This window comes from Globicephala melas, chromosome 18 (assembly GCF_963455315.2).
Source record: "Globicephala melas chromosome 18, mGloMel1.2, whole genome shotgun sequence".
Lineage (NCBI taxonomy): Eukaryota > Metazoa > Chordata > Mammalia > Artiodactyla > Delphinidae > Globicephala > Globicephala melas.
In genome coordinates, this window is record NC_083331.1 from 2,515,878 (window position 1) to 2,644,777 (window position 128,900).

The 128,900-nt window shown below is 44.8% G+C and overlaps 1 protein-coding gene across 3 annotated transcripts; it reads left to right on the forward strand.

Moving 5' to 3' along the window:
* The first annotated feature begins 21,828 nt into the window (after window positions 1-21,828).
* On the forward strand, window positions 21,829-110,920 carry TNFRSF19 (TNF receptor superfamily member 19). Of its 3 annotated transcripts, none has more exons than XM_060287821.2 (10): window positions 21,829-22,329; window positions 40,321-40,423; window positions 42,793-42,903; window positions 56,164-56,342; window positions 66,321-66,406; window positions 98,276-98,407; window positions 98,920-99,045; window positions 102,217-102,319; window positions 102,913-103,318; window positions 107,863-110,920. In XM_060287821.2, exons 2-10 carry the CDS (start codon window positions 40,355-40,357, stop codon window positions 107,893-107,895), a joined length of 1,245 nt encoding a protein of 414 aa, XP_060143804.1. In that variant the 5' UTR covers window positions 21,829-22,329; window positions 40,321-40,354; the 3' UTR covers window positions 107,896-110,920. The 3 variants fall into 3 exon arrangements, with proteins under 3 accessions (XP_060143804.1, XP_030738550.1, XP_030738548.2); XM_030882690.3 differs by having other exon boundaries at window positions 21,830-22,329; window positions 98,276-98,440; XM_030882688.3 differs by lacking the exon at window positions 21,829-22,329 and adding an exon at window positions 30,176-30,344 and having other exon boundaries at window positions 98,276-98,440.
* The last annotated feature ends 17,980 nt before the right edge of the window (window positions 110,921-128,900 follow it).

Here is a 128,900-nt window from a genome sequence, read left to right on the forward strand (position 1 = left end):
TTTTTTTACAAGTCTGCCCATTTGGGTTTAAATCTGGCATGTTGCCGTCTATTTTTTCATAACTCATCTGTTCTTTGCTTGTTTATTCTTTTATTCCTGCCTCCTTTTGGATTAATTTAGTATTTTTTACATATTCTCTTTTATCTGCATTATTGACTTATTGGCTATTCACCTTTTATTAGTATTAATATTTATTAGCTACTCTATATTTTACAATAAATATCTTTAATTTTTGTCTTATCTTCAAATAATATTGCAACTTTTCATGTGTAATGTAGGAGCCTATAACAGGATACTTCCCTTTCACTCCATCGCATTCTTTGTGCTGCTGTTGTCAGACATTTTACTTCTACATTTATTACAAACCACACAATACATTCTTCTTTAAACTGTCATTTACGTTTGCCTATACATTTCCCATTTCTGATGTTTTTCTCTCCTTTTTAAAATTCAAGTTGCTGATATGATTTTACTTCTTCCTGAGGAATATCTTTTAACATTTCTTAACAGCACAAGCTGGGGAAAAGTCTTTCCAGATTTTGTTTGTCTGAAAATGACCATTTTGTCTTTATTTTTGAGGAATATTTTCACTGGATATATACTCCTGTGTTCCCACTTTTCTTTCAGGAATTTAAAGATGTCTTTCCGTTGTTTTCTGGCTTTTACTGGTTATGATGAGAAGGATGGGACATTCTTAATTTTGTTCTTGTGTACATAATGCTCCCTCCCACCCCGGGGCTGCATTTAAAATTTTCTCTTCATCATTGGTTTTCAGTAATTTGAGTGTGATGTGCCTTAGTATGTTTTTTTTTTCATGGTTCTTCTGCTTGGAATTTATTGAGCTTATTGGTTTATAGTTTTAATCAAATTTTGACTCTTATTTCTTTTTTTTTAATTTAATTTATTTTTCCAGCTTTTTTGAGATATTATTGACATATATGTAAATTTAAGGTGTACAATGTGATGATTATTATTATTTTTTTTTTGCGGTACGCCGGCCTCTCACTGTTGTGGCCTCTTCCGCTGCGGAGCACAGGCTGTGGACGCACAGGCTCTGCGGCCATGGCTCACGGACCCAGCCGCTCCGCGGCACGTGGGATCTTCCCGGACCAGGGCACGAACCCATGTCCCCTGCATCGGCAGGCGGACTCCCAACCACTGCACCACCAGGGAAGCCCCTGACTCTTATTTCAAAAAAATTTTTCCTGCCCTCTTTTCACTCAAATGGTATGTTAAATCACTTATTTTCCCACGTCACTAAAGCACTGTTCATTTTTGTCCAGTCATTTTTTTCCCTCTCTCCATGATTCAATTTGGAGTTTCCATTGCTATGTCTACAGTTTCACTTACTTCCTTCTGCAGTGTTTAATCTGCTGTTAATCTCAGTGAGTGAGTTTTCTCTTTCCAGGTATTGTAATTTTCAACTCTAGAAGTAATACGATATATGTACATCTGAGTAAGTTCTTCCAGGTCTAAAGCCCAGAAGACAGTAGGACTCACACTGTTGGTTTCCCCTCCCTCCAGAATCACACCCCTGTACTCGCTGTGGTCCAACATCTTCAAGCAGTTGTTTCAAAAATTTTGTCTCCTTTTTGGTTCTCCATGGCAGAAGGCCAAGTCCATGACAACGATGACAGCATGACTGAAAGTGGAAGTTGTTGATAAGCTTTTAACACACTAATTATGTAACCTTCTTCCCCTTACCCACCTTTTCTTGTTTTCAGTTTCTCCTACTAGAACGTAAGTTCTGTAAGGTCAGGGAATTCAGTCTGTTTCCTTCCTGCTACATCTCCATTACCTAAAATATACCGTAAATATTTGTTACGTTATTGAATCAATTATTTATTTTTTTATGCACTTTGAAGTACTTTAGCCAAGAAAGAATGACACTGTATTTGTTCCAGTAAACTCAGGTTTTGACATGGCACAGTCCATATTCGTGATCATGAGTCCACATTCAGGGGTGTTTAGCTAGTATGACATCAGTCAGCATGTGAAGCGTCACTAATTAGCAAAATGTATGTGAAAAATGGGCTCTCACTGGTGAAATTAAAGGTATTCAGAATATGGGGATAGGCTAGCATATTTCAGAGACATTCCTCACCCTTATAGGATATAAGAATTCAGTGAGCCTGTAGTCTGAACCCTTAGTGATAGTATGACGCTTAATCTTTTTTTTTTAATTAATTAATTAATTTTGGCTGCATCGTGTCTTTGTTGCTGTGCACAGGCCTTCTTTTGTTGCATTGAGCGGGGGTTACTCTTCGTTGCGGTGCACAGGCTTCTCATTGCGGTGGCTTCTCTTGTTGTGGAGCATGGACTCCAGGCACCCGGGCTTCAGTAGTTGTGGCTTGTGGGCTCTAGACTGCAGGCTCAGTAGTTGTGGCACACGGGCTTAGTTGCTGCACGGCATGTGGGATCTTCCCAGACCAGGGCTCGAACCCGTGTCCCCTGCATTGGCAGGTGAATTCTTAACCACTACACCACCAGGGAAACCTGAGGCTTAATCTTTAAACAATCCTGTCTCCAGCCATTTCTAGGCAAATGTGTTTGCCTGACAGCAACTATGGAATGTTGTCATGCATTTTATGCAGAGCACTCAAATGTACAGAGAGCTGGAATTTCATCTAGATTAGAGAACCAGTTTCATATCTACTTTTTAATCAGTATCTGTTTAGTAAATGTTAGTATGTGTGCAGAAGTTGGCCTAAGATATGCTTTCATTATAGCTGGTAGGGAGGTTTTGGGGCAATAGCTAACCTTCTCCCACCACAAACTTTTCAGGGGTTCCTGCTTTCTACTAAATAGTAGCTAAGAGTTATGTGTAATCAAATTCACTTAGATCAGTTTGTGATTGACCAACTTGATTTATTCCGAAGAAAGTTAACTTAAGAAAAATCTAGTAAGGTGATTCATCTCATCAGTAGATAAAAGGAGGAAAATCTCATGATCATGTTAGAAGATGTATCACAGCTTTGACATACAATTTCTAACAAATTCATGATTTTGTAAAAGTTTTGCAAACAAGAAATGGAAGAGACCTTCTTTAACTTGAAAAGTATTATACCCAAATCTAAGATTAAATAAACTTACAGAATAAAATGAAAACCAAGGAACAAGTTTTTTTTTAATATTTAATGTATATGTGATACTATAGATGTAGCTTTACGAATCAGTGAGAAAAGTATGAAGTATTCAACCAATTTTGCCCCTTTTACTACCTGGAAGGAATTGACTTTTTGTTTTTTCTGTGGTAATCTTAAGGTCCTAGCAATCTTTGATTAAAGAGTCTGAACTACTTTAACAACACTAAAAAGCTGAATACCTCATCTCTTACTAATAATATCTCAGATACAATCTTATTGTGTGCAAATAGTTACGTTGCATATACTGGGATAATTGGCAGTCCCCTGGGGGAAAATGCATCTATTTCATTCCATGCACAAATGCATTTAAAAATCTAAGTGTAAAAAGTAAAAGGCTGAAAACTAGAAGGAAGCACTAGAGAATATCTTTATAACTTTGGAATAGGTTAAATATCCCTTAAACAAGACAGAAAAAGCAAACACCTTATCCATTCATCAGAAAGATTTATAAACTTCATTACATTAACATTCTTTAACTTCAGTATAAAAAAATAACTTAGGCAAAGATAAATGGTAATTGATACACGTACAACCGGCCACAAATTAGTATCAAAATTTACGTGTAACATTCAGCAAATCAATAAGTAAAAGACAAACTATGGCAGAAATTGGCAAAGTATATGAATGGGTAGTTCAAAGAAGAAGAAATAGAAATCGCTAGTAAGCATTTGAAAAGATATTCAACCTCACTCGTAATCAGGGGAATGAAGCTAAAAATAATGAAATATTATTTCATACTTATCAGCTGGCCAAAGCTTAAAGCCAAGCATTGGTTGAGGAGTGCTGGGAACCAGAACAGCCTCTTGGAAAGCAAGTTGGCAACAGCTAACAAATCCCTAAATTCCACGTTTAGATCCCCTTGTGAAGCTCTCGTATATGCGTACTTAGAGCTGTAGATAAAGACGTTTAGTGGATGTCCATTGCAGCATTTTGTAACAGTGAAAAGCTGGAAGCAACCTAAATGCTCAGCACCAGGGCAATGAATAAATATTAGACATTAAGATCTACATGGCCGAGATGATTCTCAGCGCCTAGAACCATGCCCAGCTCTTAGTAGATGCTCAATTAATACTTGTTATATGTACGAGTAAGTGAATTCTAGTACGTTCACACCGTCTTGTGTCATACAGCACATAAAACAACCTACATGCAAAAACATCAATGAATCTCAGAGAAAAGACTGCAGAAGAATTTGTGGAGCATAAATCCATACATGTAACTTTCAAAGCACACGTCTTCTCACCTAACACTCCATATATTTCACTTTGTATTTACTGTCTGTCCCTGCACTCTGTCAAATGTCAGCTCCAGGAGAGCAGGAATGTTTGTCTGTTTTATTTGCTGCTGAATCCCCAGAAACTGGAACATTGCCTGGTGCAGAGTAGGCTCAGAATGAAATACAAAGGCACAGCGGTCAGGAGGCTGACCTCTTTCAGGACAGTGATTGCCTCTGGGGACCGAGAAATGTGGGTGGAATGTGGGGATGACTCCAAGTATATTTTGTACTGTTCTATGTTTTAATCAACAACAAAAGAATAGAAGCAAATGTGGCAAATGCTGGCATTAAACAAATCTAAGTGACACATCTTGTTGTCTGTTATATAATTTTTCATATTCTTTAAATTGATGAATAATATCTGTATAACAAAACACAGTCATCTCAAATGTACAGCTTGATGAGATTTTATACACGTGTATGCCCACGTGACCACCAGCTCAATTAACATTCACATGTTCGGCACCCTGTGAAGTTTGCTTGTGCTCCTTCAGGTTCATACCACTTCTGACGCAGACAACCACTATCCTGACTTCAGTAACTAGTAAATCTGCCTGTGCTTGATATTCATATGAATGGCTTCATACAGCATATGCTCTGTTAGTCAACTTAATTTCATTGAGATGTATCCATGTGCTTGCATGTAGTAGTAGATCACTTTTTAAAAAAATGTATAGTATTCCCTTGCGTGAATAGATCACAATTATTTATCTGACCTTCTATGGTGGGAGTTTGATTTTTTTCCCCTAGTTTTGGGCCTTTATGCATAAAGCACCTATACATTTCAGGAACATATTTGTTTGTGTACATATGCTTTCATTTCTCTTGCATAGATCCTGGAACTAGAATTTCTGAGTCTTAGGTTAGGGATATGCTTGGATCTGGTAAAAACTGCCGAGTGGTCTTCTGAAGTGGTCACACCATCAACACCAGTGGTGTCTGCGTTTCAGCTTCTCCAGTCCTCACGAGCACCTGCTGCCACTGTCCGTCTTCTTAGGTTTTAGCCATTCCGGTGGCTGTGGCAGCTTCTTGATTAAGGTTCTAATGTGCATTTTCCTTCTTTTTTTATTATTATTTTTTACATTTTTATTTTATACTGGAGTACAGTTGATTAACAATGTTGTGTTAGTTTCAGGTGTACAGCACAGTGATTCAGTTATACATGTACATGTATCTATTCTTTTTCAAATTCTTTTCCCATTTAGGTTATTACGAAGTATTGATCAGAGTTCCCTGTGCTATACAGTAGGTCATTGTTGGTTATCTATTTTATTTGTTTATTTATATTGGAATAGAATTGCTTTACAATGTTGTGTTATTTTCCACCATACGATGAAGTGAATCAGCTGTATGTATACCTATATCCCCTACCTCTTGGACCTCCCTTCCCCACATCCCATCCATCTAGGTCCTCACAGAGCACTGAGCTGAGCTTCCTGGGCTTTACAGCATGTTCCCACTAGCCGTCTGTATTACCGTAACTGAAAAGGACACATGCACCCCAGTGTTCATTGCAGCACTATTTACAATAGCCAGGTCATGGAAACAACCTAAATGCCCATCAACAGATGAATGGATAAAGAAGATGTGGCACATATATACAAAGGAATATTACTGAGCCATAAAAAGGAATGAAATTGGGTCATTTGTAGAGATGTGGGTGACCCTAGAGTCTGTCATACAGAGTGAAGTAAGCCAGAAAGAGAAAAACAAATATCGTATATTAATGCATGTATGTGGTTATCTGTTTTAAATATAGCAGTGTGTACATGTCATTCCCAAACTCCCAATCTGTCTGCCCCCTCCTTCCCCTCTGGCAACCATAAGTTCGTCCTCCATGTCTGTGTATCGGTTTCTGTTTTGTAAATAAGTTCATTTGTATCATTTTTTAGATTCTGCTTATAAGCAATATCATATGATGTTTGTCTTTCTCTGTCTGACTTAACTTCACTTAGTATGATCATCTCCAGGTCCATCCATGTTGCTGCAAATGGCATTATTTCATTCTTTTTAAAGGCTGAGTAATATTCCATTGTATATACGTACCACATCTTCTTTATCCAATCATCTGTCAATGGACGTTTAGGTTGCTTCCATGTCCTGGCTATTGTAAACAGCGCTGCAATGAACATTGGGGTGCATGTATCCTTTCAAACCATGTTTTTCTTTGGATATATGCCCAGGAGTAGGATTGGTGGGTCATATGGTAGCTCTATTTTCAGTTTCTTAAGGAACCTCCATACTGTTCTCCATAGTGGTTTTACAAATTTACATTCCCACCAACAGTGCAAGAGGGTTCCCTTTTCTCCACACCCTTTCCAGTATTTATTGTTTGTAGACTTTTTGATGATGGCCATTCTGCCTGGTGTGAGGTGATACCTCACTGTGGTTTTGATTTGCATTTCTCTAATAATCAGTGATGTTGAGCATCTTTTCATGTGCTTCTTGGCCATCTGTATGTCATCTGCGGAGAAATGTCCATTTAGGTCTTCTGCCCATTTTCTGATTGGGTTGTTTGTTTCTTTGATATTGAGCCACATGAGCTGTTTGTAAATTTTGGAGATCAATCCCTCGCCAGTTGCACTGTTTGCAAATATTTTCTCCCATTCTGTAGGTTGTCTTTTTGTTTTGTGTATGGGTTCCTTTGCTGTGCAAATTCTGAGTAATAGCACTGAGCACCTTCATTTACTTGTTGGCCTTGGGAGCCCACTTTTGTGAAGCGCCCCATCTAACAATTAGGTTGTTTGCCTTTCTTATCATTTGTAAGAATTCTTCATCTGTTCTGAGACAGGCTCTTCAGGTCCTCATATCCTGAATATCCTTCCCTAGTCTGGCTTGCTTTCCACGTTCTTAATGATGTTTTTTGGTAACTAGAAATTTAGAATCTTGGTAAGATCCACCTGCATGTTTTTGTATATTTAAAATATTTTGTAATTTAAAAATTTTAATTGAAAATAACAAAGAGAGGGCTTCCCTGGTGGCGCAGTGGTTGAGAGTCCGCCTGCCGATGCAGGGGACACGGGTTTGTGCCCCGGTCCGGGAGGATCCCACATGCCGCGGAGCGGTTGGGCCCGTGAGCCATGGCCGCTGGGCCTGCGCGTCCGGAGCTTGTGCTCCACAGCGGGAGAGGCCACAACAGTGAGAGGCCTGCACACCGCAAAAAATAAAAAATAAAAAAAAATAACAAAGAGAGAAGGGCCTTTTCCTTTTCCTCCCGGTTAGAACATATGGTTGGAAGGATCCTTCCTCCCTCCCTCCCTTCCTTTCCTTCCTTCCTTTTTCCCCTTCTTTCCTTCTGTATTCCTTCCTTTTTTCTCTTCCTTCCTTCATTTGCTATATATTCTATGACTTGTCTCTAACTCCAGGATCAGCATGGAGGGTAAGCTCTTCCTGCTGTCTGCGGCCCTCCCCTCCTTCCCCTCTGCCCTCTCCCCTGTGAGCCTTCCTTGGGGGCAGAGGCAGGTCTTCCTCCCTGGGGACTGGGGACACGCAGGCCTGGAGGGGAGTGGGGGTGAAGGCCCAGCGCGCAGCCCCACAGCCCCATGCACCCCAAAGGAAGGGCAGGCGGGTGGCAGGTGCTGTTGCACAGGGCAGGCTGCTCCCGCCCCACCAAGTTTCTGAAAAGTGTCCCCGGGGCATAAATGCTGGGACAAACTGTGTGGAGAGGCGGCGCGGCCCGGACACACTCACGTTTGGAGAATAATACCACAGAATTTATAGAGGAAAAACAGATAACATAGTACAGCATAAGGCATAGCTTAGAAAAGAGAATACATGCTAATCTACGCATCAAAAGAGTAATAGCATCAAGGGGATCAAATTTGAGAAACAGGTCATTCCTAACAGAAATTAGTCATTTATTTATTCAGCCACTATCTATCGGCCATCCACTGTGCCATACCCCACGTGAGATGCTGAGAATTACTAGTAGCTCCTAAAAGGCATTGATCCCGTCGCTAAAGGAGCTCAAAGGGCAGGGCTGGCCTGGAGCCACATTATGAAATATACAATACAACATGTACCACTGCTTTTCTTAATCTTATTTTGCAAGCTTCTCCCAGCTGCTTTCCCATCTCTGTGGTTCATCTTTGAACTTCAGACACCAGAACTAAAAATTTATTATAGGAAATTTATATATAGTTAGTGTAGTTGTGTCTTAGTGAGAATTTAGGTCTCCCAATAGTATTCCTGTTTTAAAGTTTATCTATTTTAATTGAATACATAAATAGTTACGTCTTAGTGGGAATTTAGGTCAACTGTCCTCTCCCAGTAGTATTCCTGTTTTAAAGCTTATCTACTTCAGTTAAAATGGTTGACTGGCTCCAGTAGAGGAAATCAGAAGAAGGTAGAAACAACCCATCAGCAGACGATGACGATAAAAGGTCCTTTCTGTTACTCCCTCCCCCCAGGTAAACTGTCTCACATTTTATTATAGTCAGGAACTTGAAAGGCCAGTTTATTTAACCGTGTGCTTGAAGTAACCTCAGTTAGAGTGAAAAGGAAAGTCTTGAGCTGGATCCGACGCTGCACGGATTTACATCACGGAACAGCAAAGGAATATTTCCTCTGCAGTCTGCTTCTCCAGAGAGGACCGCTGGGCTGCGCAGGGCAGTGTTTGTTAACAGGAGTAAGTTGATATAGTTGAGAGGGTCCAGAGCAAGGCACCAGAATGATCAAAGGAGCGGCTGTGCATTGAGGTCAAAAGGCCTGGCAGAGTGTAGACTGGCCGAGCAATGGTGGAGAGGGAGGGGATGCTGCCTGGGTGCTCGATAGGAGTTCTACAAATATTTGAATGGCGTTAACACCCGTGAAGGCAAGTCCTTATTCTGCTTCCTTGGAGGTGACATAATGTGAAACAGTAAAGGTAAAAGTAAAGAAAGAACAAAGTACCCAGAATATCAGGAAATATTTCCTACGAATAACAACTGAAGTTTTTGAAAAATGTCAAACATTAGATCCACTATGCCCATAGTAGAAACTGACCATGAATAACTTCCCTTGTTTGAGAATCATCGTCTTTCTTACCTTATTACCCAACATTGGATGCTTACTAACCCACCTTCTTCTACCTGTTGCTCAAATTCTTTCATATCCTTAGAGATCCCGTCAGTGACGTTGCACCTACTTTTTGGCAGAATATGATTTACGGAGCCAAGTTATATAGACATATACAGATAAGAAGCTTCTAAAGTGGCCATCGCTGTATGGTTCCATTTGTAGCATCTTTGTTAATCAAGGAAGGCAAAGGTTAGAATCACAGGGTTCTAAGAACCAGAAGCAAGCTTGAGGGAACTGCTGTCATCAGAGAGGCTGGTTGACTTCTCCAAAATGCACCCGCCTGATGACTGAGGAGAGAAAAGAAGCAGGTCTCACCATCGTGGGGCCTGATTCCCAGTCTACGGCAAAACATTTTTCTTTCCAAAAATGCGGTGCTCTCTGACTCTATATGACAGTCTCAATTTCATTTTTCTTAAAGCTACAATTAGGAAATGTTTCTTTGCCAGATTTCCAAATTCTCCCACTTTTATTATTGCTAAGAAGAGATCTATTTAAATTTGCACATTAGGTTCATTCACAGTACAGCTCTTGTCCTAGTGGGAAGATGACTTTGGACAAGACTTCCCTGAGTGTCGGCCCATCACTGTCCTCCACATGGCGAGCAGCTGGAGCCGAGAGGGATGGTTTCTCCCTCAACGCAGAGGAGCAGCCCTGCTCCGCGCAGCTTCTCTATGGAGATAGAGCTTCCCGTTGGGCACACCTAAGTCTGACGTAGGAGGACTGAGTTGCCAAGAACCCTGTAACAGTCTCCCCAGAGTCTGGGACAGTCTTACCAAGGGAAGTGTTGAAGGTTGGGGCTATGGTTATTTCTTTCTACCTAAGAAATTCACTAGTGGCGAGATGATTGTGGTGAGTGAACTGCATCGCACAGTGATGCGCGGTACATCTCACCCCCTGATCTCACCCTCCACTGACTGTTTGGATCTCGGCGCTGAGCTGGTCTCGGGGTCGGCCAAGATGAGTGACTCGTGGTTCCTGCCTTCCAGGAGCTCAGGGTCTGATGTGCAAAGTGGAAACAGAGACCAATTTATAGCACTGTGTGGTGGGGAGCTATGATAGGGCCAGCACGTGCTGTAGAGATAGAGAGTCCCACAGAGATGAGTACTGCCGACGGAATATGTGTTTTTGCCGACGGAATATGTGTTTCTTATTGTAAATCACATTATACATACAAATGCTGAAAACCCTTTAGTATGTAAACTACTCTGGAGGTGACTTGCTAGCTTGACATTGCTGGTAAAATCAAGGAGACTAGCTCGGAGAAGTCAGGCTTCCTCATCATCACACAAAATCTAGAAATCGGGCAAAATAAAATGTAAAATTGTTTCATTGTGCATTAACATGCAAGGGTAGATACTGGAGGAAGGGAATAGGAAATGAAGTTAAAAATGAGGATAGAAGGGAAAACATGTAAAATAAAACAAAGTAAAATACAGTACAGCAAAACAAAATAGGAGAAAGGAAAACACGTCAGAAGAGTCTGTAAGCAGATAGCAGTGTGCCTGGAGCTAAGAATAGCGATTGATTGTGTTAAATGCATATACAAACACGGAACATTTAAAGTAGCAGATTTGGAGACAATATTTGCAACATATACAACATAAATTATTATTTATAATACCAAAATCGTTGTTTCAAATCAATCAGAACACATTAAATAAGAGAAAAAGCCAGGAAATCACAATAGTGGAAACACAAATGACCAATAAATATGGGAAAAGTTGCCTCAATTCACTTGCGGTTAATACGGAATGCAGATTAAACTGAGACAATACTGTTCACCTGTCTAACTGGCAAGAAAAAAGTGGAAAATACTGATAAGTCCTGTGTGAAGCAGAGGTGAAGGTTGGGGTAAAAGAGCTCATTTTTATATGCTGCTGGCAGTAATACTAAATGATAAAAACATTTTGGGAGAGTGATGCAGAGATACCATAAAATGCTATATCATTTCACCTAGCAATGTTCTAGGAGCCTTTCCTAAAGAAATATTAGCATTTTCTGGCAAAGATATTAACTATGGTACTGTTTACAATAACAAAATAATTGGGAATAACTTAATATCCACTAATAAGGGAATACCGTGCTAGCATTCTGATATATTTAGTGTACAAAAGGTAAGTTTTAAAAACAATAGAGCAGAATATAGCAAAACCACATTTTTGTTTAAAAATAAGTAACTGTGTGTGCGTGTGTGCACGGTGTGGTGCATGTGTGGTATATGTGTATGGTGTGGCGGGTGTGTGTGCAGTGTGTGTGGTGCAGGCATGGTGTGGTGTGTGCTCAGTGTGTGTGCATGGTGTGGCTGGTGTGGTGTGTGTGCAGCGTGTGCACCTGCAAAGACGCACGTTTGGAAGGGCTCCCATCACAGGGCTGGCAGAGTTGGCCTGTGTAATGGGATTAGAATGGAAGGAAGGAAGGGAGTTCCTTTTCACTGTACACATTTCAGTGTACTTTGAATTTTTATTACAGATTCCTGTACCGATGTTCTGATCTGAGTCACATTTCTCTTTTCATGCTAGACCTTTAGAGAGGAAATCGTGCAATTTCTATTCAAATTCCAGCACAAGAGACCTTTTTCTTAGCAACCTCATTTGAGGACAGTGTGTTATTTTGCAGCCTCTCCCCCAGTGTCAGAGGTTCCCAATAAAGGGAGTGATTTTCAGAGATATTTGTTTCCTAAAGCTTTGCATGTAGGTGTGATCATGAGATAGAGCAGCAGCAATGCATTTCCTGTATTAAATAGCACACTGAAGTAGCACTTAAGATACCGACCAGAAGGTTAAACAAACATGAGTGGAAGAACACGCTTGTCAGAAACCAGCTTGCTAGCTGCCTTCTCCGTTCAGGATTTGCCAGTAATGAAAAGCTTCTTGCTTTTTAAATTTTTAAAAAATTTTATTTATTTATTTTGGCTGTGTTGGGTCTTTGCTGCGCGCGGGCTTTCTCTAGTTGCGGCAAGCGGGGGCTACTCTTCGTTGCGGTGCGCGGGCTTCTCGTTGCGGTGGCTTCTCTTGTTGCGGAGCACGGGCTCTAGGCATGTGGGCCTCAGTAGTTGCAGCACACAGGCTCAGTAGTTGTGGCTCACGGGCTCTAGAGCACAGGCTCAGTAGTTGTGGTGCATGGGTTTAGTTGCTCTGCAGCATGTGGGAACCTCCCAGACCAGGGATTGAACCTGTGTCCCCTGCATTGGCAGGCGGATTCTTTACCGCTGCGCCACCAGGGAAGTCCCAAGCTTTTGCTTTAATCGTTTGAATCCATATAATTTTTTATAAAAAAGAATAAATTAGAATGATGGGTGATATGGATAATGTTTTTTACTTTGTTCTTCTGTACTTAACCAATTTTCTATAATAAATATATACTGTTTTTGTAATCAGAAAAAAAGAACCCAGTCCTTGAAATTTAACATTTTTAATAGGGGTACCCATAAGCCTCCTGCGGGGGATTTCTGTAGTCCAAGAAACCAAGGTTAATTTACGGAGGCTATTAACACTTAAGTTGCCAAGGCTCCCTACTTGTGAAAACGAAAACAGTGTTTTAAAAAGATAGTTAATTAACAGAAAAAAAGAGTGCAATAGTGTAAAACAACACAGGTTTGGAGTCATACACTCCTGAGATTGATTTTAGCCATGTGACCTTGGAAGGTTGATATATCTTTTCAGACCCTTGGTCTCCTGGCCTGTGAACTGGGGGAGTTGATTATGAGCCTAGCAGAGGACCAGGTTGAAGGGAAATGGTTAACCAGGAACTATTGTTAATAGCTCTGCAGAATGCACATGAAAACTGAGTGTTCCATTATGTTCCCCACCTCTTGGAGACCCCAAATGAGCTGTCAGATCATCAAGGCATTTGAGGAGAACTGGACACTTTCCTGCTTCTGATCATAGACTCTCTCCTGGCAGCGTCTCAGGTGCACTGGGCCCCAGGGTCCTTCACTTCTGACTTTTTACCGGTTGGACTTGCTACATCTTTCAGGGACTGAGGTCTTTGCTATTCATCATGTCATGTGCAGCCCCTCCAGACCATACCCTTAGTCTTAGCACAAGAAGTTCTGGGCCTTCCCAGCATCTCAAGGTCTGTGCCCTCTCTCTAGGCAGCCTGCACCACACCAGGATGGCAGGCTCACAAAATGCTGCCCCCAAGCCCAGCACACACAGGCCACTCCTATTGTCTTCCCATCATTCCTCCCTGTCTCCATGGTGACTCCTGCCCTCCACCATACCCTTAGCTGGTGAAAGACCAGACATCCTTCTCTGTTTGGGGGCACTCCTCCCCTCCAGTAGTGGAGGACTTATTCACTGTCTAGCTGTGCCTGTATATGAAAGTCTTTTTAAATCATTGAAGTTTATGCATACAATATACACTTCACTTCTTATTTTGAGAGAATGTTATTTATAATCTTATACATTTATCTAAGGAGTAGTGAATCCTTAACCTCGAACGTGAATGAAGTATCCCCTCTGAAAATTGTCATAATACTCTTTGCAGTTTTTGATGGTATAGTGTAATACTAAATATAATACTAAATATAAAATATCACAGTAGCAGTTTTAAAAAAATCAAAGTTGTCCACTTTCAAATGCTGTAAAACATGTTGCTTGACAAAATGCAAAATATCTTTTGACTTCACCATGAGAAATGCTTAGAAAAAGCAGAATACAGGGTGCTTTTCTCTTCCAAAGAGAATTTTTTCTTACGTGATACAGTCAGAAATGACTTTCTTTTAGCAATACTTTAAATAGCTGGGAGTTAAGATGTGTGCCATAGTTACTATATGCCAGTACTATTCTAAGGTTGACAAAAACCTTAGGGAGTAGGTACACTTATTGTCCCAAATTTTAGAGATAAGGAATCTGAAGTTTAAAGTGACTTACGCACACTCGGAATTTCATGTGGAAATACTGGAATTCAAGCCAACACAGCCTGGCACAAGCAAGCATTCACCTAAGCAGTGTGGCTCCAGCTAAGACATTAGAAAGTTGAAAGTTGACTAGAACAGTTTCTTTTTGCAAAATTCCTTATATCTACTTCCAACAATGTATGCATCTCTTACTTGCTTTTAATGATCTGTGAAGATGGAAAATAAATAGAGGCTAAACTCTGAGGCTCATACAACCTATAGGCTATGACCTTGAATAAAGTTAGGAAAGGTCCATAATGTAGTCATTTTTTACAAATTAAAAATAGCAACTGCATAGTGTATGCTTTATTGAAAGGTAATTTTATATCTAGGGAAGAAATAATACCAATTCTACACAAACTTTCATAGAAAATAGAAGAGGAAGAAAGATTTCCCAACCTATCAGTATTTTATGAGGTTGGCATTACTCTATACGAAAACCAAACAAAGACACTGCAAGAGAAGAAAACTACAGATCACTGTCTTTCATGAACATAAATGCAAAAAAATTGAATCCAGCAATATATTAAAAAGCTCAGACAGCACAACCACGTCCCATGAATGCAAGACTGAGCTGACCCAACATTTACAAATTAATCAGTGTAATTCACCACATAAGCAAACTGAAGAAAAACCATATGATCATCTCAATAGATGCACAAAAAAGCATGTCACAAAAGCCGCCATCCATTTAAGATAAACACAAAACCTTAGAAAATTAACGATAGAGGAGGCTTTCCTCAATTCGATGAAGAACAAAATCCCAGAAAAAAATCCCAACAGCTGCCATTGTACGTAGTGGTGAAAGACGGATGCTTTATCCTTGATATTAGGACAAAGGCAAGGATGTGTTCCCTCCCTGCTCCAATTCAGCATCCTAGTGGAAGCCCTAGCTAGAGCAGTAAGGCAAGAAAAAGTGTGAGAAAGTGAATGATTATCCATCTACTCTAACACTTTACTTTGCAATTCAGTTTTATTTTGCAGGACTGCTCTATTACACTTCTTTTTAAAAATAAATTTTACCTTTTCCTGATTTTTTTCAGCAGTTATAATTATTCTGTGTGTTTTATGCCCCCAACTATGTATTAGGTGCTTTTCCATTTCATAAATGATGGCATCATTAAATGTTTTGATTTAGATCAGCATTTCTTAAAGTAGATTTTAAGGGCAGGCTTTTCTTTATCTAACATTGTACTTCGCAATGAAGCCAAAATCTCTCTCTCTCTCTCTCTCTGTAGTATTGTTCTGAAGACATTCATTACTGTATCTTTCTGTACTTTCTCACCATTCCATTAGCAGTCTAATTACCTCATATATCATGTCCAGCTTTCAACAAAAAATCATAAGGCCTGTTAAAAGGCAAGATAATACACAGTCTCAAGAGACAAAGCAAGCATCAGAGCTAGACTCAGACATGATTCAGATTTTAGAATTATCACATAACTAACTGTGATTAATATATTAAGGGCTCCAATGGAGAAAAGAAGACAGCATGCAAGAACAGATGTAATGTAAGCAGACAGATGCAAACTCTAAAAGAGAGGATAAAAAAGCAATGCTAGAAATCAAAAACATTGTAACCGAAATGAAGAATGCCTTCGATAGGCTCATCAGTACACAGGACACAGTGAAGGAAAGAACCAATGAACTTGAAGAAATATCAGTAGAAACTTCCAAGCTAAAATGCAGAGAAAAAAATGAAACAAATCTACAGGATACTTACAAAAGGCATAACACACAAGTAATGAGAATGTTGGTAGGAGAAGAAAGAAGGAAGGAAGGAAGGAAAGAAAGGAAGAAAGGAAGGAGAGGAAGGGAGGGAGAGAGAGAGAAAGAAAGAGAAGAAATACTTTAAATAAGAATTTTTTTTTTTTTTTTTTTTGCGGTACGCGGGCCTCTCACCACTGTGGCCTCTCCCGTTGCGGAGCACAGGCTCCGGACACGCAGGCCCAGCAGCCACGGCCCACGGGCCCAGCCGCTCCGCGGCATGCAGGATCCTCCCGGACTGGGGCGCAAACCTGTGTCCCCTGCATCAGCAGGCGGACTCCCAACCACTGCACCACCAGGGAAGCCCTAGATAAGAAATATTTTAAATAACAATGGCTGAAAATTTTCCAAAATTAATGAAAAACACCAAACCACAGATCCAGGAAACTCAGAAACTACCAACCAGGATAAACACACAAAAAAATCTACACATAGGCATATCCTATTTAAACTGCAGAAAACAAAAGACAAAGAGAAAATCTTGACAGAAATCTAAAAACAAAAATCAAAACAACAAAAAGACTTTACCTATCAAGAAACAAGGATAAGAATTACATCAGACTTCTCATTGGAAACTATGAAAGCAAAAGGAGAGTGGAGAGAAATATCTAAAATGTTGAAAGAAAAGCAAAAAATCACCAAATAATTCTTCAAAGAAAAGGAAAGTAATATAGGTCAAAACTTTAAATCTACATAAGGCAAGAATGAGTAAATGAAGGTAAAATAAAGGCTAAATTTAAAAAAATTCTTAATGGATCTAAAAAATAACTGTTCAAAGTAGCAACAGCAACAGTGTATTGAGTGATATAGCATATAGATACATGAAAAAAATGACAGCAGTGTTATAAGAGATGTGAGAGAGGAATAGGAACGCTTGGTTATAAGGTAACTGTACTACCCATGGAGCCAGCATAGTGTTCTATGAAAGTGGTTTTAGATTAGTTTTTAATGGTTGCCGTAGAGTTTGCAATATACATTTACAACTAATCAACGGATTGAGAAGGAAGAAATTAAATTTTCTTTGTTCACAGATGACATGATTACAGACAATCCAAAGAACTGACCCAAATAATTAACAAAAAAACTCCTGGAACTAAAAAGTGATAACAGCAAGATTGTAAGATATAATACACAAAAGTCAATTGTTTTCCTATATACAATCACTGAACAGTTGAAACTTGAAATTATAAACACAATATCATTTATATTAACAACCCCCAAAAAACCAAAAATACTTAGGTATAAATTTTTTAAAATATATGATCTATATGAGGAAAACTACAAAGCTCTGATTGAAGAAATCAAAGAAGATCTAAACAAATGGACAGATATTCTATGTCCTTGAATAGAAAGATTCACTGTTGTTAAGATGTCAGTTTTTCCCAATGTAATCTATAGGTTCAATGGAATCTCAGTCAAAATCCCACATGTGATACATGACATTGCATTTGTCAAAATCGATACAACTATTCTGTATAATACCATAATGGCAGTGAAACTATTCTGTATGAAACATGATATTATGCATCTGTTAAAATCCGTAAGAACTGTACAACAGGAAGAATGACCTTTAGTGTGAACTAAGGACTTCAGTTAATAATAATGTATCAATATTGGTTCATTAATTATTGCAAATATATCACACTAACATAAGATGCTAAAAACGGGAAACTGTGTACAGGGCACAGGGGGTATATGGGAAATCTCTGTACTAACTGCTCAATTTTTCTGTAAATCTGAAACTATTTTAAAAACTGAAGTCTATATGTATAAAAATGTAAGCAGTAGCATCAGCAAAATGCAAATTAAAACCATCATGAGGTACCAGTAGACTCCATGCGAATGGCTAAAATTATAAAGACTGGCAATAACAAGTCGAGTTTTTAAATTAATTTTTTAAAATATTTATTTATTTAGGCTGTGCCGGGCCTTAGTTGTGGCACACAGGATCTTCGTTGCAGCATGTGGGCTCTTTAGTTGCGGCATGCATGAGGGATCTAGTTCCCTGACGAGGGATTGAACCCGGGCCCCCTGCATTGGGAGCGCTGAGTCTTACCCACTGGCCCATGAGGGAAGTCCCAACAACAGCAAGTATTGTCAAGGCTGTAGAGCAAATGGAAATCCCATACATTATTGACAGGGATGTAAAATGGTACAATCACTTTGAAAAATCTGGCAGCTTCTTAAAAAGTTAAACATATACCCTAGAACGCAGAAATTGTACTTCTAGGTATTTACCTAAGAGAAATGAAAATATATACCCACTCAAAGACTTGTACACAAATGTTCATAGCAGCTTTATTTATAATAGCCAAAAATTGTGCTTTAATCCCTCTCTTCAGTGACTTTCAGTAATACTCTGCTTCACTCAACAGTACCCCTGGCTGGCACTTTGGGAGAAGGAAGGAGTCTTCTGGCCACCAGAGAGGACAAGTCCAGCCAGAGCAGGGGGTGAGAGGAATTTTTAGGAAGCAGATTGGAGGGCGTATTGATCAGGAGACTGTCAGCCTTCTGAGATGCTGGATCGGGGCTCTGTATTGATTTTCTTGAGCTGCCCAAACAAAGCGTTACAGACTGGGCGGCTTAAACAACAGAAATTGAAATCAAGGTGTTAGCAGGGTTGGTCTGTTCTGAGGCTGTGAGGGAGAATCTGCCCCAGGCTTCTCTCTTTCCCTACTGGGTGGCCGTCGTCTCCTACCTGTGTCTTCACAATCTTCCCTCTGTGTGTGTCTCTGTCCAAATTCCCTCCTTTTATAAGAATATCGGTGATATTGGATTCAGGCCCACCCTAATGACCTCATTTTAATTTGATGACCTCTGTAAAGACCCTGTCTTCAAATAAGGTCACATTCTAAGGTCCTGGGGATTAAGATTTAAACGTATGAATTTGGGGGATACAATTCAACTCGTAACAGGCTTGAATCATTTTCTTTTTATAATCACGTATAGCGTGGTCCCAGATCATGCCAAAGTGGTCCCAGGACTTTGGAGAACTTAAGGACACCTGACTCACCCAGGCTTCAGATTAACCAGACCCAGGAGCTATGTGATAGCCTGCCCTTCCCTTTCGACTACTGACCCCAACTCAAATTTGAGTTCGATATCCCAATTAAATATTGTTCTTTGATCCTCACAGAGAAGGAAAAGGAACTTAGCTTCTCTTGGAGGGTTTATTCTGCTTGACGCTTTTTTTCCCCCAATTTTAAAATTGTGGTAAAATACACATAATGTAAAATTTACCACCTTAACCAGTTTTTTGTTTGTTTGTTTGTTTTGCGGTACGTGGGCCTCTCACCACTGCGGCCCCTCCCGCCGCGGAGCACAGGCTCCGGACGCGCAGGCCCAGCGGCCATGGCTCACGGGCCCAGCCGTTCCGCGGCACGCGGGATCCTCCCGGACCGGGACACGAACCCGCGTCCCCAGCATCGGCAGGCGGACCCCCAACCACTGCGCCAACAGGGAAGCCCCTCGAACAAATTTTGACAGCAAAATTTTTGGTTTCAACAGTTAATGAGTTCAGTATAACATTTAAATAGTCACTTTAGGGGAAGCCCCTCGAACAAATTTTGACAGCAAAATTTTTGGTTTCAACAGTTAATGAGTTCAGTATAACATTTAAATAGTCACTTTAGGGGAAGCCCCTCGAACAAATTTTGACAGCAAAATTTTTGGTTTCAACAGTTAATGAGTTCAGTATAACATTTAAATAGTCACTTTAGGGGAAGCCCCTCGAACAAATTTTGACAGCAAAATTTTTGGTTTCAACAGTTAATGAGTTCAGTATAACATTTAAATAGTCACTTTAGGGGAAGCCCCTCGAACAAATTTTGACAGCAAAATTTTTGGTTTCAACAGTTAATGAGTTCAGTATAACATTTAAATAGTCACTTTAGGGGAAGCCCCTCGAACAAATTTTGACAGCAAAATTTTTGGTTTCAACAGTTAATGAGTTCAGTATAACATTTAAATAGTCACTTTAGGGGCTTCCCTGTTGGCGCAGTGGTTGGGGGTCCGCCTGCCGATGCTGGGGACGCGGGTTCGTGCCCCGGTCCGGGAGGATCCCGCGTGCCGCGGAGCGGCTGGGCCCGTGAGCCATGGCCGCTGGGCCTGCGCGTCCGGAGCCTGTGCTCCGCGGCGGGAGGGGCCGCAGTGGTGAGAGGCCCGCGTACCGCAAAACAAACAAACAAACAAAAAAATTGTTCGAGAATCATAGAAGTCTGGAAATAAACACACCATAAACTACATTTTCAAATATCACATCAGGAAAAAATTAGATGAAACTAATTAGGAAGGGAAGTTATGTAAGTTATATAAATTAAATTCTGTTGTCTTCTAAGTTTTGCAAAAATATTTTTAACTGGCCTTCTAAAAGTTGGCAAGTTGCCATTAGAAAGTAGAAAATTTTCCTTCAGGCCGTAAAAGAGTGGTCTGGAATTCAGAAATGCACTGCAACCTAGATCGTAAAGAAGATGAATTTTTTTATTTTCTATTTGGATAAATACTAAAAATAAAGTAAGCTTATTTTATTGAATCTGCTACTGTTAAGGAAGGGTAGCAAGACAATTCTAGATAATGTGCAATAAATTTATTTTTTGAAGCATATTTTTTTTTAAATTAATTCATGTTTGGCTGCGTTGGTTGGTGCATGCGGGCTTGGTGCGAGGGCTTCTCATTGCGGTGGCTTCTCGTTGTGGAGCACAGGCTTCTAGGCACGCGGGCTTCAGTAGTTGTGGCACACGGGTTGAGTAGTTGTGGCTCACTGGCCCTAGAGCGCAGCCTCAGTAGTTGAGGCACACGGGCGTAGTTGCTCCGCGACATGTGGGATCTTCCCGGACCAGGGCTGGAACCTGTGTTCCTTGCATTGGCAGGTGGATTCTTAACCACTGCACCACCAGGGAAGTACAAAATTTAAATTATGGATAAATAGACTAATGTGATGATTTTTAGTGAGTAAAGAGTTCAAACTATGGATTTAGCGGAAACGGCCCTAAAAGGCAAGGAGCACAGCTTTGGGGTAAGCACGGGGCAAGACAATCCTCTACGTCATTCTTCTCTTTTGTGGATTTTCAATGCTTCACAAGTGTTAATAAATTGCACCTATCTAAGAAGTACACGTTGTTTTAAAATCTGATTTTCTGAATCCCAAACTAAGACCGAGACTAAGATTAAGTGTCCGCCCAGGGCCTTAAGTGAGAGGGTGACAGATATCAGACACTAGGTAACTCTTGATTATCTGCTCGTTAATTACTTTAATTAAAGTACCGCTGTTTAATTGGCAAAGTCTAACAATGTAAATTTCAAAGAAAAGACAGTTTACTTAAAATCCTTAAGGACTTGTCACACTGCAAACAAAACACACTTTGAAGAAGTCACGCTCTCCCCCTGGCAGTGTCCTGGTGCTTCTCCGAACCATTCTGGATACTGGACCCCCGGTCTTCGGGAAGAACTGTGATTTCTCTAAGGGAGAGGCAATTATTACGTGCTGTCCTCTGGAGCCAGGGTGGATGAGGGGGCCTTTCCCGCTGGAATCACCCCGCAGTACCGCCAGGCCTTCCAGCTGGGCAGCAGATGACAGAGCTGCGCTGCGTGAGTCGCAGGCGTGCAGCGCGATTAGAGGCCGGGCCGCCCTGCTTCCCGGGGCGGGGCGCGCTCCCCGCGGGCGGTGCAGCCTTCCTGCCAGGCCCGGCGCGGTGATGTCATGGGATCCGCGGCTCGGCGAGATGAAAGGGATCCAGCGCGGCCCGCTGGCACCAGGCGCAGCTTCCAGCGCGCAATCAGGGCGCAGCGTGGGGACCCGAGCGCTGCGGTCCCGCCACTCAGCCCGGGCTGGGGGCACCGCCGGGCCAACTGGGTGCAAGAAAAAAGGAGGAAAGCAACGTGATCCGGGTCAAACAAAAGAATCCGAGGACGGGGAGGGGGGAGGGCGACTACCTGCTGAAAGGAGCGTTCCAAGAGCCCTGCGCGCACACAGGCAAACTTGGCCTGCCTTTGATGTGCTGCAACTGATCACCGATCAGATTACGGGCATTTCATCTCGCTGCTCGTCTGCCTTTGATCTGCAGGGTTCTTCTTCTTCTCCTGGATTGGAAGATTCGTCTGGGCTTGCGCTGACATACATTTTGGGGAAGGTAGAGCTTTTGGCTCAGAAGCGCTGCCAGGGAGAAGCTCAGCTGCCGAAAAGGGTGAGTACTGCAGAGAGTTCAGCACGCTGAAGGCACCGCGCTCATGTTTCGTTGTGGCTTTCAGTTCGCTTTTCCTGCGTGTCCTCAGAAAAGATGGTTTTAGTGCAGAGAGCACGAGCATTTGTGTGCTTGAGGACTATGTGTATGGATGAGAGGAAACACGATACTCGGTGCCGGTTTAGTAGTTTGTACAAAGGGTTTGCAATCTGTCGCGCACATTTTACTTGGAAATGAGTTGTTCCAACAGGACAGAAAGGGAGAGAGCTAACTTTAGCAATCACCCGCCGCTGCAGAGCCCGAGGTCTGTAGGCTGTAATTGCTCTAAGTATTTACAGGTTGCTTTACTTAGTAAACGGGCGGAGGAACTGTACTGGATGCCAATGTTTTCCTTGTTTTCTCATAGAAAAGAGTACAGTGCATCTCTGGCAATACTGTTTCTTTATTTATTCTCTCACCTCCAAGACTACAACCTATCAAATACATTTCCTTATGCAGTGTGTATCCTCAAAGGAATCACTGGAGAGGCATTCAAGTATGATTAAAGCCTTTTCTGGGTAAAACTGAAGAATTTTCAAACAGGGAGGTTGAAGTTGTGCTAAGTTTGTTTTAAAAAAAATCCTCTAGTGGTTTTCTGGAACCTTTGGCAATAGCACAAGCCTCATGTACAGAAACATTCACAAAGTTACTATTCCTAAATTAAAATGTACTTTCAATGTAGTGACAGCTGTTGTGAGTTAAAATTTGCCAACTCTTTATGAAAACTGAGTAATCAACAGTTATGATGTTACATACAGTTTTTAGCGACATTTTTACTTTAGTTGACGCTCAACATGGCAAAACCAAAATATATTGCTGTGCTGAATTTGAAAGTTAACTTGTTTTGTCAATTCAGTGATCACATGCGTGCACGCATGCACACAGAGTGAAGTCTTTACATCGAGATGCAAGAAAATACAGTGGAAATGTAAGAGCACCATGTTCACATTAGTTCATTTTAATATTCTGGTCTTAATTTTGGGGGGGTAAGATATTTATCATCACAATAGTCTATTTTAATGCTAGCCGAACCACAGAGAAAGTGTAAGTGATGAGAGAGATGGGTTATTCTTTAGTCTGAAATTCTGATGAGACAGGAAGGGCCTAATGAGTCTCATTTCACGTGTAATTAATTTTTCAGAGCCAATTAATTAAATTACTTTCTAAACTTTCCTCCTGATATTCTAAGGAGGATAATTAGCATTGTTTGCTTAATTTTAAAACTGATAGCAGTTAAGTGGAGATTATTTAAAACCATACCAAACTGACTATATTTTTAAGATGTGTCAGTGAGAATTTGAAAGATTTAACTGTTGTTTTTAGTCATGCCAAGAGAGGCATTTAAATTTTTATTCTACTGACAATGTGACAAAGCATGTTCACAAAATCCTGAATTATCAGCTTAGGTTGATTTTTTTCATTTATTTGCTGAAAAAGTCCTCTTTAAATCACAAAAGCAGTAGCAATGTTCACATTAGGATAAAGAAAATTAAACTTTTAAGATAATGACTGGAGAAGATGCCCAAAGAAATAGTGTGCTTAAGAACTCCGTCATTTAGTTCATGTTTGGGACTTAAAAAAATTTTTTTATGACTGTTTATTCTGCTACTAGGTTCATTCTAACAAACAGACTTCCTTCAACACAAAACAAAAGGGAGAATTAGCAATTATCTGATTAATTTAGGTTTTGTAGAAAACTAGCTTGGGCGAGTCAAGTCATTGAAAATTCACTTCAGTGTCTGAATTAATTCAGTTAATTGTTTACTTCTTGTGTCTTGGTTGAGAAATGAAACAGATTGTATTTGATTTTAAAAGAAAGATGCCTATTGCTGAATGTACAGGTACAGTCTCAAAAGCTGTCTCTGAATGAATTTCCACCTGAAGATCTTGACTGTGATTTAAGAGGGGATACTCCATAAGACTTCCACTGAACGGAACCCTTACATTACATTTTTTAAGCACTTTCCTATCTGTTGCTTCAATGGCAGCTTTGTTACTGCAGAAAGTCGAAGACTTCAAAAGACTTATTTCTAGTCCTGATTCTGTCACTGATTAGCTATGTGACCTTAAGGGATTTGCTTTACTCCCCAGTGTTCTCATATGGGAAATGAGGGAGTGGATCAGATCATCCTCCTGAAATAAGCAGGGTGGAATTTTTATAGCCATCTTACAGATGAGGAAACTGAGATTGCAGAAAAGTCACTTGACTTTCTTAACTAAGTTACATGGCCTGTTTTCCAAGCCCTGGTCCTGTGTCCTTCCCAGTTCACCATGGATATTTTCCAACACCTGCTAAAACAAATGCACTGCTGACTGGAGAACAGTTTGAAAGATCAAGATAACCACTTCCTTCTGCTATGCAGTTTTTGTTTCTGTGATAGATGTGTCAGTCAACTGGATTAGTCCGCTGACTTCCAACAGTTGCTTTTGCTTCCGTATTTCTAACCAGTCTGAACACAATTACTGCTACACATAGTTTACCATGACATTTAAAATAATTTTCACAAAAATTTAATATATCAATGCAATGTGGAATTATATATATTCGTGTGTCTGTGTTTGTATGTATATATACGTGTGTGCACATATATATATATATTATGTACATCTTTTGACATTATATGCACATCTTTTTGTGTTTCCAAGGAATTGACACTTTCTTAGAAGATGTCAGTGGTGTGCATGAAAAGTTCAATAGTTAATTAAAGGCTGCTATTCCTCCAGGGAGATTCCCAGTGGGATTTTGTGAGATTTCAGTTTACATATTCAGTATGGGCTGGTACATGATATATATTCCCTATTACATTTGATTATGTTAAGAATCCTTGAACATGTTTTCACTAACTCCTTCTGGGTTTTTTCTTGAAAAAAAAAAAAGGAATATATTTCTTGTGAATAAATTTATTTATTGACTATTTATTCACTAAATTTTACACATATGCACTGCTCTCAAGGCCAAATATCTCTCATGTCTTATCACCCTCATAAAGGTTTCATATAAAGCTTTACAGATTATTACTTAGTAACATTCACTAATATTTATTAATGTGCTAGTTATTAATTCAATAATATTTATTGAGTTCTTGTGTGCAAGGCACTCTGACAGTATTTTTCAGGACACCATCTCATTTAAATTTCCAGCAATTAAGTTTGTCATTCCAATTATACAGATGAGAAAAGTGAGGCTCGGAGGGATTAAATAACAAGTGCACGGGTCGCAGGGCTGGTTAAGTGGCACCACTAGAGTCTATCTGATTGCAATTCGGGTTCTTTTGTTCTAGGGCTGGGCAGTTAATTCCTTCTATTGTAAGAATTACATACAGCTGAACTTAACTGTTAGCAAACATTACAGCCAAAATTTGGCAAAAACGTGCTCTGTTTTTCTTTCTTTCCTTCTTTTGGTATATTTCATGAGCACTATTAGAATTTTTTGATAGGGTTTTCCATCAGTTGGCCTAGAATCTTCAACTATAAAGGACCTCAGGACGTAATTCATTCTTCCTCTGCTTCAGGACTGGATCACACTCAAGCATCCACCATTGGTCTGGCTGGTCAGACTCCCTGTGATGGCAGGGCTGGTCCCAGGCACCCTGGAAACATTCAGAAACTGGTGTGCCTTTAAAGAGTGATTCTTTAAAATGTCAGCACCGTTTAGAGGAACGTGCTATGAAAGGGGGGGCAGGAGGAGGCTCCCTGGTGGCCATGCCTCATTCCTCCTCAACTGTCACAAGCCATTCAGCTTTGCTCCAAGCTGCCCCGCAGATCCACCCACTTGCTGAAGTCACCACTCTGAAGTGACCAAGTCTCACATCCTTCGATTGAGAAGTACTTTAGCATCATCCATTGTGACTTAGATCTCTGGTGAGAAGGTGGAGGGAGGTGAGATGGGGGTGTTGAGTGACATCATGAAACCATTTCTTCCAACACAGCCCACTCCCTTTGTGAGAAGAGTTCTGAGAAGTACAGCTTTCCCCATCCTGTTAATGGTCCCCAGGACCTAGACAGCCCTATGGCCTAGCCTCATGGGCTGCTGCCCTGCGAGCCTGTTCCTCAATTCTGCCACGTGCGGAAGAGTCCCCTGGATTTATCGGGAAGCAGAGAAGGAGAGTCAATGGGTCGTTTCTCCTCTCAGTAAACACATGAGAAGAGTCTGGCCAACGCAGTGTCATAAACTCACCAGGGTCAGTGCAAGTGCTGCAACTTATAGCACATTTGCTCTATAAATGTCATGAGTTTGACATTATATCAACTAAATAAATACCCTCCTTGGACTTTTCATGTGTATTAATTTAAGCATTCGTGGTACGGTGATGGTTATATTAGGGTTCAGGAAGCCTGGATTTTGGATCCTGTTTTGTTATTAACTTGGTGTGTGGCCTTGGGCAAGTGGCTTCCCATCAGGCCCCAGCCCTGCGCTGATAGTCTGATCGGCAGCAGTGGGTGCTGGGAATTACTTCAATAGCTGGGTCTTCGTTATTTTCCCCCTTATTTTCTTAACTATATTTGGCAAACTTTACAACTCTTTGAGATTGTGGCCCCCCATTTATTCATTCATTCAACCAATTTTTAATGAGTACCTACCACGTGCCAGGCACTGTGAACAAAGGGACAGAATTCAGGAGTCTCATGTAGCTTGCTTTCTATTCCTTTTTCCCATGAAATAGTGCTTTACATGGAAATTACTAGAAAGTCAAACAATTTTCCATTAATTTTGCTTCCAGTGAGCTAGCTTATCACTGAAATTATTTTCTCAAGAAATTTGTTACTTCATTGGTTCAACTTTTTTAGGAATACATTCTAAACAAATACACTGCGTATCAGCTTAGATATTGCTAAAACTAGCTTCAGAAAACCAACCCATAACATAGTCTTAAAAACAACACCTCTGCCGAGATCTTCCTAAGGATTTGGCTTTTTCAGGGAATTCGCTGGCGGTCCAGAGGTTAAGACTTCGGGCTGTCACTGCCATGGTCCTGGCGCAATCCCTGGCTGGGGAACTGAGATCCCTCAAGCCACAGCGGACAAAAAAAAAGAGAAAAATTTAGCCTTTCACTAAAATTTCAATTCATTCATGATAGTCAGTGCTCTAAAGGGAGAGAATGCTTGCAGCCCTAATTCTAAGCATTGGTTTCATTCTGAAAGAGCCTGGGAGTCATATGATTCTTTTTGTACCACCACTGTGTCCTCCTTCCTTCAGACACTGTCCCCAGGTCACTTACACTCAAAGTGAGGTAAGTGGGGAGCATTTGTTGACTTAAGCGGCCTCTTCTTTAAAGAGTAAGAGGCACTTAACAGCCACAGTGCAGAGGTTCAGTGGCTCTCCGCTGTCGAATACCATTTCAGTTATCGATTTCTGATGCTTGGCGCTGTGTGCCTGACAAAAGGCACAGCCCTGCCAGCGGTGGCTGCCATTTAATGAGCACTTACTGTGTGCCAGGCACTGGGCCAAGCGCTTTAAATACCGCATCTTATTTAACAGCGACCAATGAAACAACTTATTTCAACGGTAGAAGATACAGAAAGTTGGGAAGGTCAAGTAACTTTTCCAAGGGCATGCAACTAGCCAACGGCCAGTTGGCCTCCAAGGCCAGAATGTGCGATGCCAAAGGCTGTGTACGTTAATAGGATCTGTCCGCAGAGAGCTAGCAGCGGGCTCACGGGGAAGAGCAGTCACGTACAGATGACATGCTGCAAGAGGGAGTGAACTACATACTGTGCCGCTGTCTCTAAGTAGAAAGGGAGGCCAGAGAAAAAACAAAGTAGTTCCTGCACTGGCAGATTAAATTCCTCTCAGAAAACACTTACTGAACATTCGTGTGAATGTCTGATACTATCGGGATGCAAGTTTGAGCAAAATATGCTGCTTCTCGAAAGCAGGACTCCTTTTAAGTCCTTGAGGAGGAAAGCTAAGTCACAGGAACTCCGGACAGGAGGGTGCTGTCATTGTGGTAAAAAGGCCTCAGACCTCGCCGTGACTCCTGGGAGCTGTGGCTTCTGAGCTGGTCCCTTACCAACTCAGGGGAGGCAGCATAAAGAGGAAGCTTGGGGCGCAAAGGAAGGGCAAGTTCAGGGCACACAGGAGGCAAGGCACGCAGACCAGTTTGGCCAGAACTCCCAGTGTCCCGTCTAGAGGCAGGAAAGATAGAGCTGGAGATGTGGGTGGAGCCCAAACATGGAAATCCCTGACTGGAAGCCATTCTTCACGGTGAGGAATCTTTGTAAATCTTTTCATTGGACAGTGACCATGATGAAAGGCAGGGGGAAGCAGGACGGGTGGAACAGAGCAGCCGGGAGGGAGGTTCGAAGGGAGGTTTGACGGCGGGGCATTCAGGGGAAGGGTGCGGAGGGCCTGTTTGGCAGTGGACGGGGTGGTGGGATGAAGAGAAAACGAGGAGGAAGGGGTGAGTGTGTGAGACCTTAACAGAGAAGCAGCAGTAAGTCAGCTTAACCACGGTGGCTGGAGGATGCCCTGTGTGCTGGGCTCTGGGCTATGAAGGAAATAAGCTGTGCCCTCGGGAAGGTGAGGTCTAATTAGACAAATAGGTAACTTCCATCTAAGGGCGAGCTTGTTAGGGAACCTTGGGCTGTGATGTGGTCCCAGATCACAGCTGACAGGTAGGCTGGGGACAGGCACACTCGCCTTGACGTTCAGGTAGGACAGTGCGTATCATTTGTAAATGGTGAAAAATAAGTCGTGATTGCGGTTTCTGTTCCGGCCATGACAGCCTTGAGGCTGACACTTGGAAGGATATTTTTAATGTATTTTTTACAAGTACCTAGTAGCGCATTCCCCGTTCTCAGTGCGGGGTCATGAGACGGGCGGATTGGTGACCAACGGTGACAACTTATTCATTCTCTCAACAAACATTTATTGACCGCTACCATGGGCCTTGCGGTATAGAAAGGAAACATGGGATTTGGTTCCATTCAAAGAGACGTGCAGGTGTGCCGGGGAAATCAGAACCAACACAGGAAGTGGTGGGCGCCCCTGCACCAATGCGGTGCGTGCGCAGTCTCTTGGGCTGGGGGGAAGTTTGTCCACTTACTCACTGGACGGATGAACGACAATTGCTTACATTCCTGCAGCATTGTAGTGCGGAAACCTATTTGTTCTGTACATGGTTCTTTTACTCCTTCCACTAAATCTGTGGAGCGGGCACCATTAGCCTTGCTTCGTAAGCGCGCAAAGTGGAGAAGTCTCGACACCGTCCTCGAGCCGCGTGTGGACGCACGAAGCCCGGACCTGCGCGGCCCACGATCCCCGGGGGCCTGGGCCGGACCGGGCTGTGCCCGCGCCGAGGCGGTGGACGCACCCCGACCTCTGGAGGCCAGTGTCCGGCGAGCGAAATGGGGAGGACCCGCCGGGAAAAGCATCTGCGAATGACGAGGCGGCTGATGGGCTGGGTCCTGGTGATTCGCACCCGCCGCGCACACGTGTCACACCGTTTCCCGGGCCTTTCCTGGCGCAGAGGCGGGCGCGGGGTAGAAGGTCACCGGCAGCGCAGAGGCACAAAGGCCTGGAAACAGGTCCAGGTGGACGCGAAGGCGTCCCCCTAGCCGCAGGCAGGTCCCCGACACAGCCCCGCTCTCCGTGGTCTTGGTGAGCCCCCTCCTTCCTACCCAGGTCCGCCAGCGGGATGCAGTCAGCAGCTCCCGCAGCCCGGGGGCCACCAGCGGCTGGACCGCGGCCTGGGGCACCCGGGCGACTGCGGGGACGCAGCCCGGAGCCCAGAGGGTGGGTGGTGGGCGGTGGTTCCGATGTGGGCGGGGCTCCAGGTGGGCGGGGCCGGAGGCGGTGGCCGTTGCCGGGCTACGGGGCAGCGCGGACCCGCGGCGCCTGGACGTGCCGGGTGTGCGCGCGCGGAGGGGACCCCGGCCCAGCTCCGCACCGAGTGCCGCGCGCTCAGCACGGTTCAGCGCGTACCGGAGCGTCAGATCGCCGCCGAGACCTGCGGAGCAGCCTCCAGGCACCCGGGAAGGTAGGTGCCTCGCCGCCCCCGGGTCCGTGGCGCCGCGCCGCGCGGCGGATCCGCACGGGACGCGCGCGGAGAGGAGCCAGCTGCGGGTGGAGGGAGGGGGCGCCGGCCTGGGCTGCTCGCGTGCAGAGTAGGGGGCGGGAGGACAGGGCCGGCGGAGGCGACTCCCGGGAAGACTGACAGCAAGGCCACCGAGATGCTGCAGCTGGAGGCAGCGGAGGGTGTGAGCACCCCCCGGCCCCCGTGGGCGACGGGAGTGGCCGCGCTGAGCCCCGCTGTGCAGGGATCTTGTAAATAGAAAGGCTGCATGTAGGCGAAGGTGCGTGAGTGTGTGTGTGCTCGGGTCTCTCCCGGGGCCTGGACGGGGGCGCTCCAGCCCGTCCTGGCGGGAAGCGGTCTGCAGGCCGGCCGGGCCGGAGGGAGCTGGGGAGGGGAAGGGAGGGCACTCGGAGGATGTGCCAGCAGCCCGTAGACACAGTGATGGGAATGGCCGCTCTCACAGCCCTGGTCAAGGGTCTCATGCCATTTCATGGAACAGAAATTTAGCTCATACACTCTTGAGGATGACGTTTGGAACCATCCAAATACAGCGATATGTTTTGATGGTAGCGAACTATGCGTCAAACCTGCAGTTACCATTGTAAGAAATCCAGGTCACTTTTTTTTTTTTTTGCATTTTAATAAAAGGACTCAATTTGCAAACAACGAAAAAACATAAGCGTTGTTCGATATTTCTTTAATTGAAACAGTTTAACAAACTACTTATGAATGGGTGGTTTTTACTCCAATGACAGTTTTCCTTTACTAGAAGACGATTTCTTTATATAAACAGGAAACAGTTATTGTTAAACATGACTTCCGCAAACAGAAGGATTTATTTTAATATGTTGTTATTTCATGACCAGATACTTGTATGCAAAAGGGAAGATTATATTGCATTCGCTCAGGATTTACTCCATATGTTTTCTGTTGTACAGCTTCACCTTAGGTGTAGTTTAAAAGCATGTTTATTTCAAGCACGGCTTATTATCTAATTTAAACATACGTAACTAGAGGGGGTGAGAATAGAGTCCTTCCCTGGAAGACAGTTTTTGACAGTTATTCACAGAGATGTCGGTACTTAAAAAGAGTTTTTCTTCGCATAATATTTATTAAGTTTTGAGGATAATACAAAACACAGAAATGCAATTTCATTTTGAAAATACTGCCTTGACGTGAATACATAGTGCATTACCATGAGCTCTATGTTTGTTCCTTTTTAACCCATGGAAGTGTCTCATGACATCTACTTTGTTACTGAGGCCACATGGCTTTATTAACTTGGGAATGTTTTTCCATACTAAGTGCTAGCTCTAGGATGTTGTGTTAGCATTTTCTGGGACATTCATGGAAATTATTTGTTTCTTTTTTTTTTTTTTTTTTGTTATTTGTTTCTTTGATGGGGGTATTTTTAGGCTCTGAGTCCAGGCTGGATTTTGAATTTGAAAGGTAAGGACATAGGAAGACGTTTTATGCACTTGAAATTGCAATGTAAAGTGCCTTTCCTATCCAGAAGACTTGAATAAGGAACACTGCTAAATTTAAGTAACCTTGAAGAGGCTTTTTAAAAGAACAGAAAGAAAAAAATTTTTTTTACTTTAGATGGTCATCAAATTTAATTTATATATAATGTGTTTGTACATACATGTAATAATCACATGCTGTGCTTAATATGTTCATTTAATTTACTAGTTGTAGCTCTAATATGTGAATCCAGGGTATGTTGGGGACATTTGAATCCTAAGTGAGGAATTCTGCTAACATGAGGAGAATATTCTTCTCCTTTTTCACCTATTTAAATCTCTGAACCCAAGCTTAACCCAATCCTCTGCAACCAGTTCAACCATTCAAAATATAACACAGCACAAAAAACTGAAGGCATCTTTAATGAAGAAAGCCAAGTCCTCTTAAATCTGATGAATCAATATTTAAAGTCAAGCATTTAAAAATCTGGAAAAGGTCAGCACGCTCTGTCTGTTGACAACAGGTTGAATAAGAATACCCACCTCGAATAAATGTACACCCCAAATAAAGAGACAGCTGCTTATGGGATAGGGGAGCCAGGAACAGTTAAACAGTTCAAGGCGTTCGTCTCATGGCAGCGGATTCTTAAATGGTCAGAGCCTGTCTAAAATGACCTTCTGGCTGAAGAAAAAGAACAGTCAAGCAGTAGAAACGCAGTTTCCTTTCATGATTTACCGGCTGAGCAGTGAATTCATTCATCGTATTTTATCTGTCTCAAATGTTTACATTTAAAAGTAAGATGTTTAAACAGTATTGGGTTATCGTCTAGTCCACACATCACAGAATAGGTACCTTTTAAATTGACGTTTTAAGACCTGGGTTTTTAAAAAGAGAACAACCAACCTCAGCAATTATATAAGACAAAGGAGCTTGTCCACCTCAAGATTAGATGTTATTCAGCCAACTCTTCCCCTCCGTCTGCTCGGATGGCTCTAATCTGAGGAAATTCTAAAAGAATGGAGGCCTCTTATAATGGAGAACATTACACATGTTACAAAGAAGGACTTTGGAATCTATCCAGGCTTCTAAAATAAAAATTTCAACAGCTGTGTTGTAGACATTATTATGCACAATTCTCTAGAATAGATTGTGTCAATGTTTGGGGTCCCCTCAGACCTTGATGCCACAATTGTCCTATTTGTATTTTAGGATTGAGAAACATTTGTGAATTGGGGGAAGAGTACATTAGTTACAAGACGCTTGTTGATTGAACATTCTGAGAACACTATGACTGATTTTCCTAAAGCAAAAATGACAGCACCTACAACTCAGAGAAATGAAAAGAATTAGTCTCAAAAAACCATATCCTAGGTTAAGTTCTGTTGAAAAAAATTATAGGAGCCTGACAGTGACTGGCCCCTAATGTTTTTGAACTTTGGAGGAATTGAAGATATTGTATTTGGCAACAGAACGTTTTAGAGCTTGTAGAGTTTTTAGTAGAAGATATTTCTTGACTTGAAAAGGGAAATCATTCTCATTTCCCAGCCAACAACAATATGTATATTTTTATTACCGCATACCTTCGTGAGCTTCCTAGGCTACAAAAAGGGATGCCAGCCCTACTGTGTAGGAAGAACAATTTTCAGGATATAGTGAAATTGAAGACAGAGATAAAGAACAGCTAGAGGCTAGGGGTTATTGCCCCGTTTGGAAATAGCAGTACCCTAAATTTCTAATTAATTTTTTAACGTAAGGTAGATAGCTAGTGGGAAGCAGCCGCATAGCACAGGGAGATCAGCTCGGTGTTTTGTGACCACCTGGAGGGGTGGGAGGGAGACGCAAGAGGGAAGAGATATGGGGACACATGTATATGTATAACTGATGCATTTTGTTATAAAGCAGAAACTAACACACCATTGTAAAGCAATTATACCCCAATAAAGATGTTAAAAAAAGAAAATTAATTTTTTATTCTCTTCACATATGGGACTGACACTATTCGCAGCCATTTATGATTCTGTTCCACCATTAAATGTAAAAGGCTCTATGTGTGGCATTGGCGTCATTTCAGTGCTGATTTTATAAATTGTAAGCCTGCCAGTGTACTTTAATGTTGATTTCTTTAAAAATATTTCAGCTTGTTGCATATTGGAAAAATGTATGAGTTGGTTGTATCATGACCTAATGTTCATACAGTTCTGCTAGATGAAAATGTTTACATGTTGCATGCCCTGTGTGCTGGATGATAAATCAAATGGCTTTGAAGGGATGGGGGGGGGAAATAAAAGAAAATTAAGCAACTTATTGTGAAACGAATTATCCAGATTTTTTGAGTTATTTCAGATTCATATATTTTGGTCATTGATAAGATCACAAATAAAGACTATTCTCAAAAAGGTTACTGAATTGTTAAAATTAGAAAGATACATACCAGATCTTCCTCCTTGGTGATCTTTGTTGATATTATAGACCTGTATTCAGAAATGGGGGCCTCACCTGAATTGTGTGCTACCGCCAACACTTACAGTTCAAGCTCGAGCTGTGGTCGCACAGATTTTCCCCTATATTATTTTATCCCTTACAACAGCCCTAAGAGTAAAAATGTTATCCCTAGCTAATGAATTTCTTCATTTCTTCAGCATACGTTGGGCACGTATTTTGGGTGAGTTACCGTTCTAGAGGGAAATCGCAGTTCTTGTCATGAAGTCCTCAGACCCTAACGGATGGTAAACTCAGACGGCTTGGTTGATGATGAATGAAGGAAGGTTGCCCCCTGTGACAACAGGGAGGAGTAGAGACTGGAGCACCAGACGCCTATGTTCTTCTATGGATGGGACAACAGATGCTCAGCTGTAGCTCATGTTGCCTTAATGTGGGACTCATGGATGCCAGGCTTTCTAATTTTTCAGGAAAATGCTTCTTTTTTAATATTGAAAGCTTGCTTTTTTTTTTTTTTTTTTTGCGGTACGCGGGCCTCTCACTGTTGTGGCCTCTCCCGTTGAGGAGCACAGGTTCCAGACGCGTAGGCTCAGCGGCCATGGCTCACGGGCCCAGCCGCTCCGCGGCACGTGGGATCTTCCCGGACCGGGGCACGAACCCGTGTCCCCTGCATCGGCAGGCAGACTGTCAACCACTGCGCCACCAGGGAAGCCCATTGAAAACTTACTTTTAAAATTAAGTGCTGTACTGACAGAAGGAAACGATGCATCCTGGCAAGATGCAATACAAGAGCTACAAAGAGAGAGAAGGAACCAGATGATCATCCTGTGAGACAGAGAGATATCCAGGGTGCTGTGGAAGCACCAAGGAGGGTTCCCGTGCCAGATTTGGGGAGACCCCGGTTTGACAGATTTAGGGAAGGCATGGTAGATGAGGCACAGTGTACAGGAGAGCCCCAAGGCAAAAGACGGGGCGGCAGTGGAGGGACCTGCAGGTTGAAGCCGCCACCGCGGTTCAGATCCAGGGGGCTGCCCCTCCGCAGCTGCTCCCAGAAACCCTGAGCTTTGCCTGGTGACGCACCAGCCCAGGTCTTCAGGATCTGGACGAGGAAGGGAAGGGGGCTGCACTTCGTTTGAGCATCTGTTGGATTTACCCCGTCTAGAGGCTGGGCCAATCAGGACGCCTCCCTGTTAGTTACCATTCATTCAGATGAGCAGGCTAAGCAGGTTAACTTGGTAAGCAGCCACTTTCTCTGCCGCTTAACAGAGTGTTTGCCAGTTCTGTGCTTTCTTTTTTGCTTGCCTGGTTCTCCTGACACCCGCTTGCATTTGCTGTAGAGCAGATGGTGAGGCAGGAATGCCACACACCTAGATTCCTGTAAACCAGCATCCTTGGTCTTCTCCTGATATTTAGGCAAACTGTGAAAACCCTTGTGGGCCCATTGTACATGATCTCATAATGTGTGTATCTTGTGCTTGACCACCCCTCCCCCAAATAAACAGAACCCGGAATTCCATCTATAAAAGCATTTCTTTACCTTGGCCAGACCCAGAAGTTAAAAGCAATTTCAGTAAATACCTTTTTATGGCCTTGTTTTTATTTTAAATATTATTACTTAAATGCTTGTTATTTCATTAACTTTTCCTTCTTTTTATGAATGCCAAAGCATTTCATAAGGTATTTCATTTGTTTCCAGGAAATTCAAGGTCACGCTTATAACACTGCGAGGGCTAAATTGTTTATTTCTAAACAGTCTGTGGCCAGGTGGCATGAAAAGTCTCCGCAGCCCTGCTTAGCTGGGAGTCCCTGCAAAGCACACCTGTGCGGCGTCCTCCCCCAGATGGCATCACCTCCTTTCAGGCACCTAATAACCGCTTCATCAGAGCTGGTGTTCGTTCAACCTGTTACGTGGTTACATAGCTTTGTTCGTGTTGACCAGTTGGATGTAGTCCTACAGTGCTAAGTGGAAGGGACTTGGATGCTCAGCGTGGAGGGTACAGCCCTTAGTCAAGCTGGCAGAGCGCCAGGGCCCTGCCTCGGGGTCACCAAGCGTGAATTTGCTTTGGTTTCCACTGTTTCTAGTACATGTGTCCTTCGGCCCTCCGCGTTCTCCCCATTGTGTGGGGATAAAGATCTACTCTAGAGGGTAGGTAGTAAGGAAAGAAGCTGTACTTCTTCTGACGCGCTGACACAGTACTTGATACCATGAATGCTAAGTTCACACTGACCCTGTTCTCAGTCTTCGAACGCTTTCTGCAGCCTCAATCCAGAGGCCTGAAACGCTCCCTGCCCCTCGATTACGACAGTCTGCGTCATGTCCCACATTTGTCCAGAAGGTTGCAGCCTTCAGGGACTGTCACACACAACTGGACCATTTGCTCCTCAAGGATAATATCACTAACAGTAGCGGCCACCATTGCTAATGAGTATTGAGCACTTATTCTGGGCCAGGAACAGTCACATCTTCCAGCTGTTAAGCTCACTTATTCCTCACAGCCGTCCAGGAGGCGGTACTGTCACGACGCCCAATTCAGAGAGAAGGAAACAGACTTGGGTGAGGTCCACAGCGAGTAAGTGATGCTCCCAAGAACAGCAGGAACCACGGCAACATCAGCTTTCACCGTGGGTAAAACCATGAGCTTTTAGTCTGTCCCGGGCCCTGGGCTACGCATCTTACCTGCGTTATTTCAGCAGACCCTCAGCTCACCCCATGAAAAGGGGTCTGTTTTTGTCTCTGTAGATGTGTGGTCTCAGAGTGACTTTGCTAAGAAATGGGACTGAAAACCCAGGTGTTCCGGTTGCCATTTTCCTGTGACCATTCTCAATAACGCCCAGGCTGTTTTCAGTTATGGTGGGTTTACCTGCAGAAGACTATTGGAACTTGGCCTTTATATCACCCTGACGGCTCTCAGGATCACCCACCCAAGTCTAAATTACATCCCAGCCTCTTGGTGTAAAAAGCCAGGTTAAACAAGAAGCCACAGAAAACAGAAGTGGCGTATTTCAGTGGCACAGTTCAATCCCCAGCTCCCAGTGTAAGAAATCTTCCGTGAAGCGCTGCTTGCGTATTTTAAGCCAATTAGGATTTTTCAAAATATGTCACTATATCATTTAATCCTGTGTCCTAATCTAAGGCACTGAATGCCTTGAGAAGGCAACAAGATTTTATATGAATCCGAAACAGAATGTTTGTTTTATCCTGTTCACCACAGAAGAATTAGATCTGTTACGTGCAAGCAAATGTCGGGTGTTTCCCACAATGTATTTTGCATTGTTTTGTGCTTCTTCATTCACTTAGTTAATTCCGGAAGCGTTCACTGAGCACCTTTGTGCTCGACCCTGGGAACACAGAGAGTTCTAGGTGTGATCCTAAAATTGAATGCTTTAAAGGAACATTCAGTCTGGGAGTGAAACTGACCTGCAGTGTGATGGGTCTTGTCCATGGATGCGGAAAGGGCTGTGGAACCCCAGGGAGCACCTCTCTTCACTCTGCTTGGCTGTGGACCGCATTCAGCAGAGTGATAGTTGAGCTGGTTCCCAGAGGGACCCAAAAAGCGAAAGGCTGTCCAGACCAAGAGGGCAGGATCACGGGTGTCCAGAAGAACTGTGGGTATTGGGGTACGGCTGAGCTGGGCGGGCAGTGAGAGCAGTGACCCGTGATGGGACCGGCAGGCCGGCGGGGGAGATTGTACAGGGCATAGGTGCCGGGCCGAGGAGTTCAGAAGATAAACTGCAGGGACAAACCCACCTGGACCCCTGGAAATTTAGGTGTAGCAATGCTCCTTTTGTATTTCCCATTCAAACTACTCAATTTAGCATGTGTGTTGGGACGATAAGACAAATCAGCACATTGGATCTAGTTCCATTAATTTTTTTCTACCCTATCATCTAAAAAAGACCCAAAATCTTTGTGATGCAAAAATCATAGTACACTTTGTTCAAATTTTCTCCTTTTTTTTGGTAGTGTATATGTGGTTTTTATCTCATCATCTTTTTTAGTTTATAAACTTTCAAAAAGGATCATGTTACTTACCTTTTTTGCCCCAAGAGCACTATTCATATATTTTTTCCATGAAATATTTACACTACAAAGATTTTTTTAGGGTAAAGAGGGTAAAAAATTCACCTGGATCACCACAGTATAAACCTAAACCATTGATAATAAGTTGGCACATTTATTTTTGTACACAAAATGGGTGTATCTTACAAAGTCAGAAGCATAGCGCCATGACTTCTAGATTGATGTGCCTTTCCAAGAAGAGGCGGCAGTGTTTGTGTGCCTTACACAGTAACCTGCACCGTATCCCAGGAGAGTTTTCTGTGTAAACTGGATGTTCGATTATCGACCGATTATGGACAGACTCTATCGATCTCTTTATTTCTCATGTTTTATTTAAATGCTTTGGTATTTATACCCTCTTTTCCATATTAGTTTACTTCCATGTAGATTTTATGTTTTTTACTTTAAAAAAATTAACACATTAAAAAAAATTGAAGACCCCGCTGGGAAAGAGATAGCCTAAAGCATACCTTTCAGGGAATGTGATTTTATCTTCTGACCCCAATCCTTTGTCTACACAGCAGCAGGTTGCATGGTTGGGTAATTGCTGGATGATTTTGAGATATGCAAGGGGAAAAAAAGTTATGACCAAGAAGCTGGAAAAGCAAAAAAAAAAAAAAAAAAAGCCGTTTGAATTCACTCAAAATGGGTCTTTCATTCAGCCAAGCTTACAAATGATTTTTCATTGCCCTGGTGGTTGGAGCTGCTGGGGCAGCTGGGATGACCACCTGGGTTGGTCTCCAGGCGGGGGAGGGGTACGCCCCTGGCTGGCTGCTTGGTCCATGGTTAGGACAGCAGCCTGCTCAGCCCGCTTCCTTTCTTGTTATTGTTGCTGTTTTTCTTGAGCTCTTTGGTTCTGGTTCTCTGCTCTGGTTTCTTTCCAGTTAGTCAGGTTATCTGCTCTGGGTTTCTGTTAAAGAGAAACGGAACCATTTTTTCTCTGTCTGATCAATGGAGCAACCAGGTGAGTCTTCACCTTTTAAACATTTTCAAATAAATCTCTTCTCTTGACATTGTGTGAATCTGTAAAACAAAACAAAACAGATTCATTTCTGCATTTTCGATCATTCCTGGTAAAGACAAAGAGGCTTAGTTTATCTTTTCTTGAAATGTCAGGATACTGCCTCCAATTCATCACTTGTAAATGATTTTTAGATGGTTTTAAACAAATGCTCATTTTTCTGCTCGTAGATGATTTGCACTGCACTGGTTTTGGGGAAGAGCTCACAAATGCCAGATGTTAGCTATTTCTGCTTCTTAGTGGAGCTGAAGGCCCAATACCCAAGCACACAGTTTTTATTAAACGGAGCAGGTTGTTTTCAGGTGTATGTGACACGGGGACATTGGAGCCACCCACCTGGGTTTGCATCCAGCTCTGCCTCTCACTGGCGATGTGACCTTGGGCAAGTGACTCAGGCCTCTCTGAGCCTCAGTCTCCCCATCTCTAAAACGGGGATAATGACAGTATCCACCTTCTAGAGTAGTTGTGAAGATGAAATGAGTTCTGCTAAAAATAGTACCTGGCATGGCGTGCTTAGCATGTGTTAATTGTTATTTTATCATTGTTATCATCCTGTATGACTAAACCCGTATAAATGGAAGGTTTCTATAAGTCACAGTTTGAATGTGATTCTCTGCTGGGTGAAGTCGACTGGACACTGTAGAGACTTGGATAGAAAGAAAATAAAGGCATGTGTAGCCTGGGAACTCAGAGCCAGCAGGAATTTTGTATATACTGTGTAGGTAGACAAAGCTTCAATTCTCATAACCTAAATCTGTAAAGAATTACATCGTACTTGTCTATGGTATCCTTTTAAAAGGTGATTCCTTTTAAAACATAAATAGTGTTATGTCTTACTAACATACTAAATGATATTATGGTTTACTAGTGTATATAGTAAATGGTAACATTGTATAGTAAATACAGAAAGCAGTCACTCATGTTATTAATGTTAACTGTATCTTCTTATCTTTTAGAGCTCTTCAACCAGAAATACATTTAACGAGAGCAATGGCTTTCAAAGTGCTACTAGAACAACAGAAAGCATTTTGCACGGTTGTAGTTTTACTAGCCTGTTTGGTAAGTCAGCTCTTTACTTTCACAATGTGGGGAAAGAATTCATGGAACTAGTACCCAATCTATTTTCTATTTCTAACCCCATATCTTAAAATTTTCTTTCAAATTCATTTTATCATTGTTGCATATAATTAATAAGTCAGAGGTTGCTGTTGGGTCTTGACTTGTGTAACAGTGGTCGCAATTATTTATTTAAATCTAGATGAAATCATAAAACCACAGCATCGCTCGTTGCTGCGTGATAATGTTGCTCCATCGAGTTTGTAGGCAGATGCTGCTCCCAGCACAGCCTAACAAGACCTTAGATTCTAGTTTGGAGCCCACGACTTCACAGGTTGTGAAAAATTAGGAATCATTTCTTAAATGCTATTGTTTTACATAGTTATTTATATCCTTCTTGGTTTCAAAAAGCATCAAAGACAGATGGAGAATTGTAATGTTTGAAAGCTTTAACACAAAACATCTATGTAGGTGTTCAAAAGAATTACTGAAACATTTAATCTGGAGATGCAGTCATGATCTACAAATATAAAAAGAATTATTTACACTGAAGACAGTTCCTGAAGTCTTCTTGGAAGACAAAGGAAGAGGAAATGGGGTCCGATTGGAGTCTGACATGCAGATAGATGTAAGGAAAACATCCCTTCCTTGAGCTGAGGTTGTTAAACATTGGAAGAAATGGTCCACAAGAGAAGCTGAGGCATTTCTTTCTCAAAGCGATGCAGTGTCCTCTCTCCTTTAAATACAACCAAACTCCTCTAAGATTGGTTGTTAATGAGGGTTAAGAAAGGTGGGAGGTGATTACTAGACCTTTAGCCCCAAATCATGGTTTGGTCTTGAACCCCACCTTGGATTCTCCCTCCTGCCTGCTCTAGAGGTTAAGGCTGTGATTTTATTTAAGGAGGTTGGCTGACTTCATTATAGATATTTGCTCCAAGGTGGAGACAGTTTGTACTGAATAACCTCCCATTGTTATAACCGTCAAAAACCATTTCTGTGCACTTGTGCCGTGGACATGACACACACCAGCCTCTGTTCCCCCAGTGCTTCCTGAGGTTCTCAGTTTTCCTTTAGGGAAACAAAATTGTGTCAATAGTCAGGAATGTTACTGAGGGAGTCCCTGCTTGATGTAAGAGTTTGAACTGAATGTTGTCACCAGTCTGAGATTCTGTTAATATCAACATTTTTAATGAAATACCGTCTGTTAAGAAGCAGATATACACACTTTTGTAGGGTGGTGTGTATAAGATGAACTTACATTTTTAGGTAAAATAAGAAATAAAGACTATATCTTGACAATGACTTACAACCTTTGTTTTTGCAAAGCAGATAATCTTTGCATTTAAGTCCTATGCTGTGAACCAAAGTTTATTGTTAGGACATAGAGAACAGACTTGTGGTTGCCATGGGGGAGGGATGGATTAGGAGTTTGGGGTCAGCAGATGCAAACTATTACATATAGGGTGGATAAACAACAAGGTCCTACTATATAGCACAGGGAACTATATTCAATATCTGGAGATAAACCATAATGGAAAAGAATATGAAAAAGAATGTATATATATGTATAACTGAATCAATTTGCTGGGCAGCAGAAATTAACATAACACTGTAAATCAACTATACTTTAATTTTTTAAAAAAGTATATTGTTAGGTCCAAATTAAGTGGCAAAATGGCAGTCAGTAGGAAAGTAAGTTCATGTTTACATGACACTTTTACTCTGAAGCATTCAGAGAGTTGGACCATTGTTATTTTCATCATTATCAGGAATTTTACTGATGTCACGATTGTCAGAATTTTTTGAATGATGAACTCTAAGTAAATGGAATTCAGCTGAAAAACTTCTGCATCAAAGCTGGGTATCAGATATGTCTAAAGGATAATAGCAGAGCTCTTGGGACTAGTATATGTATTCCATTTACTTATTTATTCAACTCATTATGGGTGAATATGTTTTCTTAAAGAGCAAAAATATAATTCTTGAATTCAGACTTTTTCAGGTTGCAAAAGGACCTCGGTCTCTACATAACTGTTCTTTTATACATCTTCTTACTTAGAAAAGAGAGCAGTTTCTACCTGTTTTTACCTTGGGTACTCAGAAAAGTGTCAGAAGAAGATAGCAGTTAAATCCAGAAAAAGAGAGCTCTCATTCAAGGCATACAGAGAGGAATCAGGCTTGTTGATTTAATTGTTCCACTGACTTTTCCAGAAAGTGGTTATTCTTCCTGAAGTGAAAACTGAGTTGGCCTCACTCTGAATTAATGTTTACATTCAGTGATTATGCGAATAACACTGAAGATACTATTCCTTTTTTGTGAGAAATAGAATTAACTTCCCTTAAGATAACGTGCTGTGAAACATTTATTTCAGGCATGTAGAGTGATCTGTGAAACAGGAGACTGTGGACAACAGGAATTCAGGAATCAGTCAGGAAACTGTGTTCTCTGCAAGCAGTGTGGGCCAGGCATGGAGTTGTCCAAGGTAACTGTCGGGTGTGTGGGAAAGTTGTAGATCTGTCTTTAAAATGCGTTCTTTTCAGCTAAATTCTTTCAGTTAATGACTAGGGAAGATTTCTTGGTTTGTCATGTCCCTCTAGCCAAATATTACACAATTCCCTTTTCAATACATTCGATTCATGTGTCTTACTGAGATAAAAGAAATAGATTCTAATAACCGTAATTCAATAAATGTCATTGTTGTGTATAATTTAGTGTTTATTGTATTTTATTGAAAGAATAGAACCATTAAACAACAAGGTCCTACTGTATAGTACAGGGAATTATTCAGTGACCTGTGATAAACTGTAATGAAAAAGTATACGAATGATGGGATCACTTTGCTGTACAGCAGAAATTAACACAACATTGTAAATCAACTATACTTCAATAAAATAAATTTTAAAAAAGAATAGAATCATTAAGGTTTATTTGCTCTAATTAAAAAGAATCAGCATTCTACTAAAGATTTATAAATAAAGCATTGATAACAGAAAATGGTAATAATACTATTTACTGGGCCTTCTTTTTCTTAAAATTAAGGTTACAATTACTAGTCAAGAAAAACAGAGCCCCAGCAGTGTCTTAAGTAACCAGGCTCCAAGGTCGCAGTTCTTTTCCAAGCCGGGGTTTGGAACATTCCTTTGACAGTGCCAGTATGATTATTAATTTTCCCACTTTGAGTAGATGCTACTCCCGGGAGCATCTTCAATGTATTCATCTTCACCACTGCTTGTGAAGCAGCTGTGTTCCAACTGGGTGGATTCAGAGTTCTGGGTGTTCCTGGGCACTTTGCTGTGAGCGTGTTCAGAGCCGCACATGCATTTGCTTTATTTTCTGACCTTTTGAAGACGTTACCAGTTGTGGACAATTGATGTATCGTTTTGTTCTAAAGAATGCACCAAGGTCTTCCTGTTAGAAAAGGAACAAAAGATGTGTCTTTTTATTTTAAGTGACTTTTCAAAGAGAAGTCCTTTCCCCTACAGTCTGCTGTTCTCTGAATTTGAGTCTTGTCATTCATAGATTTTTGATCGATGGTCTGCAAACAGCAGGAAACAAAGAATTATGCATTCCACAAGCGATTCCTGGTGGATGGCCTCTCTGGGTGTTGTGTTTAATATGTCGGCTTTCAGCTTCTTGTGCCGTCCGCTTGGAAGGAACTGGCTGAATTTTGAACTCTGCGGCGTCTAGTTGCTGAAGCCCCCTGGCCGATGTTTTTTAAATCCCTGTGGATTGTAGTAACATGAGTTTTCAGACATAGGTTTTGCTCTGTTGGATGTAAAAAGGTCCTTTATAACAGGAGGGCTGCATATCTAGGATCTGTCAACAAAGTAGTTAAGAATGCGATTGTGCCCGCGAGGAAAGCAGTGATGTTTCTACCCCTCAGAGTTCTTTTGTCAAATCTCTGTGAAAATATGAACGAATCACAGATTCGAAGAGATGAGTGAATCATTTCTAAGGAATTGCTCCCTAACCTTCATCCTTTATCTAGAGAATGAAGATGGAGGTTCTGTTAGCTCGCAGTATTTTTTTTTAAATCCATCCTCTGAGATTATCTGATAACAGTTTCTGTATTTCATAATTTCCCAGATATCCATAAGAAGTATTTTTCATTAGGTAGTAATTTTCCCCGAGTATTGCAGTAGCTGTCCAACTTTACTGGAGCAACCAAAAGGAAACAATCTGAATAACCCTGCCTGTGTGTACTTATTTTAGTTATTAATATTTATGATCATTTTCCTCATCAAAAAAACCAGGACAAAACATTGAGTGAGAAAGAGTAAAAGTAAAGGTAACGACGCCACTGAAATATTAGATTCTCAGGACCCACTCAGAAGCACAAACTTACAAATGTAGAGCGTGTTCCTGCCTGTCCTGAGGTGTCCACCCTGCAGGCAGGCAACCCCTCAGCTTTCACCCTCACTGTCTAAACAGACCGCCCAGCTCCTTGTAACAGACACTTAGCGAATCTTTGCTCAAGGAGTGGACGAATCTGTCAGCCTCGGATAGGTTTTGGAAAAAAAGGTGACAGTTAAATCTAGTAATATAAAAGTTAACGAATGTGTGATTGTGTGTTGCAAATAATGTTTTGCCAAGTCTTTTAGCTTGGTTTTAGCTCTTAGTAAATAAAATTAGCAAGTGAGCCTCGCTCAGGGTCTAAAATGTAAAACATAAGAAAGGCAAAGGAGTCAAATACACCTATGGAAGTAAAAATACATTTTTATTTTCTAGTTAATTAATCAAGGCAAAGATGTGAGTTTTTTATAAATAATTACTTTGGAGCTGGAAGTTTCTAAACTGTCCACTCATGAATTTGCAGTTTCTTCCTTCCAGGCTGCCTTTATTAAATTTTTAGCAAGAACATACACCTTTCAAAGGAAAGAAGAGTAAGTTCTGAGTATATTAAAATCAGATAAATCACTTAAATCAACAAGTATGTTCAACTGGTTAATTGTCACTTCCAAGCTTTGCAAATCAAGGCAAAATTTATTCTTTTCACTGAGACTAAGTTTTTGTTAAATTGTTAGAAACTACATTTATAAATAGTCTATTTGCTTGTTGCTTGGAATACTAACTATATCATTAGGGGGGTTACCTGTTAATTTGTAATGAAGCAGATGAGTACAGGAGTCTTTACTTTTTTAACTGAGGTGTACCATTTCGGCTACCAGTGGTGTTTGAAATTTTGAAAGCACAATAAATAGCAAATATTTTATAATTAGTTATGAAAAAGTAGGGAAGCTGGATCAAATTATTGATATCCACAACTAAAGTTTTCTTTATATTAAGAATTTTTAAAAGAGCATTTTCACCAAACATAGAGTTTTTAATCATCTTTATTCTAACATTATTATGTAACTTATTCTGCTGTACTAAGCGTAATTGAAAACTTCTGTCCATTTTTCTACTATCATGTCTATCCAAAATAAATTCCGGGTCATGAGGTTCTTCAAATTACAAACGTATATCTATACCTTAAAACTCAAGCTTGCAAATACTTCGGGTAAGCAGGTGTGGTTGAAATTTCCATCTGTGGTTTTATTGCTCCTAATTATTATTTTCTTTGGAAGGCATTCAGTCCTGCCTTTTCACGAGGTATGGCTCACTCTCCCACGGTTAGGTCTCTACCTTGGGACATGCAGTTGGGCTTGTTGGAAGGTGCCGGAAGAGCTTTCCAGGGGCAGCATGTGCTCTGCTCACCTGTGGTGTGTGGTCAGCGCTTCCCGACCGCTTTTTCCTTCCTTTCAGTTGTGAGAGCGTAAGGAGCCTACGCAGCAGCTCCAGGTTCAATAAGACCCTTGATGCTTGTTGAGAGCAGTACCCTTCTCATCTTTGGCCACTTTTTAAACGAGTACTTATTTTCACCTCTCACCCTGGATACGTTGCGTGTGTTCATCTGCAGGGTGTGTCTTAACCTAAAAAATATGGACTCTCTCTCAAAATGTCTTTAATTGTGAGTCTGTGATACATACCATGCAATGAAAATAGCTAACATTGGCCAACATGTATTATAGTGAGCCAGGTTCTATGTGATCTTTGTATGACATAAGGAATTCTTACAGCATACGTCTTAAGTGGGGAGCATATATAACTACCCCTGTTTAGAGGTTAGTCGGTGTGTCCACCATCACTGTAAGTAAGTGACAGTGTCGGGGGGAGGGGGGGCTCTTGGGGTCACCGTCTGCCTCCCGCCTTGATAATGCCCGAGCACAGCGCACCTGGAAGGACTTTCTGTGCTGATGCACATGGTCTCTACCTGTGCTGTTCAACACGGGTGCTACGAGCCACTGTAGTTATCGAACACGTGAACTGTGGCTGGTGTCACCGAGGAACTGGGTTGCTTATTTTATTTCATTTTAAGTAATGAAATTTAAGTTTCCCCATGTGAGGTTATGGTTGTCATATTGGACAGTGTTGTTCTAGAATGATCGACTTCCCTCCAGAAGCAGTGGCTTAGGACCAACTTTGAAAACACAGACAAATATCCCAGCGTGTGTGATGCAGGAGCTGCTCCCAGCAGCCTTCTCCCCGCCCTCCTCCTCCGGGCAGTGCGCTTGTCCAGGTCCCCACCTGTCCCTCCCACTCCGCTGGCTCCGCCCACCAGCGCTGCCCTGGGGCCACGCAGAGCGGTAGCATCTCAGCAGCCCTTTCGGTTCCCAGGTCCCTCCCACAGGGCCCCAAGCACCATCTCTGTCATTTCGGCTCTTTTTTAGTAACTCAGCTTAGGAAGCCGTTTTCCTGAATCTTTGCGGAAATACGTGACGGGTCACCGAGCCATTTAGAATCTGTGTTGAGGACTTTATCCCCTTGAGCCCTATTTACTCTCTCCCCCACTGCAGGGTTTAATTTTTAGTCTTTGAAAGTTTATGATAAAGATAATGAATAATGTCTTTTTCCTATTTCCGAGGCAAAAAATACCGAGTATGATTTTCATGGCTCTGTAAGCAAGCTACGCTGGGCGTTTTGACCACGGCCGTGTGCGTGAGCGTTCGGTGGCGTCCTGGGGGCTCGTGAGAGTGAGCGGGAGATGATTTTTGTTTTCCCGAAGTGACCACATTAGACTTGAATTCTCACCGTCTAGAGTTTGCCCGCCCACGGCCCCTCCTCCGCACCGAGCATTAATGCCAACAGTGTGCTTTTAACACGATCGCCTCCCGGCAGTAAATCAGGAAACTAGTTTTTGCATGAGCCTCTGGAAACAGACTTCAAGACTCTGGAACGGTTTTCAAAGTAAGCTTTGCTAAGCAATTATTGGGATGACTTTAGTTAATGTGAAAAAAGTTAATTCTTGTAAACAACAGCACCCTTCCCTCCCCGCGGGTGCACGCGGGGCTCCCTATTTCTAAAGACATCTCCTCTTTGGAAAACTGTTTACATCCTTAGGAAGAAAATCACACAAAGATTAATGTAATTTTCAAGCATAAAAAAGATTCATTTCTGCCATTTAATTACAGTGTCACTCACTTTGTGTCTAATTATACCTAATCAAGCCCAGTGGTGTTTGGCAGGTATTAACAAGCTCTAGCTTGTAATTTTTCGTTAGAAAACTCAACTCTGGGTTTTCACAAACCAACAGCTGGGGGGCTATGTCTTTGGTGTTGTTTTCTTAAAGGAAATTAAAAAGCTGATTGCTGCACACCAGCCGCACCTGAATCTCATTTGTCGTTTCCATTTGTGTGCCCTAGATTTTCTTTATGAATAACTTCTTCTCCATCCAGTTTGAGCTTTCAAAATTCAAAGAACCCAAGTTAATACTTATTGGCTGTACAAATAAATAGTGCTTTTGACCGGAGGCCCCTGGATGTGTTTCCTGGATAATTCATGGTCTGTGAGGATCTCCCCTGTCGGGGGGGCGGGCCTGCTCCCCCAGCGTGTAGGTGAGATCCAGTGGTGTTTTTTGTTCAGTTCTGGATTTGCAGAGGGAGAGAAGAAGGAAGGGGATATGAGCACTGTTTACTTTCGGTCATTTTGCTACTGGAAAGCCACCAAATGTGGCTTAAAAATATTGGGCAGAGTGACAGAGCCACGGCTGCCCCCAGCTCGGCTGGAAGGAGCCCAGCTGGGCCCAGCCCTCTCTTGCTTTGGAGCCAAGATCAGGAAGCTGCTCACACCTCCGCCCGCCCAGGGGGAAGGCTTGGCCTTACCAGCTAGGAGATGTTGCTGTGGCCCTTACAGGCTTTTGCTCCCTGGGATAAAATAATAGTAGTTGTACTAATACTGATACTGCTACTAATAATAAACTTGAGCAAATACTGCTTCACACAATATTTGTTCGTCCATCTGTTTACCCAGCATTAGCTCTTCATCACGCACTGGCGTAGCTGCGGTGAAAGAAGAGATACTCAGTGGCACCTGCTGAAGTGGGCAGGGCAGGCGTCGTTCAGAACCTTTGCAGTAGGCATGGGGATTTTACAGCGGGAGGGAAGGGGCTGACCTCTGAATACAGCCTGGATGAGTGGGAGTTCGTAGCCGAGGAGGAGGGGTCGAGTCCGTGGTGGGAGTTACTACCAGGAGACACCAGAGGCGGAGAGTTTCTGACCGAAGCCGACCGACGGGTTCTCGCTGGACACAGGGTGGGACGGCCGGATGTCACCTGGGGGGTGGGAGGCTGAGGACCCTGGGGGGGAGGGCCCTGGCTAAACTGACCCCGCAGGGCTCTTGCTGGAACTAGATTTCACGAGGCCATGCGCAGATGGGCCGGGAGAAGGTTCAGGAGGCCGACTCAAGCGTGGTCACGCAGAGAACCCTTGACAGCTTCAGGGATGTGGGCTTTGGGGAAGGCGGGGTAGGGGGCGATGTCAGATGCCAAGGGTTAGTCCCTTAGTTTATGATTCGGGGAAGTAAGTAGGAACCCTGTGGCCGTGCATTCTTTTCTATCCATGTGTGTATTTTCCCACCTCAAAGTTTGTTAATAAAAAGGCCTTCCCGGTGATTCAGGGCAGTCCTCGGTATTTCCTTCTAGCTTTCAGGCACCAGGTCATAATTTCAAAAATGAAGAACTGCCGTATCGTTCTGAAGCCCCAATGCATTTCTAGCCTTGATGTTAATGGCAGACCGTCCTCCATAAAAATAAAACACGTAGCTAATCCTGGAGCCCAGGCCAGTGACTGACTCACTCTTCCCTCCCCCTTCTCCTCCCTCTCCCTTAGCCTCCCACACCAAACACACACACACACACACACACACACACACACACACACACACACACACACACACAGAATCCTTCTACTAACTGGTGAGGGGGCGAACTCAGTACAACCTGGAAAGTGTCAAAGAAAACCAGAACAGGACAGAGGTTACAGCAGGAAAAACAAATTCTATTCAGGAACTTTTGCAACAGGAGAAGAGAGACCTCGCTCCAGAACCGCATTCAGCTCCACATCCAACGTGGACACATGGGGGTTACAGCCCCGGAGCAGAGCGGGGGGCAGGGTGGACGCTCACCAGGAGGAAACGGCGGCGGAAGGGGGATCCTGGCTATACAGACGCCAGGATTCCTGCTGCAGGCAGACAGGGGACCAGGCCTCACCTGGGGCGGGGGGTAGGGTGGGTGGCTTGGGAGGTCAGATATGGAGAATAAGCAGGTACTGAGGATGGGGGATTCTGGCTAAACCAACTGGACAGGATCCTCGGACAACCGGGTTCTTCAAGACCAGACCTAGGAACAGGGTGCAGTCGAAAAAGTGGCTCAGAGACGCCTGCAGACTTTGGTCAAGCAGAGAGTCTGTCAAAGGAAAGACTGAGCAGAGCCAGTGTGGGCAGCCTGCCCCTTCCTCCTGTCACCATGGACCTGTCCACACCTCTGCTTCTGTCCCCAAAGGAAGCACTGTGCCTGGGAGCTCTCCCCCTTGTGCCCCAAGGTCACATGGGAAAAACTAAAAGATCTAATACTGTTGGTATTTTCATGAGATGCCCAATTAGATCACGTGATGCTTGCCAGCTCAGTTGGCCGCGCTCGAAGGGTACCCTCTGTGCCCCAGCACCTGGGTGCAGTGATGAGTAAGAGCAGCTCCCGTGGGGTACCAACCTGCATCCCTGCGGAGGAACCCGCGCTCAGGGGCTGATGCCAGCGCTCCCCACAGTGCGCCGAGCGGGGTGAACGAAAAGGAGATGCAGAATAGTTGTCCACACACGAGGAGGATGTGTCTGGGAGGTTTCCCCAGACCTGGCACAGTGGCGGAGTGGGAAGTTAGGGACGGAGGATGGAAAGACAGGTTACCATGGGACAGGGGCTGGTGACCCCCCCCCCGTCTCTCTCTCTGTCTCTGTCACTCTCTCTGTCTTTGTCTCTCTCTCTCCGTTGTTTCGCCTCCTTCCGTTTCTCTTGGTAGTTGTTTATTGAACTTAATATGGAAGATTTCAAGGCATTTTAACCACCTTGTTTTAGTGAATGAAATAAAAACATCAAGGTAGACATTTATATGGGGGGTAATTTAATATTTATATGCTTTTTACTTTATAGCCTGGATTTCAAATAATTGTGACGTCTCTACGTTTATGGTGCTTTAGAAATGTGATAAATCGGCTCTAAATGTGGTTGCTGCCATGGATGCTGTACAGTAATTCTTCGGAAATAACTGCTCTGAATTTCTAGTTAATTCAAGGTGTCTAGTTAATTTAACATGTGGAATGAGCACTTCATACACTTCTTAGACTCTCATGAACTGAAAGTGATGATATTCTTAAAAGTTTAAAAATAATATTAGGCTGTGTTTCTAATAATCTTTTTTTAAATGGCAAATACTTTAGAGAAAGTATATATTTTTAAAATTTTATTGAAGTGTAGTTGATTTACAATGTTGTGTTAATTTCTGCTGCACAGCAAAGTGACTCAGCTATACATACATATGTTCTTTTTCATATTCTTTTCCATATGGTTTATCATAAGATATTGAACGTAGTTCCCTATACAGTAGGACCTTGTTGTTTATCCATCCTACACATACTAGTTTGCATCTGCTAATCCCTAACTCCCACTCCACCCCTCCCCCACCCCCCACCCCCCGTCCTGCTTGGCAACCACAAGTCTCTTCTCTGTGTCTGTGAGTCTGTTTCTGAGAGAAAATATATTTTGAATAAAATTCCCCCAAATAATCGATCTCTGTACAAGTATGGCTCATGGTACCTGCTCTGTACATTCTGGTACTCTTTTGTGATGGTGATGGTACAAAGCCTTATCTCAACCCCTCACCTGAATCTACCCCAAAGAGAATTGCTGCAGCTGCCCCCAGAGCATATAAGCTGCAGGCAGAAATAGTAAGCCGGTATCCAGGTAATAAAGGCAAAAGCTGTGATGCCCTTGGAGCCTGGCTTTGTTTTCTTTCTGTACGTGATTTGGTCCAGTGCAGAGTGAACCAAAAAAAAAAAAGTTTAATGAAATCCTCATTCTATAAACTCTAATGACATGTAAATCACACACAACGATACATGGCAAAAACTCATTGGTCAAAGCGGTGCTTATGTACAATATAAACTCTAGACACGGCCAGGAATCAAAACAGAAGCACAAAGATTTCCCAACACTGAAGTATATGTTTTCTCAAAAGAGATGGAACTGTCAGTACACCTGTGTATATTCTTTCAAGTTCATTTCTAGTCAGGTCATTTCTCTAGTTTCTCAGGACTGGAGAGGGGAAGTGAGTGGCTATAGACAGCGAGGCTCGGCAGGAGGGAGGGAGGCCCGCTGACCACGTGGCAGGGGCGTTAGAGCAGCAGAACGGCCCCACAGGCCCAGGACTGCCTAGTTCTTTGTATGACGGCGCAACGCAGTAGTGGATTCAACCAGGAAAGGTTAAATTCTGTCTTATGTACCCATTTTCAAAAGGAGGTACTTGGGGGCTTTCCTGGTGGCGCAGTGGTTGAGAGTCCGCCTGCCGATGAAGGGGACGCGGGTTCGTGCCCTGGTCCGGGAGGATCCCACATGCCGCCGAGCGGCTGGGCCCGTGAGCCATGGCCGCTGAGCCTGCGCGTCCGGAGCCTGTGCTCTGCAACGGGAGAGGCCACAACAGTGAGAGGCCCGCGTACCGCAAAAAAAAAAAAAAAAATATTTTTAAAAAAAGGAGGTACTTGGGATTCGATTTAGAAAAATTTTTATTCAATAAAAATGTTTTAGATGGAAAGTGATGTTTGAAGTAGCCTAGAAAAAATTGGGGTCTGCAGATCCCTTTATTCCCCAGTGAAGCTTTATTATACTGGAATCAAGAAAATCGGTCTGTTGGGCTGTAGAGAATCCAAAACAGTAATGGCCATGGATATCATTTGTTTACGGACACCTGTGCTTGATTTAGAGTTTAGAGGCTTCATATGTTTTCCCTTTTATTCCTCAGAGTAACCCTGTAGGGCCTGCATTGTTATCCCATCTCACAGATGAAGAGTCTGAGGGTCAGAGAGTTCCCAAGATAACTTAGCTGGCAAGTGGCCGATGTGTCTTTTGCTCCAATGCAGGAAAATATACACTTTCCCCCTGTATCAGCCTGGCTTGAAAAGCAACATTTCTGACGTTTGCTACCAGTTCATAGACGCCTACCTCTTTCCCTTTGTTTTCCTATCTTCCTCTCCCTCCCTTTTTCTTTCCTTCTCTGTTGTGTGTTAACCTGTATATGAGACCCTTACAGTCCCAGCTGCCTGGATCAAAGCGTGATGTTGAAATCGCTGCCGCAGGAACTTTGAGGGATATGCCCAGCCTGAGTGAGGAGGTCCTGCCCCGGATGTCATGTGCACACGCTTTGATCCTGGGACTCGGGGTGGGAGGCTCCCTTCTGTGCCTAAAGAAAGCCTTCGGATGCCTGGGGCTCTCTCAGCAGCTAACACTGTCCTGGTGCAGATCCCACTGCTGTGCACAGCCCCCCAAAATAGCAGTGGTCTCCTTCCCGCCAAGACCAAGTACACATCCTAAGAAATTCTTTCTCAGTGTGTGTCTGTATTGTCTTCCTGATTACTAGAGATGCTTCCTGCACGAAAATCAAATCATTACAGAAGTATAAAAACTGAAAACACCTCATAATTCCACTACCCCCCCCAAAAAAAAGATAATCCCTGTTAACAGTTTTAAAGAAATTCTAATTTGTGAATTAGTATTTAAAACTTTTCCCCCCTGCTTCTGTCTGTGCCTTTGGTTCAGAACATTGTCTAGCTGGAGCCCTCAGGGTTAGGAAGGTGCTGACCTTCTGCTTTGTTTTTCTCCCCTGCTCTTTGCTGTGCTTGTTCAAGACACACATTTGAAAGACTGGCAGAGGAATTGAAGGGGGAAAGGAAGGGATAGCCCCTCCCAAATGTGAGTGAGTTCATTAGTGAGGTCTGGATTGAAGTATCGTTGCTAATATCCTTTATTGAGTGGCTTACTGCGTACAGGGAATACTATTCTTTGTGTTTTTGTTTTTTAATTGAAGTATAGTTGATTTACAATGTCGTGTTAGCTTCAGGTGTACAGCAAAGTGATTCAGTTTATATATATATACACATACATATATATGTGTATATATATATATATGTATGTATATATACTCTTTCAGATTCTTTTCCCTTACAGGTTATTACAAGATATTGACTAGAGTTCCCTGTGCTATACAGTAGGTCTTTATTGATTACGTATTTTATATATAGTAGTGTGTATATGTTAACCCTAACCTCCTAATTTATCCCTCCCTCCACCCACCCTTCCCCTTTGGTAACCATACATTTGTCTGTGAGTCTATTTCTGTTTTGTAAATAAGTTCATTTGTATCTTGTGTGTGTGTGTGTGTGTTGGTTTTGATTTAATTTTCAGCCAATAAGTACTGCTTAGTTGACTTTGTATAAAAATATGGATGAAGAAGTTAAATATATAAATTTTATGGAGAAGCGAGAATTCTGACCTCGCTGGATCTGTGTTCTGGCTTCCGTGGTTCCCAATGAGGAAGCTGAGGTGTGATTGGGAGCCCTGCCCGCCCCCCCCCCCCGCTGCCCCTCTGGCTGTGTGTGGGCTCCCAGCATGCCCTCCACGTGGGGCTCTGTTTGCAGCTCGAGAGCTGCTGTCTGATTTTCTTTTTAATGGCCAGCGTTCTATAGAAACCATCACATAGTGCAGATAACCATGTTAACATTTGATATGTAATCTTTCAGACATCTTCCTGTGTATATGTCACATAAAGTGCCTGAAAGTCCCAGAGTGTAGTGGTATGAAGTCTGGCTCTGGAATTAAACCATGTAGGTTCGTACCATATGACTCAGCAATTCCGCTCCTAGGTATACATCTGAAAAAAACAAAAACACTAATCTGAAAAGATACGTGCACTCAGTGTTCATAGCAGCACTATTTACAATAGCCAAGGTATGGAAGCAACCTAAGTGCCCATCCACAGATGAATGGATAAAGGAGATGTGATACGTATATGCAATGGAATATTACTCAGCCATAAACAAGAAAGAAATTTTGCCATTTGTGGCAACATGGAAGAACTTGGAGGGCACTGTGCTAAGTGAAGTAAGTCAGACAGAGAAAGACAAATACTGTATGATATCACTTATATGTGGAATCTAAAAAATACAACAAACTAGTGAGTAAAACAAAAAAGAAGCAGACTCACAGATAAAAGAGAATAAACTAGTGGTTACCAGTGGGGAGAGGGAGGAAGAGGGGCAATATAGGGATAGAGGATTTTTTAAAAAGCATTATTATGGGATTATATGAAATGATGTGTGTGAAACTTTTGAAAATTGTAAAGCGCTATATAATAAATAAATTAATAAATTAATTAATTTAAAAAACGTGTAGGTTCAGATCCTGGTTCTGACATTAGCAGTGTCTCTTTGGTTAAGGTGCATGCCTTCTGGGAAACCCCATACTCCCATCCAGGAAATAGGAGCATGGGAAGCGCTTTCCTCATTGTGGGGGAGGAGGAATTAATGAGATCCTGGCATAGGGGAAGCCCCCGATAAATGTTAGCACTTACTATTAATGTTGTTGTAAGAAATGGGATCCTGTTTCTCATTCTGTTTTGTAACTTATTTTTTAAACTATCATGAACACTGGTCTATGGCGTTCTTTTTGTGACTGCATTTATAACGGCATCATATGACACGCTGTGATTGACTTAGTGCTGGAACTCGAATGCAGGTCAAAGAGCCGTCTGTGAAGCCCATCCTTGGAAAGCAGTTCTGGGTTCTGATGGCCAAATCTAGAGATGCTTGAGACCTTTAGTATCACAGGGTTTGATCCAAACAAGGATGTAGTGTTCTTATAAGCGTTGTGTAAGCATCTTCCCTCTCTCAGACAGTAATAAACAGCTAACCATTCCAAGTTTCTCTAAGGGTATTGTAAGCTTCTGACGTTCCGTACGCAGCTGTCCTTGTGTTCTGTTACTTATCACAGCACTTACTTTCTGCCTTGTTAAGTGACTAGGTGTCTACATACTTCCCCGACTCTAGCTTCTGAGCACTCAGATGACCAGCTGAGTTCAAGAAAGTACCGTAATTCTGCCCTCAGCTGGCGGTAATGCCGCAGCAGCGGGGGAGGCGGGGGAGGGGGAGAGCCTTTCTTATTCAAATGCTCCTGCTCCTGGAATAAAGTGGATGAGTAAGTATACTTAGGTCGTAAGAGAGATTATTAGCAGGGGGAGACACATTGGAACTCGCTGAAAGAGCAGCCTTTGTGTCCAGAGAGGCGGGCGCTGGGTAGTCACCAGCCCAGTTCTCCGCTGTCTCCTCGTCCCCCTTTTTCACGCTCGCGGGGTCTGAATAGCTGTCTCTTGCCTGTTCATCCCCGCAGGAATGTGGCTTTGGCTACGGGGAGGATGCCCAGTGTGTGAGGTGCTGGCCGCACAGGTTCAAGGAGGACTGGGGCTTTCAGAAGTGCAAGCCGTGCCTGGACTGCGCCCTGCTGAGCCGCCTCCAGAAGGCCAACTGCTCTGCCACCCGCGACGCCATCTGTGGGGACTGCCTGCCCGGGTATGTGGCCCGTCCTTCCCGCGTAATGAGTCAGTTAGTCTGAACAGGCTTTTCTCTGGTTCCCTTCCAAGTGCAGATGCCCGCTGATATTAACCTGCACACTTGCCGAGGTTCGTGGCTCTTCTAGTCTCTGGGCCTCCTGTGTGCCCTGCACGGCGACAGGCGTGGTTAGAATGCAATGGATAAGCGTGGTGACCGAGGCTCCGTGTCCCGAAAATCCTCAGAGCTCCTGCAGATCGATAAAACAGAAAACATGGACAAAGGGACGAAAGAAAAAACTAGACAGTTCACAAAAGAGGCACGTGTGTGGCCTGTGACCATACAAAGATGTCCATCCTCAACATGATCGGAGAAATGCAAATACTGCCATCCAGTCGTATTTTGTAAGGCATCACTTTGGGGAGGGAGACAGAGATCCCCACCCACAGGCAGCTTATATCCTAATAAGATTTGACAAATACCTACACAGTAAATGATAAGTTATACAAAAAGGTGGAAGATATGATTGCTATGGAAAAAAAGAAAATCGCAAGCAGCTCAGGGCGTTGGGCATGCCCCTGGGGGACGCAGGGGATGCAGGTTGCAGGATCAAGGTGGGTCATCAGGATGGGCGATGCTGGAAAGGTGAGCTGTCTCTGGACACAGACCCTGGGGTGGACACGGCCTGGCCTATCTCAGAAACTGCCGAGAGGCCGAGGCAGCCACAGGAGGAGGGAGAGCGGAGAAGAGGGAGAGGCAGTGCGAGCAGTGGGGGGTGGGCAGCTGTACCGGTGGAGACCTGAAATGGGCACGTTGAAAAGGAACCCAGGCCGTGGACAGCAAGGGGACCACACCTGGGCCAGGTGGGGAGACAAAGCCCAGGAGGAGGAACTTTAACATTTTAAGTGCTTCTAGGTAACGGTTGGCCGGACATGCCAGATAAAACAGGCAGTTGGAAGCCAGAGTCCTGATGAAGCCCGGGACTCGGTGGGGCCAGTGTGGTGGTCTGTTAGGGACGAGGCATTGCTGCAGGAAGTAAGGAGGGGAGGGGACAAAGTGAGCATCAGGAGGACCTAATTAGTATCTAGTGGAGCCAGAGGAGAGATGAGGATTCCCGGAGCTTTCCTGGAACCCAGGCTTTATTGCAGAAGTAAAGCAACCAGGGCCGGCAGCATGATGGGAGCAGCAAACTGTATTACGTAGTGGCTAAGCAGTTTACGTGAATTATTGTCTGTGACGTTCACAGTGTTTTAAAAACGAAGAAAGTGAGCCTATCATTAAGGTTATTCAGGCGAGATGGCACAGGAGTGCGCAGTGTGGCTTGGACTCTGCCACCAGAATCCACGCTCCAAGTCAGTGCAGACGGAGGACGCTGACTGCACCCCGCCGGCTCGTGCCCACGGGAGCAGGGATTTGACAGATGCTGGGTGCCCACTCTGGGGCTTTTAGTGAAGCCAGAGGGCAGATAAAGCTCTGGGGCTGAAGGCCAGAAACAGGGCAGGGAATAGCCTCATGGGTCAAGCAAGTCCTTATGCGAAGACTCAGAACCCAAACAGATGCAGGAAGTAGGGGTCTTACACCAGCAGCACAAGTGACCAAAGAAAAAATAGCTATATTTGACTTCATCAAAATTAAAGCCTTTTGTGCTTCACAGGATACCATCAAGAAATTGAAACAACAACCCCCAGAATTAAAGGAACTATTCGTAACTCATATATGTGATAAGGGACTATCTTATCTAGCACATATAAAGAACTCTTACAACTCAATAACAAAAAGACAAATAACCCAATTAAAATACGGGCAAAGGATTTGAATAGACATTTGTCCAAAGAAGAGACACAAATGATCAGTGAGCTCATGAAAAGATACACAACGTCAATTAGTCATCAGCAAACGCAAAAAAAGAAAAAAAAAGACCCACATACTTCACACCCACCAGGGCGGTTATAACCAAAGACAGGCAGTAACAGGTGTTGGTGAGGATGTGGAGAAACTGGGAACGTAAAATTGTGCAGCCACTTCGGAAAACAGTACGGCGTTTCCTCAGAAAGCTGCACGTAGAGTTACCATGCGACCCAGCACTTCTGCTCCTGAGCGTGTAACCAAGGGAACTGAAAACATGTCCACACGAAAACTTGTCCTCAGATGTCCATAGCAGCCTTATACATGAGGGTCAGAAAGAAGAAATGACCCAAATGTTCATCAGCTGAGGAATGGATAAACAAAATGGAGTGTATCTAGCAAGGGAATATTTTTCAGTGGTAAAAAGGAATGAATTACTGATACATACGACAACATGGAGAAACCTAGAAAACATTATGCTAAGAGAAAGAAGCCAATCACAAAAGAACACATGTTGTAGGAGTCCATTGGTGTGAAACGTCCAGAGTGGGCAGATCTGAAGAACACAAAGTAAATTGGTGGTTGTCTAGGGCTGGTGGTTGGGAAGGGTTGAGAAGAAGGGGGAGTGATTGCCAAAGGGTACAGAGTTTCTTTTCTTCCCAATGAAAATGTTCTAAAGTGACTGAGCTGATGTTTACACAGCTCCCTGAGTGTACGAAAGACCCTTTACTTGAATACTTTAAAGGGGTAGATTGCGTGGTATGTGAAGTATATCTCAGCGATCTGTTACGTTTTTAGAAAGTAGTGGCCTGTAATCTCAGAAGACACTGAGAGCTGTGAGTATTATTCCCCAGCGTCTTGAGCTTGTGCAAATCTGATGGAAGGACAGACACTGGGCACCCGATACCTCTCTGCTCCTGTTCTGACGGAACCGGGTCTTGACTCCTCTGCCCTCTCCGCCGGGGAAGAGGATGGGGGGTCAGGGAGAGGAGGGGTCCACGGGGGATGCCAGGCTGAGCTGGGCAGTGCCCAGAGACCCAGGACTCGGTTTTTACAAGGGGGAACCCAGGCGTGGGCTGCTGGAGTGTGAGAGGGAGTCCCCGCCACACGTGCTTCCTCGTGCTTCACCAAACGTGCTGTCACCTGAGCCCAGTGCTTTAGTGTCACGGTGTTTGCTCATTCTGTAAATAGATGCTTAGATGTGGGAAGGTTAGAAATGAGTAGACATTTGAATGGTGTTTCGTAGTTTAGTTATATGATTAGTTTAAAATTACATCCTTTCTAAGCAAGCATGAAGGTGTGAGGCAGGCAACGATTACAGAGTGACTTCTACTCTTCCAGGTCTTCCAGGGTGTTTTCAAAGTGCTCACCCAGCTTGACTGTATTTTTGTGAAAGTGGAAAATAGTTGACATCCGTTTGATAGACAGGAAAATGGAGGCAGAAAGAAAATAAATAAATTGCGTATTGCCTCCAGAAAAATGCCAAGGTCAGGCATAAGGTGGGCAAGTTTATTCCTGGTGTGACGCCTGCCCTCTGCGGCTGAGGCCTCACTCGGATCAGGATTTTCTGCTGCCCAAAGGCCCAGCCCCCCACCAGACACCGGTGTGGAAAGTCTGTCCTCTGTGCTACAGTTTGACCAATTAGGGAAATTCAGTGCCCTCGTTCCCAAATATGGTCAACAGCTTTCGGCCAGTTACTTAATTTCTCTGACATTGATTCTTCTCACCTATAAAAATATCATCTAATAATAATACCAGCCTACAGAATTGTCAGAAGGATTAAGAACATAGCTCACGTAGAGCGCCTAGCAGAGCGCCTAGTACACAGTAAGCACTAGATAAATCATTGACATTGTTGCCAATTAATGTTACTGGGGGCCAGTGAAAGCTTTGCTGAAAGTGGCCAAAGGGCCTCCAGCCCCTGTTCTGGCCCACGCCCCCTTCCCTTCTCTGCCGAGGGGACCTGGGGCCCCGCCCTGGAAGAGTAAACCAGCCCCTGCCAGTTCTTTGCTGCTTTTAGTAACCGGGATGGCTAACACTAGGGATTAACATCACCCCCTCCTTACAAAGGAGGAAGTCCATCCTTGGAGCGGATGAATGACTTGCTCGAGCCCTGTTTCGCTGCCCCTGAGGATGGCCTCTACCGGTTCTGTACCCACTCCCCCCCCAACCCCCGTCAGCCCTGCTCCCCAACCGCCTGGTCCGTCCTCCGTCCTTCTGCTTACAGTGGCACTTGGCAACCCTTGCCCATCCCGAGCGCCCCAGGCAACACCAGGCTCTTCCCCTGACGGTCATCTTTTCAGTAGCATCTTCTCAGTGTCACTGGGGCCATCGCTTTGGCTGCCGAGAACTGTGAACAGGGGGCTGACCCTCCAGCACAAACACGGAGCCCACGGGTGTGTAGGAGAGGGCAGAATTGTCACCCGCCCCCGGCAGACGTGCTGCAGGAAATGGGACCTGATGTCACACACAGGACGTGGCAGCTGCATTCAAACCTGTATTAAGGGAGATCGTTCTGAAACCAGGGCTGGACTGGGGTCTGTCATCCCCCTGCAGAAAAGCGTTCATTGGTGGAAGAGTTAGTGTCTGCAACCAGGCTTTCTTAAAATAGCAGTTATCAAGCTGGTGTTCATTAGACTAAGTAGTATTATTTGGGTTCAGCTCAATTAAAAACGCCTCTTCACATTCAGTGTTGGGGAATATTTTGGGTGGATAGATGTATTTATATGCTGCATCTCATCAGACAGTAAATTAGATAAAATTCAATGTGGTTTCCTTTTGTCTCTTTGCATTAGCTGAAAGCACGGAGTAAAATTTAAAGTTCAACGATAAAAAGCAGTTTAACCAGACACCGTGTATATGTCTCTGTTCTCTTTTGTCTTATTTAATTTTTTAAAATTTGTGTCCTGTCTCATTTGGTCAGGAGCAGAGTTGCAAATCTATCTATGTCCCCCAAACCTTGGCAATCTAAACAAAATAGAGAGAAGAATAATTTTTAAAGATTTATAGATTTCTTTACCCACTTAATCTTTTGTCACATCTTAAAACTCTAATTTCTGTATCTTCATCTACAAATTGGATGATAATTTTAAGGAGACTTTTTTAAAAATAAAAAAACAATGTCTTTGATCGTTAATACATAATTGGTGATTCAGTAATTATTCTGTGCTTTAGGATTCAGACCTTAATCTCATTTGTACTAAGTGGAAAAAGTGAGAGTCGGTTGATGGCTTTGAAAATTTCGTTAGCAGTTAAAAAACATCTTAGATTCTGCCGTCCAGCCATTGTAATGACGAAGCTGGCAGAGCAGGTCCTGAATGCTTTTGGATAATCTCTGTACCGCTGCTGATAGCTGCTATGAGCATCATGCCCAAGTATCGCCTCTCCTGTGAGCAGTGGCAACAAGGCAGGCCCATCCAACCTCCTATCTAGTTAGGGTTTCTAGTTAGACTTAATGGTCATTGAAAACATGGGATTTTCTCACCTGCTAGCCTCATTTGTGTTACAGCCCCCAAACTGATCACATATTTTAATAATTATATTTTTGGCAAATATATTTTGTTCAATTTCAGGGAGAGCTCAGACCTCCAAACTGTTTTGTCACAAATAGAATTCATTATTTTAAAAATGTTCAGGGGCCTCCCCGGTGGCGCAGTGGTTGAGAGTCCGCCTGCCGATGCAGGGGACACGGGTTCGTGCGCCGGTCCGGGAGGGTCCCACATGCTGCGGAGCGGCTGGGCCGTGAGCCATGGCCGCTGGACCTGCGCGTCCGGAGCCTGTGCTCCGCAACGGGAGAGGCCGCAACAGTGAGAGGCCCACATACCGCAAAAAAAAAAAAAAAAAAAAAGTTCAATAATGTCCACATTTGATTCCCAGCACTTGTTTAGCTTATTTACATAGAAAGAGTTTTTCTGTTTAAAAACTATGTTAGACTATCTCAATATTTAATTTAATCAACTTATAATTTGGCATGTTTTCTGTCTGAGATAAAGAGAATTAGTCCGTATATATTACAATGTTTAGCAAGAAGTACATCTAAGAAAGCTCCCTTATATTGTCGTATGGTTTTTTACCTATTTTTAGATTTTTTAATGCATTTTTTAGGTGTGGTAAAAAAATGTAACATAAAATTTACCATCTTAACCATTTTTTAAGTGTACAGTTCAGTAGTGTGTATTCACGTTGTCATTATACGCAGATGACATGATTCTCTATATAGAAAACACTAAAGACTCCACACAACACTATTAGAACTGATAAATTCCTCAAGGTAGCAGGATACGAGATTAACATACAGAAATCTGTTGCATTTCTTTAGACTAACAATGAAATATCAGAAAGAGAAAGTTTAAAAATATTCCTTTAAAATCGTGTCCAAAAAAAAAAAAAACCTAGGAGTAAACCTGACCAAGGAGGTGAAAGACTTATACACTGAGAACTAGAAAACATTGATAAAGGAAATTGAAGATTATTTAAAGAAATGGAAAGATATCCCATGCTCTTAGATTGGAAGAATTAATTTTGTCAAAATGGCCACACTACCCAAAGCAATCGACAGATTTATTGTGCTTCCTATCAAATTACCCATGACATTTTTCACAGGACTAGAACAAAAAATCCTAAAATTTATATGGAGCCACAAAAGACCCAGAATTGCCAAAGCAATCCTGAGGAAAACGGACAAAGCTGGAGACATAACCCTCCCAGATTTCAGACTGTACTACAAAGCTGCAGTAATCAAAACAGCATGGTATTGGCACAAAAACAGACATATGGATCAATGGAACAGAACAGAGAGCCCAGAAATAAACCCGTGCCCCTATGGTCAGTTAATCTACGACAAAGGATGCAAGAACATACAATGGAGAAAAGACAGTCTCTTCAGCAAGATCCTGGTTTCAATTCTTTTGGCTAGGCCTTCCCTGGTGGAGCAGTGTTTAAGAATCCGCCTGCCAATGCAGGGGACACAGGTTCGAGCCCTGGTCAGGGAAGATCCCACATGCCGTGGAGCAACTAAGCCCGTGTGCCACAACTACTGAGCCTGCACTCTAGAGCCTGCAAGCCACAGCTACTGAAGCCCGCGTGCCACAACTACTGAAGCCTGTGCGCCTAGAGCCCGTGCTCTGCAACAAGAGAAGCCACTGCAATGAGAAGCCTGTACACCGCAGCAAAGAGTAGCCACCGCTTGCCGCAACTAGAGAAAGCCCACGTGCAGCAACAAAGACCAAACACCGCCAAAAAATAAATAAATGAATAAGAAAAAGAATTAAAAAAAAATGTTTTTGGGTATATACCCAGAAGTGGAATTTCTGGATCTTATGCTAGTTTTATTTTTAATTTTCTAAGAAAACTCCATACCATTTGTCATAGCAGTTGCTCCATTTAATATTCCTGCCAGTAGTGCACAGGGGTTCCAGTTTCTCCACATTCTCACCAACACTTTTTTTTTAATAGCAGCCATCCTAATGAGTTTGAGGTGATGACTCACTGCGGTTTTGATTTGCATTTCCCTGATGAGTAGTGATGTTAACCGTCTTTTCATGTGCTTGCTTACCATTTATATATCCTCTTTGGAGAAATATTCAAGTCCTCTACCCATTTTTAAATCAGGTTATTTGATTTTTGTTGTTGAGTTGTAGGAGTTCCTTATATATTCTGAATATTGACCCCTTATCATATATGTGATTTGCAAATGTCTTTTCCCACAGGGGTAGGTTGCCTTTTCACTGTTTTCATTGTATCTTTTTTTTTTAACCACCAAAGAAACTATTATTACTATAATTTAAAACTTTTTTTTTTGGTTGTGGCATTTTTTGAACCACTTTGTTGAGGTATGATTGACAAAGCTATACATGTTTATTGTATACGACTCCGTGAGTTTGGGAACAAGTATACATTGATAGTATCCTTCGATGCACAAAAGTTTTAAGTTTAATATATTCCCTCTTGTCTATTTTTGCTTTTGTTGCCTATTTATTACATGCCTTCTGGTTGCCTTTTGATGTCATATCCAAGACATCATTGCCAGAGTCCATGTCATGAAACTTCTCCTATATTTTCTTCTAGGAGTTTTGTAGTTTGGGGTCTTATGTTTAATTAATTTTGAATTAATTTTTGTATATGGTGAAAGATCAGGATCCAACTTCATTCTTTTGCACGTGGATATCCAGTTTTTGCAGCACCTTTTGTTGAAGAGACTGTCCTATAGCCATTAAGTGGTCTTGGCACCCTTGTCAAAAAGCATTTGACCATATGTGTGAGGGTTCATTTCTGGGCTCTCTGTTCTGTTCCATTGGTCTGTATGTCTGCATTTATGCCAGTATTGATAATTGGGAGTTCGTAATATGTTTTGATATCAGAAAGTGTGAATCCTCCAACTTTGTTCTTTAACTTTTACTTTATAAATTCCAAAATAAATATTTTTTATAAATTCTGGTGGAAAGTCACCATATTACAATCATTTAAACAGATTTTCACAGTCAGATGAAAATGGAAGGTTGAGCAAGTGCTGGGTGTGCCTGGACATTTGGTCTAATTATCTAGTTTCAAATGCAAATTTTGCTTCAACCACAGATCACACAGATTTGCTACTACATTATCAATTCCACAAAATAATTGCATCTACCTGTCTTTATGAACGTGATCTGTAATTTATTCTCCATGTCACTATTTTCGTCATGAAAAAGTTGGAAGATATACATACATGTAAAATCACTTGAATTCCCACCATCTAGAAATAATCAGTTAATATGTGGCATAGAATATCCTTCCAAACTGTTTACAATGCAAATATATGCACAAAAATTGTTCTTAGCTGCATTGGTAAATAAATGATCTGAAAGAATCTATACAAAAGCGTGTGTCTGTGCAAAATGGCATTATATAATTCACAGTTCTTTCTTTTCCACTTAATGATATTTAATGAATTAAAAAAAATAGATATGTAGATCTGCATCATGGTTTCTAAAAGCCCCTTTGTATTACACAGCCTTGTGTCTACCATGGCTGGTCATGTCTGCTTTGGGTATGGGACTGTGCCTCATTGGCTTTTTTTCTTTTATGAGCAATGCGGTGGTTACACTCTTTACATCCAGCTTCACCCACTTGATTATTTTTTGAAGATAAATTTCAAAAAATGAAATTACTGGGTGGAATGTAAACTATTCTATTGAGTTCTGATGGCCTACAGCTAATTGCCCTCCTAAAGTGTCAATGTATATGCCCACTGACGATAAACACAAGAGCCTATTTACCTAGGCTCACGCCAACACGTTCCCAATTTTCTAAGTGAAAATGGTATATCTTCACTGCAATTTGCACTTACTTGTTAGTAATGAGGTTAAACATGTTACTGTTAATTTTTAAAATTTAATTGCATCATCTTTTTAGTTTTAATTGTGAAGTTTTAAAATTATGAAATGTTCTTCTTTTGGGAATAGTGTCTTTGCCTGTTTTTCAGTTGCCTTGTTCACTTCACCATAATGATTTTTAAGTTTTATCTTATAGTCTAAAGTTATAGACAATACCATGACTAGAACTATTTTCCAATTTTCTTTTGCCCACTATGTTGATGATGCTTTGTTTTTGCTCTTCAGATGCCTCTAGTATTTGTGTGTGTGTGTGTGTGTGTGTGTGTGTGTGTATGTGTGTGTGTGCTCAAAGCTGTTAATCTCTATCGTCCTGGCTCCTGGGTTTCTTGTCATGCCTAGAAACATGCCCCCTTTTATCACGATTGTATCAGTATCTGCCTGCATTTTTCCAATGGTTTTATGGTTTGCTTAGCATTTTTGGCCTTCGAATTTCAAAGGTTAAAAACTAGCACTTCACAAGGCATTTTGTCATTTAAATGACAATAGAAATGTCCAGATTTCATACGCCCTCACGGGCACCCCACCTCAGTGTACGAAAAGTGGGGCTGAGTAGAACCTACAAGGTTACATTTAGTGAATTGTTACTTCTTAAGCGTTCATTGCATGCTCAGAGACCTTTCTAAGGATGTGTCTGTCTGCTGTTCTGGTTAAGCCTTTGAGAACCTTTTTTGAAACGCTAGAACTGGTAATGGAGACTGCCAGTAATTTATCACATAAGTCTGTTTGCTGCAACTGTGAGCTTAGATGAAAATGCTAACAAGGATTATTTCCCTTTCTCTTCTAGATTTTACAGGAAGACCAAACTTGTTGGTTTTCAAGACATGGAGTGTGTGCCTTGCGGAGACCCGCCGCCCCCCTACGAGCCACACTGTGAGTAACGCCGTACAAAGAGCAGAGGGGCTCTGGGCCTTTTTAAAAACCTTTCTTCAGTGGACAAATGGAACAAAATCTCTCTCTACTGCGGGGCTTAGAGTGCGTGGCCTTTTATCGGGAGTCCAGCAGGACAGAAAGCCCTTTTGTTGTGCGTCTCAGTCAGCAAACTGCATCCATTGATTAGAATCTCGGGTGAAGCACAGAGGCGTTGCTGCTGCCATGTCCCATTCAGACTCTTATCTTTTTTTTTGTTGTTTTTTTTTTGCGGTACGCGGGCCTCTCACTGCTGTGGCCTCTCCCGTCGCGGAGCACAGGCTCCGGACGTGCAGGCTCAGCGGCCACGGCTCACGGACCCAGCCGCTCCGTGGCATGTGGGATCTTCCCGGACTGGGGCACGAACCCGTGTCCCCTGCATCGGTAGGCGGACTCTCAACCACTGCACCACCTGGGAAGCCCCAGACTCTTACCTTTCATTCTAGATCATAACTCAGGCAACTCCAGTTAACTAGGAGGTCCACATCCTACTGCGTCGTGTCTTTGTGCCGGGCTCTTCCTAGGCCCCAGACGCTGTCGTGGGGTGGCTCCCAGGCGTTTCTGGAGACATCCCCCTCGGGGAATGGCAATCACCTGCCGAATGAGTGTGCATCCTAGTTCATTTCATTCCCTCCTTCACTTTTCTCATTTAATAAATAAGTAAAAAGAGAAAACCCATTACATGCTGGTAAAGAGAAAATTGTGCCTTTTCTTCTTTGTATTAACATTACTTGAACTTGTTGACCATATTTTTTCCTTAGATGGAAAAGGCGTTTGATTCAGGTTATCAACCTGCATTGACTTTGAATAGGAAAGAGTGATTCCTCACTCTTCTTAATCCTAAATACAAATCTGGCCAATGAAAACCCACAGGTGAGGGGCCAGGAGAGAAGTCAGAGGGCAGGCGCCCCCCAACCCCGGCCCCCAGGTGTGCTCAGGGCAGGCTTGTCTCCGCTGAGCAGGGCCTTCCTGAGCTGCGGGAGCAGCGAGGTCCAGGAGGAAGGCTGGAGGAGGGCGCCATCCCTGCATGGGTTGCTCTTCACTCTCGGGGAGCATGAGTAATACAGATGTTTATTTAGGGATTAGTCTGGTATAATTTTCCATGCATGGGATCTGACCTCTTGCTTCTGTTTGTGACAGAAGCCCCTTTAATCCATTGAAAGTCATTGCATTATTTGACAAGGTCACATGGTACTTTTGTTTCCAAGAACATCATGGCATTTTGCAGTCCCTACTATTACGTCCTTTGCCAAAGCACATTACTTTCTACATCTGAAGTGACGGAAAGGCAAAGAACTTGACCCTTTCCAACTTTTATAGAAACGCACCCTGACTCCCCATCTTTGTAACAGGTCAACGCTCGCCAAATAACTCATTGCAATGAACAGATGCGGTACTGAATACCTGTTATGTATTGGTCACAATTTGTTTTACTTGATTTTCTCAATGTCCTCATCAGCTCGCATTCGTCATGGAGGACACTGGGTCCAGAGGGTTAATAACTTCCCATTGTTGGCTGGTGATGGGCAGGGACAATATTCAATCCCAGGTCTAACTCCAAATACTGCGTTCTTCCCCCCCACGCCCTCCTGTCTCGCTAGAAAAACCCAGCTGTCCAGTCTGTCCTCTGTTGGCTGGTGTAATCCACTCCATGTTGACTTTTTCCTGTATTATTTGCTTTGAGGTTTATCACTTAACAAAAACTCTAAACATCTAACATAGGGGAGATACTGAAAGAGTCTCTTTTTGCTACACAGCCCATAAAAGGACACGTCCCCTTGCCAGTTAAAATGTGGCCGCAACCTAGTCTGGCCCGTGGCTCAGCTCAGCCATCATTTTGGCCAGAAGGCCAAGATTATGCCCTTCCTGCTAAACGCCCATAAAAAGATTTAGGGAAGAAATCAGTATTGCCCAATTTAGAGTTGGAAAGTCCTAGAGGGTTTTTTCCCCTTTAATTTATTGAGTTTAAATTTAATGTAATCTAGTCGTAAGTCTGAGGCACTGGAATCCTTTGCCTTGGGGGTCTGGCGTAGCTTGGACATCATAACTTAGCCTGTCAATGTAGATTTCACATTTAACCTTTCATGTCTTGTAGAGCCGTAAGTTATAATTTGAAAAGAAAATTGGCTAGTTTAATTTATGTGTATAGATATGTTTCTCCCTATATGAGACTTTTTAGAAAGCAAAGAAGTACAAATTATTTTTCAGAGTCAGAAATGCAGTACACACAGCTGATAGCTTTTGGAATTATGAAACCACTGTCTGGTGGTCTTTCGTGAGCCTTAATGCTTATCACTTGGAAGGATAGTTTGCTGCCTTTGGCACAGTTCTTGGGAATAATTCCAGAACGCAGCTAATCTCTTCGAAAGAGATCTTGAGGTCTTTGGGGGACATTATGTAAGGCGCCTTATGTTTTCATTTCTTCTACTTCGGGCTTTTCCACTCAACCACGAAAAACTGCTCCTTCGGTGATCTTCCCCGGGGAGTTGCTGTGTTATTTAGACTCTAAGCTCGAAGGTGGTGGCGCCTCTCAAGCCACCTGGAGCGATGGGGCTTGTTTCAGTGATACAGGTGGCAGCGGGAGGCTGGCCTCCCCAGGCCCAGCGGCAGCCCTGGAGTCTGGGGGCTGTGGCCTCTGCAGCAGCACGCTCCCCGCAGCTACTGTTTCAGGTTCTGCTTCAGTCCCCCGTCCCCCCCAACACTCTCAGCGGGCTGCTGGGGTGTGTACTTCCCTGGTCAGGCTCCTGGAGGAGAGAATCCGATCGGTGCAGGTAAACACCGTCGTCCTGGGAGGTGCAGCCTTTCCCACTTACCTGCTGAACAAATACTTGGGTTCCTGCTGGGAGCGTGCACACCACGGGACACACGTAGACCCAGCCCTTCCCTTCATGGAGCGTAGGGTGCAGGCGGCTAGCTGTCGAGTCACTCAGGCGCCGCACACCTGGATGCACCTGGTGGATCAGTCCCACCTGGGAGGATGCGCGGCTTTAAGAAGAAGTGATGGGTGATGGCTCGGGAGCCGGAGGGGGGCTGCCCCGACTGTGACTTTCCAGCTGTGACCTGAGGATCGGCCAGGGGAGGATGAGAAGGAGGAAGCTGGGGCAGGGGCGGGGTGGGTCGCCGAGGCGGGAAGTGCCCTTGGACTTGGCCCCGGAGGTCTTTGGCGGCCATTTTAGGGAGTGATGGAAAGAGAAGCCAGATGACGGTGATGTAGGAGGTTGTGCAAGGAGAGCAGCAGAGCCGACGGTAGGCCACTCGGTCCAGAGCTCTGGCTTGAAGGTGACGCGCGGGAGGGTGCAGGCAGGGCAGGGGTTTTGTTTTATGTTGTTCGCAGGCAGGAGACACATCTGCCTGTTTGCAGGCTGAGGGGAAGGTCCAGTTGAGAGAGGCTGACTGTTCTATGTGAGAGAACAAAAGAATGATGTCACGTGAGGTTTGTTGAAGGATCCAGAGAAGGGTCGGCCTCTGGTGGCGGCGAGGGCTCCGTGCTGTAACCAGGGCTGGGCGGGGCGCAGGTGGGCGAGAAGCCGGGCTTGTGCGTCCAGAGTCCCGCGAGGCGCTCTCGTTCTTGGCCGTGTGTGGGGCAAGCACGAGGTGCCCCTCTGCCGGCGGAGGCTGGACAGGCACAGGTGGCCGAGGGTCTCATCCCAGACAGTGGACGGACTAGGTTAGATTAAGCGGTGGGTTTCCCAGGAGCACCGAGGTCGCTGGAGTTGGTGGTCCTGGTGAGACCTTGTTTGCCTCTGCTGTGATATCCGTAGGGGTCCTGCTGCCACAAGACATACCTAAATTGTACCCCAAATGCACAGCTTATAGCAAGCAACAAAGGAGTCCTTAAAGAGGATGACTGTCTGTGTTAATAACACCAGAATAATTTTAAATGACTGTAAAGACATTTTTTTATGATACCTGAAGCAAACCGAAGATTTGCTTCGCGAGATTACGAGAAAACTTAACAGAAAGCACAAGATTGACGACTTCCCATATTTCCGTCAACTCTCCGAAGGGCCACCCAGGCCCGTCCCTGTCTTGGCTGGTGTAACTGTGGCGGGTGACTGAACTCCCCGGGGGCTGGGTTTCATGTCTGTAAAATGGGGTGCCCGCCCCCGCTAAGGCTGATGTGAGTAGGAGCTGGTCGGTGTCTGGGATCCTCTGTGCGGTGTCCGGGCGGGCAGGAGCTCCAAGCTCTCAGCCCCTTCCCTGCCCCTCCTACCATGCGGTGCTTCCTGGTGCCTCGGCCTCACCTCGTAGCGTTTGGGAGAAATTGCTGCCTGGGGAAAGGGCCGCGGGCCTGCCCGGGGGTCTGGTGTTTAGCAGAGGCAGTGGTTCAAAGACCAGCAGTGAGTGTGGGAAGCCGCCCCGCTCAGCTGGACAGGGGGTGACAGGAGATGGAGGACACGTTAGCCATCAGATGACAGATCTGTTCTCTGCAGCTTCAATTTGTGATCAAGGGTGTCTCAACAGGCGTTTCTCTCCCTGTAGGGCATACCTGTATTCCTTGTAAACTGATTTCAAAAACTAGGAGGGACTTCGCTGGTGGTCCAGGGGTAAAGAATCCCCCCTCCAATGCAGGGGATGTGCGTTCCATCCCTGGTCGGGGAACTAAGATCCCGCATGCCGCGGGGCAACTAAGCCCGTGCGCCACAACGTACAGAGCCCACGCGACACAACTAGAGAAGCCCGCGCGCTGCAACTAAGACTCGACGCAGCCAAAAATAAAAATAAATAAATAAAATAAATATTAAAAAAAAAAGCTAGAAGGAAATTTCTATACCCCCTGACTCTTTATATTGGCCCAGTCTTAAGGAGTCCTCGGAAACTTGGCGTCTACCAGCAGCAGAGTGTAGGACACAGCCTGGGACCAGGCTCCGCCTGGACCGATGGTGTCGCGTCGGGCAAGTCAGCTCACCACTTTGAACCTCCACTTCTCCTTGAGAAATGGGGCTAAGCATGCCACGTTGGCCGAGTTTAGATGGAACTGAACGGACTCGCGTCCAGAAGCACACCAGCCTTCTTCCCGATGGTGCCTGCGGCCCCGCCCACCCCAGGTGTACCCTTCACGGGGTACGGGGGCTGGGAACTGCCCCACTCGGGGAGGGTCTCAGATGCAGCTGGCTGTGATGTTGCCTTGCTGGTCCTCCCCCTGCACTGGGGGCTGAGCAGTGAAGGTTACCTAGAAAGGGGCTGCGGTGGACTTTTGCGTTTGGTTACTCGGCTGGCCGAAGAGTCCCTACTCCGGCCGGCTGCTCTCCTCTCTGTCCCATGGCGCAAGGCCTCATGCCCGCTGCCCGGCCAACATGACCTGAAGCTCTCCTCCCCACAAAGTAACGATGGACGTGTGAACGTCAGCTAGTCTGCCTGTAGCATTAATTCATGAGGAAGTCTGGTTGACATCGCTGTAGACGCAGATAAGTAAGTGGCAACCTTTACGTGGAAACCCCTGCTTCAGGCTTTGCCCCTCATCATAGCTTCACCTCCTGATCAGGTGCAGCTGTGTAGAGCATTAGGAGAAATAGAGGAAAACGCCAGGAGATTTTAGAACTGTGTCCTGCCACGGGCCTGATAAGAAATGCAGATTTGGTGTGATTTCTTTTAGACCTGTTTACTTAATTTGGAACTGTAGTTGGAACAAATGGTTTTGAAAAAATTCAAAGCGGTTTTTATTTAAGGGTGTTTAACCTAGATGTTTGCTTTGTTCAACGAGCCACGTGATTCCCAAGAGATAAGCGATCAGATAAGTCGCTGGTGGGGGAGAAGGAAAGTCAGGAGCTGTGCTAACCTGCAACTGTTTAGGAATTTACATGACTCAGTACTCTCAGAAAACCCGCAGATCTCTGCACCAGTAAGTAATACATCACATTAGGAAAGATTGATTGTTTTCCAAAGGAAACTCAAACTGTCTTGTAAATAACGAATAAAACTAATTTCAGAGTAAACTTTTAAAAGAATTATTTGCTCATTAAAGATAGTTTTTAAAGTTTAATAGAAAAAAAGAAGGGGAGAACATCATAAACAAAACATTTCCAGCATTAGCACATACAAAACAAAATACAGCCTTCTGACGGCTTTCATTTATTTTCTTCTATCTCTACTACTGATCTTTTTTTAAAATAGGTGTAATGATGCTGTACATAGAATTTTGTATCCTTTTTCCACTTGAGATGTATATTTTTTCACGTACTATTCTAAACGTTAATGATATTTTCGAGTGAGTATGGCGTGGGCTTTGGACTTCAGGTGGTTGGATTTCAGGGCTGTCTCTGCCACACACATTACTCTGTCCACGTGTGCATGAGCCCTTCCACAGGTGGGCAGGTGGATGGATGCCCACAGGTGTTTGTGTGTCCAAAGGCACTGATGTTTTTCTCTCTTGATCTGCAATGCTAAATTGTTTTGAAGTAAGGGTGCCTGGTAAACACCTCTTTTAAAGAAAACCAATTTAAAAGGAAATAATGGGGAGTGTCCTGAAATCGATGCCAGTATGGGTTTTCCAGTTACTTGTGGTGAAACACAGGCGACCTCCGCTGCCACCTGTGTTTCAGCTGAACCCCTGAGGTTCAGAAGCCAGTTCCTGCCATCCTGCCAGCACCCAGGACTCTTCATACTACCGGGGACTAAAACACTCACTGAATCTGATCAGAGTGAGTGACACAGAATGAGATGCAGAGAGATGCATGCAATCCACAAGAGTTATAGCGAACCCATTTGCTTTGGAAACACCATGTGATGTTATTGCATCTGTTTCTGCAACAGAGAGTTCTTCTCCTGGGCTTGCTAATACTTAGTGGCCTGACTTCCTGGAGTCCTTCCTGGATCCTCTGCAGGACAGGCCCACAAAGCCGCCCTGTGCTAATTAAGGGTTCAGTTTACAGAGGATGCTCACGGAGTCTCTGGTCCTCAGGCTGTGACTCTAAGTGTCGGGCGGGGGGTCTGGTGCCCTGGGTGTGCTGGTGGAGCCCGGCTTCCAGACTGCTTCAGGACAGATGGGGGCTCCTGGACCTCCTAAATGGTGGAGAAGGGCAGCTTCTTCAAGATTTGGGTCTTTCCTGTTAAACAGAACAGGGTGGAGAATAGGAGAACAATGAGATCAAAGAAAACAGCCTGGGCTACAGGACAGCCTCCCCAGGCATCTGAAGCAGGTTCCCCGTGCTGGTCACTCTTTATTCTTTGGTTTAGGGAACCATTCTCCTCTCTTCCTTCCACTTTCCCTAGTTGTCTGCTTTTCCTCCCTTTCTTTTTCTCAGTATTATGTGATTCCCTTACTTTATTGACAAACCGTCTAAAACAGTGGTCACGGAAGGTTGCTTATGGGGGAACCAAAGAGACAGAAATCCACCAGGGCTCCCTGCAGGGTCCCGGCACGAATGTCCTGCCTTGAGGACGCCTCGTGAGCCCCCGTGGGGTCCACCTAGGCTTTACTGTGGGTGACGCTCTGTCGGCCCAGCCAGCCTGGCAGAGGGCAGGAAGTGGGGGAGCAGCTGAGACAGGCAGAGAAATGGACGCAGGGAGAAGCTCAAGGGCAGCCTGTAGCAGGGAGGACGCAGGACCCCACGGGGCAGCCACAGAGCGCCGAGCACGCCGTGACTTTGTGCCATTTAGTGTAGAGCAGAGGGACCAATTCCACCTCAACGACTGACCCCCCTGGGCTTTTCTAATGCCACTCACGACAGGCATTGCAGTTTTCATTATTGCTCTGGACCCAGAAAGGGTAAGGGAGGGGAGACCCCATCACATTTGTTGAACTCTTTTTCAGAAAACAGAAAAACTGCTGTAATTTCTTTGAAATGATTTCCATTGCTAATGGTTAACCTGTTTTTTAAGCAGATTTGCTTCTGGAGGTAAACAACTGTTTGCTAAACATAGGTTGACAGTTCATTATAGCAAACTCCTCGTTTTCCAAGGATATTGAAAAAGTAGCAGGGCAGTTTTAACATCTTGGCCTCTTTAGAGAGAAAAAAGTGCACGGTAACTGCAGCTGCTTTGAACGATTATTTAGCTGTTGCGGGTATTTATCGTTCCTTAGCCCTAGCTTCATTAAGGTTATAAAAATCAAAAACTTTCAAGAGAAAGATGTTTCTTACACTCATGCGCTCTGTGTGCATTCTTTTCTCCCGATACAAAATTGCCAAATATTTGTAAGCCGTTCACTTGGTCCCGCATAAGAAGAAGAACAGGAAGGGGCAGTTTAGCTGCCTCCGCTGGGTCCGTGGACCGTGGCCCCTGAGTCTGGAGATGCTCTGAGAGCTCTGGTCAGCTGGCTGCCGTCCGGGAGGTGGGAGAGTCCTGGTCTGGAGACGCTGAAGGCTTTGGTCCCGCCCTTCGAGCGGGGCGGTTGATTAGTACCCAGTCGGCTATAAATCTAGCTTCTCCGCCTTTATCTTCAGTCTCTTTCAGACATTTAAAGTCAATGAACTCGTTTAAATATTTGCTCACGAAGAAACAGGTTGTGGTTTGTTAAAGGCCATCCCTAAATTAAATGCATGTTAGATTAAGTGCAGTTTATTTAAAAAATATAAAATCCAGCAGGCCTGTTTCATTAGGTTGTGGACTTTTACAAAGGGTACAGTGATTTGTGTGTGTACCCATTAAACGCTTGAAATAAATAGGTGTGGAGAAAAGCCGTCTCACAGTTTATGCCGGACCCGCAGTGGAAACGCTCAAAGTTGCAGCTTAACGATGACTCCCTCTCTTAGAGCAGAGTATTTATTCTCAGGAGGTGCTGTGCCAGGGCTCCTGCTGCCTGGAAACCAGCGCTTGGTCCTTCAGGGGCCACATTCCAAGGGCGCCTGGAATACGTAGCTGCCCCCATAGAGGGGGGTCTTTTTGTCTTTAAACGTGGGTGAGCGCCCGGCTGCCTCCCACGCCAACTGCTTGACGAGGGATGTCATTGGAGGAACATTGCTTTGAGGAGGGAAAAGAGAAACATCAGGAGAGTTTAAAATAGCAAGCAGGGGGGCTTCCCTGGTGGCACAGTGGTTGAGAATCCACCTGCCACTGCAGGGGACACGGGTTCGAGCCCCGGTCCGGGAAGATCCCACATGCAGCAGAGCAACTAAGCCCATGTGCCACAACTACTGAGCCCACGTGCCACAACTACTGAAGCCCGCACGCCTAGAGCCCGTGCTCCACAATGAGAAGCCACTGCAGTGAGAAGCCCGCGCACCACAACAAAGAGTAGCCCCCGCTCCCCGCAACTAGAGAAAGCCCGCGTGCAGCAACGAAGACCCAACACAGCCAAACATAAATAAATTAATTAATTAAAATCAATAAATAAAATAGCAAGCAGGGCTTGAGTTCCGGAGGGTACGACACTCCATCCGGGTCCCGCAGCCTGTGCTGCCCTCACAGAGCCAGGAGGTGGTCTCAGGGCAGAGAGGCAGGACGGGCGCCCAAGTCGGGCCTGCGTCTCCAGGCCAGGTCGGAAGGACCAGGAGTAAGAGTTTAATTTCAAACTTAAGGAAAAAACATTGAAACTATACTTGAAATGTAGTTGAGTCATCCTACTTGAAAAAGTAATGTAAAATAACTCAAAGGGAAAATAAAAAGTTAAAAAAATTTTTTAAAAAATAACTCAAAGGGTGGAAAAGGTAGTAGAAAGTAAAACTTGGAAGCTTAAACTCAGATATCAAATAGGAATTAAAAAATAATAATATACCATTTCAGGTGTTTAAACAAGTATTTTAACTGCTTCGTTTATTATTTTGACCATATCAGAGAAATTAAGCGTTTGTGAGGGTTCTGTCTATATACTAATCATGTATCCATTTTCTTAAATATTCAGGACGCTTCTTTTCTCAATACTGTACAATTATAAGGAAAAGGAAGAAGTGTTTCTTTTGTCTTTAACTGTTCCAAAGTAATTTTTTAACTTTATTGAAATGTACTTGACGTACAAGGAGAGGCATCCATTTTACATGCACAGTTCAGTGGGTTTTGACAGATGTGCACAGCTGTGTTATCATCTGCCCCAGGGAAGATGTGAAAGTCTTCCCAAAGGGGAGTCATCTCAAGCAGAGCCTGGAGTCACCTCAGAAGGGTTCTCTTTATCATACTTACCATTGTCTTGAAGATAGGGTTTAGACATCTTTTTGTTCGCTTGCATTTAAAAAAAATGTATGTATGCATATATTACTGTTTTCTGTCCACGTTTCCCTTTCTATGTGGAGACCAAAGGGTTATGGTGTGAAATGTCGAATTTTGTGTTTAAATGATTTTCTGCAAAATCTCCAGTTTCAAAGTTAAGAAGTGCACTGAAACTCCATCATCCCTGGAAAGCTTTCCAGTGGTCATAGAGGCAGGCTTTTCTTTAAAATGAGGAAAATTACTTTTTCAAATTTTTGGTGTTAGGCTGCTTAGCTCAGGAAGTCTCCCAGGGAGTCCTTTTTGGGGGCCTAATGCTAGTCTGGAAAGCAGAGGACATACAGACAGCTCTCTGATGTGATAACTGTCGACCGGTCTGTCCTCTTGTTCACGGACAAATGTACTGGATCCTACTCTGGGCACTGACGTGGCACCAGGGACCCTGCAGTGAAAAACACAGACTAAATTCCCGGTGATCAAGGAGTCGACGTCCTAATACTCCGGGGGAGGGGAGTATTATGTAAGATAAGGTGGTCAGAAGAAGGCCTGTCCCAGGGTCCCTGATGCAGGGAGGAGGGCAGAGCATGGGCAGAGGCGGGAGCCCAGCCAGTGGGTGCAGGGCCTTGGGAAACCGTGCAGACCAAGGAGGACCCTGTCCTCTGAGGCAGAATGTTAACTACAGGAGTGACACGATCTGACTTCACATTTCACCGTCTGGGAGGTGGACTTCAGGAGAGCAAGGGAAGAAGCAGGGGACCAGTTCAATGCAACGGTTTTAGCTGATTCAATAAAAAGATGCACTTAGAATGGGCTTTCCACCCGTTTCTCAAGAGTTAATTTTTTTTGGCTGCGTGTATTAACAATGTAATAATATTTGTTATATTCTACCTGCTCTGTGATGTCAAAGCAAATTACAGAAGAATAGCGTTCAGTTGATTTTTTTCTAAACTTGGGCAAAACACAAATTTTGAAGAGATGAACTTACGATTCTATATCACATCGTAAGATTTTACTGCACGATAAATGTTTTCTATTACTTTAGGCCCTGGGGACACAAGAAGGCTCTAAAAAATAAGATCCTGGAAGTTTCTCTCTTACTTCTACTGCTCATTAGCACTGAAAGGACACTCACATAACTACCTCGTTTGATCATCCCAAGACTAATGCCAACCAATATCTACTTGATGTTTTTGTGGATTAGCTCATTTAATCTTCATTATGAAGAGACTTGCCTTTGAGTCCTGGTCCTAACAGCTAACTTTCAGATGAATTATTTAACTTGTCTGTGTCCCAGTTTTTTCATGTACCAAAGGAAGATTCTTATAGGTTTAAAAGAGGAAATAAAGCCCCCCCAGTTGAAGTCCTGAATCTGCTTCACATTCCAAACCTCAAGACATATGTGCTCTTTCCAACCTAACCCAGACTTGGGTTCTTTACCATAAGGTCTGTCAACTGTCAGGTTATAAATAAATTAAGAGCAGGGTCAATTGTGCTGTAACAGAGACAGCAAGAAACACAGTCCAAATCCAGATTTTCTCTTCAGTCTAGAGCCAGCCACATGAAACTGGGCAGAGACATACACACGTTTTTTTTTTCTTAGTTGGAAGTTAATGGGTGGAAATAATTTGAGTTTCATCATTTTAGAGTAATTTCACAGAAGATTACTTCTTTCAGGGACTTCCCTAGTGGCGCAGTGGTTGAGAATCCGCCTGCCGATGCAGGGGACACGGGTTCGAGCCCTGGTCCGGGAAGATCCCACATGCCACAGAGCAACTAAACCTGTGCGCCACAACTACTGAGCCCGCGAGCCAGAACTACTGAGCCTGTGCTCTAGAGCCCGTGAGCCAGAACTCCTGAGCCTGTGTGCCAGAACTACTGAAGCCCGCGCACCTAGAGCCTGTGCTCCGCAACAAGAGAAGCCACCACAATGAGAAGCCCGCGCACCGTAAGGAAGAGCAGCCCCCGTTCGCCACAACTAGAGAGACCCCACATGCAGCAACGAAGACCCAATGCAGCCAAAAACAAAAAATTACTTCTTTCAATACTGCAGTGAGGTAACTAAGAATTATCCACTTTACTAATAACAGGGAAGCTGAGAAGTTCAGGAGGAGAGGCCTTAGGTGGAAGCATGCTGAGCTGGACGCTGCCTTTCCCGAGGATGAGGTCTAACGAACAAGGTCGTGCTTTCACGGGAACACGGAGTCCAGGGCCCCCAGTGGAGCCTGGCACTCAAGGGGTTAAGCACAGTCCTGCGCAGGAACTAGGAGGGCAGGGGCCCAAGTTTCATGTCTTTGTTCCAATTCCCAGATGGCAACCCGGTCTGTTAGTCGCAGTTGAAGCAAAACTATTTTTGAGCCTGTGTATCCTACAGCACAGATGGTTGAGGCCATAATAATATGTTTCTTTTATGGTGTCTTTTCTGTTTCTTGGCGTAGTAGTTTAAAAGCTTCATTGTTTCATCAGTCAAATAAACGCAGCAAGACCTTATGGGACTGTGGGACAATAAAAGGAAGAAAAACATCCTTGAACGCAGGAAAAAATCTTTTTCTTTACTCTGTTTACAGAGGAATGCTATAGACAATCTGCGGCCATTGTGGGCTTTATAATTTTTTCAGTGTTAAATATGGTATTTATCATAATTACGGTACCAAACAGTTATAATCCACCCGGTGCCAAAGACAAGTCTAAAGTACCGAGCTCTCTCTGGGCATCACAGACTTTCTCCAAACAGCACCAGGCGGTGAAAGTCGCTGGTCGATCGCGCGGTTGAACTGCGGGCAGTGGTGGCCTGGGGTTCACATCCCAGTCTCACCAGCCACTCTGCTGTGACAGTTGCCTTGTCTGTCCTTCCCTTCTTTTCCCCACAAAGATATGCATGATAATATGTGGCACAGCTCTGGTGGGGGACAGGTCTCTAAGCCAAGTGATCTGGAAGCAAGATTAAGAACAGAAACCAGGGGACTCTGCGGCATGTGGGATCTTCCCGGACCAGGGCTCGAACCCTTGTCCCCTGCATCGGCAGGCAGATTCTTAATCACTGTGCCACCAGGGAAGTCTTCAACGCCTTATAAAGGTAGTTAATTTTCATTTTCTGGATAGAAACATTGACCTTTGGTACTAATAAGATCCAAAGCAAACTTAGAGAAACGAGAAAAGGAAAACCTTTACCGCTCCCTGTTGGTAACAGCCGACCAGCAGTGACTGGCCAGCTTCAGTGACCAGAGCCCTTGGGGAACAACAGGCCTGGTGAAGACGAGGCTCGCTTCCCAGCTGCTCCTCAGCCCTCCCGCCAGGACCACGCCGGGGCTCAGTGCATCCACCCCCGGCTGGGGTGTCCTCCCCTGGCGCCTCGGGGCTCCCGGCCGGGGTCGGTGGAAGCTGGTGGCTCAGTGCAGAGCAACCACTGCTGGCAGATTCGGGCAGCAGGGCAGGGTCTGCAGGGCGCAGAGGAGATGGTGGGTGAGAACCAAGTGGAGGCTGGTGGGAGGGAGAAGACGACAGAGATCCAGGTATTTGGAAGGCCAGTTTTCAAAGCAGTACGTACCCTGCTGGGTGAGAAAGGACATCCTTAAACCATTATTCTTCTGGCCGTTGAAAGACAAAGTACTCATTATTGTGGTCAGAGGGAGTGATGGTACTGTGGCTTCTCAGCTTAGAACAAAACAGAGCCCTGCTGGCAGGATACAGTGCTTTGTCCTTCGGGGGTTGAGGGCTGTCAGCTCACTCGGTGTCTCCGAGGGCGTCTGCACCGGTGAACACACGGCTGGTGATGGACGGAGCAACGGAGACGCTCTGGCTGGTGCCGTCTCTCAGGAAGAAGGTGCTGGGCTCCCAAGACTCCCTTCAGACATGCTGTGGGAGCCCATTTACTTAGGCGGATGAGGTTCGCAGTGGAGAATATGGCCTCAGTTGGACAGGGAACCAAGCCCATCTCTACACACACCAAGCGGAGACTTGGTGACTTCCGCCGATTTTTAAAAATCATGTTTTCTAACCACACAGGTTAGTAATTGAAGTCAGAAAATGTAGTTGGGTAGCTGTGTTGGTGAGAATCTGAACCCGCCACATTCCTCCTTCAGTTCACACCATCAGCTTATTGCAAATACATGCATCACCGACTTCCTGACCCTAAGGTGTCCCCAGGCGGGAGCAAGAGTGACTCTCAGCTAAAAGGTCACGGGTAAGGTCGAGGAGAGACAAGAGGGTGAAACCTCCCCGACGTTGGGTAGAATTTCCCGTCGGTCAGCATGTCTTTTTGGTCGTGGACGCTGTGCCGGCCAGGTAGTGGTCCAGCCTGCTTCCTCTTCACTGTCTCCCCTTTACCCCTCTTCCTCTCACATGAGAGGGTCTCTCTTCCCACGCTGGCTATCCACCAGGTTGCAGATGCTCACCGAGCATGACCGTCCACCCTCGGGAAAGGATAAGTTAAATTCCTTTGTCCACAAAGACAGTTGTCACACACCCATGGAACTGGCCTTTTTTTCTGCTATAATTTCACAGTGAGGCCAGACCATCTAAATATTGGCAATAGAACCAGGCAGGTACATACATGACAAAATACAGATTTCAGACAGTCATTTGTATTAATCCCTCTTCCTGCAATGCCCCTTTTTTATGCATTGAATTTAAATATGTATCATTGTTTATGCTTAGAGTCTGTTTCTGTTTATCTGTCTGTATGTCGGTAATAAGTCCAAACTGTGGTCTTAGTGCTCAAGGAGCTGGAATAGAAAGAAGCATATTGTTTTAGTTTATTCTCTCCAAATCCTGTACCAACAGTGCTTAATGCAAGGCTTCGCGAGAGGCTTGGCGATCTTGGACAAACACTGTACTCAGCTGGGACTCTCACCTTGTGTCTCATCCACACAGAACGCTCCGCCAGTGTATGTAAGAAGCAGTGAGGGCAGGTCCTGTAGCTTGTGTGCCACATGCCTCTAGAGAGGGACCAGAGGGTTGCTTCAGAGTCTTGGCAGGTGTACCCCTGCTCTGTATTCTCTGAACTATCTCTGTGCCTGACCATTCATATTTTTCTGATTTGCCTAAAGTTCTTTTTCCCAAAGGCTTTTCTTAGTAATAGCTTTCCCATTTCATTCACAGTATTCCATGAGGTTGAGTTATTTTGCTCATGGTCGCTTATTCTTATATAACACTGCTTCTGTTACCATTGGGAGATCGTATGGTGGGACCCTTTGAGGTACTCAGATAGAAGTAGTGATAGCTGTTTCTTTTGTAAGAAACGCGTCTAAACTTCTGGGGAGAGTCATGTTGGTTTGTCTTCATTGTGAATTTTCCTTCTGAATTTTCCTGCCCTCTAGGGCCGTGTCACAAGGACCCAGGCGGTCCCATCAGTGTACTCAGTGGCCTGCCCACTATGTAGGTGGTTCAATTGGTTTAAAAGACACTCCAGATTCTGACATAATAACAGTTAGAGTATAATGTCTGGTTCCAAGTAATGACAGGAGGAAGCATGGCTAACATAGAAGGTTCTCTGTGGGAGGCACCATGCTAACCCTCCATGTGCATCATGTCGTTCAGGTCTCACAAAAATCCTATGAGGTAGATACTGTTATTTCCTGATTTTACCAATAAGGAAACTGGGGTTGTCATTTGCTGGTGGTAACACAGCTAGTGTTACATACAAGAGTATATGCAGGCATATAGACAATGGAATATTTCTCAGCCAGAAAAAGAAACCAAATTGAGTTATTTGCAGTGAGGTGGATGGACCTAGAGACTGTCGTACGGAGTGAAGTAAGCCAGAAAGAGAAAAACAAACACCGTATGCTAACACATATATGTGGAATCTAAAAAAAAAAAAATGGTTCTGAAGAACCTAGGGGCAGGAAAGGAATAAAGACACAGACGTAGAGAATGGACTTGAGGACATGGGGAGGGGGAAGGGTAAGCTGGGACGAAGTGAGAGAGTGGCATGGACATATATACACTACCAAACGTAAGGTAGATAGCTAGTGGGAAGCAGCCGCATAGCACAGGGAGATCAGCTCGGTGTTTTGTGTCCACCTAGAGAGGTGGGATAGGGAAGGTGGGAGGGAGACGCAAGAGGGAGGAGATATGGGGATATATGTATGTGTATAGCTGATTCACTTTGTTATACAGCAGCAGCTAACACACCATTGTAAAGCAATTATACTCCAATAAAGATGTTAAAAAGAAAAAAATAAAAGAGTATGTGCAGCATTTTACAGTAAATGTTAAAGCCAGGAAAAGAGAGGAGGAAAAAAGGATAAAGGCCCGCAGATGTCCACGTACCACACTTGGACCAGTGGAGGGAGGCTTCTGTCCAATCCTTTTTAAAAGTTGAGCTCTGGACCGTCAGCAGCAAAGTGAATTCATCAACCAGCAGTGCTTCTAGTTCCAGCAGCATCCACCTGCACGGCAGCTCTAGGAGAAAGAGCTGTGTGTTTGCTATTTTAATTCTCAGTAGAATCAGGTTCATGTGAGCACGACTTGCATGAGCTCCACTTATATGAGCTGACGTCCACTAGAATCTGCTAGTTGTCTGTTATTATGTGTATTAACTTATCTGCATGGTCACTGCTACTATTTTCTGCTTCTCCATCAGTAGGCCTAATTACATGCAGTTGCTCTACATAATCTAAATCCTGATACTGCGTTCTTCTCATCTGTAACCCTTTGATTGGTAATAGTGTTCTGTCAGTTCCAAACTATTACCAATCAGTTACCTCATTTCTCCACTGACTTTAGTTAAGATTTTCTACAAGGGACGACTGTATAGCACAGGGAACTTACCCGATATTCTGTGATAACCTATATGAGAAAAGAATCTAAAAAAAGAATGAATACATGCATATGTATAACTGAATCACTTTGTTGTACACCTGAAACTACCACAACATTGTAAATCAACAGTGCTCCGTTAAAATTAAAATATTTTAAAAAGTAAGAACAAAAAAAAAAAGATTTTCTAAGAGCAGAGATAATGTTGCAGATAAGAACTGAGAGGCATGTTATTTAAAGAAGTTTCTTTAAATAACACACCTCTTCTTTTAATCACACGCCTCTTCTGGGGTAAGAAATTCAGAAAAATGTTTTGATGAAAGCTTTCCAGAATACAAAACGGAACTTTGATTCATATCACTAGTGTTTTCATTGCAAGATTCGGACTTTCCTTCTTCAATTCAAAAGAAAATAATGGAATAATTGGAACCATTTTGGAATATTGACTATAATCGTATCTTTTTAAATGTCTTGTAATAGAGAGTAATGTGTATTAATAATCTAAAGGAAAGACTCTGTATATAAAGATTATGAGAATAGACATGAATGTGAAGGACACTTCTAAAGGCTTTAAATTTAAGAATGCATAGAATTATATCCACCTCCCTCCCGCTCCCTCCAGCTTCCAGCAGGACACTTCACATTTTCTTCATAGTTTCCTCCCAACAAACATGCTAACAAGCGGAGAATAGCAATAAGGCAGCGATGGGCAGGCAGCCCAGAGGGAAACAGAAATTGATCAAGGCAGAATGGCAGATGGAGAGAGGGCTCAGAGGTCCTCCACGGGGGTGTCAGGGTCTCCTGCTCTCAGGAACCTGAGGAGCCGCCATCCCATAATCCCACAACCAGGGCGCCCAGCTGTGCCATCACAGGGTACCCTGGGTTTCTTTGGTTCTGTAGCCTTTCAGCTTTTACATGTCACTTTACTTATCCTCAGTGGTTAGCCCAACTTGGCCAAGTGGGAAATAAAGATACAAGAGTTGACTTCTCAGAGGTGGGTTCTGCTTATGATAATACCATATTTGTGACTCATCTGTATTCGTGTTAGAAGAAAGCAAGCTCGAGGCCACCTTGGGGTTCTGCCTTGATTCACTTGCATTTAAGTCATGAAAGGACTCGTAATTAGGGCAGTGCCTGCAAGGGAACTTAAAAGAAGGAAACGAGCTCAGAAGTTCTGTATTTATAAACAAATGTTAAAACATTGCTCAACAAAGGAAAAATGCTTGCCTAGCTGCACTGTTTTTGATGTGCTCTCAGTTCAAAAAGGAAAATCAATAAAAACAGTTTAGGGCACTAACTTGGGAACTCAGCACTCAGAGCATGTTTGAAAACTGGTGTGACACGAGGAACTTTTGGTTTCACTTGCACACAACTGACTGCCCCAAATACAGATGTTAGAAGATGGTCTGGCCAATGTTTACTAGGCTCAGATTCTGGTAAACAGAAACGTCAAGTTAAATGATTTGGGTGAAGCTTCAAAAGTAAGGTCAGAATGATTCCTTTTAAAAAAAGATGCAAATCCTAGTGTAATCCTTCTATCATTCCTTTGAAAAATGATACTTTCTTAATGTAAATAATCTTGCTTAGTGAGTAATGAGATCTTGCTTGAGTTGTGATTACTATTTGTTACAAACTCCCACTGAGCTTCGCGCCTCTTCTTTTACTTTGTGATATCGTATTTTGAAATCACATTTTAGTTTCATTTTAATTCAGAGATTCATTCAACAATAAATTTGTAGGCAGCTGCAATGGGCAAGGTCAGTAATTTTTTAAAAATATGGTAGCTCTATTTGTAATTTTTTAGGAACCTCCATTTTATTGTTTTCCATAGTGGCTGCACCAATTTACATTCCCACAAACAGTGCAGGAGGGTCCCCTTTTCTCCACATTCTCACCAACACTTGTTATTTCTTGTCTTTTTGATGATAGCCATTCTGACAGGTGGGAAGTGATATCTCACTGTGGTTTTGGTTTGCATTTCCCTGATGGTTAGTGATGTTGAGCATTTCATGTGTCTGTTGGCCATCTGTTGTCTTCTTTGGAAAAATGCCTGTTCAGGTCCTCTGCCCATTTTTTAATCAGGTTGTTTGGGTTTTTTTGATATTCAGTTGTATGAGTCCTTTATATATGTTGGATATTAACCCCTTATCAGTCATATCATTTGCAAATATCTTCTCCCATTCAGTAGGTTTTTTGTTTGTTTGTTTCGTTGATGGTTTCCTTTGATGTGCAAAAGCTTTTTAGTTTGATTAGGTTCCAATTGTTTCATTTTGCTTTTGTTTCCCTTGTCAGAGGAGACAGATCTCAAAAACTATTGCTAAGGCCAGTGTCAAAGAGAGTACTGCTTGTATTTTCTTCCAGGAGTTTTATGGTCTTTTCATTTAGGTCTTTAATCCATTTTGAGTTTATTTTTGTATACAGTGTGAGAAAATGTTCTAATTTCATTCTTTTGCATGTGGTTTTCCAAGCACCACTTATTGGAGAGACTGTCTTTCTCCACTGTATATTCTTGCCTCCTTTGTTGTAGATTAATTGACCATAGGTGCATGGGGTTATTTCTGGGCCGTGCTGTTCCACTGATCCATGTACCTGTTTTTGTGCCAATACCATACTGTTTTGATGACTGTAGCTTTTGTAGTATAGTCTGGAGTCAGGGGGCAAAAAATCACAGATCTGTTTTAACTTTCCCCTGGAATTGTTGAAATTTGCTTTCTGTAACCAATCCCCCAAATAAATCCTGATGTTGCTTAGTTATTTGAGAATTGGAAGAATTCATCCCATTAACCTTTGTTTACCACTTCTTTCTTGAAATGAATTCTTTTTCAGGCTTCTCTTCTTCTTATCTCAGAGGCTAGCTCCTGCTCTTCTATCAGATTTCCTAATTTCACAGTGTACCTGAGTTCTGTCCTAGGTTCTCTTCTTTATCTACACTACGCATGTAGGTGATTTTACAGTCCTCTGGCTTTTGACATTATCTATACACAGAGTTTCAAATCTGTGTCTCCAATTACAATCTCTTTCATGCTTTGTTGGGATATCCAGCTGCCAGCTCAGCAGTTCCGGGTAGACAGGTAACAGGTATCTGAAACTTCACATTTCCAAAACAGAATTCCCTTCCTTCCCGACCCCCAGCAAATGCAGTGTCCTTCAAGCTTCTGCCGTCCTCATTAGTAAATGGCACCATAGTTCTTCTGGGTTCACTCCAAAACCTCATATCATTGTTGGTTCCATCTTTCCTGGCACATGACTCACAACTAGTACATCCAGTTGCTCTTACAACAAATATTTCTCAAACGTAACCATTTGGTAACATCTCCGTGGTTACAGTCTTAACCCAAGCCATCATCATCATCATCTAGACCACTGCACACCCCCTCACCTGTTGTCCTTCTCTCTTCACCTCAGCATCCAGCAGGTGGTTATCTTTCTAAAGTGTGAGAGCCTGTCACCCTCCATGTTTAAAACCCTCCAATCCCTTCCCATTATTATTATTTTATTATTATGCTATGCTTTGGTATTTAAGGAACCAAATCCAAGGTCATGAAGATTTTACCCTATGTTTTATTCTAAGAATTTTATAGCTTTAGTTATTAAACTTAGATCTTTGATCCATTTTTTGAGTTAATTTTTTTAATATGGTATGAGATAGTATCCAACTTCATTCTTTTGCACATGGATATCCAGTTTTCCCAGCACCATTTATTGAAGAGCATGGTCTTGGCACCCTTGTTAAAAATCAGTTGACCATACACGTGTGAGTTAGAGTTAGGGTTAGGTCAGTGCAACCTCTTTGGAATCAGTTTGCTCAAATGAATCTAGTGCTCTTGTGGACCAGAAATAGGTGAGAAGTATATGAGCAAAATTTACTCATTATGCTTGTATTTGGGGTAGATTCCAAACCATCATTGCCCTGGCACATAAATCATCAAATGCAATGTCAAATCCAAAGCCTCAGAGGAAAGAGTTCAGTCCCCAAGAGAGCAGTGAGAGCTTAACAGTGTAAAACTTTGTCCAGAGTGTATCAGCATTAAATTAGCACTGCTGAAACAGTACCTTGAAGATTTGCAGTAACACCTGGACGTTCCTTCCAATGTGCATATAAGTAGAATCCTGGAAGCTTTTTCTATTACTTGTCTTATGGCCTTACAGATTTAATGAACCAAATGAAAACTGAATCTCTGTTCCACATTCCATCCTTTATCTCTAGGTAAGACAGAATCTATTCTTATTTCAAGGTAGAGTTTTAAGTGTCCATATTTCTTAAGCCACATTTAAAGGAATCATATCTTAAGTAATTTTAAATGTTGTCTGTCTTCATCTTGTACATAAAACTCCAGCAAATTTAATATTGGCATTCATCATGCTCTTCAAAGCAATCAAATTTGGGATCCTCAACATTTCTGTGTCAATAAAATAAGGTGTGGAACTAGCAGAGTCGATGAAGACCTGCTTCATCCTTGCCATACTGGACGTCTGGATGCCGTTTGTCTTGGGTTTAGAAGATGGGGGAGTGGAGATGTTTCCAGGCCTGAGTCTCTTAACAGCAGAGATATGGAAGGGGGAGGAGATCCCCAAGAGACCGGCTGTGGACTGCAGAGCACTGCCACTTGCCTCGTGGTGGCACTCGCTGGATTTGGGGCAGCTGTGGTGTTCTGAGAGGAGGACCTGAAAATATTACAAGAGTTGTTGGATTTGAACAAATCTGCTTGGATCGGAGCAGCCCAGTCTGAGCCTGGCCACCACCGCTTTGCCCGCATCTGCTCTGTGGGCACACGGCACGTCTCTCTGGGTGCTGGGTTTTGGGTGTACGGAGAACCGCCGGCTTGGGGCAGACGCAGGCAAGGACTCTTGCTGATATATTGAGTGTTTTTATCGTGAAAGGGTTAGGGTTTTGTCAAGTACTTTTTTAGCATAAATGAGATGATCATGTGGTTTTTTTCCCTTTCATTTTTTTATTGTGTATTACGTTGATTGATTTTTTTTATGATTAATCATCATTGCCTTCGTGGGATAGACCCCACTTGGTCATGGTGTATAATCCTTTAATATGCACTGACTTTGATTTGCTACTATTTTTGTTGGGGGTTTTTCATCTATATCTGTAAGGGATCTTGATCTGTAGTTCTCTCTCCTTCTAGTGCCTTTATCTGGCTTTGGTATCAGAGTAGTGTTGGCCTCACAGAATGAGTTAGGAACTCTTCTTTCCTCTTCATTTTTTGGAAGAGTTTGAGAAGGAACGCTGTTGATTTTTCTTGAAATATTTGGTAGAATTCACCAGTGAAGGCATCTGGTTCTGGGCTCTTCTTTGTCAGGAGGTTTTTGATTACTGATTCCATCTCTTTGTCATGAGATGGAATATGAGATAATAGTCTCTCTGTTTTGGTTTTCTGTCTCTTCTGTGTCCGTTTTGTTGGCTTGTGTATTTCTAAGCATTTTTCTATTTTACCTAGTTTATCCAATTTGTTGTTCATAATATCCTCTTATAACCCTTTTTATTTCTGTTAAGTCCATAGCAATGTCTGCTCTTTCATTTCTGATTTTAGTTATTTGAGTCTTCTCCCGTCTTTTCCTGTCAATCTAAGTTTCATCAATTTTGTTGATCTTTTCAAAGAACCAGCTTTTGGTTTTATTGCCTCTATTGTTTTTCTCTGTTTATTTGTCTCTGCTCTAATCTTTATTATTTAATTCCATCTGCTAGCTTTTGGTTTAGTTTGGTCTTATTTTTCTAATGTCACAAAGTTAAACATTAGGTTATTGATTTTAGATCTTTTTAAATGTAGACATTTGCTGCTATAAATGTGTTCTGCGATCGTTGAGTACTTCCTGTTATTCTTAGACTAGAATTCAAACTCCTCACTATGGTTTACAGATCCCTACATGCACCGATCCTGACCAGTTCTCTGGCGCTGTCTCCTTCCACTCTTCTCTTGGTTTGCCCAGGAATTGTTTTTATTTCCTGACTTACTAATTAACTTAATGCTTTAGCGTAGTAACATTAAATAGGTGAGAAACTGATTAACTGAATTCCTTAGTGAAATACCAATAAGGTACCTTTTGATAGCGTGTGGAGCCATTGCTGTGTACCTTCGTGAAAAGTTTAAACATATATGGGAAAAGATTGAACGTAAATGTTCATAGCAACATTATTCATAGTAGCCAAAGGGTGGAGACAACTCAGATATCCACCATCTGATGAATGAGTAAACGAAATGTGGTCCATCCATACAGTGGAATGTTATTCAGTCATAAAAAGGAGTGAAGTTCTGATGCACGCTGTAACGTAGGTGAAATTCGAAGACATTCCACTAAGTGAAAGAAGCCAGACACAGAAGGTCACATGATATTTTATGATTCCATTTATATGAAATACCCAGGGTAGGCAAGTTCATAGAGACAGAAAGCAGGTTAGTGTTTACCAAGACACGGGCAAAAAGGGGGAGGACAACCATCACTTTAGTGGCGATGGTTCACAATGTTGTGAATGTACTCAGTGTCACTAAATGTAAATTTTATGTTACATATATTTCACCACAATAAAAAAAATCAATTCAGTTTAAAAAATACATTTTTTTCTGTGCAAACAGAAAAAAATCTCATTTTCAAATAATGTTTTTTTTTATCGGTTATTGAAAAACAAACCACATAGTTCAAAGACCAAAGTTTAAAATGAAAGATAAGTAAAAAGATGAAGACTCACTCTTTTACATTACGTTACATCCAGTGTCAGAGTGCTTGATATAAAATGGATTTTAAAAATCTGACTGTTTTATTTATTGTTTATTTCAGAGGAATATGCCGGTGGCTTGAACTCCAAAGGGTTTATCTCAACAGATAAATGAAATCTGGTGGTAGGCAGTGCAGAGGATGTAGAGCAGGGATCAGTAAACGACTGCTCTTTCTATGGGAATGCAGTCCTAGCCATTCATGTACACATTGTCTGTGGCTCCTTTTCACTGCAATAGCAGAGTTGAGTGGTTGCAAACCTTCCCAGGAAAAGTTTGCCCACCCTCAGTTTAGATACTCCATTTCGTATTTGACATCACTGAGGAGTCAAGCCTCCTCTACAATGTACTCCAACGTCCTCATTAACAAACTTTTATCCCCATGGCTGGCCAAAAAAAACAACCCGGGCACATTCAGGTAAGGATATCTCCATGAATAAAAATTACACAGTTTGTTCCTCCCAGCTGGATTATAACTTGCCTGAGGCTAAGAACCATATTTTATATTTACTTATATTCTTTATACTTTGCATTTAGAAAAGTAAGAAATAGTTTTATTAGGTCTATAAAAAAATTAGAAGAAAATACTCAGGGACACTTTTGATACTCTCTATCTTCATTTCTCAGAAATAAATTACTGATATTATTTCTTTACATGTTCCTTTGTTATCCATAATCAGCAGATTCCACTTGGAAAGAAAAAGGAACAGTGCTATTCTAGCATGTCAAATAAAATGTAATCATGGCTTCTTGCCCCTCCTTCATCATCATTATCATCATCATTATTATTATTTTAAATAAAACCAAGGATACTTCAAATGCCAAAAAAAAAAAGAATAGAAGCTTTCTTTTAATGTGTGTGTCCCTTGTAACTAGGGGCAGGCAGGGCAAGAGAAAGGGGAGGAGGTGAAAAAAAAATGTAAATCATAATTGCATATCAATACCCTCATCTAAATTAGAAGAGGATCTATGCATAAAATAAATAAGACACACGGATATAATGTGCCACACAGGGAATATAGCCTATATTTTATTATAACTATAAATGGAATACAACCTTAAAAAATTGTGAATCACTACATCGTTACACCTGAAATTTATATAATTCTGCACATCAACTATACCTCAATAAACAAATAAATTAGAAGAGGGAAAAAAATCCAACTATTTTGCTTATTGGCAGACTTCTGTAGTACATCTGGAATTCATACATTGAGTGTTACCGTAGGTATTTTTGTTTAACCAGTTTAGATTAACAAGATAAACCTTACACTCCAGGACTGTATCCTTGCCTCAGTTAAGATTGCAAAATGCTGTTTATTAATATTTTTTTTAATGAAAGAACATAGCTAGAAATCGATTCATCAGGTTTTAAATTTGTTAAACAGTTATTCAACATGGGGTTTTTTGGTTGGTAGTGGTTGTGGTGATGAAAGAGCACAGAAAGCAATGGATTGATGCGTACTCTACTTGAAAGAAATATAAAAGTCAAAGATAAAATATATTACTGAAAATTATTAGCAGACGTCTAAATTGTAAGTTTATCTTCCTGAACTAATTGTTAATTGAGTTGCATGTGCCAAAGCATGGTCATCGACAAGTGAAAAGCCTCACATTTCCAATTCTGTTGGAGTTTCCACAGTGATCTGTCACATAGTGTGACACCTGCTGTATTATTTTCTTATGTGAACTCTCTGATGAAAACACAAGGCATTAGTGAGATCTTAAACATGGAAGCCCAGACAGAAAGCATAATTAGTTCATTTACAACTGGTTCTTCCCTACTCTATTTATCTGACACTCATCTAGTTCTACCATATAGACCTTACAGAGAACATTTAAAAAATAAATTTAAGGAGCCATGTGTTCTTTTTCGCTGCAATAACATGCAAGAGCCTGTTTAATCTTGGGGCAAGAGAGGTTGAATTTGTGAAGCTCTGTTTGTTTTAAGTTAGGTCAAGTTATATTGTATATGTTAGCTAATTAAGTAGAATTTACTGGTCTGTACAAAATTTGAACTAGCAGTCCTTCACACCATAGTATATTTTTTGCTGTAAGCAATATTGTTGGAATATTGGAAGGAGCATAGCTTAATTTTTTTAAAAAGAGCAGACGGACAAATCGGGCCTAAATCTAGATTCAAGCACCCGATGGTTGTTTAAATGAAAAACTGTTTAAAGATTTGTACAGATGTCTTCATTTTTTAAAAATAATTTATCTTGTATTCAAATTGTTGAATACTTTATATTACAGTAAATTTGGTTGAAGAAAATGAGGAAAGAAATCAATTTGTAAAAATATACTCATGTTGAAATCAAAGAAGCCAGCCAAACGCAGTACGGACCAAGGAGCCCTGTAGTTTGGTTTGCTTTCCAGAATATGAATACCCAGTGGTGGTTTAAATGAAAGACTGTTTATAGATTTGAACAGACATCTTCATCTGTAAAACCCGTGCTGTGAAGGATTATTATGACATTCCAAAAGTGGGTAGCAAGAGGCCGGCCCTCTGTAGGTGTTTGGTGTGTGGTGTCTGTGATAATGTTGATGATAATTTGGATGACTTTCTACAAAAAAAATTCACGGGCTTCTGTTGTTGGCAGATCTCTAAATGTTCATGTAATTTTCTCCATCCCTCTGAGTGGTTTTAGGGGGAAGGCGTGGGTGAAAATGTAAGATAAAGATGCCTAATTTGGTAAAATGATAGGAATGCGATTTAATCGTTCCCTGGATCCAATTTGCCTAACAGTCAGTTTCTGAAATTGACACCGAAGCAGCTTTTGTTGGGAGATGTGACTGAGCCCCTGAAGGTCCTCTCCTTTTCTGGCTTCTTTGGTAATTCACTGTGAATCAGTTGTTGCTAAGTGTGGATGTTTAACTAAGATTACACTTGGGGGATAATCACTTAAATAAGATCCCTTTTTGACGAGTCCATGGGCTGCTAATTCAGATTGAATAGAGAGAGATAAATTTTTGTTTCACTCTCATTCTGAGGTTATCGCCAATGACCTTCAAGGCTTGTGTATTGATAAGTCTGAGCAACCCTTGCTTTTTCTCCCAGAGTCGAGTTAACATAACGTAAAGTGAGTGCCTGCAGACGAAACTGTTATTTCCCCCAGCTGTTTGCACCTGTACTGTCACCAGCCAGAGGTGGAGGGATGAAGGACACACGCATTGTGGGTATAATCTCGTCTCAGTGACTGGACGTTTGCCACTTAACAAACTTCGGGGAACGCTTAGGGTTTTCCAGTCTCTTTCACAGACGTGCATTCGTTTATATTTATTGGGCACCAGCTGTGTGCCCAGAACTCTTGTAAGTATCATCAGTACAGTGGTGAACAAAACCTATGACATCTCTGCCCTTGTGGAGCCTGTATTTCGGGGAGGGATTTAATTGTTGTGCTCAAGGCTAAGCAGCTGTAACAGGGAAGCCCCCCAGTAGTGCAGCCTCTGTAAGGCAGCAGGTCCTCTCTGTTCTGTAAGCGTGCAGCTGGTGGAGCAGCTGTGCTGCAGGTGTCCTTCAGAGGCCCAGCGCCTGGCCCCTGCTGCTTTGCCAGCCTTTGGGTAGCTTCCTCATCTGTCCTCCTCACCCATAGGACCCAGACTGGGCTGCTGCCACATGCTGCTCCAGCCCCAGCGAAGGGGGCGCTGGAGTAATTTGTCCCTAAAGTGGAGGTGACACAGATGCCACCCCATCCCTTCTGCTCGTCCTCCCGGGCCCCCTTGACTCTGATTTGGACGTATCACACTTGGCTACAAAGGAGGCTGGGAAGTGTAGCCTCTTGCTGGACCAGCTTCAGCACAAGGCAGGGGGTGGGTTTGGGGAAGCAGAGTGGGCTGTACTGCTCCCACCACAGGGGAGAATGACAAGGAAGCACCCAAGTTAAATATATGAAACGTCAGATGGTGGCAAGTGCTGGGGAGGAAAGGAAAGCCGGGGGGCATTGGAGAGAGGTGACAGTTTTAAGGAGTTCGGCAGGGAAGCCTCACTGAGTAGGTGACACTTGAGGAAAGAGCTACAGCAGTGGAGGGGTGATGCTCGCAGCCCGGGGAGGGTGCTGCAGGCCGAGGCCATGGCAGGGAGGAGGGATTCATGGGGCGCAGGGCGGGTGCTGGGAAGAGGGTGGGGCAGGGTGGTGGAGAGCTCGTTTTTGGATATGCCGGGCTTAGGTGCTTCCCCATCCACGTGGAGACGTCCAGCTGGCCGTTGGGTGTGTGACTCTGGAGTTGGGAAAGCAGCTTGGACTGGGAATGTAAAGTTCAGAGAAGTGACATGCAGCGTCTGACCTAATCCTGTTCTTTGCTGTAAAGACCACGCTCATCTCCGTGGGGAGAAGCCGGCCAGGCCACAGGGAGGTCACGGGCTCCTGACCGCAGACCTGTCCGGGTGTGCAGGCATGCATGGAAGCTCGTTCCGCCCTGAGAGAAGTTCTCATGGGCCCTCGCAGTGGATCTCGGTGCCACGTATGAGCCCCTGTGTAATCGACCCTGGGGAGGCTGAGGTTCAGGGAGGGGCCAGATGGTGCCAACCAGCTCCGTCCTCCCTGTTTAGCACCCTCTGTGGAGAGTGGGCTCTGGGACGAGGGAGCTTTTGTTCAGCAGGTTTTTAAACACAGCCTACTCAGGCGTGAGGTTGAACAAGCAGGGGGCTGAGAGGAAGCAGAGCTGCAGTTACTAGTGGAGGGCGTCTGGGCGCTGCCCCTCCTGCCATCTCGCCCTCGAATCCATTCCAGACTCAAGCGCCTCCGTAGAGTTGCCCCTCTGCCCAGCTCATCGTGCGACACTGAGATCCACGCTGGGCCAGAGGCCCTCAAGTGGAACCAGCTTCCATGCACACCTGGACACCTGCACACCTGGACACGTGGACAGGTCTGTGATCAGGAGGCCTGTGGTCTCTCTGGGGCCCGGCCAGCTTCTCCCCACAGAGATGAGCCACATTCTGCTCGTCGTTACCTGACAGATGTTTTACCTGCATCCGTGGACAGGGTGGTCCACCAGAAAGGATCCGAAGGCCAGGTTCCGGCTCTCAAGCTGCCTGCATGTTGCTGTGTGACCTTGAGCAAGTCCCTCAAAGTCTGGGTTTTCTCCTCTATAAATAGAGGGTGGTCAACGGACTTCACCCCGTCGTCAGGAGGGTGGGGTCACCGGAGGTACATGTCAGCGTCAGGTGGAGGAAAGGTCCACTCCGGCCTGAACTCTTGCTCGGACATTCCCGAAAGCAGTCGGAGCCCGGCAACAATTCCCCCCGACACACACGTCTCCCCAGCTGCGTTCCGAAGCTCTCTAGAGGCTGAGGTGCAAGGAGGGCGTCTCAGCTACTCGGATTCACTCCTTGTCCCACTCCAAAGCGGGGAGCAGGCCTTATAGAAACACTTGCCAGGCCTTGCAAATGACGCCCGTGTTCTCATCTGTTCAGATCCGCACTTAGCCTTGTAGGACTGAGACGTCTTAGTCACTGCAGACACTCATACATCATCGTCCAGTTGAGCTGAGCCCACTGAAATGTTCAGTGTGAAACTGAACCCACATACAGTGTGTCCTGTAACGTGAAATTTAAGCGAAGAAACAGCTCTCACTCTGAAGTAACTTGCCAAAGGGTAGTGCTGAGATCAGGGAGGAATCTGATAATTGGTGAGGGTAAGACGTGCCTTTGTGTTCCAGAAAAGTTAGAACTTTCCAGAGAATACGGGTAGTCCTAGTCCTGGTTCCTCGGAAGTACCCTCAGGATCCTAGCAAGGTGAGGGTGAGGTGCCTTGTAGGCATCGAGGTGCTTGGCCAGGGAATTGAGTTAGAGCCGTGGGTGGAAAGAATCTTGAATCTCAGTATCATGGCAGCAACGACAGGTCAGAGCAGCAATCTTTTTTGGTTTGTAGTCAATAAGTCCTTTTCTGAGCCAGAAATTAGTAGGGTAGAAGCCACTTCATACAGCTGGTACCGCTCCCTCCCCTCTGTTTTTACTGCTGAAGTCAAAAGAATGATAAGAAGATAGGCTTTTATCGGGAGCTGATGTGAATGAGTTTCTGAGGGTGGTTCTAAAATCTAGTGATATTCGGCCCAGTCTCTCATAGCTTCTGTAGTTATGTCTGCATTGCTGATGTGACGAACTTGAGAATGATGAACCCATTTCCCATAAAAAAAAAAAAAAAAAGATGGTGTTTGCTGTCAGGGTTGTCATAAACTTGTCCATATAAACGAGAATAAAGAATGTGGCTTTCAGAGTGTGCTTCCCATGGGGACTCTTGGGAGGGGTGTTTGCATTAACAAGATGCCTTTTCGTATATAGGTGTCAGAAACTGAGAGGTGAAATGTCTGTATTTTCTTGTTCGTCTTCAGATGCTCCTGCCTGGGAAATGCATAGAGAAGTAGCTTATTTGGTGTAATTATGTTTAAAATGGATGTCATTATGACAACTCAGTAGCACTGATATCACAGTATTAGTGCGCTTCCTTGGAAAGATACGTGTTACCAAGACTTTCCTGATTGGCTTGGGGAGAATGAGCCCTGAGTCACCAACCACCAAATTAAAAATATACCCATTTGAGGGCATTTCAGCTGATTTATGTTAGAAACAGTTCCTTTTCTGTGAAGGCAAGGAAGTTGACTCATCCATTTTAGAAAGGTTTTAAACCATAAGAACCCAGAAGACTCTAATCTTGTTCTACTTTAACCTGAATTCCTGGTTCCTCGTAGGGTTTTTCTGAATATCTAATAGTCCATTGATCAATGAGTTTAACTTAATCCTTACATCGTAGTTAGGAACTTTATCTTCGACTCAAATAATGTATTCAGTCTCATTTTGATAACAGTTCTGCTGAAGCCTGGTATTGACTAGAGCTTGGTTATTTGGTGGAAAGTTTCAGCTAAGGGGCCTGACCTCACTCTGAACTAAACCACTTTCTCACAAACATAAATCAACTTCACCATTTGGTCGCAATAGGTAATACTTAATGTTTCCCAAGCGTAGCCCACGATTTTACTTGCATTCGATATGAATTCCTATTCGTGTATTTACTTACCAGTGTTTGCACAGCTGTGCTTGTGTTCATACGTCCTCTTGTGAATTTGTCCACCGACAGAGGCTGTTTCAGGTTTAGATTTCGTCTCCATCAGGTCAGAGGTGTAATCTGTTTAACTTGCTGTGTGATGAACATCTCACGTGTACGATTGATTATGACACTATGTCTACATAGCTAGAAGCGCTATTTGTTTATGAATATTAAAACATGTTTACAAACAGATATCCTTCAAAATGTATGATTGGGTTAAGATTCTTATTCGTCCAGGTCCAAGGCATATGGTTTGTGTGCCTTTCCCAGTGGCAATAAGAAACGTGTACGAGGGTGGCCCAGAATCACTGAGTGTAGATACACCAAGATTCAACATTCCAAAACGATCGCTCCTGCGGTCGTATTTTTATGATTCAATAATATCAACCCTGAAGTTTCTCTCTGGCTCTAGCCGCAGGGGTCGTACAGTGGAAACCAGGCTTCAGGGGTTGGGATGGGGGTGGGGCCTGTGCAGTCGGGGGTGGGGCCTGTGCACTCAGGGGTGGGGAGAAAGTACCAGGTGGCCTTTTGTGCCATGTGCAGCACAGATGCAGACACCAGCCCGTCATCTCTAGGGCTGCCAAGTCCATTACCATCACCGTGAGCCACAGGGGCAAACGGCCCTCAAGATGTGCTTCGTCCAAACTGAGAAGTGCTGTCAACCTGAGATCACAACAGTGTTCGGTTTTTTTCTCCAAAACTTAGGTGTTGTTCAGTAATTTAACAGCTAAGGCGTTAAAAAATGTTCCCTGTCTCAGAAATTGGGGGCCTGCTGTGAGGTTATGAATGATCCAAGTCCTGGTTTTCCCCTAAAGTGGACCCCCAAAGCATACTTTAGTTCAGCCTGCTTAAAACTGTAGAAGGTCTAATTCCAATTAAAGGGTGCATATCGAGTGCTTGCTCTGCGGCCCACACTGCCAAGTGCTGGGGAGGAAGAGCAAGATGACAGATTCCCAACTCGCAGATGGTTCTGGTCCAACGGGCCCGACAGCACACGTGTCGGGGCTGCGTGTGGTTGGTGTCATGGGAGCAGAGGAGAGTCGCAGGGAGAGGTGCAGTATTCAAGCGATCTCCCAGGCGGAGGGAGAGTCTGAGCCCTCTAGAACACCTCCCCCTGGTCTCATTGATGTTGCATGAAGGCCACTGCTGCAGGGGACCCCGAGTACAGTGTGAGCACCTGAGTCCCTTGGGTGGTCGAGATGTGCTGATTCCATCCCCGTGGTTTTCAGGTACCAGCAAGGTCAACCTGGTGAGGATCCCGTCCACGGCCTCCAGCCCACGGGACACGGCCCTGGCTGCCGTGATCTGCAGCGCCCTGGCCACCGTCCTGCTGGCCCTGCTCATCCTCTGCGTCATATACTGTAAGCGGCAGTTTATGGAGAAGAAACCCAGCTGTGAGTTCTGAGCCCTTTCTGTGTCTTAGCATCTTGGTGAGGGTGTTGGTCATCACTGCCATCTGGGTGTTTGACGAGAACCTAAGAGGAGAGTCAGGTTGCAGCCAAAGGGACAGAGAGAGCACGTGGAAACAGGCGTCCCAGGGGCCTGCTCCCCAAGAGGCCTCCTGCCAAAAGGGCTGAGGGCGCGGCCACCGGGCAGCATCACTTCCCGGGGACCTGAGGAGGCAGGGGTACCCCCGCCCCTCGGCAGAAACACAGCTCGTCTGAGCTCTGGCAACACAAGTACCTTACATCTCGAGCTGTCTTGACCGATTGTTTCATATCTTTGCTTCCGTGTAAGAAGTATTTTTAGATGTGAACAACAGCTCTCCTTTCCTTTATAACTGCAAAAGCCGGGGTAGTTCTGGTTGCACTGGGATGTTTGTGGGCTCCTCCTGGGGAAGCTGTCTTGCTGACCGAGTTCTCGGCCTCCGCAGGGTCCCTGAGGGCACAGGACCTGCAGTACAACGGTTCTGAACTGTCCTGTTTCGACAGACCTCGGCTCAGCGGCCCTGCGCCCCACGCCTGTTGTCAGTGCCACCGGGACTCGGCCCAGACCTGCGGTAAGTTCAGCGCTTGGGGGCCACTAGGAATGCAGGCCCTGAAGCTGCAAAGAACTGCTCCCACTCAGTTTTCTAGTTAAAGCTAATCTAGTTCAGTCGTTCTCCCCTGTCCCCTGATGTTTTGGGTGTTTTGTGTCTCTTAAGTATTTAACAGAAAAGAAGCATCTCATTAAAATTCTAGAATTTCTCAGTAACTTTTTAAGCAAGTTTGCCTTTATTTTGGGGTGAATTGATTTAAAATAATATGAGCGAGACCTATTGCAGGGTTTTCCACAAACCATAATTGCCTCTGGGGTTATTGACAGAAGTGAAAGTTTAGGGAAGTCGAGACAGACCCCGGAGATACTGTGGGTTCGGTTCCAGACCACTGCAATAAAGTGAATATTGCAATAAAGCGAGTCACGTGATATTTTGGGCTTTCCCAGTGCATATAGCGGTCATGTTTGCACTGTACTGAAGTCTATTAAGTGTGCAACAGCATTATGTCTAAAAAAATAATGTATACACCTTAATTTAAAAATACTTTACTGCTGAAAAATGCTAACCGTCGTCTGAGCCTTCAGCGAGTATAGTAGTAACAGAGATCCCTGATCACAGATCAGCAGAACAAATATAATAATACTGAAAAATTCGAAATATTGTGAGAATTACCAAAATGGGACACAGACACAAAGTGAGGAGATGCTGTAGGAAAAATGCTGTTGACAGACCTGCTCGACGCAAGGTGGCCACGAACCTTCACTTTGGGAAAAAGCAATAGCTGTGAGGCACGACACAGCCACGTCTGCCTGTGATCCAGATGGACTTGGTTTCTAACGTGGGCAGTAACGGGCAGAGGTCACACCAGCGGGCACACTCCCTGCCCCTGTCCCCACAAACTCACCTCCTCTGCAAAGCAAAAATCGACGCGGCCGCAGCCCTTCCGGAAGCCTGCCCGCCACCTGCCCCATCCACCCCTCACAGGCCCCCCGGCACCTGTGGTTGCAATAGCGCAGCAGCATTTTGTCTCCTGTAACCTTCCTTGAAGTTAAACATGTCCCAATTCAATTGCTTATTGTCTCAGAACTGTCCGATCTTTCTTTTCAAGAAATTGAAGGGTTCAGCTTTTCAGTCTAATATTTAATACGTGGGATAAGGCATCTTCAACGTAAGTATTTCTCTACTGGCCACTACTGTCTTCTGCTTTAGGGTTAAGAACAAAACGTGGGATTGCCACGGCATGCGTGGATCTGGCTTTGCCTTTGCCTGCAGAGATCGTAGACTCAGCTCCCGGCAGCACCGATGCCTTGGTGATTCTCAAGGCGGCCCAAGCACCGCATTTTCTAGATGCTGCGCCGGGCACCGCCCCTAGATCAGAGTTAGCAAACAGGATTGCTTGAGAGAGAAACTTGGGTTTCAATGTGATCAAGTACAGCTTTGTGCAAACTCTGCCTCATCGTCACTTCTATCTGAAAAGAAAGATTAAATACGTGGATGGCTTTGTTGCACGTTTTTGAAATAGAATGCAGAGACTGGACAGCGTCCGCCCCCGCTGTTACCCGCCCAGGTTCAGTGTGCTAATCATATAAATTGCTTCTTCCTTAGTGACAGTGCCTGTTTTCTTTTCACTTTTATTTTGACATAATTTCAGACTTACAAAAATGTTGAAAGAATAGGACAAAGAATTCCCACATACCCTGTCCCTAGATTCCCCCAGTATTAACATTTTATGTCATGTCCACATTTGCTTTATCATTTTTATCTCTTTCTAAGTATGGTGGGTGTACACAGTCGACCCTTGAACAACTTGGGGGTTGGGGGCACCCACTCTCCGCCCAGTCAAAAATCAACTTGTAACTTATAGTTGGCCCTCTGTATCTGCGGCTTCCCTGTGTTCACGGTTTCTCCGTATCCGTCTTACATCCTCGGAACCAAATACCCGCTGATCGTGTGGCACTGTAGTATTTACTGTTGAGGAAAATCCTCCAATACGTGCACCCACACAGTGCAAATCCATGTTGTTCAAGGACCAACTGTGTGCTTTACGTAGACATGCACACAGTTTTTAAATTTCCATTTAAAAATCAGTGGCAGGGAGTTCACTGGTGGCCTAGTGGTTAGGATTCTGGGCTTTCACTGCTGTGGCCTGGGTTCAGTCCCTGGTTGGCGAACTGAGATCCCACAAGCTGTGCGGTACAGCCAAAAAAAGAGAAAAATCTGTTGCAGATAAGGTGTCCCTTTACTTCAGCGCTTGGTTCCTAAGAGCAAGAATGTTCTCTTACACAACAGTGTGATTAATGCTCATTTCCTAATTTTGTCTGTATGTTTTACTATATCTATAGTTTTATAAAATCAGAGTTACATATGTCTGTATATATAGAGAGAGAAGTCTAGAAGGCTGTTCAGAAATGTGGACAGTGTCTTGCAGCTTATGGAATTAAGGAAGATTCATTTTTTAATTTCTGATCTAATCTCTCTATTTTTAAAGTTTTTTTCTTCAGTGAATGTGTATTATCTTTGTAACCAAAAATACATACCGCTTCAGTGAACATAATAGTTTGCAAAGCTGTGTGCACGTAGATAGTTATTCTTTAAGATACATTCCTAGCAGTAAAAAACCAAAAAGTTGTGTGTGTGGAGTTAAAGGGTTTAGACGTGTATGTTCTGTGCTGCATGGCTAGCCCACTCTGCAGAAACCCTGTGCTCTTTCCGCCCTCGTCAGCCACAGGTGAAAGTCTCATTTCACGTACCCTCTCATCATTCCTCTTCATCCTTATTTTCATTGTAGTAAAATAGACATCACCTTAACTTTACCGTTTTGGCCGTTTCTCAGTGTACAGTTGGGGGGCATTAAGCACGTTCACATTGTTGTGCAACCATCACCACCATCCCCAGAGCTTCTCCACGACCCGAAACTGAAACCCTGTCCCCTTTAAACACTCACCCCCTATTCTTCCTGCCCTCCAGCCCCTGGGACCCACCATCCTACTCTCTGTCTCCAGGAATTTGACTCTTCTGGGTCCTTCATAGAAGTGGTCCATCATTTTTAAGATATGAAAAAAGAGAAAAAATTAAACCTCATAACCCCTTTCCCCCCGAAAGTCACCCAAAGGGGAATAGCTAAATTTTCGAGAGCAGTGTTGAACTGGTATAAACAAGCACTGCTCCTCACAGCCCTGCCGGCTTTCCTAGGGCCCGTGCATCTCATCCCATCCCCGTGCTGTGACGGGGCCTGCAGCGTCGGCCGGGAGACTCCTGCTTGTAGGGTGCACTCCAAGGCCATTCTTCAGGACAGGTAAATGGGTGCCTCTAATCTATATAATTTCGTGTTCCCGCGTGCAAATATACAGGCTACTCGTGTACCAATTTTCATGGGAAACTATGGGACATCACTTTTTTAGTATCATTAATAACATTCTAGACATTGTAGGGGGTGGGAACTTTGGCAAGAATTAGGTAAGCGTCTCAGGGTTACTGATAGCCAGGGTAACATTCTTTATCCTTTATATTCCACTAACTTTGTTTTTGTCTTATATTCATGATTTGTGACACTTCCATCATCCGTAAGTAATTTTTAGCATGTCACATACTCAGAGAATTTTAGAACAGCAATCAAAGGAACTCAATTAAGACCCAGGAAACTGCCTATTTTAGACATCGGATTAAGTTTATATTGGTTAGAAGTAGGTATAAAAATTCGGTTTTAAAGTAAACGTAGTAATTTAACTTACTGTATTGAAGGAAGTTTATAACAAAGGAAGCATGAGAATTCTGACTCAATAACTTGTTTATTTCATCTAGAAAACTGAAAAGCATAGCTGGAATGTTGCTTTGTAGTAGGTTTTTCTCCCAGTAGAGTACTTACAGCTCTTTCGAACATGTGTCCAGAGACACAGGTCCAGCGGGGGAAGCAGTGCCGACTTTCTTTGGGTCCCTTTCGAGGTCCGTCTGTGGCGAGTTTTCGGACGCCTGGCCTCTGATGCAGAATCCCAGCTGTGGTGACGACATCTCTTCTTGCGCTTCTTATCCTGAGCTCCCTGGAGAAGACGTTCGCTCTCTCAATCCAGAGAGTGCAAGTTCAGCATCCTTAGACTCAAACAGTAGTCGGGGTCTGGGGGGCGGAGCAGTTCCAATTCAAGCTCACCCTGAAAGCTTTACAGAAACTACTGATTTATCGAGACTCAACAACTCAGTGCCAGAACCAGCGCTAACTCAGGACGCGCTCACTGCCAGAAATCAGCTGGCTCAGGAGAGAGGAGATGCCCATCACCTGGCCACTCAGCCGTCACCCCAGGTAAGGCAGCGATGGATTCGGTGTGGGCACAGCAGTGACTTAAGGAAGCCCAGAGGGAACAGGACTCTGTCCCCCATTAAATGTGGGGGAACCTGGGGAGAAGGTCTTTCCATCCTTCATAACTTCTTGTATGTTATAGGAGAATATATTTAAATTAAATTTCAGGAGTCTTTTTTTTTTAACTAACAGCTTATCTCTAAGGCCATCCAGGGCAGCCGCATTCTTTTCTCCTCTTGTCACTCCAGCTACCCAGCACCGTACCCCAGCACCATCCTGGCTGAGAGATGAATTAGTTATGGGAGCATCTTGGAAGCAGTTCCTCACCTTTGTCTTCCCCTGTGATGTTCTTATGCCCAATACTTATATGCTGTCCATTCACGGTCAAGTTAATGAGAATTCAGGTCCCCTACGGCTACCCTTTCCCCTCCTCTCTCTTTCACTGGTTTTTCTAGATCGCTTTGCTTTGACTGATTGATCAGTTTGGTTGGAAATTGATTGTTGGTTGTGATCTGGCACCCAATACAGCGGAAGATCCTTCCAGATGGAAGGGTCTGACATCAGGTTTTGGGGTGGGGCAGGTGGTGACTGAAGGGAGGTGGGCTCTGACCCCGGGGGCCCCTGGGCCCTGTCCCTGCCTTCTCGTCCAGGTGAGGAGGTGGCCTTTGCTGAATTGGGCTTGGTGTGTACAAGCGTTCCCTGAATGTGAGCACACACATTGTTGGTGTACGTTCTTCTGGAAGAACGATGCCGGCCTTGAGTATGAAAGGGCAGAATCACAGACAGGGCTGCTCTCATCCTCGGTCCTTCCTGCCCCAGATCAGGGACGCGGCCGATGGGCCACAAGCACGCTGCGCGGGCTCCTGGATAACACCTCTGTTTCCTTGAGACGTCCTGTCTTTGTCTAATAAAGTCAGAAAGAGTCTAAAGTCAGTGTGGACGGAGATCGTTCCTTCTAAGAACGCATATGTGGGTTTATGTGCATCTAAACCTGCAGTACTTTTTTTTTTTAACTATGAAGAAAATCTATAAAGCATGTACAGGGAATTCTGTACTGAAAACATTTGTTGGCTTTGGAGAAAAAACGATGTTGGTTTTCTTATAATAACGGAAATGAAGAAGAGATCCATGAACGGAGGAAGATCAAACAAATGAGGCCGTTTAAAGAGCCCAGACTGTGCAGCTCTGTGGCTGGAAAGCTCACTCACTGACCTTGTTCTTCGGGGCCAGCCGCTGATTTTCACACTGTTCATGAGGATAATAAGAAAAGACTTAAGAGTTGGCCTAGGTGCATATAGGTCTCAGCATGGACGTGGCCCACAGACCTTTGGACAGAGAACCCCCAGCAGCCCAGAGCAGCTAACAAGCCCCGAGAACGGGTGAGAGGAGGACGCAGAAGACAGGATACGGGGCCCTTTGGCATCTAATCCCAACATCCCAGTCGGAAGCCTTGCCACGCACTCTAGAATGAACATCTTAGGACACTTACTATTTCATCTGAGTCACGTTTTCATTACAAAGTGCTGAAGTTTCTTTTCCATCAAGTCACTTGGTTCTGATGATAAACTTGCTTGTGTTACCTTCACGAATTATCTGTTTCACCTTCTCGTGTATCCACTGTCAGAAGAAAGTCTGAGTGGCTGCAGTGACGGTGCTACCATCGCACTAGCTACAGTTCTTCCGAGTATTGTCAGTAAATAGAATTACTGCTCGTCTTAATTTTGTAGCTTGTCCCCAATCTTGTGGTGTAAATTCTAAAACTAAGGAATGAAGCATCTCGAAGCCACGTCGTGTCAGAAGCAACCCAGGCTGCCCTTTGTCCTGTCTGTGTTATGGAGGAGGTGGAGGTAGGGTGGATGAGCCCTTTTGTCCCAGCTACATGGATGCAAAAGTGTGGAAACGTAGTTCAGTGTGTACGATTGGTGCATCATGACGTGAATTCTTTTCATAGAGAGTTGTCAAGGTAATTATGATTACATAAAGATACCTTCAACTCAAAGTCTGATGGAAAGTTATAATTACATATAAGATGAATGAGGAAATGTTACATTCTGCTTGTTCCATGTAAGTTATTTATTTATTTTTGAGGTAGTTTTCAGTGGCTAAGGACATCACCAAATATTTTTTTTATAAATTTATTTATTTTATTTATTTATTTTTGGCTCCGTTGGGTCTTCGTTGTTGCACGTGGGCTTTCTCTAGTTGCGGTGAGCGGGGCTACTCTTCCTTGCAGTGCGCGGGCTTCCCATTGCGGTGCCTTCTCTTGCTGTGGAGCACGGGCTCTAGGCACGCGGGCTCAGTAGTGTGGCTCGTGGGCTCTAGAGCGCAGGCTCAGGAGTTGTGGTGCACCGGCTTAGTTGCTCCGCGACATGTGGGATCTTCCCGGACCAGGGCTCGAACCCGTGTCTCCTGCATTGGCAGGCGGATTCTCAACCACTGTGCCACCAGGGAAGCCCCACTCCATGTAATTTATTAATGAAAGGTTTTTATAGGCTTTCCAAGATGTGTTGTCTTATAACTATTAGATAATTTTGGCAAATCTAAATAAGACATCCTGAATTCAGGAAAGGGATTGTTAAAATGTAAATCATTTCCATTTTCTCCATATAATTAAAAATAGCAGGGCTTCCCTGGTGGCGCAGTGGTTGAGAGTCCGCCTGCCAATGAAGGGGACACGGGTTCGTGCCCCGGTCCAGGAGGATCCCACGTGCCGCGGAGCAGCTGGGCCTGTGAGCCATGGCCGCTGAGCCTGCGCGTCCAGAGCCTGTGCTCCGCAACGGGAGAGGCCACAACAGTGAGAGGCCCGTGTACCGCAAAAAAAAAAAAAAAGAATTTGATTTCGGAAGCTTTCTATTAATGGACCAGAGGGCAGGACTCCTGGCTCCTCAAGTTCAAGTGCAGTGAGCTTGGCCCCTGATGTGGGCTCACTCCTAACTCAGGAGGGCACTGTTTTCTGTTCGGGGGGTGGATGAGGGCAGCTGTTGCCAAAACAGCCCTACCCCTTTTTAAACAATTTATTTCTATTTTATTTTCAATGAAACTTCAAATTCCTACCCAGGCACTCACTTGTATTTTAACCTCTATTTCACGTGAATACAAGTTTCATTCACTTGTATTTTAACCTCTATTCACTCTTTTTCCCCAGCTTTATGGAGATGTAATTGACGTATAACATAGCAGAAGTTAGAGGTGTACAGTGTGATGATTCGATTTATTGCCAAGGGCACCAGGGGACTTTTGTCCGTATTTGGTGTGAGGCTCAGATCTCTAACGTGTGATGCATTTGTTTCCGAAAATTTATTTTTACATGGTAGTCTTCCTGTGGGTAGTTTAATGCCACCCAGAGTCTGATAATGATATGGTTCGGGATAAAGCAAATAGGGGTGAGAGCTGTCTTTAGTCTGTATGATTCCATTTTAATCAAATGTTCCCTGAACACACCTCCCCAGAAGGGAACCAGGTCTAAGATACTGAGACACCACTTGCTAAGGTATTTGGGAGAAGGAAGCCAGCCTGTTTAATAACAGGAAAAGTTTTCTTTGGTGGTGTTTCTTAACCAACATTTTAAATGTCAACATGAAATAATGGAAGGAATGCTAGAAAAGATATGAGATGACCTGGGTTCTAGTTTCTCAGTCTATCAACAGCTCTATTTTTTCCTTATTGGCCAATTAAGTATAATTTTCCTTCCTGGTAGCATTAATATGGTTGTATTATCATATCAGTTGATCAACATATTTGATAAAACTATCTTATTATTGAGAGAACCTCAGAAGTTTCTATTTCTAGATAATCTCCTTAGACCTTTGAAAAAAATTTTTTCTGTAAACGTGTCTGATATGTCACTAATGCCAAATTAGTGGTAAGTTAATGAAGGGTTACGACGTGAATGAAGGTTTCACTCACGTACAATAACACGCAGGTGACCCAAGCCTCACCCCCTGCCAAAGTGAGGTCACTGTGCTTTTGTGATAAGGGACAGATCTAAAGGCTGCTCTCTCCCGAGGACGTTTGCCCTGTGACGTATGTGTGACTATTCCAGGGAGGTCATTATAAGAGAAGTCTCATTCCCAGACTCTTTCTAAACTTTCTCCAAGACTTCACAGAAGTTTTAAATTCAAAGACTAAGAATAGCATTAATTATTAACCATCTTTGTTCTTTTAAAGAATAGACTAAAGAATCCTAAAACCTTTACCTACAGTTGCGTTAGAGGAGTGCAACACAGAAACAAGCGTTAAGTGTTTGACTGAGGTTGAAAATCAGCAAAAGAATTGTTCATTGATACAGTTTGTTTGGGGCACATTTTCATCTCTTAAGGTCTGCACATATGGAGTGACTGTGGGTTGTTAGGAAATCTTTGCTTTTATTCTCAGAGTACGTGGGTACCTGATGTTGGGACACCCTGACAGGAACTTCTCGTCCATATATTATAAAATTCATGTGCGCAATTAGTAGAAGCTAAGCACCGTAAATGTTTACAGTCCCAGTTTAGGGCTTTAATTCGTCAGGCGCTGTGTTCAAAGCTGTCCTTCTGTCGCCGTTTCAGGAGGCCGAAAGGACTTGCTTCTTTCTGCAGTGAAGTGTCGTATGGAGCCCAAAGGGCAACCACTCCTCTGCTTATGGACTCAGCACCGTCTGGACCTCGCATGGCTTCTGGGGGAAGAAGGTAAATCTGAACCACACTGATGGCATTTTAAGCCTTTCAACCGGTTGCTTCTGAGCCAGACCAGCTGTAAGCTGAGACCTCAAGGAATACACTCCAGGCACTTCTGAGACTTTGCATCTTTCCTACACAAGAAGCTTCTACGCTACAGGCTGACTTCAGAGACTGACGGGCCAAGTTTGCAGCCACCGAGCTTAGGGATATAACGAGAAACAGAAACGCATTCACGCTTCTTTTCACGGTGGAGGTGGTTTGCCAAGACTGAAGACCCTGAGTATAAATTTTCATTTACATTTTCTTTCCAGAAATAATTTCATATATCCTACTAAAAGTCGGCATCAGACGAGTTACCTTAGTTCTTAGGTAGCATGGGTTCAAAAGGGAGTGTTTTTATTTCCTGAAGGTCACCTTTTCATCTTCTAAATAATTAGCATAGGAGGTTAGAATTGACTTCACATGGCCTGCCTGAGTCTTGGGTTTATTAGATGATGTTAACTGTCCTAACTGGGAATCAGAAGAGACCAAATCTTGCAGAATTGAAGCTTCTCGCCTCAGCCACTGTCTTGTGAACAGCGGCTGAATTAGTTAACAAGAGGGGCCTGAGTTAGGACATGTGTTTGGGAAAGGACTGCCCATCCCTCTGAGTTAAAAACCCCTTTGCGTGCGCATCCTAGATTAGCAGATTTATGTGAAAATCCATTGATACGGAAGCATTTGTTACTTCTGTCCCTGGGACTGAGCTTAAAAGATCCAGAATTTCTCTTTTATAGAGAATCGGTATTTATAATGATCTTTTATTTGCATCGTATTTTATATTAAAGGCTTTAGAAATGACAACATATCAGGTTTCCCTGCTACTGAAGCATGACACCAGGTGAGTAGTCTTAGGAGACTCTGCATATTAGGACCAGAAGAAAAAGCACAGCTTGTAGGCAGCATTTAGGTGAATGGATTATAACTGCCATACGGGGCTCCCACCAATCTCCTAAGCTTCTTCAGCACAGGAATTCCCACCGTAGCCCAACGGCGCTGGACTTAAGAGTCTGGTGCTTCTGTGAAGGCGGTCCATCCCCTACCACCTTGCTATTTACCTACTAGAATTAGCTCTAGAGCTGAGACAGAAATAACCCCGCTCAGTCATGAACCAGGGGATGGCTCGTTGGCTCGCCTCTGCGCCCTGGAGAGGAATTATTTGAGCAGAATTTATTTTTTTCCTGCTTGAACGTACGTGATCAGCTCTGGCTGTTGTCTTTTAAGTGATTACTATTAGCTCTGTCCCATTTGCACTTAAAAAAGAAATAGACCTTTGAACATCCCTGTGTTACAGAATGCTGAGATATTTTGTTTCCAAATCAGTCTTCTACCTGACATTTAAAGTGAGCATTAGAGGGTATTCCTGGGCAGTCCAGTGGTTAGGATTCAGCACTTTCGCTGCCGAGGGCCTGGGTTCAATCCCTGGTCAGGGAATTAAGATCCCGCAATAGAAATCTGCCTTTTCCAAGGACATTTTTATCTTCCCTCTTACTGCCCCGTGCTTTGCTCTCTTGCAGTAGTGAGCTCTCACGAGGCCTTTTCCTCGTGCTGGGACTCTCCCTCCATCTGCAGCTCAGGATCCCTGTGCGGACATGAGCTCACGGTATGTCGTGCACGTGACCTCCGTGCCTTTGACTGAAATGGGAAATTAGAGGGTCTCATGGTAAGGCACAGCCTTTCCTGTCTACCTGGTGTCCAGTCATAGTTGATTGACTTTCTTTTTTCTCTTCCTTTTTTAGCCTAAACCAGTGGTTCCTAAGCTCTGGTACTCACCAACTCTTCTGAGACTTGCCCTTAGGAAATATATGTAAGGTATTTAGGACCTGATCACAAGAGGTCCACGAAAATGCAAGTTTCACTGTAAGTCACATGTGTGCCGTTCGTAGTTTGTAATCCGATCACTTTTGTGGTGACAGAGGGGTGATCCAAGTAGGCCAGGGCTGTGCTCCTTTTTGTAACCCGAGTATATTTTCCACACGTAGAGCCCTCTTCAACTTCAAAGGCAAAAACCCTTGCAGGAGAAAGCTGAGATTGATGGGAATGAGACTTTGGCCACAAATCCTGAAACATCACTTTTGACCAATAGAGAAACACTTAGGGTTAAAAAATTGATTTCATTTGATTCTGCATTTGAAAAATCCTGGATTATTTTGTTGTGGACCATTTTTAAAGTCTTTGTTGAACTTGTTACCATATTGCTTCTGTTTTATGTTTTGGGTTTTTTTTGACCCCAAGGCATGTGGGATCTTAGCTCCCTGACCAGGGATCGAACCCACACCTCCTGAATTGTAAGGCGAAGTCGTAACCACTGGACCGCCAGGGAAGTCCCGATCCTCGGTTATTTTTATCCAGAGGAAGACAGTTTACTACCATGTGCTATGGAAGCATACAATGATGTTATAGTCTGCACTCTTTGTCAATGCTGTAGAGGACAATCCAGTTGGCATTTCATGTCAATATCCTGCAGAACTCAGCTGCTAGGGTGCTGATGCCAGGAACCGCCATCAGCTAATAACAGGGCTGGGAGTGCGGGTGCTCGAGACTTCGGCACTGCAGACGCTCACTGACAAGGATGAGATCAGGGTTGGAGAACAAGCACATAAAGGCGTGGGGTTTTCTAATCTTGTATGTATGGAATGTATTTTTCAAATGTAGATTTTTCTACTTTAGTTAAAGTGTTAATGTTGCCGTATCCTAGGTTAAGCACTATTGTCTGTGCTAGTAAAAAAAAAAATAGAAAAGGAAAAACTATCCATCATTGCTTTAAGGCAGTCAGCTTGCATCAGTTTAGACCCCATCATGACTGTTTTGCATACTGGAATTGATACATTTGTAAATGTTGGTTTTCTTACATAACTAGTTTTGTAAGACCTTTTTTTTTATTTGTGAATAAAATTGTTACCTGGTATTCTTATCGACACGTCTGGTGAGAAAGTGGTTGATGGTGTGAATGCAGGTATGTGTTCCCCTCCTGCTCTCCATGGAGGGTCTCACTAAGATCTCTTTCCCCATGTATCCCTCTCTGGATTTCAGTCTCTAGGAGGGAGATCTGGAATCCTCTGGTTACATCTCTCAGGCTGGTCAAGCTACTGAAAAATGTACTGAGTTATTTGGGAAGCTTTAGTATCAAGGTTTTATCATGACCTCTTTTTTTTTTTTTTTCCTTCATTTTGTGACACCGAGAGGGAAGGTCTGAAGAAGGAGAAGTTTTCCGTTCATTCTCTTTTGAGGTCAGTGGGGCGTTGTCCTGGGAGAGGTGGGCTGTGGGAGTGAGGGACGCGCACAGGGCAGCGCTGGTCACCGTGAGAGCCCTTGTTTCTTCCCAGCTCCTTCCCTTCTCCCTTCTCAGCCCCCCTCTTCCTTCCCTTCCTTCCCTCAGTAAAGCTTTGTAAGCTGTTCCTAGATTTTGAGAGGAATTTAGACTTCCTGGAAAAAAATGGCTTATTTATTTATTTTTTTAATTTAATTTTTATTTTATATTAGAGTATCGTTGATTTACAACGTCATGCTAGTCTCAGGTGTACAGCAAAGTGGTTCAGTTCTACACATACATGTATCTACTCTTTTTCAGGTTCTTTTTCCAAAATAGGTTATTTGAAGTGTCACCGTATTCTCTCAGCTTGGTGTTAAATGTCCCTGTGGACTCTGTGAGGGAAGGACACTCATTAGCTTCTCTCCTCTTTCCCAGTGTCCACGCAGACTTGGGACAGGGGGCCTTGGGGGACCACCAGCTCTCTGGGGAAAGTAGCCCAGCTCCTAGGAGGGTCTAGCAGGAGGCCCAGAGTATTCTGTCATCGCACAGGTGACACATTTGCATGGTCACAACTATGACGAGGCTGTTTGCAGCTGTCCACTTGTCACTCTGAATATGTCCATTTGTCGCATTTTAACTTGAGAAGTTGTCTGATTTTTTAAAAACGTATTTGGCACCCAAGAAGGTAGGAAAGTACAGCTTAAATGTATCGTTCAGTTATATTGAAGCTAAACGGCAATCTGAGAATTTCCACAATCTTCTAGAATTTTGAGGACATTTCACGAAGACCCGGTGGATGATTCTAAAGACGTAATTATCCCAATCAGCCGTCAGCTCTCAGTAATATTGCTTATGTCACATTTCAGCCAGAGGAAGGTGGCAAGGTTTCTACCGTAGAGACTCAGCAGGCCAGGGCCGGGTCCTTTCGTAAACCACCAGTGGCATGCGAAGTAGTGTGATTTCTGGCTGCTTTCAAATTAGCCTTTGCAAGAGACTTGAACGATAAAAACTTAACCAGCAAAATACTTTCTCCGGAACCATGGGTGGTCTTCTGAAGCAGGTTTCAATGATTCATCTGTGAAGACAGAGGATTCTTTCTTTTTTATCTTAGTTTCTAATGGCACTAACTATTCCTCCTCAAGACAGAAATAGCTGTGTTCTCTCAGTTTTGTTTGGGGTTGCGTGTAGCCAGCAGCACCCTGCAGAGGGATTTTCCTCCCCTGGGTTGACTGTTTACAGTCAATAGAAGGTCTGCAGAATAGGCTGCAATCCTTTAATTGCAGGTGAGAGAGGCAGGTGCCCACAGCCTCGTACACATCACCCCTCGGTGAATCAGGTAAGAACTGTGTCCCCTGAAGTCTAAGCACAAATCTCACTCCTCTCAGAGGCCTCCTCTGGGAAGAAGCTGTTTCCTGTGTCAGCCCCTCCTTCCTTCCTTCAATATCTTGACATATGTATATAGTTGTATAGGGTATGTGCTCGGTCATAGATGCAGTGCCGAGGTTGAAGCAGACACTAACTATGAGGGAGACAAGCCTTCTAAGTATTTACCAAATGGGGCGCGATGGTAAGGAGGGCGCAGGCTCCTCTGAGGCGCGAGGGAGCAGCGACGACCTGCGGGCAGTCGGGACGGGCGCGGAAGCTGGGGAACCGTGTTCACGGCGGAGGTCGCCCCGAGCAGCACGTGGAGAGGCCCAGCTTGTTCTGGGAGCGGTGGGACCGGGTCTGGGGGAAGCCGAGGCTCCAGCCTGACAAGGGCCTGGTGTGGTGCCCGGGGTGTCGACGCTGCCCTGGAGGGAGTTTCCTTGCCTTTAAACAGATGGGTGATGTGCCTTGAAAACCCTGAAATCTCTAGTCTTCCAGAAGCTTGGAAGTTACAAAACTAGCTGAGTTAGACCTCGGGCTGGGAGCAGGGCATGTGGCCAGCTGTGCACGGAGAGGCGGACGGTCAGTCCCCTGTTTGGAAACACCGGGGCTGAGACTCTTCTCTCATCGGGCTCACCTTCGTCCTGTTCCGATCGCAGGGGAGACGGGGCTGAGCGCGAGGCGCACGCTTGGGGCTTGGCTGAAGCCCCTGCTAAGGTCAGATCTGCGCTCCCCGGTCCCCGAGAGGCCTCGGGTGGGGACGGGACTAACTCCCCGGCCCCGGGGTGGCCGTATGTCCCGCAGCGGCATTGCTCAGATGCCTGGCCTGGGTCGGCCACTGGGTGGCAGGCGTCTGTCCGCTCGCTTCTAGATCTGAGCCGCCTTCATCTGCTGCCAGCTTTTTCTCAGCCCCTCGCCCTTATCTTAGAAACGCTGCCACGTTTGCTGTTCGTTCCTCGGGTGGCCGAGCAGCCTGGCACGGAAAATCTCGAAGCCTGGCCCCTGGTTTGGGGCGGGCGGCGAGGCCCGGGGAGCCTGTGTGCAGCCTTTCCTGCTCCCCCAGCTCTCGCTACTGCTCGCCCCAGTCCCCGCGGTGCAGCCTGTCGGCTCCCTGGCACTCAGCACCCCTGCAGGGAGATCTGCCCGGACAACTTTAACCCCAAATAAGTGCCCGGAGAGAGAAGTAGTCAGGTGGCCAGAGATGGAGCCCAAGCAGGAAGGTGAGGGAGGAGCTGCACAGAGAACCCAGGACCCTCCCTGAACCTGCGCCCTCACTGAGGGAAGCGAACCCCATGCGGGTTGCGGGACGGGGGGCGGAGCAAATGAGCGGCTGCAGTCACGTGACCCGAGGGTCCCGTTTTCTGCACAATGACTGTGTTAATCCTAATGTCCCTAAAGCCTAGGGAGAGAAACTGGGATTCAGTGTTTTTTCAGATGCGCCATTCAAAAGTGGGTAGGAAGACTCGCGTGTGAGCTTTTGTAGAGAGGAAGCGTTCCTCCTTCCGTTGCTGCTGTCCCCGTCTGTGGCCCTCACCACGTGGCCTAAGGTCTGGGTCCCCGGTTTCCCAGCCATGCAGGTTCCAGCTGACGCGGGGACCGCCTCCTGGGCCGCCCATGGCCGCGGTTCCATCCACGCAGAGCGCCCACAACGCATCCAGGAGGGGAGCTCAGGTTGCACCCGAGTCCCATCCGACCGTGAACGTTGTATTCCCTCGAGGAGTCGCACATCTAATAAACGTGCGCGGTAATTCTTGCGCTCGGCTGTCAAACCTAGGACAAGGCGCCTTTACGGACGTCCCTTCCTAGGAGGTGAGTTTGCTGAGGAAGTTATGGAAGGTCGGGTTCCAGCTGAGGCCTCTTGAGAGAGCGTCTTCTCTCAGCTCATAAACCAGTCTACCACCCATAACGCCGTGGATTCCAGTCACTCTGAGTGGGTCCCAGTTAGATGTCGCGTTGGGGAGGGTGATGGCTAATTTACGTGTCAACTTGGCTGGACCACGGTGGCCACGTATCTGGTCAAACACGGGTCTGGATGTTGCTGTGAAGGCTTTTTTTTAGATGAGATGCACATTTGAAGCAGCAGACTTTGAGTCAGGCCGGCGCCCCCTCCGTCTAGTGGCGTGGGCCTCGTCCAGTCAGTCGGGGACTGAAGAGAAAGGCTGAAGCTCCCTGAGGAAGAAGGAATTCTGCTTCCAGGCGCCTTCGGATCATCTCCTCGCCGGCCTCCAGCCCGCGGGCCTGCCCTGCAGACTTGAGGCTCGTCAGCTCCACATCTCTTACCTCCTTAAGGTCAACCTCCCTCTTTCTTCATCTACCCCCGCTACCGACACACACACACCCTACTGGTTCTGTTTCTTTGGGAAAACCTGACTAATACAACGACCAAAGATTAATCAATCAGTCGATCCCCAAGGTGCATAGACACCAGGGACCAGAACTTGCGGAGCCGTAATTCGAGTGAAAGGTTCTCTGTCAGGCAGCCCGTACAATCTCGAGGGGCTCCGGGTGTTCTTAAAGGCCGAGTCACACCACCCAGAGGTCGCTGCTCGGAAACCGCTGGACCGTCTCGTCTTTTTCTTCAGGCATCTCCCTTTATCCCCCACTCCCTTGCCTCCCTTCTCATAATTCCCATCCGGTCTCCCCCCTCCTCTCTCCTCTCTCTACCGTGCAGACGGCCTCCTGCCAAAGAGGCTTCATCCGTGAAGGGAAAGGCCTGGCTCTTGTTGGCCTTGATACAATGACTGGACGTCGGTTCGGGGAGAACAAGAGAAAGCAAGCGATCGTTCTCTTCTGGAGGAACGGCCCAAATGACACTTTCTGAGGTGAGCGCTTGCCTGAAAGCGCTGTTGTCGTTTGTTGTGAAACGTGCAAATCAGCCAGCAAGTGTGATTCCCTTTGGCCGAGAGCTTCAGTACAGAGAACTCGTAATTATTCTGCCTCTTCAGCAGCCCAGGCAGTGGGCACAGAAAGAGCCCAAGGTCTTCCGGGGACTCAGAATCAGAGCAAGAACCTCTGCTGTCCTCCACAGCCCCCGAGGACATTCTCAGGAGTGCAGGAGAAACTTGTTCCCCAAGACCCAGAGCAGAGTCCCTGCAGGCATCACTTCTCCCTTCCCGAAAAGCCAACCCCACCCGCATGACCGTATAAATCACTCTGGGGGAACACTGTCTTCGTTCTAAACACAAGTTCTGTGCTGCCCTCTGACTGGGATTCAGGGTCCCGGGGATGGCATCTCCTGAAAATCCAGCATGCCCTTTCATAAGCAAACCAATTCAGTTGTCAATTTCCACACCTCTTCAAACAAAATGTAGACTCTGTTAGTGTAGAGCAGGAGCCTGAATTTTAGAAAAATCCTACATTAAACAGTACAGTAGAGTCCGCCACACAGGATAACAAGCTCGTGGCATAGAAGGTATTCCTCATTTTAAACACACGTGCCTTATCTCGCTCGATCTGCCCCTATGGTCAAAAGTCTATATGGCTCCGTGGCTATAAATCTTGTTGTTTTTTCACCAAAATTCAATCCAATGGATAAAGAGTTACCCCGACCAAAGATAACAGCAGCTTTGGAGACAGCTCGAAAAGACGCATCTGAAAGAGATCTCAAGTACCAGCAGCATTATCAGAATAAAGAATCGCCCAGTTAAGGAGCATCTTTGACGTTAATGATATTTATCTGGATATTCGAGGCTTGTTTGTTTTGTAACATCTCAGTACTTAACTGCTAGACCTTACACGCTGCACGTTTCTGTCGGAGGTGATGAATACGCTCAAAGCCAGACTCCGCGCTTGGGGACCTCCTGATGATAACGTGACATTTGAAAACAGCTCATCTCTTACTCAGCACTTGTACATCCGTTACCTCATTTAGTCTTCACATCTGTCCTACGAGCAGGATTACCATCTTCATCTCACGGATGAGGAAATGGAGATTCAAAGACAGTAGAAACCAGCCTTAAAGTCAGTAAATGGTAGAAAGTGGTAGAAAACACGTAAAAAGGTTTTCAGCCAATAGTGGTAGAGCTGAGATATGAACCCTGGATTCCAACCCTCAGAGCCATGATCTCCTGGTCACGCGATGCAGCCGAGGAGTCCCTTTCCACACTGCGGTGCAGGGAGAGGGGACCCCGGCTTCTGGCCGCATTTGTGTGGGATGAAGGCGTGGGACTCCTGGCTTCACCTACAGCCCCAGGATGGAGCTGGAAGGACCGTAGAGATTGTCTGGTCCTGCAGCTTCAGCCTGGGGATCTGCAGAGCCCAGAGTTCTGAGGAGGCTGCCCCAGGGAGTGAGAGAGGCCTGCAGGGGGTACCTGGCCCATCTCAGCCCTGCTCCAAACACAGGACCATTCACCTCTTACTCTGCAAATGCACAGACGTGGACCCAGAGAATCCCCACTCCATCCTTGGTCTCCTGGCTCTGAATCCATGGAGGACAGCAATGGCTTGATGATAATGAACACCAAGACGAAAAGCAGAGAGACAAGATTCTAGTCTGAGTTCAGCCACCAACAGCTGAGGGAGCTTGGGCCCATCACTTCTTGGGATTGTTTTTCTTACTCTGTAATATAAAGGAATGAGAGGTTCTTTCAGGCCCTTGTGCTCTTCAAGCTGGAATCCCGGTTATGGAGACTCAGAGCGGCCACCACAAGGGCACAGCCCCTCATGTCACAGCACTGTCGCTGCCCCCTTCAACGAAGCTCACCTTCCATACCTGCCACATACCGTTGGTGGCTTCCAGTTCAAGCCCCAGGGTCCCATCCTTCTTATACTGTTACCCAGGAAAATAGCAGGACCTGGCTGTGATCCGTACCCCACACCTCCACTATTTCTGGATGCTGTTGGGGCGGAAACACCAGGCTCCTATGAAAAGTGTGCAGACCATGGAACGCCAGAGCAGCCATGGGTCCCTGGGAGGTCATCTGATCCTTTTATTCCTCTCTCAAAAATGTTTGTCCATCCGCAGTGGAATGGATAAACAAAACGTGGTCTGCCCATAAGATGGAATATTATTCAGCCTTAAAAAGGAAGGGGGACAGGGAGCGTGGGAGGGAGACGCAAGAGGGAGGAGATATGGGGATATACGTATACGTATGGCTGATTCACTTTGTTATACAGCAGAAACCGACACACCATTGTAAAGCAGTTATACTCCAATAAAGATGTAAAAAAGGAAGGAAATTCTCACACCTGCTGCAACGTGGGTGAACCTTGAACACATTATGCTGAGTGAAATAAGTCACGAACAAAAGGACAGCATATGATGCTACTTACTGTGGTGTACTTACAAGAGGCAAATTTATAGAGACAGAAAGTGAAATTGAGGTTTCTAGGGTCTGGGGGAGAAGAAGGGGTAGTTAGTGTTGACCGGGTGTAGAGTTTATGTGAGAAGATGACAGCGTTTTAGGTGGAGACGGTGGTGATGGTCACACAACATTGCACATTGTACTTGGTGCCACTGAGATGCACGCTTGTGTGGCTAAAACGGTAGGTTTTATTTTGTGTATATTTTATATTTTTTAAAGCAGAGTCTGTATCTAAATCAAGGCCCTGGGGGCCCAGCCCTCGCCTCTCAGGTGGGCCCGAGGCTGCACACGCAGCTCCCCAGGCGACGTGAATCACGGAGTCTGGGACGCTCCTCCGAGCTGTTCGCGGTGGGGAGACTGAGGCTGCGGCCCGTGAGGCCGGGAGCACCGGGCTCCCAGCGCGCCCTTCCCAGAACTCCCAGCACCTGCGGCTGCGGGACACGGCTCAGCCGAGACCGCCGACCTCGGCCAGCGGGGCCATCGCGCAGCCGCCGCCTTCGGACGCTCGGGTCGCCGGGGCTGCGGGCAGGCGGGGCGGGGTCGACGGGCGCAGCGCCCGCCCCGGGATCCATCCTGACTTGCCCTTGGGATCCCTTCCTTCCTTCGGGTAGAGTCACCAAGGGCGCGGAGAGTCCAGTTCCCGTGAAGACAAGGAGCCCGGCCGTGGGCAGGTCCTTGAGCCCGGCGCTGGCCCCAGCCGCGTCCAGTGTCCCGCCGGCCGCCGTGCCCATGCGCCCAGCCCAGGCTCGCCTCCCTCCCCAGCGAAGCGGGTGGGCGGGGCCGCCCGGGGGAGGGGCAGCGGCAGCCGGGGAGCGGGGCAGGCTCGGCCCTGGCCCGGTGCCGGCACCCGCGCAAGTCACTTCACTTCTCTGAGTCGTTTTCTTTTTTTTTTTTTTTATTTTTTTATTTTATTTTTTTGAGTCGTTTTCTTAATTGTGGCAAAAGAGACGTAACGTATAATTTACCGTCTTAACCATCGTAAGTGTACAGCTCAGTGGCATCAAGTACCTTCACACCGTTGTGCAGCGGTCACCCCCATCCCTCCCCAGAACTTTTTCTCTTTCCAAACTGAAGCTCTGTCCCCATTAAACATTCACTCCCCAGCCCCTTCCCTCCAGGCCCTGGCCTCCAGCATTCTTCCCGTCCCTATGAATTTGACGACTCATATAAATGGAATCATAGAATATTTATCCCTCTGTGGCTGGTTTATTTCACCCGGCATAATGTCCTCAAGGTTCATCCATGTTGTAGCAGGTGTCAGAATTTCATCTTGAGTTTCCTTTTAACTACTCCTGTGCAAAATGGTGATGATTTCTAACTCTCCAGAAAGAATATAGTAAGAATCAGAGAGAAAATATGCAAAACTATCAGAATAGGTGCTCCGTAAGTGGAAGACATTACTATCTCTACATGTATTACCAGTATAATAAGATGTGGAAAGAGTCTGCAAGCAAAATTGAAAGAGTCCTCGGACAAAAAAATGTTGCCTGCCATTCCAGGAAAAAAGGAATGTTGCTTGCATCAAACCATCAGCCAGGACGGTGCACCCTGAGGGGATTCAGGATGGAGAAAAACAGGACACTGGCCCTAGACAGTTAAGACGCAGATCTAAGGAAGAATTTCGACGAGCCCAGACTCTCGCATCTTCCCATCCATAGAAACGCACGAAAACCATTAACTTGCGATGTCTGTGTTTTGTGATTAGCGGTCATCATTTGATGCTCCACCACATGTTTGATTGTCTCCGGCAAAAACTCCTGTGCATCCCGGCTCCTCCCTGACCCCTTCGGAGAAGCTTCTCAGAGCATCTGAGAGGCTGTCTCCTGGGCCACGGTCCTCAGCAAGCTCCCCGAATGAAGCATAACTCACAACTTGTAGGTTGTGCGTTTTTCTTTTTCAGTCAACAGGTTGCCTCTGCCTGTTCATCTGGGTTTGTGAGGTTCGGGGGGTCAGTTCAGAGCTTCCCACAGTAACGTGGGATTCTTTGGAGGCGGAGGGAGACTGAGGCCAGACTGTGGTTTGGCGGCCTCGTTCCCTCCAGGAGGTGTATGTAAGGGTGGAAGAAGTGGGAGAGGGTACAAGGAGACCAGGGTGTTTCATCCTGGAGCCTGGGGTGGTTTTCCAGCACCGCTGCAAGCAGACTGCTCTGGGCCGGCATGGAGATGTGCACCCCCCAAGCCTGGGTGCACACATGCACATGTGCAGACAGTGAGACGGCAGTAAGCTGGGAAGCAGCGGGCCAGGCTTCCCAGGGAATCTCCCAGAACCTGGCATCCAGGAAGGAGATCTCAGCCATGAAAGGCCACTCCCTGTGGGTGGGCTGCAGATGCCAGACCAGCAAGTGTGGAGGAAGCGGCAAGGGTGACGGGCAGAGGCTGCAGAGGTGACAGCAGCTAGGAAGTTGGTGTCGGCACGTGGCCCAGGGTGTTTGCTGTGATCCATCTGTTCTGGGATTCTGGGATTCTGTTCTGGGATTCTACCAGTCCCTGTTGGGTAAACCTATCCAATACTGCCTCAGGGGATGAAGGCCTGAGAAAAACTAGCTACCCAGGAAGCCCAGAGAGCCAGGGATTCAGGCAGCACCGGCTGCACCCCACGCGGGGGCTCTGTCCGTGCTAATGGGCCACAGAAGTTTACCTGCAGGGACAGAAGAGACTCTGAAGAAAGAACCTAGGGCAAGAGGGACCAGACAGAACAATCTGAGAAAGCCCTCCTGCCCTGTCTGTCACCAAAGTATCTCAGAAGAGGAAACCAGGCACCCGGAGCAAGAACCAGCTGACACAACGAGGGCCAGATTACATCTCCAAGAGCTTGCTGCCATCCAGCCACCGTCTGGAATAAATCTTGTTACATGATTAAAGACATCAAAGAAGAAATAAAAGATTATGGGACTTCCCTGGCAGTCCAGTGGTTAAGACTCCGTGCTACCACTGCTGGGGGTACGGGTTTGATCCCTGGTCAGGGAACTAAGATCCCGCATGCTGCACGGCATGGCCAAAAAAAAAAAAAAAATTATGGGTGAGGAAAACAAGCAGATGTAGAAAATAAAAAGAACTTCTAAAAATTAAAAACATGATAAATGAAATTTAAAACAATATATGGTTAAGAAGCAGAAGAGACAATTGGAAAGAAAATCAGTGGGCTAGAAATTGGATCTGAGGAAATAGAAGGGACATATGACAGAACACGTGAAAAATAAGATGAGAAAGTCTAACGTATCTAAAAGAAGTTTCAGAAAGAAAGAAAATAGAAGACGAGGGAAAGAAAATTCACAGCGGCCGTTTTCCAGGACCAAGCGTGTATCTCTATAGTCATGCCCTTAGGTCCAGGAGAGCAGGCACCCTGCCCCGGGCCCTGCATCTCAGGGAGCCCCAGGGCGGCCAGGCGCCTTCCTCAAGGTTTTCGACACCCGCTCCAAAGGCGAGGATTAGCAGGGCTGGCAGTGTGTAGTCAGGATGCCCAGCGCTCGGAACAAGCCAGGGTGGACCAGAGGCCTGGTTCCCCCCCTTCAAGGCACTCTCTGGCTCTCTGTCTGGCTTATGAGCACATCGAGTCTTGCCCTTCTGGGCTGTCCTGGGGCATATTTGTTTTAATTTTTTTTATTTTTTTGCGGTACGCGGGGCTCTCACCGCTGTGGCCTCTCCCGCTGCGGAGCACAGGCTCCGGACGCGCAGGCCCAGCGGCCATGGCTCACGGGCGCAGCCGCTCCGCGGCATGTGGGATCTTCCCGGACCGGGGCACGAACCCGTGTCCCCTGCATCGGCAGGCGGACCCTCAACCACTGCGCCGCCAGGGAAGCCCCATGGGGCATAATTTAATGCTCAAAATGAACACGCAGGCCCAAAGGTGCACTTAAGTGCAAGAACATCGGTATATGGCCTTGCGAGATTCAAACAATAGACTCAAACCACGTGCAGCGTAAGGAAGTCAGGAGGCGAATGATCAGTAATTGAGTTGCGAAGCCTCAGGACTTGGGGCCCACGCAGGATGCCACCTGCTGCTGGAATAACCAGCCCCCAGCCCCCGGCTCCACAGCTGATGCAGCTGATGGAGGGCAGGAGGGGCTCCACAGCTGATGCAGCTGATGGAGGGCAGGAGGGGCGGGGGCAGCCACACCTGCACCCAGTAGCACCCATCAGCGAGCCCGGATATCCGGCTCCTCGGCGGCCCTGGAGGAGCAGTGCCAAGCGGGCGGGGGTCAGCAGGCCTTCTCCCTGAGGTTCAGGCCGGGGGACGCGGCCTGGGAGCGGCCCCGAGTCCCCACAGAGACCCACAGCCGCCGGCTCAGACCCCAGCACTGGGACCCCAAGCACCGGGAGCTGCCGGCCAAGCCTTCTCGGCAAGATCGCTCCAACCCTGGTAGGAAGAAAGGTTGTTTGTTTGGGGGGTTGGCTGCTTTTCTTGTGGCAGAAGAAGGCGGGGAGCACGGGAGAGAGCCCGCTGGGGACACTGACCTGTCCGGGACCCTTCCCCATCACCCGCCCTGTGCCCACCCTACGGGGACCCAGCGCCCTCTCCTGCTGGGACACCGTGTCGGACTGGGGGCGCCAGCTCGGCGATGGTGACCGAGTCTCCGGACGCCGGAGGTCCCCCGGATGCGTCTGGGCCTCCCGAGTGTCCTGCACGCGGGGTGCGCGCCCGTCCCGGGGAGCAGCCTGGGTTCGGGCCTCGAGGCAGCTATTAACTCGGCGTTCTTGCCGCCCCTCCCCAGTGCGCTGCGGGGCTTGATGTGATCCCAGCCCGAGGTGGGGAGGAAGGATTTCTCCTTTGTTGTGGCTCCTTTGAAGGTCTTGGGCTCGCATTCCTCTGAAGCCCCTCCGAGCACAGCCTGGCTCTCCTGACCTCCCTTTCCCCGGCTTCGGGGGGCTGAAGCTGAGATTCCATCTCGGCCGCGGCTGTTTTCTCCCCCAAACGAAGGGCCCCCAGAGCGGGGAAGAGGGAGCAGGCCCGCACAGTAGCCGCAGGGGCCCGGGCCCCGGTGTTGACAAGCCCGCCTGGTCCTGGCCCGGCTGCGTAGCTTCTGTGACCATGTCCTGGGATAGGGCAGGTTCGAGGCTGTGCGGCCCGAGAGCCCCACACGGCCCTGCTCGCTCGCAGGAGGGCCCACGCTTGGTTTCACCCCCCGTTTGCCGTCAGCATCTTGAGACTCTCAGTACTTGTTTGAACAGGGACCCCTGTGTTCACTCTGGATCGGGCCGCCGTGGGGTAGAAACGTGGGCCCGGCCTGGAGCACGTTCATGAAGGAACGGGGCCCCTGCCTCTGGTTTTACTGTGTCCGAAGCATCTCAAATTACGGTGCCTTGAAAACAAAGATGAAGCTTCCTTTGGATTTCCTGGTACAGGCTAATCAGGGAAAAGCAAATGTCTTCTGAAATGTAGCAAAAGCAGTCAGTGATGGCTTTAAATGCCTGCCGTGATCCTGCAGAGGCTGAGAATGGGTGGCGTTTGTGATGCTCTGAGGACGGCAGTCCAGGTTATCCCAAGAAAGCCTGACAGGTGACCACTCTCTCTGGGTGTGGGTTCATGATCTCCTCAGTCTGGGAGAAGATTGGCCTCAGTATTTACTTCCCTGGGCTTTACAAACAAGGGGCCCTGATGACCAGCATGGGGGGCGCAGTGCGGGGAGAAGGAAGGAATGGAAATTGGGGGAACCTTGGAAGACTGGACAAGGGAACCCTAGAATCCTGCCTCTTTCTCCGACCTTACAATGCCTCGGCTCATTCTTTTTTTTTTTTTTAATTTTTATTGGAGTATAGTTGATATACAATGTTGTGTCATTTTCAGGTGTACAGCAAAGTGAATCAGTTATATATATACATATCCATTCTTTGTCAGATTCTTTTCCCATATATGCTATTACAGAGTATGAGTAGAGTTCCCTGTGCTATGCGTTAGGTCCTTATTAGTTACCTGTTTTATATATAGTGGTATGTACATGTCAATCCCAATACCTCCCCACCCCCAGCTCCAGCTCATTCTCATGCAAACATAAAAAGGCTGGAAAAGTAGCACTTTAGGGAACATACAGGATTTTGGAAAACTTAGCCCATTCCATGAAAATCCATGCCATCCTATGAGCCTTGGTCTGGGTGGGGTGGGGTGAGAGGTGTGCCTTGCCAACTCAGACGTATGGAATAAATCTGAGAGTTGGAAAGGACTTACGTGTAATCAAGTCCTGACCATAAATAATCGATATGGGAAAAGTCCTGACTATATTTATTTATTTTTTTATTGAAGTATAGTTGAGTTACAGTGTTGTGTTAATTTCTGCTGTACAGCAAAGTCATTCAGTTTTTATATATATATATATATATATAATTCCATCCTTTTTTAATATTCTTTTCCACTATGGTTTATCATAGGGTACTGAATATAGTTCCTTGTGGTATACAATAGGACATTGTTGTTTGTCCATTCTTTATAGAGTAGTTTGCATCTGCTAATCCCAAACTCCCAATCCATCCCTCCCCCGACCCCCGACCCCTTGACAACCACAAGTCTGTTCTCTATGTCCATGAGTCTGTTTCTGTTTTATAGATAGGTTCATTTGTGTCATATTTTAGATTCCACATATAAGTGATATCATATGGTATTTGTCTTTCTCTTTCTGGCTAACTTCATTTAGTATGATGATCTCTAGTTGCATTCATGCTGCTGCAGATGGCATTACTTCATTCCTTTTTATGGCTGAGTAGTATTCCAGTGTGTATATGTGCCACATCTTTATCCACTCATCTGTTGATGGACATTTAGGTTGCTTCCATGTCTTGGCTATTGTAAATAGTGCTGCTATGAACATAGGGGTGCATGTATCTTATTGAATTATACTTTTCTCTGATGTATGCCCAGGAGTGGGATAGCTGGATCATATGGTAATTCTATTTTTAGTTTTCTGAGGAACCTCCATATTGTTCTCCATAGTGGCTGCACCAACTTACATTCCCACCAACAGTGTAGGAGAGTTCCCTTTTCTCCACACCCTCTCCAGCACTTGTTATTTGCAGACTTTTTAGAAATGGCCATTCTGACTGGTGTGAGGTGGTATCTCATAGTTTTGATTTGCATTTCTCTAATAAGACAATGTTGAGAATCTTTCCATGTGCCTATTGACCATCTGTATTTCTTCTTTGGAGAAATATCTATTTAGGTCTTCTGCCCATTTTTTTGCTTGGGTTGTTTTTTTTTTGTTGTTGAGTTGTATGAGCTGTTTGTATATTTTAGAAATTAAGCCCTTGTCAGTCATATCATTTGCAAATATTTTCTTCCATTCTGTACGTTGTCTTTTCATTTTGTTTATGGTTCCTTTGTTGTGCAAAAGCTTGTAAGTTTGATTAGGTCTCATTTGTTTTTGTTTTTGTTTTTTGCAGTATGTGGGCCTCTCACTGTTTTGGCCTCTCCCGTTGCAGAGCACAGGCTCCGGAGGCACAGGCTCAATGGCCATGGCTCACGGGCCCAGCCGTTCTGTGGCATGTGGGATCTTCCCGGACCTGGGCACGAACCCGTGTCCCCTGCATCGGCAGGCGGACTCTCAACCACTGTGCCACCAGGGAAGCCCACATTTGTTTATTTTTATTTTTATTTCTATTGCCTTGGGAGACTGACCTAAGAAAACATCGGTAAAATTTATATCAGAGAATGGCTTGCCTACATTCGCTTCTGGGAGTTTTATTGTGTCATGTCTTATATTTAAGTCTTTAATCCATTTTGAGTTTATTTTTGTGTATGGTGTGAGGGTGTGTTCTAGCTTCATTGATTTGCACGTGGCTGTCCGACTTTCCCAGCACCACTTGCTGAAGAGACTGTCTTTTTCCCATTGTATGTTCTTGCCTCCTTTGTTGAAGACTAATTGACCGTAGGTGTGTGGGTTTATTTCTGGGCTCTCTGTTCTGTTCCATTGATCCACACGTCTGTTCTTGTGCCAGTACCATGTGGTTTTGATTACTGTAGCTTTGTAGTATGGTCTGGAGTCTGGGAGGGTAAAGGAAAGGTCCTGACTATAAACAATTAATATGGGAAAAGTCCTGACTATAAAAAATCAATATGGGAAAAGTGAGACCCAGAGGGGAAAACACTGACTTAGGACCACTTCTGCCACCGTGTTATCATCACCATTAACCATCCACACATTCACCGACCACTTAGTCTGTTTCATGCACTGCATTTGCCACATTTCCTGCGACAGCTGTCCCAGGACGCAGGCAACTGGGGTGTACTGTTAAGTGTCAGCAGTGTAGGTATTCGGCTCAAATTGTTCCCTCAGCTGAGATCCCTCCCCGGAGTTGCTGACGGCCAAGACGGTTGATCCTGAAACTGTCAGTTTAAGGTGAGATTTGAGAACTGAGGAGGGTGGTTACATGGTTCACGTCTGAGAGCAGATGTGTGGAGATCAAATAAGTTTCCAGGATCAAGCACGCCTGTTGTAAACCTGCTCCTTTGTAATTTACAGTGTGCTCCTAAACAAAAATAACTCTGGAGATACTGAGATAAACAGTTACATAGAACAGAAGGAGAGGGTATTATTGAGAACAGTGTCCAAAGGGCTGAAATCAAAGCCAGAAGATGTTGATAGAGTCTAAATGTATTAAGGATCCCATTGGACAAGGCTTGGACTTGAGCCCTCCTGATAGAAAAATCTCCATTTTATTTCTAAAGATCATGCAGGAAGAGACGCTCCCTACCAGCACCCGCACGCCCACCCCAGGAAATCTTTCCTTGGCTCCCATCCCATGCCTCAGGATTAACTACAGAGAAACTTTATCTCAAATCTTGTTCTAGTACTAACCCATCTGCATCGTGTAAAAGAGATGGGAAACACAGCTAAATTCTGCGCTCAATAGAAGAATGCCTCACCCCGGGAGGAACACTCGGGCCCGAGCGTGAGATCCCAGTCACGCGGTCCTGGTTATTTTATGTCTTCATCAGAGCTCACGTCTCTGTGTCTTCACAGGACTTCCCCGAGGCCCCAGCGGGCAGGGCCTGGAGGCAGGAGGAGGAGGGGTGTCCATGGTAACGTTCATCCCTCTGGCATCGCCTTCCTGCCCAGAAGACCCAGGGAGGCAGCTGCCCATTAACCGAAACTCCAGGAGCCTCCCAGTTGAGGTTGAGAATAGGACGCAAAAAGCAAGGGGCGATCATTAAGGGCAGTAAATAAAAGGCGGTCCAGGGTGGAAAAAATGCAAGGATTACCCTAAGGAGGACAAGAATCCCAAACATAGTTATTAATGGCAAGGAGATAAAGTGTTTGGAAACGACAGACACTGAGCGAGGACTCAGGGGAATGAGAAAAGGCCGACAAATTATATGTGAGCTCGTAACGGGATCCGGGGAAGCAACCGCACGGAGCACAGCAGTTGTGAATCGCATAGTTGAGGTATCGCGTCATGGACCAGGGAAGAGGGCCGTCTCCCCGGAGCCCCCGGAGCCCACAGGCCGGCCCGCAGATGGCGGAGATTTAGCTGAGGTGGAGGGGATGGAAAGAGGGCCCTGCAGAGGGTGAGCGGGCAGGGCTGGATGGAGAGAATTCCCAGCAGAGCTGGTCCCGAGGGGACAGGCCAGCCAGGCCCAGCCCCAGGGGATGGGGAGGCCCAGAGGGCGGGACAAGTCATCACCCAGTGCGTGCAGACCCGGAGGCCGTGGGACCACTGGCCGAGCAGCTCTTCTAAGCATGTTGGGGGACAGGCAACACCACCGCCCGTGGGCCCTTGGGGGGTCTGCAGAGCAGCCGTGGCCGTGGCCCCCTAGCAGCCTTGGGTGAGCTCCTCGGGAAGGGATGGGCATTTTCACAGCCTGTCCAGGCAGCCCTGCCGGACGCCATCAAAGGCTGAACTTGGCAGGGACTGGGTGGCCTGTTCCCACCTCTGTCCACCGAGACCCAGGCCTGGTCTTTCTGTCATTTCTTGGGGTCTGTTGTCTGCCCATGTTTCAAACTGAGAGAAGGGCTGTCAGCAGAGGAGACTGGGGATGACAGAGAGAAGCAGAAGGCGAGAAGGCCCCGCACAGGGTGGGCACAGCGTGGGCACAGGGGCCAAGGCAGTGTTGGCGGTAGCCTCCAAGGGCATCAGACAGCGGGCTGAGGCCAGGAGACCATCCCCGGGGCCCGGGGGCACTTTCAGCCACAAGCAGCTGAGAGCCTCGTCCATTGTGTGATACACGCCTGTCTCCCGTGCCTGGTGCCAATGTGTATTGGCCCCCTGCAGCAGACTCACAATGCAGAATGACCCGTGTGGACCCCGCTAGGGACATGGAATAGGGGGAGATGGACGGGGAAGCAGATGATCACGCTCGGGGTGGTGAGGGCATGAAATGAGACCCTGGGGTGGGAGTTGCCGCTCCGCCCGCAGTGAAGACCTTGTGGGGGGGATGCGTGGGCTCCTGCAGACCGAGAAGGGTCTGGCCAGGCAGGGCGAGGGGTGAGGGCAGCTCTGCACAGGTGTGGAGTATAAGGTTGAGGCTGGATTCACTCGGCCTGACCTTTAAGCTGTGTGACCTCAGGCAAGCAACTTAACATTTCTGTGCCTCAGTTCCTCATCTATAAATGAGGATGGAAAATGGTACCTACCTCCCAGGGTCGTCCTGAGGATTACACGTGTTGATGCATTTAAAGACCTTAGATGCGTGTCCAGCACAAAGAAAGTGCTCATTAAACAGGAGCGGCTGTCTTTTGTCATGTGCTGGGAGAACTTGGGGAAATTCAGTGTGATTGGACGGGACAGAGAGACACAAGCTCGAGGGCTGGAAGGGGGCAGACAAGGAGAGCGACGCCCGAGAAGTCGCCTCGGGCAGGCACAGGCCTTGGGTCTTTTGGAGACTGAGATGCGAAATAGCTTTCTACCTCTCATGTTATAGATTTCGAAGTATATTACTTTTTTCATTATATTTAAAATCATTTTCCAATTCCATGACCTACAAACATAAAATTAAAACACGCTGCTGTTTTTATATTGCGTCATTCAAGAGCTGTACACAGC

Excerpts from the sequence above, each read along its gene's own strand:
- TNFRSF19 (XM_030882690.3), top strand. The coding sequence starts at position 40,355 with ATGGCTTTCAAAGTGCTACTAGAACAACAGAAAGCATTTTGCACGGTT. Across the intron at positions 40,424-42,792 it reads TAGTTTTACTAGCCTGTTTG|GCATGTAGAGTGATCTGTGA; the intron begins GTAAGTCAGCTC and ends CATTTATTTCAG. Across the intron at positions 103,319-107,862 it reads CCACTCAGCCGTCACCCCAG|GAGGCCGAAAGGACTTGCTT; the intron begins GTAAGGCAGCGA and ends TCGCCGTTTCAG.